General features: G+C 50.3%; 4 protein-coding genes and 1 long non-coding RNA gene across 5 annotated transcripts in view; 4 read left to right on the top strand and 1 right to left on the bottom strand.

Annotated features, from left to right (window-relative positions):
- Positions 1–7,707, top strand: part of rwdd (RWD domain containing 4) — a 12,897-nt gene extending 5,190 nt beyond the window's left edge. The window contains exons 5-7 of the mRNA XM_078397085.1: positions 1,580–1,691; positions 4,560–4,609; positions 7,359–7,707. Coding sequence (XP_078253211.1) covers positions 1,580–1,691; positions 4,560–4,609; positions 7,359–7,391 — 195 coding nt within the window. The 3' untranslated portion in view covers positions 7,392–7,707. The remainder of the gene's footprint in view (positions 1–1,579; positions 1,692–4,559; positions 4,610–7,358) is intronic.
- A 15,236-nt stretch (positions 7,708–22,943) lies between these two features.
- Positions 22,944–45,412, top strand: LOC144592275 (uncharacterized). The gene is made up of 7 exons (XM_078396804.1): positions 22,944–23,066; positions 32,392–32,478; positions 35,110–35,223; positions 37,229–37,306; positions 39,193–39,312; positions 44,901–45,335; positions 45,401–45,412. The coding sequence occupies exons 1-7, from the start codon at positions 22,944–22,946 to the stop codon at positions 45,410–45,412; spliced, it is 969 nt and encodes a 322-aa protein (XP_078252930.1).
- A 5,385-nt stretch (positions 45,413–50,797) lies between these two features.
- LOC144592486 (uncharacterized) lies at positions 50,798–58,650 on the top strand. Its single transcript, XR_013547134.1, has 3 exons — positions 50,798–50,922; positions 52,366–52,574; positions 58,608–58,650. It is a non-coding gene; the product is annotated as an uncharacterized LOC144592486 (long non-coding RNA).
- An 8-nt stretch (positions 58,651–58,658) lies between these two features.
- LOC144592274 (uncharacterized) lies at positions 58,659–124,493 on the top strand. Its single transcript, XM_078396803.1, has 21 exons — positions 58,659–58,747; positions 60,474–60,587; positions 67,955–68,113; positions 72,026–72,149; positions 72,864–73,067; positions 77,037–77,908; positions 79,586–79,725; positions 83,302–83,430; positions 85,016–85,347; positions 90,349–90,482; positions 92,291–92,419; positions 93,681–93,928; positions 96,677–96,845; positions 100,541–100,742; positions 104,608–104,738; positions 106,194–106,366; positions 112,673–112,827; positions 115,260–115,466; positions 117,353–117,447; positions 118,650–118,774; positions 122,486–124,493. The coding sequence occupies exons 2-21, from the start codon at positions 60,502–60,504 to the stop codon at positions 122,749–122,751; spliced, it is 4,080 nt and encodes a 1,359-aa protein (XP_078252929.1). The 5' UTR covers positions 58,659–58,747; positions 60,474–60,501; the 3' UTR covers positions 122,752–124,493.
- Positions 124,494–131,720: 7,227 nt separating this feature from the next.
- Positions 131,721–141,411, bottom strand: ing2 (inhibitor of growth family, member 2). Its single transcript, XM_078397084.1, has 2 exons — positions 141,228–141,411; positions 131,721–132,496 (listed from the first exon to the last, which is right to left on the bottom strand). The coding sequence occupies exons 1-2, from the start codon at positions 141,361–141,363 to the stop codon at positions 131,826–131,828; spliced, it is 807 nt and encodes a 268-aa protein (XP_078253210.1). The 5' UTR covers positions 141,364–141,411; the 3' UTR covers positions 131,721–131,825.
- Between the last annotated feature and the right edge of the window lie 2,404 nt (positions 141,412–143,815).

Genomic DNA, 143,815 nt, shown 5'->3' with positions numbered 1-143,815 from the left:
CATTCAATGTGATCATGGCTGATCATTCTCAATCTGTACCCCGTTCCTGCCTTCTCCCCATACCCCCTGACTCCGCTATCCTTAAGAGCTCTATCCTGCTCTCTCTTGAATGCATTCAGAGAATTGACCTGCACTGCCTTCTGAGGCAGAGAATTCCACAGATTCACAACTCTGACTGAAAAGGTTTTTCATCATCTCAGTTCTAAATGGCCTACCCCTTATTCTTAAACTGTGGCCCCTGGTTCTGGACTCCCCCAATATTGGGAACATGTTTCCTGCCTCTAACGTGTCCAACCCCTTAATAATCTTGTACGTTTCGATATGATCCCCTCTCATCCTTCTAAATTCCAGTGTATACAAGCCTAGTCGCTCCAGTCTTTCAACATACAACATACAACATACAACATACTGCCATTCCGGGAATTAACCTAGTAAACCTACGCTGCACTCCCTCAATAGCAAGAATATCCTTCCTCAAATTTGGAGACCAAAACTGCACTTAGTACTCCAGGTGCGGTCTCACTAGGGCCCTGTACAACTGCAGAAGGACCTCTTTGCTCCGATACTCAACTCCTCTTGTTATGAAGGCCAACATTCCATTGGCTTTCTTCACTGACTGCTGTACCTGCATGCTTCCTTTCAGTGACTGATGCACTAGGACACCCAGATCTAGTTGTACGTCCCCTTTTCCTAACTTGACACCATTCAGATAATAATCTGCCTTCCTATTCTTACCACCTAAGTGGATAACCTCACACTTATCCACATTAAACTGCATCTGCCATGCATCCGCCCACTCACACAACCTGTCCAAGTCACCCTGCAACCTCATAGCATCTTCCTCACAGTTCTCTCTACCATCCAGCCTTGTACCATCTGCAAATTTGCTAATGGTACTTTTAATCCCTTCATCCAAGTCATTAATGTATATTGTAAATAGCTGCGGTCCCAGCACCGAGCCTTGCGGTATCCCACTAGTCGCTGCCTGCCATTCTGAAAGGGACCCATTTATCCCCACTCTTTGCTTTCTGTCTGTCTTGTTGCATGCTAACCAGTCAACGGAAAGACAATGCATGATTACAATCGATCCACAGTGTACAGATACATGACATAGGGAATAACGTTTAGTGTAAGGTAAAGCCAGTAAAGTCTGAGGTTCTCAATTGAAGTAGCTGGTTGGTCGGGACAGCTCTCTAGCTGGTGAGAGGACGGTTCAGTTGCCTGATAACACTTAGGAAGAAACTGTCCCTCAATCTGGAGGTGTGCGTTTTCACACTTCTGTACCTCTTGCCTGATGGGAGAGGGGAGAAGAGGAAGTGGCCCGGGGTGAGACTGGTCCTTGATTCTGCTGCTGGCCTTGCCGAGGCAGCGTGAGGTGCAGATGGAGTCAACTGGGGAAAACTCTGGAATCTTTTGAGAAACATAAAAACAAACATTTTATGTTCACTTACACGTTTCTGGACGTGGGCAACTGCCTTGCTTTTAGCAAAGAGGAACTATTTCTGCAGTGATTTCTCGGAGGGGGTGAAAGATATTAATGTCATGTTACATGTGAAATAAGAAAATATTTTCTCCACAGAGTATGTCAGCGAATGAACGCTCTGTACCTTCAAATTTTCCATCGTCCAAGAAGAAAGAAAAAAAAGAACAGCTGACAAAGTCTCAAAAGAAAAAGTTGGCCGACAAGACAGGTGTGAATTTTGCTCTGAAATATTAATTTGACTATATGTGATGTGATTGCAATGGAGCCTGGTTTGTGCACTGTCACTTTTTGCTGCTTCTGCAATTGATGTGTTGCGTGGGTTTTCTCTGGGTTCCCCGGTTTCCACCCACATCCCAAAGGGGTGCGTGTTTGTAGATATATTGGCGCACTGTATACCGCCCCCTAGTGTGTAGGGAGTGGGTGCAAATGTGGGATTAACAGGCGATCGATGGTCGGTGTGGGCTCTGGGTGCTGTATCACTTTAACTAAACCTAAAGTCAAACTAAAACGAAGTAACATTTTAGTTTTAGTTCCTTGTGTGGATAGAACTCCATTTTACCCACTTCATCCACAGACCCTATCATCGCCTCGCCCATGATCGTAGATTCACACAGAACGGAAACAGGCCCCTCAGCCTACCTTGATCAATATGCCCCTAAGCTAGTTCCCATTTGGCCCATATGAGGAAACCCTTTTCACCCAGAGAGTTGTGAGTCTGTGGAATTCTCTGCCTCAGAAGGCAGTGGAGGGCAATTCACTGCATGCTGTCAAGAGAGTTAGATAGAGCTCTTAAAGATAGCGGAGTCAGGGGGTATGGGGAGAAGGCAGGAACGGGGTACTGATTGTGGATTGTGGATGATCAGCCATAATCACGGTGAATGGTGGTGCTGGCACGAAGGGCCGAATGGCCTGCACCTATTGCCTATTGCCATATCCCTGCAAACCTTTCCTAAAAATATAACTGTCCAAATGTGTTTTAAACATAAGGTAGACGCAAAAAAATTCAGCCCATCAAGTCAACTCCGCCATTCAATCACGGCTGATCTATCTCTCCCTCCCAACCCTATTCTCCTGCCTTCTCCCCATAACCCCTGACACCCGTACTGATCAAGAATCTATCTATCTGTGCCTTAAACATGCCCAATGACATCCTCGGCAGGTGTCTGTGACAATAGTATATATATTTTTAATTGTTCTTGACTTTGCTGCAAGGATCACAAATGTTTTCCAGCACCAGGGTATTATTTATTAATCCAACTATTCAGAGCACTGTGAATGAAGACTCCATCCATTTTACAAGTTCACAAGTTATAGGAGTAGAATTAGGCCATTCAGCCCATAGTGTCTACTCCGCCATTCAATCATGGCTGATCTCTGCCTCCAAATCACATTTTCCTGCCTTCTCCCCATAACCCTTGATGCCTTGAACTTTTTCAGTCAGACAGTTGTGAATCTGTGGAATTCTCTGTCTCAGAAGGCAGTGGAGGCCAATTCTCTGAATGCATTCAAGAGAGAGCTGGATAGAGCTCTTGAGGATAGTGGAGTCAGGGGGTATGGGGAGAAGGCAGGAACGGGGTACTAATTGAGAATGATTAGCCATGATCACATTGAATGGCGGTGCTGGCTCGAAGGGCCGAATGGCCTCCTCCTGCACCTATTGTCTATTATCTATTATACCCGTTCTAATCAAGAATTTGTCTATCTCTACCTTACAAATATCCACTGACTTGGCCTCCACAGCCCTCTGGCAATGAGTTCCACAGATTAACCACCCTCTGACTAAAGAAGTTCCTCCTCACCTTTCTAGAAGAGCGCCCTTTGGTCCTAGACTCTCCCACCAGTGGAAACATCCTCTCCACATCCACTCTATCTATAGTCAATAGTCAATTTTATTTGTCACATACACATAAATGTGCAGTGAAATGAAAGATTACCCACAGTCCAATAATAAGAGCAATAAAATTAAGCAATAACACACACAATCATAAACCAACATCCAACAAAAAGAAACATCGATCACAGTGAGTCTCCTCCAGTCACCTCATCGCTGTGATGGAAGGCCAGAATGTCTTTCCCCTTCCCCTGCCATCTTTTCCCGCTGTCAGGCTGTTGAAGTCGCCACGTTCCAGGCTGCGCTGGACAGTGAAAGGTTCACTATTCGGTAAGTTTTCAATGAGGTCCCCTCTCAACCTTCTAAACTCCAGCGATTACAGCTCCAATGCTGACAAATACTGCCATATGTTAACCCACTCATTCCTGGGTTAATTCTCGTAAACCTCCTCTGGACCCTCCAGAGCCAACACATCCAACTTCAGATATGGGCCCCAAAACTGATCACAATACTCCGAATGCAATCAGACTAGCACCTTATTTATAGAGCCTCAGCATTGCATCCCTGTTTTTGTGTTGTGGTCCTCTCAAACTAAATGCTAACATTGCATTTGCCTTCCTTACTGATTCAATTTGCAGATGAACCTGTGCTTCTGCTCGACGTTTGTAGATTTTAGATTTAGATACAGCGCAGAAACAGGCCCTTCGGCCCACCGGGTCCGTGCCGCCCAGCGATCCCCGCACACTAACACTATCCTACACCCACTTGGGACAATTTTTACATTTGCCCAGCCAATTAACCTACAAACCTGCACGTCTTTGGAGTGTGGGAGGATACCGAAGATCTCGGAGAAAACCTACGCAGGTCACGGTGAGAACGTACAAACTCCGTACAGACGGCACCCGTAGTCAGGATCGAACCTGAGTCTCCGGCGCTGCATTCGCTGTAAGGCAGCAACTCTACCACTGCGCCACCGTGCCGCCAACCCACTCATTCCTGGAATCATTTTAATAGCCAAAGAGAAACATTGCGGGCCGAAGGGCCTGTTCCTGTACTGTGTCGCGCTGTGCTGTCCCCGGTCAGGTCGCCTGCGTAATCTCTGCTGGCGCCTCCGTAGAAATATCAATAGTTGAGAAAACTGGCGAAGCGACATCGGCCCTGAGGGAGGAAGAGAATTTTGTCGAAGAAGCAAATGATGGTGCTTTGATCTTGCGGTGAGAGTAATCTTGCGTTTTGTCTGATCAGACCACCAGGGGGATCTGCCACGAGGATGGAACTGGGTGGATGTCATTAAGGTACGGCATGGACTTTATATTTGTAAGAATCTCAGCATTGTAGTGACTGTTTTCACGTGTGATCATAGAAATGAGATGGAAGCCTTCAACTAAAAGATGTATTCCATGTTATTCCCCTTCGTCCTGCTTGGACGAGAGGAGATCTTATCGAAACGTATAAGATTATTAAGGGGTTGGACACGTTAGAGGCAGGAAACATGTTCCCAATGTTGGGGGAGTCCAGAACAAGCGGCCACAGTTTAAGAATAAGTGGTGGGCCATTTAGAACTGAGATGAGGAAAAACTTTTTCAGTCAGAGAGTTGTGAATCTGTGGAATTCTCTGCCTCAGAAGGCAGTGGAGCCCAATTCTCTGAATGCATTCAAAAGAGAGCTGGATAGAGCTCTTAAGGATAGCGGAGTCAGGGGGTATGGGGAGAAGGCAGGAACGGGGTACTGATTGAGAATGATCAGCCATGATCATATTGAATGGCGGTGCTGGCTCGAAGGGCCGAATGACCTCCTCCTGCACCTATTGTCTATTCTCACACTGTGGATGGCTTGATTGTAATCGTGATTCGTCTTTTCTCTGGATGGTTAGAACGCGACGAATAAACGTCTTACTGTACCTCCGTACACGTGGCGATAACACCGAACTAAGACAAATGTACAGAATTTGTTCAGGGACAAATTATCTCTTAACCTACTTGATCTCCCGGTGGCTCAGCACTTCAACTCCCCCCTCCCACTCTGACCTGTCTGTCCTGGGCCTCCTCCATTGTCAGAGTGAGGCCCAGCGCAAATTGGAGGAACAGCACCTCATATTTTTCGTTTGGGTAGTTTACACCCCAGCGGTATGAACATTGACTTCTCTAACTTCAGATAGTCCCTGCTTTCCCTCTCTATCCATCCCCTCCCCCTTCCCAGTTCTCCTACTAGTCTTACTGTCCCCGACTTCATTCTACCTCTGTCCCGCCCCCTCCCCTGACATCAGTCTGAAGAAGGGTCTCGACCTGAAACGTCACCCATTCCTTCTCTCCAGAGATGCTGCCTGACCTGCTGAGTTACTCCAGCATTTTGTGTCCACCTACAGAATTTGTTCGGGTGGCACATTAGCGCCGCGGGTAGAGCCGCTGCCTCACAGCACCAGAGACCCGCGTTCCATCCTGACCGTGGGGGCTGTCTATGTGGAGTTTGCATTATGTGGAGTGACCACGTGTGTGTCCTCCGGGTGCTTCGGTTTCCCCCCACAGCCTAAAGACGTGCGGGTCTGTATTTTAATTGACCTGTGTAAACTTCCCCCCAGTGTGTGGGGAGTGGGTGAGAAAGTGGGATGACACAGAACTAGTGCAAACGGGTGATCAATGGTCGTCTTGGACTCGCTGCACCGAAGGGCTTGTTTTAATGCTTTCATTTCACTGCACATCGTGTATGTGTATGTGACAAATAAACTTGACTTGACTTGTACCTCTAAACTAAACTCAACATGATGAAAAATAAAGGAAGCACTCTTGCACTAAAATGGCAAACGTTTAGAATTGCAAATTAATTTCAAACATTCCAATTACTAATACACTTTTCCACTTTCTCTCAAATAAAACCATCTGATGCTGGATGGATGACTTGATTCCTGGATATTCAGCATGTGAGTGTTTATTTGTTATTACCCAATTAAAGAGTGATTTTTATTTCTGTGGACTGTCCAAACGTAGAGCCGAGGGCTCTCGGAATCCAGGTACACAGATTCTTTGATGGATAGGGTGGTCGAAACTCCTCATCCTCCTGCCTCCAAGGTCATGTTGCAGTCAGATAAGACACTCATGAGGCCAAAAAGGCTTTTGGCACATTGGCCTTCATCAGTCAGACTATTGAGTATGGAAGACAGACACAAAATGCTGCAGTAACTCAGTGGGACAGGCAGCATCTCTGGAGTGAAGGGATTGGTGACGTTTCAGGTCGACACCCTTCTTCAGACGCTATAGTCTGACTGATGACCTGTACGTCTTTGGAGTGGGAGGAAACCGAAGATCTCGGAGAAAACCCACGCAGGTCACGGGGAGAACGTACAAACTCCGTACAGACGGCGCCCGCAGTCAGGATGGAACCCGGGTCTCCGGCGCTGCATTCGCTGTAAGGCAGCAACTCTACCGCTGCGCCACCGTGCCGCCCTAACGAGGATTGTGTCATTAGACGCCAACATTCACCTCAACGTTCCTCTTGCTTCTCTTTGTTCTTGTTAACTTGTCGAAGAGTTTAAAGCAAATTGAGTCATTTTCGCTTCAGAAATTTGAATCACATGGAATTTAGAAGATTGAGCGGGGAATCTTACAGAAACTTACAAAATTCTTAAGGGGTTGGACAGGCTAGATGCAGGAAGATTGTTCCCGATGTTGGGGAAGTCCAGAATAAGGGGTCACAGTTTAAGGATAAGGGGGAAGTCTTTTAGATGAGAAAGTCTTTTTTCACACAGAGAGTGGTGAATCTGTGGAATTCTCTGCCACAGAAGGTAGTTGGGGCCAGTTTATTGGCTATATTTAAGAGGGAGTTAGATGTGGCCCTTGTGGCTAAAGGGATCAGGGGGTATGGAGAGAAGGCAGGTACGGGATACTGAGTTGGATGATCAGCCATGATCATATTGAATGGCGGTGCAGGCTCGAAGGGCCGAATGGCCTACTCCTGCACCTATTTTCTATGTTTCTATAGCGCTTTTTCTTTGAACGGTGAATCAGTCTCAAACGTTCCGTAATCTTTTCTCCTTTCATTTGTCCGCAGTTGAGCAAAACTGGCTACAAGGACGAGGAGTGACCCGAGCTTATGGATTGGCGTGGACTTGTAGATGATCAGATTTTTATTGTGCCGGAGCGCGTCCGTTTCCTGTATTTCTCTATGGAACATCTCTATGGTAAAATAACAGCACCTTTTGACATGAAGTTATTGTTTCCGGTGTCTCCTGCAAGCCAGCTGCACGTTACCACGGTATTACAGTGCACCAAACACATCATCTGGTATAGGAAAACAACTGCAGATGCTGGTGCAAATCGAAGGTGTCACAAAATGGTGGAGTAACTGAACGGGTCAGGCAGCAGCATCTCAGGAGAGAAGGAATGGGTGACGTTTCGGGTCGAGACCCTTCTTCAGACTGATGTCAGGGGAGGGGGTGGTCTCGCCCCCTCCCCTGACATCAGTCTGAAGAAGGGTCTCAACCCGAAACGTCACCCATTCCTTCTCTCCTGAGATGCTGCTGCCTGACCCGTTCAGTTACTCCACCATTTTGTGATAAGCACTTCATCTCAATCAAATTTAATTTAATTTAATTAATTAAAAATCAAATTTAAAAAAAACAACAGCTGCTGACTTGGCCACACGGTAACGGAGTGCTGGAGGGCATAGATATTTAGCGAAGTATATCTCAGTTTTTAACTGTTGTTCACTGAGCCAACATTTTCCTAAACAGCGTGGCAACAATAGTGAACCATCTGCAATCATGCTGTTCTGTCAGTTCAATGAAGACAGCATCATGTATGGACTCTTGATAATTGTCGCTGAGGAAAATCAGCCAGAAACATTCACCTTTCTGGAAATCTTCAAGGTTTTAATAAAGCTTTAAATATTTCTACTCGCGTAGATTCCTTTATTATTCTGGAAAACATCGGTGATTGAAGTTGGACCTTTAATTGGGCGGGACAGTGGCGCAGCGGTAGATTCAATAGACAATAGGTGCAGGAGGAGGCCATTCGGCCCTTCGAGCCAGCAGCACCATTCAATGTGATCATGGCTGATCATTCCCAATCAGTACCCCGTTCCTGCCTTCTCCCCATACCCCCTGACTCCGCTATCCTTAAGAGCTCTATCTAGCTCTCTCTTGAATGCATTCAGAGACTTGGCCTCCACTGCCTTCTGAGGCAGAGAATTCCACAGATTTACAACTCTCTGACTGAAAAAGTATTTCTTCATCTCCGTTCTAAATGGCCTACCCCTTATTCTTAAACTGTGGCCCCTGGTTCTGGACTACCACAACATTGGGAACCTGTTTCCTGCCTCTAACGTGTCCAACCCCTTAATAATCATATGTTTCGATAAGATCCCCTCTCATCCTTCTAAATTCAAGTACCGGGCACCAGGGTTCGATCGTGACTGGGTGTTGTCTGTATCGAACTTGTATGTTCTTCCCGTGACCGTGTGGGTTTTTGCTCCCAAAACTCCTAAGACATACAGGTTTGTAGGTTAAGCAGGAAAGAAAACTGCAGATGATGGTTTAAATCGAAGGTAGGCACAAGACGCTGGAGTAACCCAGTGGGTCAGGCAGCATCTCTGGAGAGAAGGAATGGGTGACGTTTCGGGTCGAGACACTTCTTCAGACTGAAGAAGGGTCTCAACCCAGAACGTCACCCATTCCTTCTCTCCAGAGATGCTGCCTGACCCACTGGGTTACTCCAGCATCTTGTGTCTACCCAGGTTTGTAGGTTGACTGGCTTTAGAAAGTTGTAAAAATTTGTCCCTAGTGTGTGTAGGTTAGCGTACAGCGTGATCGCTGGTCGGAGCGGGCTCGGTGGGTCGAAGGGCCTGTCTCTGTGCTGTATCTCTGAAGTCTAAAAGTAAAGTGTATAAAAATCATGAGAAGCATTGATGGGGAAGACGGTCAGATCCAAGTTTCCCTGGATGGAGATATCAGATACTAAACAGCTTGGCCTAGAGTATCTGGTACATGGATGAGAGGGGTAAGGTTTAAAGGAGTTGCGAGGCCTGTTTTGTTAGAGTGGTCCATAGGTTGTAAGAACAGAATTGGGCATTTGGCATCCAGTCTACTCCGCCATTCAATCATAGCTGGTTAGGCCAGCATGGTGGCTAGCTTGCAGCGAATGCAGCGCCGGAGACCCGGGTTCCATCCCGACTATGGGTACTGTCTGTACGGAGTTTGTACATTCTCCCCGTGACCTGCATGGGTTTTCTCCGAGGTCTTCGGTTTCCTCCCACACTCCAAAGACGTCCAGGCTTGTAGGTTAATTGGCTTGGTCAATGTAAAAATTGTCCCTAGTGGGTGTAGGATAGTGTTAGTGTGCGGGGATCGCTGGTCGGCGCGGACCCGGTGGGCCGAAGGGGCCTGTTTCTGCGCTGTATCTCTAAACGAAACTATTCCTCTCAACTGCACTCTCCTGCCTTCTCCCCATAACCCCTTGCACCTGCACTAACTAAACAAGAATCTATCAATCTCCACCTTCAATATATCCACTGACTCGGCCTCCACAGCCGTCTGTGGCCAAGAATTCCACAGATTCACCACCCTCTGACTCAAGAAATTCCTCCTCGTCTCCTTCCTAATGCTTCCAAGAAAGACCAGAACTTATCAGGGAGCTTCCCTGTGAGGCCAGTTGTTGGCTTGGGATGGTATGATCCCAAGGGGAATGCATCTTTGTAAACTCGAACTGGTTCACCATCTTGTGAACAGAGGGGGGGGGGCAGGGAGGTGATGTTTCAGGTTGTGGACCCTTCTTCAGATTGATTGGGTGGGGACATTTGCGGTGGGGGGAGGAAGTGACAAATTCCCCTCTTCCACTAAAACGACGGTTAACCAGTTCACGAGGACGTATCCCGTTTGGTATCACACGCCAGCGTTAGCCAGCATCTGCCTATCAGGGAACCACTCTGCCTGTAGGCATCTGTTGCTGGCCCTGACTTGTCCTGGTCTTTTCAGGAGGAGGATCAACACAACTGACTTCATTCGGAAGATCTACAGTGGACACGAGGACCTGCAGATGCTGGAATCCAGCTGAGAGCACAAAGTGCTGGAATAACTCCGATTGAAGAAGGTTCCCGACCCAAAACGTCACCTATCCATGTTCTCCAGAAATGCTGCCTGACCCGCTGAGTTACTCCAGCACTCTGTGAAACGTCACCTATCCATGTTCTCCACAGATGCTGCCTGACCCGCTGAGTTACTCCAGCACTCTGTGAAACGTCACCTATCCATGTTCTCCAGAGATGCTGCCCGACCCGCTGAGTTACTCCAGCACTCTGTGAAACGTCACCTATCCATGTTCTCCAGAGATGCTGCCTGACCCGCTGAGTTACTCCAGCACTCTGTGAAACGTCACCTATCCATGTTCTCCAGAGATGCTGCCTGACCCGCTGAGTTACTCCAGCACTCTGTGAAACGTCACCTATCCATGTTCTCCACAGATGCTGCCTGACCCGCTGAGTTACTCTGTCTTCTATGTGAGCTTCCTTTGCCAATCTGAACCACCAACAGGACAGCACAGGAGCAGGCTTTTTTTGTTAGCCAGAGATGAGGCCCTCACTCGTGTCTCATCGGTACCCCGCAGTTCCCACACAGACTTTCTGTCCTGGGTCACCTCCATTGTCAGAGTGAGGTTAAACGCAAATTGGAGGAACAGCATCTCATATTTCACTTGGGCAGCTTACAGCCCAGTGGTATGAATATTGATTTCTCTCACTTCAGGTAGCCCCGACATTCCCTCTCTCTCTATCCCTCCCCCACCCAAGTCACACTGGCTTCTCATTTTCACCCAACAAACAGCTTATAGTGGCTTGTTTCCTTTGTCATCGTTACTTTTTTGCGTATCTTTCATTCATTGTTCTTTATCTCTCCACATCACCGTTGATATCTCTCGTTTCCCTTATCCTAACCAGTCTGACGAAGGGTCTCGACCCGAAACGTCACCCATTCCTTCTCTCCAGAGATGCTGCCTGACCCGTTGAGTTACTCCAGCTTTTTGTGTCTAACGAAAGGGCCTGTCCCACTTTGGTGATTTTCAAAGTCGTAGCAGATCGCTAAAAAAAATAACCGTACGACAATGTCCACGACAATGACCACGACAATGCTCGTGACAAGCTAAGACAACCTACCACATAGGCGACGGCAAGCTGACGACAACCGGCGACCCAGTCTTCGCTACCTAGGACGTCCACTACGACAGGGACCACGGCAAGCTAAGACAACCAACGAAAACATGAACTTATGTGGAGGTCTCACAAGCACAACTCACACGTGAACAAACCGACAGCATGGTCCGTCCAGTGCCATTTCTAGGTATATTTTGCATTTGTTTGAAGTGCCCGTTTATAAATTTTTAAAAATTGCATTCAATTCCCCATCTTTCATAGGAATATGTTGTTTTTGAATAAAGTTGATTTTGTTGATTTCTTAAAAAATAGGTGTCGGAATTTATTGAATTTCTAAGTACTTTATTTAGAAATGAATGAATGAAAAGAGTTCTCATCGCGCAGCGTGTGTGTCAGCGATTGATTTTAATGGTCAAAATGAATGCCGATAGAATCTGTGAATGACACGTCATGAAAAGGTACAGGCGACAACCTTGCATACCTGGAGAGAGCGTGCGACAGCGCCCGCAATAAGCTGCGGTACCGGGCGACAAGCCAGCACGCGTCGAGAAATCTCAAACCAATGGTTGAAATCTTCGTGACGGGCCAAGATCCACTATGATTCTTCGAAGACTCCCCACGATCATGCCTGCCCGCGACACCCCGGCGAACTGTGGGGACAGCCTAGTCGCCCTAGCAGCTGCGGCTTGCCTGCAGTCCGTCTGTCTTTTGTGTTTTTGGTCTTAATTGTAGTTTAGATATGATGTAGTGTTTGTGGTTGTGTGTTATGTGGGGAGGTTGGGGGTGGGGGGGGACTGTAAAATTGTCTCTTCCGAACGGAGTCGCGACCTTTGTTTCTCGGTGGTGTCTCCGTTCAGGCTGCAGCCTACCATCGGCCAAACACCTGGAGCTGGCGGCCTCCAGCTGCGGCCGCGTGGACGTCGGAAGCTCGCAGGCCCCTGGGTGGGGGCCGACATCGGGAGCTGCGGCAGCGGCAGGGGCAGGGTCTTCGCCCGCCCCGAATCGCGGGGCTTGGGTCGGCCCGCCGCGGACCTTTCACCGTCCGGCACGGCCTGGAATAGGCCGCAGACCTTTCACCACCCGGCGGGGGCTTCAATGTCGGGCGCCCCGACGTGGCAACTTCAACAGCCTGACCGCGGGAGAAGACGGCAGGGGAAGAGAAAAGACATTCTGGCCTTCCATCACAGTGACTGGAGGAGACTCACTGTGATGGATGTTTCTTTTTGTTTGGTGTTGGTTTATGATTGTGTGTGTTATTGCTTATTTTTATTGCTTATTTTTATTGGTCTTATTGTTGCACTGTGGGTAATCTTTCATTTCACTGCACATTTATGTGTATGTGATGTGTATGTGTATGTGACAAATAAATTGACTATTGATTATTGACTATTGAGTGGGATAGGCCCTTGAGTCGCTGGTTTTCGTCAGCTTGCCGTCGCCTATGTGGTAGGTTGTCTTACCTTGTCGCGGGCATTGTCGTGGACATTGTCGTACGGTTATTATTTTCGGCGATCTGCTACGGCTTTGACAGTCGCCAGCAGTCGCCTAAAAAATCGCCAAAGTGGGACAGGCACTTTAGGCTTTTTTCAATGTTGCTTTTCCACCAGATGGCACCATAGATTACTCAAATCTTGTGTCGAATGAGTAAGGACATTCATACAGTCATGCCGTGCGGAAACAGTCCCATCAGCCCATCTTGCGTAGGGACAGAACCTTCGGCCCACAATGTCCGTGTTGTACACAAGGCCAGGTTCAACCAATCTTTGCCTGCGCATGATCCGTATCTAGGGTTGCCAACTTACTCACTCCCAAATAATGGACAAAGGGTGGCGTCACCCCTGCGCCCCACGTGACCTCACCCAGCCAGCGGCCACGTGCTCCCGCTCCACTAATGGCGGCCGCCCGGGCCGTGAGGAGGGTTGCATAGCAACCTCCGTTAGGCTTCCCCCGGGCCTGCAGTGTCCAGGCCTACAGCGGGCCCCGGGCCTGCAGTGTCCAGGCCTGCAGTGTCCAGGCCTGCAGCGGTCTCGGGGCTACAGTGTCTGGGCCTATAGTGTCCAGGTCTACAGTGGGCCCCTGGGCTACAGTGTCTGGGCCTACAGTGGCCCCCGGGGCTACACTGTCTGGGCCTATAGTGTCCAGGTCTACAGTGGGCCCCTGGGCTACAGTGTCTGGGCCTACACTGTCTGGGCCTACAGCGGCCCCTGGGGCTACAGTGTCTGGGCCTATAGTGTCCAGGTCTACAGTGGGCCCCTGGGCTACAGTGTCTGGGCCTACACTGGGCCTACAGCGGCCCCCGGGCTACAGTGTCCGGGCCTACAGTGTCCAGGCCTACAGTGTCCAGGCCTACAGCAGCCCCCGGGTTACAGTGTCCGGGCCTACACTGTCTGGGCCTACAGCGGGCCCCGGGCCTACAGTGTCTAGGCCTACAGTGTCTAGGCCTACAGCGGCCCCCGGGCCTACACTGTCCGGGCCTACAGCGGCCCCCGGGCTACAGTGTCCGGGCCTACAGCGGCCCCCGGGCTACACTGTCCGGGCCTAATACAGGACAACGGCGGTCCCATACGGGACAAACCAATTTAACCCAAAATACAGTACGACCCGGCTAATACAGGACAGTTGGCAACCCTATCCATATCTCTCCATTACCCTGCATGTCCATGTGCTTATGTAAAAGCCTCTTAAATGCCACTATCGTATCCGTCTCCACCACCACCCCAGGTCCCCGCCAATTTATTTTTTTAAATGTTTTTAATTATTACATCATAATCTCCTTTAAACTGCCTCCGTTCCCTTAAACCTCTCGGGCTTGACTGGAGTGGCACCTTGTTTCCACGGATTGTCACCGTGTCGTGGTGGAGAAGCTCGTGTGGTCCCGAGATCCTGAGAGCGATGCCGTCTGGAGCTACGCTCCTGGTAGGGTCACCCATGGCGGTGAGGTCGAGGGGGGAGGTTCCTGACAAAGCGCGATCCAACGGAGACCTCAACGGTGGAACAGGCGGAGGGAGGGTGACGGCTGACTTCAGTGGAGCGTCACAACGGCTGGGAAGGCGGATGGATGAAGGCTGCAGCAGAAAAGGGTCCCCGGTCGTCTTGGACTCCACGCCACTGGATCCTGATCCTGCACTGATTGTGAATGATCAGCCATGATCATGGTGAATGGCGGTGCTGGTTCAAAGGGCCAAATGGCCTCCTCCTGCACCTATTGTCTATTGTCTCTGGCAGCACATTCCACACACCCACCACTGTCTGAGTGAAAAAGTTGCCCCTCATTAAATTCCTTCCCTCTCATCATATGAGCTTCATGTTAAAGAATAACTTCATGTTTGTTAAACAAATTACATTGGTGCTTGCATTGAAATCGGTATAAATCTTCATTTGATGAAATATCATATCATATCATATCATATATCTACAGCCGGAAACAGGCCTTTTCGGCCCTCCAAGTCCGTGCCGCCCAGTGATCCCCGTACATTAACACTATCCTACACCCACTAGGGACAATTTTTACATTTACCCAGCCAATTAACCTACATACCTGTACGTCTTTGGAGTGTGGGAGGAAACCGAAGATCTCGGAGAAAACCCACGCAGGTCACGGGGAGAACGTACAAACTCCTTACAGTGCAGCACCCGTAGTCAGGATCGAACCTGTGTCTCCGGCGCTGCATTCGCTGTAAAGCAGCAACTCTACCGCTGCGCTACCACTGAGGTTTAGGTTTACCATTGTCACGTGTACTAAGGTACAGTGAAAATCTTTGTTTTTGCAAGCTATCCAAAATGGATCCCAACTTTTAAGAAACAGTTGGATAGGTGCATGGATAGAACGGGTTTGGAGAGTTATGACCAAACATAATAGAGCAGACCAATATAATAATCTTATATTGTCAGACTGATTGCAATAGGGAGGAGCAAAGCTGTAAAACAGAAGTGGGAGTGGGGCGAAGCCTGGCAAGTGATAGGTGGATACACGTGAGGGATAGAAACATAGAAGCATAGAAAATAGGTGCTGGAGGAGGCCATTCGGCCCTTCGAGCTAGCACCCCCATTCAATGTGATCATGGCTGATCATCCACAATCAGTACCCCGTTCCTGCCTTCTCCCCATACCCCCTGACTCCGCTATCCTTAAGAGCTCTATCTAACTCTCTCTTGAATGCATTCAGAGAATTGGCCTCCACTGCCTTCTGAGGCAGAGAATTCCACAGATTCACAACTCTCTGACTGAAAAAGTTCTCCCTCATCTCCGTTCTAAATGGCCTACCCCTTATTCTTAAACTGTGGCCCCTTGTTCTGGACCCCCCCAACATTGGGAACATGTTTCCTGCCTCTAACGTGTCCAACCCCTTAATAATCTGATATTGTCAGACTGATTGCAGTGGGGAGGATCATAGCTGTAAAACAGAAGTGGGAGTGGGGCGAAGCCTGGCAAGTGATAGGTGGATACACGCAAAAAAAAACACATAGAAAATATGTGCAAAGAAGCACATATCACAGCCCCCCTTTGCTGGGCACTTACATCACCGCCAGCGGAGGCAAGGCAGGCACTACCAGGGGGGGGGGCAAGGCAGGCACTACCAGAGGGGGGGGGCAAGGCAGGAACTACCAGGGAAGGGCAAGGCAGGCTCTACCAGGGGGGGGGGCAAGGCAGGCACTACCAGGGAGGGGGCAAGGCAGGCACTACCAGGGGGGGGGCAAGGCAGGCACTACCAGGGGGGGGGCAAGGCAGGAACTACCAGGGGGGGCAAGGCAGGCACTACCAGGGAGGGGGCAAGGCAGGCACTACCAGGGGGGGGGGCAAGGCAGGCACTACCAGGGGGGGGGCAAGGCAGGAATTACCAGGGGGGGCAAGGCAGGCACTACCAGGGGGGGGGCAAGGCAGGCACTACCAGGGGGGGGGGCAAGGCAGGCACTACCAGGGGGGGGCAAGGCAGGCACTACCAGGGGGGGGGCAAGGCAGGAATTACCGGGGGGGGGGGCAAGGCAGGAATTACCGGGGGGGGGGGCAAGGCAGGCACTACCAGGGGGGGGGGCAAGGCAGGCACTACTGCCTGGGGCTACTACTGAGGCAGCGGGCTTTTCACAAGAGAGATCGCCATGGAAAGCAAGCTCACACATGACAGTGGGGAATGAATGACCGCCCTGCAGTGAGCGGTGATCAACAGCAGGACCACTCACACTCACCCACCCACACACCCACACACTCACCCACACACCCACACACTCACCCACACACTCACCCACCCACACACCCACACACTCACCCACCCACACACCCACACACTCACCCACACACTCACCCACCCACACACCCACCCACACACCCACACACTCACCCACCCACACACCCACCCACCCACACACCCACACACTCACCCACCCACACACCCACACACTCACACACCCACACACTCACCCACCCACACACTCACCCACCCACACACCCACACACTCACCCACCCACACACCCACACACTCACACACCCACACACTCACCCACCCACACACTCACCCACCCACACACCCACACACTCACCCACCCACACACCCACACACTCACCCACCCACACACCCACACACTCACCCACACACTCACCCACACACTCACCCACCCACACACCCACACACTCACCCACCCACACACTCACCCACACACTCACCCACCCACACACCCACACACTCACACACCCACACACTCACCCACCCACACACTCACCCACCCACACACTCACCCACCCACACACCCACACACTCACCCACCCACACACCCACACACTCACCCACACACCCACACACTCACCCACCCACACACCCACACACTCACCCACCCACACACCCACACACTCACCCACCCACACACCCACACACTCACCCACCCACACACCCACACACTCACCCACCCACACACCCACACACTCACCCACCCACACACCCACACACTCACCCACCCACACACTCACCCACCCACACACTCACCCACCCACACACCCACACACTCACCCACCCACCCACACACTCACCCACCACACACCCACCCACACACTCACCCACCCACACACCCACACACTCACCCACCCACACACTCACCCACCACACACCCACCCACCCACACACCCACACACTCACCCACCCACACACCCACACACTCACCCACCCACACACCCACACACTCACCCACTCACCCACACACCCACAAACCCACACACCCACACACTCACCCACACACCCACCCACACACTCACCCACCCACACACCCACACACTCACCCACCCACACACTCACCCACCCACACACTCACCCACCACACACCCACCCACACACCCACCCACACACTCACCCACCCACACACTCACCCACCCACTCACACACCCACCCACCCACACACTCACCCACACACTCACCCACCCACACACCCACACACTCACCCACCCACACACCCACACACTCATCCACACACCCACCCACACACCCACCCACACACTCACCCACCCACACACTCACCCACCCACACACCCACACACTCACCCACCCACACACTCACCCACCCACACACCCACACACTCACCCACTCGTCCCGTTGAGTTACTCCAGCTTTATTCTGTGTTTACCTTCCGAAGGAACTGCAGAGGTTGGATTCTTGAATAAAGCACAAAGTACTGGAGGACCTCAGCGGTAATTCCGGAGAGAGAGATAGAGGGACTCCAGACACTAGAAACGTGGAAACAATGAACTGCAGGTGCTGCTTTAACAAAAGAAGACACAGAGTGCTGGAGTAACTCAGCGGGTCGGGCAGCATCTGTGGAGAACATGGACAGTCAGATGTTCGGGCAGGTGGGTGGGAAGGACGGTATCAAACTGGCTGCATTGTGCACTGGTGTCATTTAAAGACCAGTTTACCTGGGGATGTCGCTGCCAGTCCCAGCCTTTGTGGATCCCACGACTGAGCTGCGAGGGAAGCAAACTGCAGATGCTGCTTTACACCGAAGATTAGACACAGAGTGGTGGAGGAGCTCAGCCGGACAAGGTGGCAGCGTCTCTGGAGAGAGAGAGAGAGAGAGAAGGGGGTGGAGACCCTTCTTCTACCGACCTGCCGGGTGGGACAGGCGGTGATGGAAGTGCCCAGCAAAGGGGGGGGCTGTGATATCTGCAGACTCACTCACGCAAGGTTGGAGGGGACTTTGTCTCAGGTCCCTCAATATCCCATCTGGTGCCAAACTAGAGCTGCTGCCACTGCCCTGGAACTAGGGGGGGGGGGGCAAGGCAGGCACTACCAGGGGGGGGGCAAGGCAGGCACTACCAGGGGGCAAGGCAGGCACTACCGGGGGGCAAGGCAGGCACTACCAGGGGGGCAAGGCAGGGACTACCAGGGGGCAAGGCAGGCACTACCAGGGGGCAAGGCAGGCACTACCAGGGGGGGCAAGGCAGGCACTACCAGGGGGCAAGGCAGGCACTACCAGGGGGGGCAAGGCAGGCACTACCAGGGGGCAAGGCAGGCACTACCAGGGGGCAAGGCAGGCACTACCAGGGGGCAAGGCAGGCACTACCAGGGGGGGGGGGGAGGGCAGCCACTACCAGGGGGGGCAAGGCAGGCACTACCAGGGGGCAAGGCAGGCACTACCAGGGGGCAAGGCAGGCACTACCAGGGGGCAAGGCAGGGACTACCAGGGGGGGGCAAGGCAGGCACTACCAGGGGGGGGGCAAGGTAGGCACTACCAGGGGGGGGGCAAGGTAGGCACTACCAGGGGGGGGGCAAGGCAGGGACTACCAGGGGGGGGCAGGCACTACCAGGGGGGGGCAAGGCAGGCACTACCAGGGGGGGGGGCAAGGCAGGGACTACCAGGGGGGGGCAGGCACTACCAGGGGGGGGGCAAGGTAGGCACTACCAGGGGGGGGGGCAAGGCAGGGACTACCAGGGGGGGGCAGGCACTACCAGGGGGGGCAAGGCAGGCACTACCAGGGGGGGGGCAAGGTAGGCACTACCAGGGGGGGGGGCAAGGCAGGGACTACCAGGGGGGGGCAGGCACTACCAGGGGGGGGCAAGGCAGGCACTACCAGGGGGGGCAAGGCAGGCACTACCAGGGGGGGCAAGGCAGGGACTACAAGGGGGGGGGGCAGGCACTACCAGGGGGGGGGGAGGGCAGGAGTTACCAGGGGGGTAAGGCAGGCATTACCAGGGGGGGGGGAAGGCAGGCACTACCAGGGGGGGGGGGGGGGGGGGCAAGGCAGGCACTACCAGGGGGGGGGGAGGGCAGCCACTACTGCCTGGGGCCACTACTGAGGCAGCGGGCTTTTCACAAGAGAGATCGCCAAGGAAACCAAGCTCACACATGACAGCGGGGAATGAATGACCGCCCTGCAGTGAGCGGTGATCAACAGCAGGACCGACCACTCACTTCCATCACCGCCTGTCCCACCCGGCAGGTCGGTAGAAGGAGGGTCTCCACCCCCTTCTCTCTCTCTCTCTCTCTGTCTCTCCAGAGACGCTGCCACCTTGTCCGGCTGAGCTCCTCCACCACTCTGTGTCTAATCTTCGGTGTAAAGCAGCATCTGCAGTTTGCTTCCCTCGCAGCTCAGTCGTGGGATCCACAAAGGCTGGGACTGGCAGCGACATCCCCAGGTAAACTGGTCTTTAAATGACACCAGTGCACAATGCAGCCAGTTTGATACCGTCCTTCCCACCCACCTGCCCGACCATCTGACTGTCCACGTTCCCCACAGATGCTGCCCGACCCGCTGAGTTACTCCAGCACTCTGTGTCTTCTTTTGTTAAAGCAGCGTTTTATCAGTTCATTGTTTCCACGTTTCCAGTGTCTGGAGTCCCTCTATCTCTCTCTCTCTCCGGAATTACCGCTGAGGTCCTCCAGTACTTTGTGCTTTATTCAAGAATCCAACCTCTGCAGTTCCTTCTGAAGGTGGACACAGAAAAAAGCTGGAGTAACTCAGCGGGACAGGCAGCATCTCTGGAGAGAAGGAATGGGTGACGTTGCGGGTCGAGACCCTTCTTCAGACCGCAGTTCCTTCTGTCTCTCTTCTACAAGTGAATGAATGTGCCTGTGTGAAATCGGGCACTGTTGCTTAACTTTACTGATTCACCCTTTTCAAATGGTTCCCAACGCTCAGTCTCCTGAACAATTCTGCAAGACCCTCTCTCACTGCTCCCCCTCTGTGATTACTCTCAGTCTGAAGAAGGGTCTCGACCCGAAACGTCACCCATTCCTTCTCTCCAGAGATGCTGCCTGTCCCGCTGAGTTACTCCAGCATTTTGTGTCTGTCTATGGTGTTAGCTAGCAACTGCAGTTCCTTCCTACACATTTAGTTCAGTTCAGTTTATTCAGTTCGGTTTAGTTCAGTTCAGTTTATTTAGTTCAGTTTAGTTTGGTTTGGTTTGGTTTGGTTTGGTTTGGTTTGGTTTAGTTTAGTTTAGTTTAGTTTAGTTTAGTTGGTTTGGTTTGGTTCGGTTCGGTTCGGTTCGGTTCGGTTTACTTTGATTCGGTTCGGTTCGGTTCGGTTTACTTTGATTCGGTTCGGTTCGGTTCGGTTTACTTTGATTCGGTTCGGTTCGGTTCGGTTTACTTTGATTCGGTTCGGTTCGGTTCGGTTTACTTTGATTCGGTTCGGTTCGGTTCGGTTTACTTTGATTCGGTTCGGTTCGGTTCGGTTTACTTTGATTCGGTTCGGTTCGGTTCGGTTTACTTTGATTCGGTTTGGTTCGGTTCGGTTTACTTTGATTCGGTTTGGTTCAGTTTGGTTTACTTTGATTCGGTTTGGTTCGGTTTGGTTTACTTTGATTCGGTTTGGTTCGGTTTGGTTTACTTTGATTCGGTTTGGTTCGGTTTGGTTTACTTTGATTCGGTTTGGTTCGGTTCGGTTCGGTTCGGTTCGGATCGGTTCGGTTCGGTTTAGTTTAGTTTAGTTTAGTTTAGTTTGCACGTTTAAATGTATATGAAGCTCACGAGTCGTTTGCAAAAAGTGGGACACAGTTTTATAACGGTGTACGTTTTACAGAGACACAGGCAACTGTTGATGCTGTAATCTGGAGTAAAACACAAAGTGCTGGAGGAACTCAATGGGTCTGGCAGCATCTGTGGAGGGAGTGGACTGACCAGGTTTCGGGTTGAGACCCTTCTTCAGACTGATTGGAGTCAGGGAGAGAAGGACTTTGTCCCGTCCCCATCTCTCTTTTCCAGCTTTCTCTGCACTGTGCCCCCTGACTGAGAGCCCACTTTGACTGTTAAACTCCCCCTTCATTGGATAACTCTGCTGACCGAAATGCCACCAGTTGTTAAGTTACTGGGCCAGCAACTTGAATTCAATCCAAAGACCTGAGTTTCGATCCCACTGTGAGTGCTTGGGATCATTAAATTTAAAAAAAATACATTTGGAACTGAAACAAAGGGCGGTCACGGTGGCGCAGCGGTAGAGTTGCTGCCTTACAGCGAATGCAGCGACGGAGTCCTGGGTTCGATCCGGAGTCTGTACGGAGTTCGTACGTTCTCCCCGTGACCTGCCTGGGTTTTCTCCTAGATCTTCGGTTTCCTCCCACACTCCAAAGACGTGCAGGTCTGTAGGTTAATTGGCTGGGCAAATGTAAAAATTGTCCCTAGTGGGTATAGGATAGTGTTAATGTGCGGGGATCGCTGGGCGGTACGGACCTGGTGGGCCGACTAACTGAAGAAGGTGTCTCACAAAAGTGCTGGAGTAACTCAGCGGGACAGGCAGCGTCTCTGGAGGGAAGGAATGGGTGGGGTTTCGGGCCGAGACCCCTTCTTCAGTTAGTCGTGGTGATCGCTGATAGGTGTGAACACGGTGGGCCGAAGGGCCTGTTTCTGCGCTGTATCTCCAAACTAAACTAAAACAAAAAAAATAAGTGCTTTGTGAAATACTTTTGAATTTCTTTTTGACTTTCAATCCATAGGGGAAAAGCTGATATGAATTCCATGAAATGAAACAAATCGCAGGGATTTTTGGTTCTCTTCTGAGGAACAAGGGAATCTTGGTTCACTGTGGGTAGGGTTGCCAACTGTCCCGTATTAGCCGGGACTTCCCGTATTTTCTGCTAAATTGGTTTGTCCCGTACGGGACCGCCCTTGTCCCGTATTAGGCCCGGACGCGCGCTGTAGGCCCGGACGCTGTAGGCCCGGATGCTGTAGGCCCAGACACAGTAGGCCCGGACACTGTAAGCCCGGATGCTGTAGGCCCCAACGCTGTAGACCCGGATACTGTAGACCCGGACACTCTAGGTTTCCAACATTTTAGCTCCGGACAGTGTAGGCCCGGAGGCCCGGGCGCCACCCAACTGAGGTTGCGTAGCAACCCGCCTCCGGGCCCGGGCGGCCGCCATTGGTGGAGCGGGAGCACGTGGCCGCTGGCTGGGTGAGGTCACGTGGGGCGCGGGGCGTGGGGCGGTGACGTCACCTTGTCCCGTATTTATGAGTGAGATCGGTGACACCCCTCGCTGTGTGTGATCTGCTGCTTGCCTCCTTCTCCCTGAAGCTCCATGGAACTGGAACAGAGAAATGAGTCGGGAGCCAAAGCAGCGGGCAGGAAGAAAGAGACCATCGCCAAGGTTTACGGTCAGCATGCAGTAAAACGAAGTCACACCTCAGGCACGGTTACAAAGGTAGTGCTCGTAAATGTTCTACAAACCTTATTTGACATTTCAGTTCGGGACCCTCTAGTTTTAGTTTGGAATTAAAGGACGTTCTTTCAGGAAGGAGATGGGGAGAAATTTCTTTCGTCAGAGGGTGGTGAATCTGTGGAACTCATTGCCACAGAAGGCAGTGGAGGCCGAGTCAGTGGAGATTTCTAAAGCAGAGATAGATTGATTCTTGATTAGTACGGGTGTCAGAGGTGATGGGAGAAGGCAGGAGAATGGGGTTAGGAGGGAGAGATAGATCAGCCGTGATTGAATGGCGGAGTAGACTTGATGGGCCGAATGGCCTAATTCTTCTACTATTCCTCACGACCTTTTGAGATACAGTGCAGAAACATGCCCTTCAGCCCACCGAGTCCGTGCCGACCAGCACTAACACTATCCTACACACACACTGGGGACAATTTACAATTATACCAAGCCAATTAGCCTTCTACTCTATCCCAATCTCACACTTTTTGCCTTTTCATCTCTGGCCTTTGTCCAATCATCTGCCTATCAAAAATCCCCCTCAACAGTATCCACCCATCACTCGCCACGTTTGGCCCTGCCCCGACTCGCTTCCACCATTCCCTCCAACAGCCACCACAGTCAGTCTGAAGGAGGGTCCCGACCTGAAACGGTGCCATTCCATCTTCTCCAGATTTGCTGCCTGACCCATTGAGGTACTCAATGCATATTGCATAAACCAAGCATTTGCAGATCCCCATATTTAAGACTTCAGAGAAGGGGGAGGGTAGGAGAAGAAAATTAATGTTTGCGTCAGCGGGTTGGAACGGTGGAGCTGTAAAGGGAATTCGCCGACTCGGAACAAATGCTGGCGAGGCCGCACGCGTGGGAGGAGACCGGAGCACCCGGAGAAAACCCACGAGGTCACAGGGAGAAGGTACCTGCTCCCCAAACTGACAGCACCCATCAGTGGTTGGAATTAAAACGCGGTCTCTGGCGCTGTGAGGCAGCGGCTCGACCAGTTCCACCAGAGTGACAATAGACAATAGGTGCAGGAGGAGGCCATTCGGCCCTTCGAGCCAGCACCGCCATTCAATGTGATCATGGCTGATCATTCTCAATCAGTACCCCGTTCCTGCCTTCTCCCCATACCCCCTGTTGCCGCCACTGTAAAACCTGTGAAGATCTTTGATTAAAACATCCTTGCAATATTATGAACGAGTTATTTAAAAATATATATACACACCGATCAGCCAAAACATTCTGACCACTGACAGGCAAAGTGAATAACATTGACTATCTTGTTAAAATGGCACCTGTCAAGGGGTGGGATATATTAGGCAGCAAGTGAACAGTCGGTACTTGAAGTTGATGTGTTGGATGCAGGAGAAATGGGCAGGAGTAAAGACCTGAGCGACTTTGACAAGGGCCAAATTGTTCTGGCCAGACGACTGGGTCAGAGCATCTCTGAAACGGCAAGGCTTGTGGGGTGCTCCTGGTCAGCAGTGGTGAGTACCGACCGACAGTGGTCCGAGGAGGGACAAACCACAAACCGGCGACAGACAGGGTGTTGGGCGCCCAAGGCTCATCGATGCGCGAGGGCAACGAAGGCTATCCCGTCTGGTCCGAACCGACAGAAGGTCGACTGTGGCACAAGTCACAGAAAATGTTAATGGTGGTCACGGGAGGAATGTGTCACAATACACAGTGCATCGCACCCTGCTGCGTATGGGGCTGCACACGGAGGACCAACAGCATATTAGGCAGGTGGGCATAATGTTTTGGCTCATCAGGTCATAATGTTTCGGCTGATCTGTGTATTTCTGATTATGTTTTTGCATCAATGTCTGTTTTTTTCATGGTTCTTTCATTTGGCATTTTTATTTATGATGTATTTTTAACATAACATTAAAACGAATCCACGCGAGTCATAATGCACGGAGCTAAAATATTGGCCTTCATAAGTTAGCAGCACAATGGCGCAGCAGTGGAGTTGCTGCCTACCTGCACCAGGTGCGGTCTGTACAGAGTTTGTACGTTCTGCTTGTGACCACATAGGTTTTCTCCTGGTCCAGCACTCTGTGAAACGTCACCTATCCGTGTTCTCCAGAGATGCTGCCTGACCCGCTGAGTTACTCCAGCACTCTGTGAAACGTCACCTATCCATGTTCTCCAGAGATGCTGCCTGACCCGCTGAGTTACTCCAGCACTCTGTGAAACGTCACCTATCCATGTTCTCCACAGATGCTGCCTGGGCCGCTGTGTTACTCCAGCACTCTGTGAAACGTCACCTATCCGTGTTCTCCACAGATGCTGCCTGACCCGCTGAGTTACTCCAGCATTTTGTGATACCTTCGATTTGTACCAGCATCTGTAGTTATTTTCCTACACTATTTAGACTTAGTATTGTCACTTGCACCATGATAAAAGATTTTCATTGTATCTTGGTACACATGACAATAATCTAAACTAAACCAAACGAATGTACAGTGAAAAACTTTGTTTTACACGCTACCCAATCAAAATTATATCATACTACGTAAATTAAACCAAGTCAATAGTCAATAGACAATAGACAATAGGTGCAGGAGGAGGCCATTCGGCCCTTCAAGCCAGCACCACCATTCAATGTGATCATGGCTGATCATTCTCAATCAGTACCCTGTTCCTGCCTTCTCCCCATACCCCCTGACTCCGCTATCCTTAAGAGCTCTATCCAGCTCTCTCTTGAATGCATTCAGAGAATTGGCCTCCACTGCCTTCTGAGGCAGAGAATTCCACAGATTCACAACTCTCTGATTGAAAACGTTTTCCCTCATCTCAGTTCTAAATGGCCTACCCCTTATTCTTAAACTGTGGCCCCTGGTTCTGGACTCCCCCAACATTGGGAACATGTTTCCTGCCTCTAACGTGTCCAACCCCTTAATAATCTTATACGTTTCGATAAGATCCCCTCTCATCCTTCTAAATTCCAGTGTATACAAGCCTAGTCGCTCCAGTCTTTCAACATATGACAGTCCCGCCATTCTGGGAATTAACCTAGTAAACCTGCGCTGCACGCCCTCAATAGCAAGAATATCCTTCCTCAAATTTGGAGATCAAAACTGCACACATTACTCCAGGTGTGGTCTCACTAGGGCCCTGTACAACTGCAGAAGGACTTCTTTGCTCCTATACTCAACTCCTCTTGTTATGAAGGGCAACATTCCATTGGCTTTCTTCACTGCCTGCTGTACCTGCATGCTTCTTTTCAGTGACTGATGCACTAGGACACCCAGATCTCGTTGTACGTCCCCTTTTCCTAACTTGACACCATTCAGATAATACTCTGCCTTCCTATTCTTACCACCAAAATGGATAACCTCACACTTATCCACATTAAACTGCATCTGCCATGCATCCGCCCACTCAAGTACAAAAGGGAAGACACAAAGTGCAGAATATAGTTCTCATCTTTGTTCCAGAGACAAAGTCCAATGTCCATAATGGGGTAGAGGTAAATTGGACAGTAATCTAGCTTATGGAAGGGCCGTTCAGAAGCCTGATAACAGAGGGGAAGAAGAAACTCAAAAACTGGTCACAATTTTTGGAAACTTGGGTTTCAGAGAGAGTTTATTATTGTCAGGATGTAGAGTGAAAAAGCTTTTGAGTTGCATGATATCCAGTCACTCTCTGGTTGTGGGAGGATGGTTCAGTTGCCTGATAACAGCTGGGAAGAAACTGTCCCTGAATCTGGAGGTGTGCGTTTTCACACTTCTGTACCTCTTGCCCGATGGGAGAGGGGAGAAGAGGGAGTGGCCGGGGTGAGACTGGTCCTTGATTATGCTGCTGGCCTTGCCGAGGCAGGGTGAGGTGTAGATGGAGTCAATGGAAGGGAGGTTGGTTTGTGTGATGGTCTGGGCTGCGTCCACAGTTCTCTGCAGTTTTTGTGGTCTTGTAAGGAGCTGTTCCCAAACCACTGAGATAGCCCTGGACATGGACATATACTGTTGCAATGGGAGGCATCAGTCAGGGACTTGGTAGGGTTGCCAACTTCCTCACTCCCAAATACGGGACAAGGTGACGTCACCGCCCCGCGCCCTATGTGGCCTCACCCAGCCAGCGTCCACGTGCTCCCGCTCCACCAATGGCGGCCGCCCGGGCCGGAAGGCGGGTTGTGTAGGGAAAAAAAACTTCAGATATTTTAGATTTTTAGATTTAGATTTAGAGATACAGCGCGGAAACAGGCCCACCGGGTCCGCGCCGCCCAGCGATCCCCGCACATTAACACTATCCTACACACACTAGGGACAATTTTTTTAAAACATTTGCCCAGCCAATTAACCTACATACCTGTACATCTTTGGAGTGTGGGAGGAAACCGAAGATCTTGGAGAAAACTCACGCAGGTCACGGGGAGAACGTACAAACTCCGTACAGACGGCGCCCATAGTCAGGATCGAACGTTAGTCTCTGGCGCTGCATTCGCTGTAAGGCAGCAACTCTACCGCTGCGCCACCGTGCCGCCCTTTTGGTTTAAATCGAAGGCAGACACAAAAAGCTGGAGTAACTCAGCGGGTCAGGCAGCATCTCTGGAGAGAAGGAATGGGGTTGTAGGGAGATAGGGATTGGCTGGGAGAGTTCGAACCCTCGGATTGGCTAGCGATGTCACCAGGTGTGCCAGCGCGGGAGGGACAAGGAGTCTAGTGTTGAACTCCGTCTAGGTAAGACGTTTTGTTGGTTGTCTACAGTTTTGAGTGTTGCGATTGTCACGGAGTTTTTGCCCATGCAATAAACTTTGTCTGCAACATCCATCCGCTACCAGACTCGCCACATTGGTGACCCCGACGTGATCAACGATCACAAGAACATGTCGCAGGAAGGAGAGAGCAGTGGGCAGTCGAACGCGGGCGGCGTTCACCTGCCCCCGTTCTGGGCCCACCAACCGCACCTGTGGTTCATGCAGGCAGAGGCCCAGTTCTACCTCAAGAAAGTTGCGGAGGACCAAGAGAGTCAGAAGAAAGGGAAACGAGAGATATAGACGGTGATGTGTAGTGATATAGAACAATGAATGAAAGATACGTCACCCATTCCTTCTCTCCAGAGATGCTGCCTGACCCGTTGAGTTACTCCAGCTTTTTGTGTCTACCCGTGAGGCGGGTTGCTAGGCAACCTCCGTTAGGCGGCACCGGGGCCTTCGGGCCTACACTGTCCACACCGCACCTACATGTCCGGAAGGTAGGCGCAGATTTTAACCAGCATCTGCAGAGGGGGTATGGGGAGAAGGCAGGAACGGGGTACTGATTGAGAATGATCAGCCATGATCACATTGAATGGCGGTGCTGGCTCGAAGGGCCGAATAGCCTCCTCCTGCACCTATTGTCTATTGTCTATTTTTTACGACCACACTGTCCTACACCGGCCTACAGTGTCCGGGCCTACAGTGTACGTGCCTACAGTGTCGGGGCCTACAGTGTCCGGGCCTACAGTGTCCGGGCCTACAGTGTCCGGGCCTACAGTGTCCGGGCCTACAGTGTACGGGCCTACAGTGTCCGGGCCTACAGTGTCCGGGCCTACAGTGTCTGGGCCTACAGTGTCTGGGCCTACAGTGTCCGGGCCTACAGCGCCCCCCGGGCCTAAAATGGGACAAGGGCGGTCCCGTAAAGGGACAAACCAATTTAGCCCGAAATAAGGGATGTCCCGGCTAACACGGGACTGTTGGCAACCCTAGGACTGGGACAGAATGCGAGACGCGAGAGACAAAGGCGTTGGTTGCTAAGGCTGGAATTACTGTGTGCTGTTGTAGCTACCAACCGGAGATGTATTGAATTGGTCAGACTGATTGATACCTGCCTGAGAGTTTGTTTGGGCGCTTTTACACCCTGCAACCTGCTACATTTAGAACACTGGAACATCGCCTGTCCATTTCCCTCCACGGATGCCGACAGACCCGCTGAGTTCCTCCAGCACTTTGTTCATTGTTGGCTGAGCGATGCTTCTAGTTTAGAGATACAGCGTGGAAACAGGCCCTTCGGTGCATCGGTTTATATTTACCAAACCAATTATTCTACAAACCTGCACGGCTTTGGAGTGTGGGAGGAAACCGAAGATCTCGGAGAAAACCCACGCGGGTCAAGGGGAGAACGCACAGACTCCGTACAGACAGCGCCCGTGGTCGGGATGGAACCCAGGTCTCTGCCGGCGTGCAGCGTAGGTTTACTAGGTTAATTCCCGGAATGGCGGGACTGTCATATGTTGAAAGACTGGAGCGACTAGGCTTGTATACACTGGAATTTTGAAGGATGAGAGAAGATCTTATCGAAACGTATAAGATTATTAAGGGGTTGGGCACGTTAGAGGCAGGAAACATGTTCCCAATGTTGGGGGAGTCCAGAACAAGGGGCCACAGTTTACGAATAAAGGGTAGGCCATTTAGAATTGAGATGAGGAAAAACTTTTTCAGTCAGAGAGTTGTGAATCTGTGGAATTCTCTGCCTCAGAAGGCAGTGGAGGCCAATTCTCTGAATGCATTCAAGAGAGAGCTAGATAGAGCTCTTAAGGATAGTGGAGTCAGGGGGTATGGGGAGAAGGCAGGAACGGGGTACTGATTGAGAATGATCAGCCATGATCACATTGAATGGCGGTGCTGGCTCGAAGGGCCGAATGGCCTCCTCCTGCACCTATTGTCTATTGCATTCACTGTAAGGCAGCAACTCTACCGCTGCGCCACCGTGCTGCCTCTAGTTTGGGAGGGATGGGGGGGAAGGGGGGAGAAGGGGGTTCCATCAAGATCTGGGCTTGCCCACATCTCACCATCTGCCCGACCACCCTCCCAACTTGGGTCGCCAACTGTCCCGTCCGCGTTAGCCGGGACGTCCCGTATTTTGGGCCAAGTTAGTTTGTCCCGCGCGGGACCGCCCTTGTCCCGCATTGGTCGGGCCGCCAACCATTGGTCCCCTCGCTCCCGAATAAGGGACAAAGGGCGTCGTCACCCGGCCGCCATTGGTGGAGCCAATGGTGGAGGGGCTGGATGAGGTAACGTGGGGGCGCAAGGGTGGCGATGTGTCTGGGAGCGAGTAAGTTGGCGGCCCGACTCCCAACAAACGGCTCCTGGAACTGGCCGGACTCCAGTCCCGACTGAGAGGAGGTGCTCCCACTTTCGTTTCTCCCTGGCTTCTAAGAACTTGGACACGCGCCCCTCTGTCGGAAGCGGCCTGTGCAGGAGAACCGCAGACCCGTGTATGTGTGCGATTAGGGGTTCCAACCCGAGGCGACGCCACACCGCGCGGACCTCCTGAGCGGGGCAGATACCACCGCTGCCGGCGACAGGCCGAGCGAGCAACCAGCTTTTTGAAAAAAAAACTTTGGCCAACTTTGCAATCCTTTCCAGTTTTAAAATCTCGTCATAATTTCGGAGGGTGGCGACTAAGCGGGATGATTGAGACGTCGGGCCATGTATCTAGGAGGTCGTGGAGGCCCACTCGCTGAGCTTACAATACTCGAAATAGGTAGTATAAGAAAATAACTGCAGATGAAGTCTGAAGAAGGGTCTCGACCCGAAACATCACCCATTCCTTCTCTCCTGAGATGCTGCCTGTCCTGCTGAGTTACTCCAGCACTTTGTGAATAAATACTTGAAATAGGGATCGATAGGTTGTTGGATGTGAAGGGGGGGGGGGGGGGGGGGGCGTGGGCTTGGTGCAGGTAGGGAATGCTTATTGATCGGTGGAATAGTTCAATAATTGGCCAGGCAAAGCAGCATCTGTGAAGAGGAAGAGGCTCGGGAAATGCAGACGCTGGAATGTGGAACAAACTGGTCAGAGGCGGGACATGTGTTGGTCGGTGCGGGCAAGTTGGGTCGAAGGGCCTGTTTCCAGGCTGTACGACTCTATGTTCAAGGGATATATGGGGAAAAAGCAGGAACGGGGGTACCGATTGTGGATGATCAGCCATGATTACGTTGAATGGCGGTGCTGGCTCGAAGGGCCGAATGGCCCACTCCTGCACTCCTATTTTTTCCACTTTTCTACATCCCACAACACGCTGGAGGAACTCAGCGGGTTGGGCAGTATCTGTGGAGGGAAATGGATTGAGCAAGACACAAAGTGCTTGGGTAACTCAGCGGGTCAGGCCAGTTTGGGTCGGGACCTATCTTCAGACTGGTGGAGTAGCATGGAGTGATGGAGGTTTTGTTTCCACCCCCTCTCTCCCCAAACCCCCACCCATCTCTCTTTGCCAACTACCTCCTCCCTATTCCATCAGTCTGAAGATGGGTCCCAACCTGAAACATCATCTCTCCATTCCCTCCACAGATGCTGCCTGACCCACTGAGTTCCTCCAGCACTTTGTGTCAATCTTCGATGTAAACCAACATCTGCAGTTCCTTCCTACCTACACACTTTGTGTCTGCCACTGTGCATAGAAACATTGGTAGGGACCTTTACGTTTAGGGACCTTTCTTCTGAACGGGGTGGGGTGGGGGGGAGGGGGGGGGGGAGTTGGTGCGGTTATAGTTTTCCTGAACCGTGACTTGTGCGCGCGTTACTGCAATCTGGGGGATTGTTTAATGTCAGTTTTGGGTCGGTACCCTTCTTCAGTCTGAAGAAAGGCCCAGACCCAAAACGTCACCCATCCTTTTTCTCCAGAGATGCTGCCTGACCCGCAGGGTTACTCCAGCACTTTGAGTCTATCTTGGGTATAAACGAGCATCTGCAGTTCCTTTCTACACACTCTATCCTATCCTCGATGGACCGAAGGAAGGGGTGCCAACTATCTCACTCCCAAATAAGGGACAAGGTGACGTCACCGCCCTGCGCCCCACGCGACCTCACCCAGCCAGCGGCCACGTGCTCATGCTCCACCAATGGCAGCCGCCCGGGCCGGGAGGCGGGTTGCTACACAACCTCCGTTAAGTGGAATCCGGACCTACACTGTCCGGGCCTACACTGTCCGGGCCTACACTGTCCGGGCCTACACTGTCCGGGCCTACACTGTCCGGGCCTACACTGTCCGGGCCTACACTGTCCGGGCCTACACTGTCCGGGCCTACACGGTCCGGGCCTACACGGTCCGGGCCTACACGGTCCGGGCCTACACGGTCCGGGCCTACACGGTCCGGGCCTACACGGATCCGGGCCTACACGGTCCGGGCCTACACGGTCCGGGCCTACACTGTCCGGGCCTACACTGTCCGGGCCTACACTGCCCGGGCCTACACTGTCCGGGCCTACACTGTCCGGGCCTACACTGAGTTCTGTAGATCAATTTTTAATGAATGCAAATTTTTCTTTAAATTTTTAAAGATAAATGCTGCAGAAGTTAGGGTAACTACAACATTAAGCTTTACGTGTACAACTATTTACAGGAGTACCATCAACTCAAAGAAGGCACGTTTTTTCCTGAAATCGGCAAAGATCAGCCAGGAATCTCCTCCTTGCCATCAACACAGAAAGTAAGTTATGATTAAACATTTGTTGTATAGTTTTGTTCATGTGGTGTGAATTAAACTCAACCGGGAACGATCGGGTTCATAAATTCATGTTCCATAGAAACATAGAAAATAGGTGCCGGAGTAGGCCATTCGGCCCTTCGAGCCTGCACCGCCATTCAATATGATCATGGCTGATCATCCAGCTCAGTAACCTGTACCTGCCTTCTATCCATACCCCCTGATCCCTTTAGCCACAAGGGCCACATCTAACTCCCTCTTAAATATAGCCAATGAACTGGCCTCAACTACCTTCTGTGGCAGAGAATTCCACAGACTCACCACTCTCTGTGTGAAGAAATGTTTTCTCATCTCGGTCCTAAAAGACTTCCCCCTTATCCTTAAGCTGTGACCCTTGGTTCTGGACTTCCCCAACATCGGGAACAATCTTCCTGCATCTAGCCTCTCCAACCCCTTAAGAATTTTATATGTTTCAATAAGATCCCCCCTCAGTCTTCTAAATTCCAGCGAGTATAAGCCTAGTCTATCCAGTCTTTCTTCATATGAAAGTCCTGCCATCCCAGGGATCAATCTGGTGAACCTTCTCTGTACTCCCTCTATGGCAAGAATGTCTTTCCTCAGATTAGGAGACCAAAACTGTACACAATACTCCAGGTGCGGTCTCACCAAGGCCCTGTACAACTGCAGCAGAACCTCCCTGCTCCTATACTCAAATCCTCTTGCTATGAATGCTAACATACCATTCGCTTTCTTCACTGCCTGCTGCACCTGCACGCTTGCTTTCAAAGACTGGTGTACCACGACACCCAGGTCTCGTTGCATCTCCCCTTTTCCTAATTGGTCACCATTCAGGTAATACTCTGCTTTCCTGTTCTTGTCGCCAAAGTGGATAACCTCACATTTATACGAGCAGAATTAGGCCATTCGGCCCATCAACTCTACTCCACCATTCAATCACGGCTGATCTATCCGTCCATCCTAACCCCATTCGCCTGCCTTCTCCCCATAACCCCTGACACCCATATGGTGGCGCAGTGATAGATAATAATAATAATAATAATAATAATAAAATTGTTGAGAACATTAACGATGCAGTGGCGCTGGTTTGCGACGGGCTCGGTGATAGACGCCCCACACATCTCTGTCCTCCGTACAGCTGGCCAGCTCCCCTTTTGTCTCTACGTACACGTCTTCCATCAACGTCTCCAGCATGGTCTTGTTTGGTGGTCTCGGGTTCCGTCTTCCATGGGTGGCTCCCAACAGCACAACCTTGTTTGCTGGGGTTTCTGGACGGCGGTGGCAATGACCAGCGAGCCTCATCCTTCTCCACCTGATCTTCTCGGCCAGAGGTGGAATCTCCCCGTAGAGCTGGTCATTGGGGTGGTTTGTCCCGTATGGGACCGCCCTTGTCCCGTATTAGGCCCGGGGGTCACTGTAGGCCTGGACACTGTAGGCTCAGATGCTGTAGGTCTGGGCACTGTAGGTCCGGACGCTGTAGGTTCAGACGCTGTAGGTCTGGGCACTGTAGCCTGGACACTGTAGGCCCAAACGCTGTAGGTCCAGGCACTGTAGGCCTGGACGCTGTAGGCCCAGATGCTGTAGGTCTGGGCACTGTAGGTCCGGACGCTGTAGGTCCGGACAGTGTAGGCCCAGACAATGTGGGCCTGGGGGCCACTGTAGGTCCGGACAGTGTAGGTCCGGAGGCCCGTGTGCCGCCAAATGGAGGTTGTGTAGCAACCCGCCTGTCGGGCCGGGCGGCCGCCATTGGTAGAGTGGGAGCACGTGGCCGCTGGCTGGGTGAGGTCACGTGGGGCGCGGGGCGGTGACGTCACCTTGTCCCTTATTTGGGAGTGAGAAAGTTGGCAACCCTAACATGAACATCGAGTTGTGCTAGTGAATAAAGGCTTAGGATGAGTAATCCTGTAGCAGACAAGATGCCTGTGGAATGCAGTCCTGGATCCAGTCCTGGGTAACATAGCAACAAGTGAGAGCTACACAAATGCAGAGGATCACTGTGGAGACACTGACCTTTATGTGATGAGAATCAGAGCGAAAGTATTCAAAGATTACCAACAGGAACTAGCAGTGCCCGGTGCCAAGGTGGTGCAGCGGTAGAGTTGCTGCCTCACAGCGCCGGAGACCCGGGTTCCACCCCGACTACGGGTGCTGTCTGTACGGAGTTTGTACGTTCTCCCCGTGACCTGCGTGGGTTTTCTCCGGGTGCTCCGGTTTCCTCCCACATTCCAAAGACGTACAGGTTCGTAGGCAAATTGGCTTCGGTAAAATTGTAAATTGTCCCTCGTGTGTGTGGGGTAGTGTTAGTGTACAGGGATCACTTATCAATGTGGACTGGGTGGGCCGAAGGACCTGTTTCCACGCTGTGTCTCTAAACCAAACTAAACTAAACTAAACGAAATAATTCGAAGAAGGGTCTCGACCCGAAATGTCACCCATTCCTTCTCTCCCGAGATGCTGCCTGACCCACAAAGTTACTCGAGCATTTTGTGTCTGCCTTCGATAAACAATGAAGATGACGGATTGGAACTAAACTCATTTCAAGTTAGTGGCAAGCGATGTCATAATGAATCCTAAATATCACCATATTAATTCACTGCTGTTTTGTTCCCAATGCAGACCAGCTCAAAGTGTCAGTCTCTCTCAGAGCGTCTACACGATCTATTCTTCACACCCCGCATCCTGGACTCTCAACGAATTTCAGATCGGATCAATGGTCTTAAGGACAGCAAAGTAAGTTAGTGTAAAGTTATTAAATAGTATTCTTTTCATGAATAATGTGGTCAAGAAGGCCTTCGGCATATTGCCCTACATCAGTCAGAGCACTGAGTATAGAAGGTGGCACGGTGGTGCAGCGGTAGAGTTGCTGCCTCACATCGCCAGAGACCTGGGTTTGATCCCGACTATGGGTGCTGTCTGTACGGAGTTTGTACGTTCTCCCCGTGACCTGCGTGGGTTTTCTCCGGGTGCTCCGGTTTCCTCCCACACTCCAAATACGTACAGGTTTGTGGGTTAATTGGCTTAATATAAATGTAAATTGTCCCTAGTGTGTGCAGGGTAGTGTTCGTGTACGGGGATCGCTGGTTGGTGCGAACTCAGTGGGCCCACGGGCCTGTTTCTGCGCTGTATCTCTAAACTAAACTAAGATACATAAGATTCTGGGGTATACAAAATACAAGACACAGAGTGCTGGAGTAACTCAGCGGGTCAGGCAGCATCTCTGGAGAAAAGTAATAGGTGAAGTTTCAGGTCGGGACACTTCTTCAGACTGAATAGGAATTTGTGACGTTAGGTGTAGGTGTGAGGTGAAAGGAATAGGTGTCGAGATGATAAGATGGGTGTCAGACTGAAGAAGGGTCCCGACCCGAAACATCACCCATCCCTTTCCTCCAGAGATGCTGCCTGACCCGCTGAGTTACTCCAGCACTCTGTGAAACGTCACCTATCCATGTTCTCCAGAGATGCTGCCTGACCCGCTGAGTTACTCCAGCAGACTGTGTCTATTTTACACCGAGGGTGGTGGGTGTACGGAACGAGGTGCCAGAGATGGTCGTTTGCTCAGAGTAGGGGAATCAAGTACCAGAGGACATAGGTTTAAGGTGAGGGGGGGGGATAGATTTAATAGGAACCCGAGGGAAAAGCTTTCCACACAATGGGTGGTGGGTGTATGGAACGAGCTGCCGGAGGAGGTAGTTGAGGCAGGGACTATCGCAACATTTAAGAAACATTTAGACAGGGACATGGATAGGACAGATTTAGTGGGATACTAGACCAAGTGGACCGGTTGGGCCCAAACCTCTCCTGCATTGGTGCAGCACCCTGTCCTCTCCCCTCTCTCCACAACCCCCCCTCCCCTCTCCCTTCTCCCCCCTTCCTCCCTCCCTCCCTCCTCCCCTCCCCCTCCCCTCCCCCTCCTCTCCTTTTAAACTTTAAAATGTGAATCACTTTTCGATTTCAATAAAACTACTTGTATTATCACTAAAGTGACAACCGTGAGTAAGGTGGGCCTAACATTGTCGCGCTACCGTGTACCGTTTTGGCTGAAGTTCAGTCACAAACAAGATAACAAACGAGAGTTTTAGTATATAGATGGTCAAACGCAGGCAGGTGGGACTAGTGTAGTTTTAGTTTTTTAGGGATACAGCACGGAAACAGGCCCTTCGGCCCACCGGGTCCGCGCCGACCAGCGATCCCCGCACATTAACACCATCCTACACACAACGGTGGCAATTTTTATATTTACCAAGCCAATTGACCTACAAACCTGTACGTCTTTGGAGTGTGGGAGGTTACCGGAGATCTCGGAGAAAACCCACGCAGGTCACGGGGAGAACGTACAAACTCCGTACGGACAGCACCCGTAGTCGGGATTGAACCCGGGTCTCCGGCGCTGCATTCGCTGTGCGTCAGCAACTCTACCGCTGCGCCACCGTGACCGGCACCAAGATGTGACATGTTGTGGAGGAAAATAACTGCAGATGCTGGTACAAATCGAAGGTATCACAAAATGCTGGAGTAACTCAGCGGGTCAGGCAGCATCTCTGGAGAGAAGGAATGGGTGACGTTTTGGGTCGAGGCCCTTCTTCAGAAGATGGGACATGTTGGTCGGTGTGGGCAAGGCGGTGGGCAAGGCGGTGGGCAAGGTGGGGAAGGGCCTAGTTCCACACCAGGAATTTATGATTCTAATATTGTGAAATTAATTTCTATTCAATGCTATTCATTTTCTATTCATTTTCAGGCAGGTGAATGTCATTGGAAAGTTCCTTACAGAAAGCTCAGCGAGGATATCAACTCGAAAGTTAAGACACATTTGAAGGTACTGTTCAGTTGTCAGGTATTGATTTCTTTTAAAAGTTGGCATGTCCTCAAGCAAAGAGGTCCTTCTGCAGTTGTACAGGGCCCTGGTGAGACCGCACCTGGAGTATTGTGTGCAGTTTTGGTCTCCTAATTTGAGGAAGGACGTCCTTGCTATTGAGGCAGTGCAGCGTAGGTTCACCAGGTTAATCCTCAGGATGGCGGGACTGTCGTATGAGGAAAGATTGGAAAGACTGGGCTCGTATTCACTGGAGTTTAGAAGGATGAGAGGGGATCTTATAGAGACGTATAAAATTATAAAAGGACTGGACAGAAAAAAGTTCCCAATGTTGGGGGAGTCCAGAACCAGGGGCCACAGTTTAAGAATAAGGGGTAGGCCATTTAGAACGGAGATGAGAAAAAACTTTTTCAGTCAGAGAGTTGTGAATCTGTGGACTTCTCTGCCTCAGAAGGCAGTGGAGGCCAATTCTCTGAATGCATTCAAGAGAGAGCTAGATAGAGCTCTTAAGGATAGCGGAGTCAGGGGGTATGGGGAGAAGGCAGGAACGGGGTACTGATTGAGAATGATCAGCCATGATCACATTGAATGGCGGTGCTGGCTCGAAGGGCCGAATGGTCTCCTCCTGCACCTATTGTCTATTGTCTATTTAAAGATGTAATTATCGTGAGTATTTGAACAGGAAAGTGCTGTACTGAGTATTTGAACAGGGCACGTGCTCCCGCTCCACCAATGACAGTGCCGGGCGGCCGCTGGCTGGGTGAGGTCACGTGGGGGGGCGCGGGGGCGGTGACGTCACCCTTTGTCCCGTATTTGGGAGTGAGGAAGTTGGCAACCCGTAGTCAGGATGGAACGTGGGTCTCTGGCGCGGTGAGGCAGCAACTCTACCGCCGGGCCTCTCCAGCCTCCACATTCACCTGATTAAGGTCCAGGGACCTTCTCCAACTTCCCACGAGGCTGCCATCTTCTGATGTACCGATCTATGTTCAGTGTTCAATGATAACATTCATAGTGCCTTGGTGGATGGCACGGTGGCGCAGCGGTAGAGTTGCTGCCTCACGGCGCCAGAGACCCGGGTTCCATCCTGACTATGGGTGTTGACCGTGTGGAGTTTGGACATTCTCCCTGTGACTGTGTGGGATTTCTCTGGGTGCTCTGCTTTCCTCTCACATCCCAAAGACGTGCGGGTATTTTAGGTTAATTGGCCCACTGTAAAACTGCCCCTAGTGCGCAGGGAGTGGATGAGAAGGTGGGACGACATAGAACTGGTGTGAATGGTTGATCGATGGTCGGCACAGACTTCATGGGCCGAAGGGCCTGTTTCCACGCTGCATCCATCCATCCATAATGTACCAAATGGTGTTGGAAAGAACTGCAGATGCTGGTTTAAATCGAAGGTAGACACAAAGTGCTGGAGTAACTCAGTGGGTCACCTATCCATGTTCTCCAGAGATGCTGCCTGACCCGCTGAGTTACTCCAGCACTCTGTGAAACGTCACCTATCCATGTTCTCCAGAGATGCTGCCTGACCCGCTGAGTTACTCCAGCACTCTGTGTCTATCTTCGGTAGAAACCAGCATCTGCAGTTCATCCCTTCATATACTGAGTGTAGAAGTTGGGCAGTCATGTTACTTTTGTACCAGGCATTGATGTGGGCACATTTAGACTATTGTGTTCAGACTATTGTGTTCATCCACAATCAGTAAGCCGTGCCTGCCTTCCCCCCATATCCCTTGATTCCACTATCCCCTAGAGCACTCTCTGTAATAGCAAATATGTTATAGGGAATATGTTGTTAAGCTGGAAAGGGTGTGATTTTAACGGTGCTGCTGATTTTACGGATCTGCTCCTTAAAAGCTCCACCTGCCCGTCTTCTGGTTTTTTTCCAGCTTCACTTCCGTCAAAGGCATCTGAAAGAGATCGAGCCGCGAGGCTCAGCAGAGGTGGTGTCCGACGAGGAAGATGGCAGCCTCGTGGGAAGTTGGAGAAGGTCCCTGGACCTTAATCAGGTGAATGTGGAGGTTGGAGAGGCCCGGCGGTAGAGTTGCTGCCTCACCGCGCCAGAGACCCGCGTTCCATCCTGCCTACGGGTTGCCAACTTCCTCACTCCCAAATAAGGGACAAAGGGTGACGTCACCGCCCCCGCGGCCCACGTGACCTCACCCTGCCAGCGGCCACGTGCTCCCGTTCCACCAATGGCGGCCGCGGGAGGTCACGCGGGGGGGCGGTTACGTCACCCTTTGTCCCTTATTTGGGAGTGAGGAAGTTGGCAACCCTACTAATACGGGACAAGGACGGTCCAGTACGGGACAGACTAATTTAGCCCCAAATATGGGATGTCCCGGCTAATACGGGACAGTTGGCGACCCTAATCTCGACTACGGGCGCTGTCTGTACGGAGTTTGACCTGCGTGGGTTTTCTCCGAGATCTTCGGTTTCCTCCCACACTCCAAAGACGTGCAGGTTTGTAGGTAAATTGGCTTGGTAAATGTAAAAATTGTCCCTAGTGGGTGTAGGATGGTGTTAATGTGCGGGGATCGCTGGTCGGCGCGGACCCGGTGGGCCGAAGGGCCTGTTTTTGCGCTGTATCTCTAAACTAAACTATGAACTAATCTAGTGCATGATAAAAGAAAATGCTAATAGTACGAATGGAGGAACGGAATAAGAGTGTTCTAGAAACAGTGTAGACGGAGGAAGCAACAGCATTTCCTGGAATTGGAACATGGAAATAATTTCATGGGTGTATCTGAACTAATTTCAACAGCTTACAAAGGCTGACTTAACATGAGATATGGATACCAATTGTGACTGGGGTAAAATAATATTATCCAGTGGAATAAAGTAACTATGATACCTCATAGTATTTTATTTCATTCCTCACATGTTTAAACTATAATATTTGATCTTAATGTTTTAATATTTTATGTTTTATTCTTAATTGTTTACTGTATGTCGTGTTGTTACTTGTGAGCGGAGCACCAAGGCACATTGTTGTACGTGTACATACTTAGCTCATAAAACTTATTCAATCCAATTCAATTTAATTCAATAAAAAATTACTCAATTCAATTAAATTCAATTTAATAACAATTTATTCAATTCATTTCAATTTAATACAATAAAAATGTATTCAATTCAATTCAATAAAAATGTATTCAATTCAATTCAATTCAATAAAAAAATATTCAATTCAATTCAATAAAAATTTACTCATTTCAATTCAATAAAAAATTATTCAATTCAATTCAATTCAATAAAAATGTATTCAATTCAATTCAATTCAATAAAAATGTATTCAATTCAATTCAATTCAATAAAAATGTATTCAATTCAATTCAATTCAACAAAAATTTATTCAATTCAATTAAATCTTATCAGTCCGTTAACATATTGAATAGTATTTTCGAATGCATAATTAAAGTCCAGGGTTCAAATATTTTAACCATAAGGTTTTGTTTTCACAACCTTTAATAGTGGTATCAGTTGACTTAGAAATCCTGCTATAAATCTTCTGGCCTCAATTGGAAGCTTCATTTAGTTGAGTTTAGTTTAGTTTATTGTCATGTGTACCGAGGTACAGTGAAAAGCTTTTGTTGCATGCTAACCAGTCAGCGGAAAGACTATACATGATTACAATCGAGCCGTCCACAGTGTACAGACACAGAATGAATGAATAAGTTTATTGGCCAAGTATGTACACATACAAGGAATGTGCCGTGGTGCCCCGCTCGCAAGTAACAACACGAACATACAGAAAATTATTAAGCACAAAGCATAAAACATTAAAACATTAAGGATACAACATTACATGTGAGTGAAATAAACCAGAGCAAAAGGAGACTACAGACTTTGGGTTATAACATTTAGTGCAAGGTAAAGCCAGCAAAGTCCAATCAAGGATAGTCCAAGGGTCTACAATGGGGTGAATAGGAGGTCAGCACTGCTCTCTGGTTGTGGTAGGATGGTTCAGTTGCCTGATAACAGCCGGGAAGAAACTGTCCCTGAATCTGGAGGTGTGCGTTTTCACACTTCTGTACCTTTGCCTGATGGAAGAGGAGGTTTGGATCGATGAGAGATTCCTGGTGTTGGAGCCATTTCTTAGGAGATTCCAACAGTTTCCCAAGAAGTTCAGGTGTAGTCATTTCGCTGACTGGATGGCAAAAACAAAAGCTTCTCATTGAACCTCGGTACACGTGACAACCATAAACTAAACAAACTGGCCTCGGGTTTACACCTCACGCTGCCTCGGCAAGGCCAGCAGCATAATCAAGGACCAGTCTCACCCCGGCCACTCCCTCTTCTCCCCTCTCCCATCGGGCAAGAGGTACAGAAGTGTGAAAACGCACACCTCCAGATTCAGGGACAGTTTCTTCCCAGCTGTTATCAGACAACTGAACCATCCTACCACAACCAGAGAGCAGTGCTGAACTACTATCTACCTCTTTGATGACTCTCGGACTATCTTTGATCAGACGTTGCTGGCTTCACCTTGCACTTAATGTTATTCCCTTATCATGTATCTATATACTGTGAATGGCTCGATTGTAACCATGTATTGTCTTTCCGCTGACTGGTTAGCATGCAACAAAAGCTTTTCACTGCACACGTACACGGTACACGTGACAATAAACTAAACTCAACTAGCCTCTGAAATACACCTGTAAAATTTCAGGATAATGCGTGGGTATCCATGTCCTAGATCATTGAACTTCTAAGCACTTTCTGCTTTCTTAATATTCTGCTCCAATAAACATCCCAAATGATAAACTACTTCATGGGGATAACAAGAAATAATCTGTCATTCAAACAAGGCTGATCTATCTTTCCCTCTCAACGTTCTCCTGCCTTCTCCCCATAACCCCTGACAACCTTACTAACTCTTAAGTACGTTGGAGTGTACCTGGACTAGGGTTGCCAACTTTCTCACCCCGAAATAAGGGATAAAAGGTGACATCACTGACCCGCACCCCACGTGACCTCACCTAGCCAGCGGCCACGTGCTCCCGCTCTGCCAAAGGCAGCCGGGCCGGAAGGCGGGTTGCTACGCAATCTCCATTCGGCGGCGCCCGGGCCTCCGGGCCTACACTGTCTGGGCCTACAGCGGCCCCCTGGCCTACAGTGTCCGGGCCTACAGCGCCTCCTGGGCCTAATACGGGACAAGGGCAGTCCCGTACGGGACAAACCATTGTAGCCCAAAATACGGGATGTCCCGGCTAATACGGGACAGTTGGCAACCCTAACCTGGACAGTAAACAGGACTGGTCCAGGAACGCCAAGGCCCTGAACAAGAAAGGACAGAGCCGGCTGTATTTTTGAGTAGGCTCCGCTCCTTCAACATCTGCAGTAAGATGGTGCAGATGTTCTACCAATTGGAGGTGGCCAGTGCCATCTTCTTCGGTGCCTTGTGCTGGGGTGGCAGGGCGAAGACCGCGGACGCCAATAGGATCAACAAACTCATCGGGAAGGTAGACACAAAATGCTGGAGTAACTCAGCGGGTCAGGCAGCGTCTCAGGAGAGAAGGAATGGGTGACGTTTCGGGTCGAGACCCTTCTTCAGACTGAGGTTAGGGGAGAGGGCGGGACAAAGATAGTATGTAGTCGGAGACAGGAAGACTAGGGGGAGAACTGGGAAGGGGGAGGGGATGGAGATGGACAGAGGAACTATCTGGAGTTAGAGAAGTCAACGTTCATACCAATGGGGTGTAAATTGCCCAGGCGAAATATGAGGTTCTGTTCCTCCAATTTGCGCTGGGCCTCACTACAAAACTCATCAGGAAGGCCGGCTCCGTCCTGGGGGTGGAGTTGGAGTTGGATTCACATGGGGGGGGGGGGTCTTGGAGGGGAGGATGCTCCTCAAACTGCGGAGCATCCTGGACAATAACAGCTCACCCCCTCCGTGACACACCGGCCAACCTGAGGAGCATCTTCAGCAACAGACTGGTCCCACCAAGATGCAGCATGGAACGCCACAGGACATCCTTCTTACCTGTGGCGATCAAACTGTGCATCTCCTCCCCCTTCTGTCGTGGGGTAGACTGACTCCCCTTCCCCCTTCCCCCTCCCCTCCCCCCTCCCAATCTTTGCACATCCCCCAATCCTGGACATTTCTACTCGATAATTTAATTTCACGTTTGTGCAATAACTGGTCACTTAAATGTCATTATTATTATTACAATGCATATGACACTTTCAATGCCTTGTAATTATCTTTTGACTGGTGGCAGACCAATTTCCCTCCGGGATAAATAGAAACATAGACAATAGGTGCAGGAGTAGGCCATTCGGCCCTTCGAGCTAGCACCGCCAGTCAATGTGATCATGGCTGATCACTCTCAATCAGTACCCCGTTCCTGCCTTCTCCCCATACCCCCTGACTCCGCTATCTTTAAGAGCTCTGTCTAACTCTCCAGAGAATCTGTCTAACTCTAAAGCATCCAGAGAATCCGAAGATTAATGTAGGAAAATAACTGCAGATGCTGGTACAAATCTGTCTGAAGAAGGGACTCGACCCAAAACGTCACCCATTCCCTCTCTCCTAGATGCTGCCTGACCTGCTGAGTTACTCCAGTATTTTGTGAGCCCTAAGAATAAAGTGGTATCGTATCATATCATATCATATCATATATATACAGCCGGAAACAGGCCTTTTCGGCCCACCAAGTCCGTGCCGCCCAGCGATCCCCGTACATTAACACTATCCTACACCCACTAGGGACAATTTTTACATTCACCCAGCCAATTAACCTACATACCTGTACGTCTTTGGAGTGTGGGAGGAAACCGAAGATCTCGGAGAAAACCCACGCAGGTCACGGGGAGAACGTACAAACTCCTTACAGTGCAGCACCCGTAGTCAGGATCGAACCCGAGTCTCCGGCGCTGCATTCGCTGTAAAGCAGCAACTCTACCGCTGCGCTACCGGTATCGTATCATATGGTAATCGTGAACCTGCCAATATCTGCTTTAAAAATGGAGGTCAAGTCCTTGGACATTTTTAAGGCGGAGATTGATAGATTCTTGATTAGTATGGGTGTCAGGGGTTATGGGGAGAATGGGGCTGAGAGGGAGAGATAGATCAGCTGTGATTGAATGGCGGAGTAGACTCGATGGGCCAAATGGCCTGATTCTGCTCCTATGGCTTATGAACTTATGAACTTAGTGTCTTGGTCGGCATGGGTTAGATGGGCCGAAGAGCCTGTTTCCGTGCTGCCTGACTCTATGATTCTACAATGTACTTTAGTTTAGTTTAGAGATGCAGTGTGGAAACAGGCCTTTCGGCCCACCGTGTCCCTGCCGACCAACGATCATCCCGTACACTAGCACTATCCTACACACACCAGAGACAATGTACAGAAGCCAATTAACCTACAAATCTGCACGTCTTTGGAGTGTGGGAGGGAACCGGAGATCCTGGACAAAACCCACGCAGGTCACGGGGAGAACGTATAAACTCCGTACAGACGGCGCCCGTAGTCGGGATTGAACCCGGGTCTCCGGCGCTGTGAGGCAGCAACTTGACCGCTGCGCCACCGTGCTGCCCCTTCAGTAGCACTACCCCACCAACTTTATGTATAACTACTTTGACTTTGTTTTGCAGTCCAGTAACAGTTTAATGCCTGGGCCTGATGGCCGTCTCTCGCCTTGGCTCCAGCATAGTCCGACAGATGATGGCGGGGAGATGTGGTCCTCTGGTCTGATGGACTCGTTGGCACAAGGGGCAGAGGTGAAGCCCAGACCCCAACTGAGCGGGAGCGATGACAGTGAGAGATTCGCCCCGTCCTTTGCGCCCGGCGCTCGGGCTGTGAGCTCGCCGTCGGTTCCTTGCGCTGACGTGGACAAGGACCGTTCACCTCGACCAGGGCACGCCGGAAGTCCAGGGGCGATCGCTCTGGGCTGTTTGGAGACAAGGGGACCAACACGTTCTCAGGACAAGGAAGGCCTGTCTGTGACTTGCTCCCCAAACCACGCTCCTGCCAGGGAGCAGCCAAAGCACAATGGGGGAGACGCCAAGAAAGCTGTCAACGCGGATAGTGTGGGAGCATCCAGCCACCCACGGCCCTCAGAGATGGAAGAGACTCACCCTCATGGACATCACAGTCCCGTGGATGAAATAATGAACGGAAACATCAACCTCGCCTACCCACCCAAGAGGAAACTCATCATGATTTACATTTGCGGCAACTACAAAGGTAATCAATCGTGCCTGAGATACCTCTTGCATCCGACCCAAAATGCAGCAAAACCAATTCGACTTTGCAGTCATTTATAGACAATAGACAATAGGTGCAGGAGGAGGCCATTCGGTCCTTCGAGCCAGCACCGCCATTCACCGTGATCATGGCCGATCATCCACAATCAGTACCCCATTCCTGCCTTCTCCCCATAACCCCTGAGTTTAGTATTTAATAATTGCAATTTCAAGTTGCGTTAATTAAATTGCACCAGTTTGTCATAGATACTCGGTGGAGTTGCTGCCTCACAGCGCCAGAGAACCAGGTGCTCTGTCCGGGCCTACAGCGTCCGGGCCTACGGTGTCCGGGCCTACAGCGTCCGGGCCTACAGAGTCCGGGCCTACGGCGTCCGGGCCTACGGCGTCCGGGCCTACGGCGTCCGGGCCTACGGCGTCCGGGCCTACGGCGTCCGGGCCTACAGCGCCCCCCCAGGCCTAACATGGGACAAGGGCAGTCCTGTATGGGACAAACCAATTTAGCCCAAAATACATGATGTCCCGGCTGATACAGGACAGTTGGCAACCCTAGCTGTGATCTCTCTTAAATCTCGCCTCTTGTTCAGCCTGTGCCCTCTGGTTTTAGAATCTTAATAGTCTTCTTTTCAAGTACTGATATTGATATACAGTCAATAATTTTCAAAGATATTGAAAGATTCACGCAGTCATACAGCACAAAAATGAGCCCTTCAGCACAACTTGCCCACACTAACCAAATGCCTCGTCTACACCAGTCCCACTTGCAGCTGCGTTTGTCCCATGTCCCTCTACACCTGTCCCATCCTGTCTAATTGTCTTTTAAATGTTGTTATGGTGCCTGCCTTAACTACCTCCTCTGGCAGCTCATTCCATACACCCACCACCCTCAATGTGATCAGGGCTGATCATTCTCAATCAGTACCCCGTTCCTGCCTTCTCCCCATACCCCCTGACTCCGCTATCCTTAAGAGCTCTATCTAGCTCTCTCTTGAATGCATTCAGAGACTTGGCCTCCACTGCCTTCTGAGGCAGAGAATTCCACAGATTCACAACTCTCTGATTGAAAAAGTTTTTCCTCATCTCCGTTGTAAATGGCCTACCCCTTATTCTTAAACTGTGGCCCCTTGTTCTGGACTCCCCCAACATTGGGAACATGTTTCCTGCCTCTAACGTGTCCAACCCCTTAATAATCTTATATGTTTCGATAAGATCCCCTCTCATCCTTCTAAATTCCAGTGTATGCAAGCCTAGTCGCTAGGCCAGGCTAGACTAGACTAAACAAGCCTAAACGCTAGGCTAGACTAAACTCAACTAAAACTAGAAGCACTTTGATGCTGGTGTTTTTTTTTGTGGGACCTAATTTTTTTTAACTTTAAAATTCCAGATACAGAGCACGAGAGGAATGCACTGATGAATAGGGCATACCCTCAACTATACAAGTATTGCAAAGAGAGGGGGCATGACATACTGATGGTCGACCTCAGGTGGGGTGTGAAGGATGGAATCAGTGACCAACACACCACCACACAGCTGCATCTCGAGGTACTGAAGGAGTGCCAACAAACACAAGGTGCCAACTTCATTGTAAGTATTATGTTTACTTTAGCCCGGTTTAGTTTAGAGGTAAGGCGCGGAAACAGGCCCTTCGGCCCACCGGGTCCGTGCCGACCAGCGATCCCCGCACACTAACACTATCCTACACCCACACACAAGGGACAATTTACATTTATACCAAGCCAATTAACCTGCAAACCTGTACGTCTTTGGAGTGTGGGAGGAAACCGAAGATCTCGGAGAAAACCCACGCAGGTCACGGGAAGAACGTACAATCTCCGTTACAGACAGCGCCCATAGTCAGGTTGGAACCCGGGTCTCCGGCGCTGGTAGGCAGCAACTCTACCGCTGCGCCACCGTGCTGTTTACGTAATCAGCATCTAACATTTGATTAGATTTTGTTCAAAGGCTCCATCGGTGTAAATGGAGCAGCTTCCTGGTGGCCAACCATTTTATATCCTCCCACTCCCAGACTGGTCTGAAGAAGGGTCCCATCCCAACACATCAGATATCCATGTCTAGGAAGGAACTGCAGGTGCTGGTTTACACTGAAGTGAAAGTGCTGGAGTAACTCCAGCGGGTCAGGCAGCATCACTGGCGAAAAAGAACAGGTGATGTTTCAGGTCGAGACCTTTCTTCAGACTGAGAGTCAGGGGCGAAGGAAATGAGAGATATAGAACAAATGGTATGCAAAGATCTCTACCCAAAATGTCACCAATCCATGTTCTCCAGAGATGCTGCCTGACCCGCTGAGTTACTCCAGCACTCTGTGAAACGTCACCTATCCATGTTCTCCAGAGATGCTGCCTGACCCCCTGAGTTACTCCAGCTTTTTGTGCCTATCTTCCAACCCGGACCTTTCTGCCCTGGGCCTCCTCCATTGCCAGTGTGAGGCCACACGCAAACTGGAGGAAAAGCACCTCAGGACAGGAGTGGAGAGGGTATTTGCAGGATTCAGCAGGATCAGACTCTATTCCATGGAGCGCAGGAGGATGAGGGGTGATCTTACAGAGGTGTACAAAATCATGAGAGGAATAGATCGGGTAGATGCACAGAGTCTCTTGCCCAGAGTAGGGGAATCGAGGACCAGAGGACACAGGTTTAAGGTGAGGGAGGAAAGATTTATTAGATGATGCAGCGATAGAGTTTCTGCCTCACAGCGCCAGGGACCTGGGTTTGGTCCTGACTACGGGTGCTGTCTGTACGGAGTTTGCACGTTCTCCCCGTGACCTGCGTGGGTTTTCTCCGAGATCTTTGGTTTCCTCCCACACTCCAAAGACGTGCAGGTTTGTAGGTTAGTTGGTTTGGTGTATGTGTGAATTGTCGCTGATGTGTGTAGGATCGCTGGTCGGTGCGGACTTGGTGGGCTGAAGGGCCTGTTTCCGTGCTGTATAAAGTCTAAAGTGAGGAACCTGAGGGGTAACTTTGTCCCACAGTGGGTGGTGGGTGTATGGAACAAGTTGCCAGAGGAGATAGTTGAGGAAGGGACTATCGCAATCTTTACCCACCAACCTCTGTGGAAAAAATATCCCCTAAGATTGCTATTAAATCTTTTCCCTCTCACCCTGACCTGTAATCTAGAGCTACAGTGTGGAAGCAGATCCTTCAGCCGATCAAGTCCACACCGACCATCGATCACCCATTCACACTAGTTATGACCACTGACAGGCGAAGTGAATAACGTTGATTATCTTGTTACAATGGCACCTGTCAAGGGGTGGGATATATTAGGCAGCAAGTGAACAGTCAGTTCTTGAAGTTGACGTGTTGGATGCAGGAGAAATGGGCAGGAGTAAAGACCTGAGCGACTTTGACAAGGGCCAAATTGTTATGGCCAGACGACTGGGTCAGAGCATCTGTGAAACGGCAAGGCTTGTGGGGTGCTCCCGGTCAGCAGTGGTGAGTACCGACCGACAGTGGTCCGAGGAGGGACAAACCACAAACCGGCGACAGACAGGGTGTTGGGCGCCCAAGGCTCGTCGATGCGCGAGGGCAACGAAGGCTATCCCGTCTGGTCCGAACCGACAGAAGGTCGACTGTGGCACAAGTCACAGAAAATGTTAATGGTGGTCACGGGAGGAATGTGTCACAATACACAGTGCATCGCACCCTGCTGCGTATGGGGCTGCACACGGAGGACCAACAGCATATTAGGCAGGTGGGCATAATGTTTTGGCTCATCAGGTCACAATGTTTCGGCTGATGGGTGTGTGTCTAATGCTCTGTGCAACAAGATACAGGCTGTAAACTCTGACTCACCTTTGATGTGACTCTGTAATTAGACTCAGCCCTCAGTGTGAACTCGACCGTTTATTAAACAATATGACTTTTCTTTTTTCCGCACACAGCTGCTGGTGGGACAAAAGCACGACTCGCCTTACCTCCCCGACACCATAATTAAAGATGAATTTGAGGCTATTTTTAACTGCGTCGAGAAGGAAAGGCTGGCGAGAGCGAAAGAGAGGCGGCTGGGCGGTGGAGCCTCCGAGCCTCTGAGCGGACACGCCGGGTCACGGGAGAGTGCGGGACCTCGCCTGGGCGCCAGCTCCCGTCTCCGTAGCGCCGCGCCAGGGCGCCGGGATCTTGGCGGCATCGTGCCCCCGCCCGCCCGCCACTCCCAGACCACTGGCGCTGCAGATCCCACACACAACGCACCGCCGCACACGGTGGACCCGGGCAACGCAGCTGCTCTACTGCGGCAGTGGTACAAGTTAGACGAGAACCGCGCCCCCAGTGCCTACAGGCTTCAGCCCATCAGGTCAGTCTGCAGTGAGACAGCACGCAAACAGGCCCCTCGGCTTAGTTTAGTTTACAGTCGGGGTTGCCAACTATCTCACTCCCAAATAAGGGACAAGGTGACATCACCGCCCCTCGCCCCACGTGACCTCGCCCAGCCAGCGGCCACGTGCTCCCGCTCCACCAATGGTGGCCGCCCGGGGCCGGGAGGAGGGTTGCTACGCAACCTCCGTTAAGCGAACACACTTGGCCATGCTCCCCGTACACACTCTGTTAGCCTACACTGTCCGGGACTGACAGCAGACCCTGGGCCTAGTGTCCGGGCCTACAGTGTGCTGGCCTACAGCGTCCGGGCCTACAGCGTCCGGGCCTACAGCGTCCGGGCCTACATTGTCCAGGCCTACAGTGTCCGGGCCTACAGTGCTCCCCCGGGCCTAATACGGGACAAGGGTGGTCCCGTACGGGACAAACCATTTTAGCCCAAAATACGAGATGTCCCGGCTAATACGGGACAGTTGGCAACCCCTGGTTTAGAGATACAGCACGTTAACTGGTACATCTGTTTACATGCTGTCTTACTCTATGCTTCGATGTTCTAGCCACTTTCACCTTTATTTTACACAGTATAATCTAGTCATGTTTGGTTTAGTTTAATTTGGAGATACAGAGTGGAAGCGGGCCCTTTGGCCCACCGAGTCCACGTCAACCAGTGATCCCCGCACACTAGTTCTATCCTACACACACTAGGGATCATTTACAGAAGCAATAAGTGCATTTCTTTGTAGTGTGGGAGGAAACCGGAGCATCCGGGAAAAACCCACGGGGAAAACGTACAAACTCCGTACAGACAGCATCCGTGGTCGGGATTGAACGCGGGTCGGTGGCGCTGTGAGGCAGCGCCGCCTATTGTAGAGATTGTCAATGCTACAGTAAGTCCCTCTGACTCCGAGCTTTGTGTCGGTTTGCAGCGCACACTTCCAAGAGTTTTACAGCAAGGATCCTGCCCGCAGGCAACAAGCAAGGAACAGCTGGTCGAACACCTCCCACAAGCTCTGGAGCATCCTCCAGATATATGCACCACTAGCACTTGGCCAGGAAGCCTCCTCCAAACTTCTTGAAACAGGTATTCTTGAAAACGTCAACACTAATCTCAACTGGGTGCTTGCCTGTACTCTAGGGTGGCCAACTGTCCCGTATTAGCTGGGACATCTCGTATTTCTGGGATAAAATGGTTTGTTCCGTATGGGACTGCCCTTGTCCCGTATTTGGCCCGGTGGGCGCTGTAGGCCTGGACGCTGTAGGTCCGGGGGCCCGGGCGGCCGCCATTTGGTGGAGCGGGAGCACGTGGCCGCTGGCTGGGTGGGTGAGGTCACGTGGTGCGCGGGGCGGTGACGTCAACTTTTGTCCCTTATTTGGAAGTGAGGAAGTTGGCAACCCTATTTACCACTCACTCTCTACATGTGTTGCCACTTTCAGGGAGCTGTGGACTCAGTCCTCAATAATGCTGTGAGGAGTTTTGCCATTACCTTTACAAAGTAAAACGTAAACACCATTACCCTTTCCCCTTTCATTAGACCTATCAAAGAATGATCACACCAACTTCAGCTAATCTGGCTTTTACAAACTGCTAATTATTTATATCCATCCATCCATCCATCCATCCATCCATCCATCCATCCATCCATCCATCCATCCATCCATCCATCCATCCATCCATCCATCCATCCCTCCCTCCCTCCCTCCCTCCCTCCCTCAACGAACGCTAGTGGGAGAACTGGGGGAGTGGATAGAGAGGGAAAGCAGGGACTATCTGGTTAATTGCTATCCCCTCCTCCTTCCCAGTTCTCCCACTAGTCTTCCTGTCTCCGACTATATTCTATCTTTGTCCCACCCCCTCCCCTGACATCAGTCTGAAGAAGGGTCTGGACCCGAAACGTCACCCATTTCTTCTCTCCTGAGATGCTGCCTGACCCGCTGAGTTACTCCAGCATTTTGTCGTCCATCCGTCCGTCCATCCATCCATCCATCCATCCATCCATCCATCCATCCATCCATCCATCCATCCATCCATCCATCCATCCATCCATCCATCCATCCATCCATCCATCCATCCATCCATCCATCCCCGTGACCTGCGTGGGTTTTCTCCGGACGCTCTGGTTCCCGCCCAAGCTCCAAAGACGTGCGGGTTTGCAGGTTGATTGGCTTCTGTAGAGATTGTAAATCGTCCCTAGTAAATAGAATGATTCAGGTATACGGGGATCACTGGTCGGCGCGCACCCGGTGGGCTGAATGCTCTGTTTATCTAAACTAAACTAAGCTCAATTAAACTCTGCCACAGAGGGCAGTGGAGGCAAATTCACTGTTTGAATTTAAAAGAGAGATAGATAGAGCTCTAGGGGCTAGCGGAATCAAGGGATATGGGGAGAAGGCAGGCACGGGTTACTGATTGTGGATGATCAGCCATGATCACAATGAATGGCGGTGTTGGCTCGAAGGGCCGAATGGCCCCCTCCTGCACCCATTTTCTATGTTTCTATTTTCTAAACTGAACTAAATGTTCCAGTTATTGAGCAGGAGGTCAAACAGGGACTACAGACCAAAGGCAGCCCTGAGAATCACTGCCTTTGGTTCAAACGCCACATCACGGACATCGAGTACAATCTATCGAGTGAGAGAGCTGCAGATTATATTGATGTCCTGCCTCGGACGCCACAGCTCAATCTACCAGTGTGGAGAGCCCACTCCATGTTCCTGGACACCATTCACGCGAGGGTAAGAAGCCGTTCAGTTATAACTTCCCCTGTTATCAAATTATATTAGGGGCGGTCACGGTGACGCAGCGGTAGAGTTGCTGCCTTACAGCGAATGCAGCGCCGGAGACCCGGGTTCCATCCCGACTACGGGCGCCGTCCGTACGGAGTTTGTACGTTCTCCCCGTGACCTGCGTGGGTTTTCTCCGAGATCTTCGGTTTCCTCCCACACTCCAAAGACGTGCAGGTTTGTAGGTTAATTGGCTTGGTTATAAATGTTTTAAAAAATTGTCCCTAGTGGGTTTAGGATAGCGTTAGTGTGCGGGGATCGCTGGTCGGCGCGGACTCGGTGGGCGCAAAAGGGCCTGTTTCCACGCTGTATCTCTAAACTAAAGTAAACATAACACTATACAATGAAGTTGGCACCTTATGTTTGTTGGCCTACGTGACACCAAATAGGATGCCAATGTACAGATGATTTTATAAACTTTTCAAGATCCACTATAGATCTTTTCATTTCACTCTCGGTGGCGCAGCGGTAGAGTTGCCGCCTTACAGCGCCGGAGACCCAGGTTCCATCCTGAGTGGTCAGCACGCAACAAAAGCTTTTCATTGTACCTCGGTACACATGACAATAAACTCTAATTTACCCAACTCAACTCAAACTGGAGGCTCCAGGAGAAGCGGGGGGTTAAACATCTGTGGTCCCAGCGAGAACGTGCAGCGCCGGAGACCCGGGTTCCATCCCGACTACGGGCGCTGTCTGTACGGAGTTTGTACGTTCTCCCCGTGACCTGCGTGGGTTTACTCCGAGATCCTCGGTTCCCCCCCACACCCTCGGTTCCCCCCCACACAAGAGATTAGTGGGCAAAATTAGAGCAGATGGTATTGGGGGTAGGGTATTGACATGGCTACAGAATTGGTTGGCAGACAGGAAGCAAAGTGTAGGAGTAAACGGGTCCCTGTCAGAATGGCAGGTAGTGGCGAGTGGAGTGCCGCAAGGCTCGGTGCTGGGGCCGCAACTATTTACAATATATATTAATGATTTAGGTGATGGGATTAAAAGTAACACCAGCAAGTTTGCGGATGACATAAAGCTGGGTGGCAGTGTGAACTGCGAAGAGGATGTTAGGAGGTTGCAGGGTGACCTGGACAGGTTGAGTGAGTGGGCAGATGCGTGGCAGATGCAGTATAATATAGATAAATGTGAGGTTATCCACTTTGGCGGCAAAAACAAGGAGGCAGATTATTATCTCAATGGTGTCAGATTAGGAAAAAGGGAAGTGCAATGAGACGTGGGTGTCCTTGTACACCAGTCACTGAAAGTAAGCATGCAGGTACAGCAGGCAGTGAAGAAAGCCTTCATAACGAGAGGATTTGAGTATAAGAGCAAAGAGGTCCTTCTGCAGTTGTACAGGGCCCTGGTGAGACCACATTTGGAGTATTGTGTGCAGTTTTGATCTCCTAATTTGAGGAAGGATATCCTTGCTATTGAGGCAGTGCAGCGTAGGTTCACGAGGTTAATCCCCGGGATGGCAGGACTTTCATATGAGGAAAAATTGGAAAGACTGTGCTTGTATTCACTGGAATTTAGAAGGATGAGAGGGGATCTTATAGAAACATATATAAAATTATAAAAGGACTGGACAAGCTAGATGCAGGAAAAATGTTCCCAATGTTGGGGGGAGTCCAGAACCAGGGGCCACACAGTCTAAGAATAAAGGGGAGATCATTTAAAACTGAGATGTGAAAAAACTTTCACCCAGAGAGTTGTGAACTTGTGGAATTCTCTGCCACAGAGGGCAGTGGAAGTCAATTCACTGGATGAATTTAAATGAGAATTAGATAGAGCTCTAAGGGCTAGTGGAATCAAGGGATATGGGGAGAAGGCAGGCACAGGGTACTGATTTTGGATGATCAGCCATAATCACAATGAATGGCGGTGCTGGCTTGAGGGGCCAAATGGCCTCCTCCTGAACCTATTTTCTATGTTTCCAAAGATGCACAGGTTTGTAAGTTAATTAGCTTGGTGTAAATTGTAAATTGTACCTCGTGTGTGTAGGATAGTGCTAGTGTACGGGGTGATCACTGGTCGGTGTGGACTCGTTGGGCCGAAGGGCCCATTTCCGCGCTGTATCTTTAAACTAAACTAAACATGCAAACTTTGCATTCTAGCCACGGTCAGGAGTTGGCTCAGCTTGCTGGGGTGGTGAAGGTGTGAGGTCCTTGTTTCAGGAACAAGAGGCTTCATGAAATGTAGAAACAAGGAACTCGCTTTGGATTAATTGTGATTTGTCCCTAGCGTATGTAGGATAGTTAGGGTCGCCAACTGTCCCGTATTAGCTGGGACATCCCGTATTTTGGGCTAAATTAGTTTGTCCCTTATGGGACTGCCCTTGTCCCGTATTAGGCCTGTGGGGTGCTGTAGGCCCGGACACTGTAGGCCCGGACACTGTAGGCCAGACACTGTAGGCCCGGGCACTGTAGGTCCAAACGTTGTAGGCCCGGACATTGTAGGCCCAGACACTGTAGGCCCGGACACTGTAGGCCAGACACTGTAGGCCCGGACATTGTAGGCCCGGACATTGTAGGCCCGGACACTGTAGGCCCGGACACTGTAGGCCCGGACACTGTAGGCCCGGACACTGTAGGTCCGGGTGCCACCTAACGGAGGTTGCTTAGCAACCCGCCTCCCGGCCTGGGCAGCCGCCATTGTTGGAGCGGGAGTATGTGGCTGCTGGCTGGGTGAGGTCATGTGGGGCGCGGGGCGGTGACGTCACCTTGTCCCGTATTTGGGAGTGAGGAAGTTGGCAACCCTATCCAGCACTGTTTCTCGCCTTGGTGAAATGTCGCTCTCTTTGGTCTGGGGATGGTGAGACAGTGGCAATAATTTGTCCACTGGTGGCAGGTGCAATCAGCTAATGGGCCATGCGAGAGGGATCAGACTCGGGAAACTAAACACCAGCCGATGTGTCTCTCTCCTGCTATGCTGGAAGCCAAGAGTGACTGTATTAAAAGGAAGCAAGTGCCAGTTGTTTGCTTATGAAACAGAACACCACGCCGTGTGATTTACAGCAACACAATTATATCTAAATTGGATTTACCTTTCTACACCTGAACAATGGACCATATTCATTCCAGCACTTCATAATTGATGACTTTGGTGTTTCATTTCCAAAGCTTTGCTTGCCAGAACATTAGTAAATATTCCGCTTAGACTCCGCCAACTAATGACATCTACTTCAATGGTTTGTAGATAACCTTGTCCACAAACAATCTATTGCAAAGCAGAATGGTCTGAAATTCATTCGGAATGACAGCTTTAATGTAGACTTAAACACGTTTATTTGAGATAGTGTACAATACAATACAATACAATATATCTTTATTGACATTGTACAGGGGTACAACGAGATTGGGAATGCGCCTCCCATACGATGCAATAAATTAATTAGCTAGTCAGTATTCATTTAAACAACCCAACAAAACAAATTGTAACAGTTTTAAAACAGAATAAAGTGCAAGTAGGTCTGTGCCGGTTCACTGTGCGATGTGACCATCCAGCTCAGCAGGACCGGTTCATAGCAGCTATGGCCCTGGGGATGAAGCTGTTCCTGAGTCTGGAGGTGCGGGCGTAGAAGGCCTTGTATCGTCTGCCCGATGGTAGAAGTTCGAACAGACTGTTGTAGGGGTGTGAAGAGTCTTTGTGGATGCTGGTGGCTTTTCTGAGGCATCGTGTGTTGTAGATGCCTTCCAAGGCTGGTAGCTGTGTTCCGATGGTCCTCTGAGCTTTATGGACTACCCGCTGTAGAGCTTTCCTCTCTGCCTCCGTGCAGCTGAGGTACCACACAGGGATGCCATGCGTTAGGATGCTCTCTATGATGCAGCGGTAGAATGTCGTCAGCAGCTGTTGGGGTAGACCAGACTTCTTCAACGTTCTTAGGTAGAACAGTCATTGCTGTGCCTTCTTGACCAGCGCAGCGGTGTTTTTGGACCATGTTAGGTCCTCCGAAATGTGAGTGCCCAGAAACTTGAAGCTGGACACTCTCCCCACATTGTCCCCATTGATAAAGATCGGGGCGTATTCCCCGTTGTGTGACCTAGGGAAGTTGATGATCAGCTCCTTGGTCTTGGTGGTGTTTAGGGACAGGTTGTTATCAGAGCACCAGTCCGCCAGGTTCTGCACCTCCGCTCTGTAGTTTGTTTCATCACCGTTGGTGATCAGCCCGATCACCGTTGTGTCGTCTACAAACTTGACAATGGTGTTGGTGTCGAATGCAGGAACACAGTCGTATGTGAAGGGGGAGTAGAGCATGGGGCTCAGAACACAGCCCTGTGGTGTGCCGGTACTCAGGGTGATAGTGGAGGACAGGTGCGGGCCCATTCTCACTGTCTGCGGTCGCTCCAGCAGCAAGTCCCAGATTGATTCCTGGGATGGCAGGACTTTCATATGAAGAAAGACTGGATAGACTCGGCTTGTACTCGCTAGAATTTAGAATTTAGAAACTTACAAAATTCTTAAGGGGTTGGACAGGCTGGATGCAGGAAGATTGTTCCAGATGTTGGGGAAGTCCAGAACAAGGGGTCACAGTTTAAGGATAAGGGGGAAGTCTTTTAGGACCGAGATGAGAACGTTTTTTTTCACACAGAGAGTGGTGAATCTGTGGAATTCTCTGCCACAGAAGGTAGTTGAGGCCAGTTCATTGGCTATATTTAAGAGGGAGTTAGATGTGGCCCTTGTGGCTAAAGGGATCAGGGGTATGGAGAGAAGGCAGGTACGGGATACTGAGTTGGATGATCAGCCATGATCATATTGAATGGCGGTGCTGGCTCGAAGGGCCGAATGGCCTACTCCTGCACCTATTTTCTATGTTTCTATGAAGTCCAGGATCCAGTCGCATAACGACGAGCTGAGGCCTAGCTGGTGAAGTTTGGTGATGAGCTTGGTGGGGATGACTGTGTTGAAGGCAGAGCTATAGTCAATGAATAGCATCCTCACGTTAGATAGATAGATAACCTAGTAAACCTATGCTGCACGCCCTCAATAGCAAGAATATCCTTCCTATTAGGATAGGAGTTGAATTAGGCCATTCGGCCCAGCGAGTCTACTCCGTCATATCCATCTCTGCCTTAAAAATATCCATTGACTTGGCCTCCACACCCATCTGTGGCAATGAATTCATAAGATCATAAGTGATAGGAGTATTATTAGGCCATTCGGCCCATCGAGTCTATTCCGCCATTCAATCGTGACTGATTTATCTGTCCCTCCTAACCCCATTCTCCCGCCTTCTCCCCATATAACCCCTGACACCCGTACTAATCAAGAATCTATCTATCTCTGCCTTAATCTGTGGAACTCATCGCCACAGAGGGCTGTGGAGGCCCAGTCAGTGGATATTTTTAAGGCAGACACAGACAAATTCATGATTAGGGTGGGTGCAAAGGGTGATGGGGAGAAGGAAGGAGAATGGGATTAGGAGGCAGAGATCAGCCATGATTGAATGGCGGAGTGGCCCCAACGGGCCGAATGGCCTAATTCTACTCCTATAACGTGTGAACTTGTAAAAATATTCATTAAGTTGGCCTCCACAGCCTTCTGTGGCAATGAACTCCACCGCACGGTCACGGTAGCGCAGCGGTAGAGTTGCTGCTTTACAGCGAATGCAGCGCCGGAGACTCAGGTTCGATCCTGACTACGGGTGCTGCACTGTAAGGATTTGTACGTTCTCCCCGTGACTCGCGTGGGTTTTATCCGAGATCTTCGGTTTCCTCCCACGCTCCAACGACGTGCAGGTTTGTAGGTTAATTGGCTTGGTATATGCAAAAACATTGTCCCTCGTGGGTGTAGGATAGTGTTAGTGTGCGGGGATCGCTGGTCGGCGCGGACCCGGTGGGCCGAAAGGGCCTGTTTCCGCGCTGTATCTCTAAAAATAAACGAAACTAAAGATTCACCATCCTCTGACTAAAGAAATTTCTGCTCATCTCCTTCCTAAAGGGACGTCCTTTAACTCTGAGGATTATTGAGTAATATTAATTGTTCTGCCCATAATAGCTTCGTCACACCAACATATATGAATACAAGATCAGCTGGGGGCGGGATGGAATCAGTCCACACCTCAACAGGTCCCACTTTTTCTACACCGAACATCTGTGTAATGATTTTCGAAAGACCTTCATCTCCAGTTTTAACAGGTCAGTGGCCCTCCCTCACTCTCATGTAACAGAAATTAAAATCTTCAAAAAAAACCCTAACGTGCTGGAGTAACTCAGTGGGTCAGGCAGCATCTCTGGAGAACATGGATAGGTGACGTTTCACAGAGTGCTGGAGTAACTCAGCAGGTCAGGCAGCATCTCTGGAGAACATGGATAGGTGACGTTTCACAGAGTGCTGGAGTAACTCAGCAGGTCAGGCAGCATCTCTGGAGAACATGGATAGGTGACGTTTCACAGAGTGCTGGAGTAACTCAGCGGGTCAGGCAGCATCTCTGGGGAGAAGGAATAGGTGACGTTTCAGGTCGAGGCCCTTCTTCAGACTGAGAGTCAGGGGAGAGGGAAACGAGGGATATAGACGCTGATGTAGAGAGATATAGAACAAACGAATGAAAGATATGCAAAGAAGAAACGATGATAAAGGAAACAGGCCTTTGTTAGCTGTGGGCTAGGTGAAAATGAGTTACAGACAATGAGACTCAACAAGACGACTTTGAAACTGGTACAGTGACTTGGCTGAGGGAGGGGCGGAGAGAGAGAGAGGGGATGCAAGGGTTAGAAAGTGAGAGTAATCAATATTAAGATTCGTTGTTTACGCAAGGTTTGCTTTTGATTCAAACCTACTCCATTGTACATGACAGTGTAAATGTGGCTGTAATTACATAGACGAAAGGCCAGGGGCATTTTACTAATGGTAACCAGGTAACAATTGCTATGGTGAAGCCCTGTTATAAAGTGTGAATGTTAGGAACAGAACCAAGTTAAATTATAACGTCGGCATTTAAGATCAAAAATTGTCACTTAGCCCCAGTTGTTTAATGGTGAAGGTAGACACAAAATGGTGGAGTAACTCAGCGGGTCAGGCAGCATCTCTGGAGAGAAGGAATGGGTGACGTTTCGGGTCATGAAAAGTCACCCATTCCTTCTCTCCAGAGATGCTGCCTGACCCGCTGAGTTACTCCAGCATTTTTGTGTCTACCTTCGATTTAAACCAGCATCTGCAGTTCTTTCCTACACTGTTTAATGGTGAAAATCACCTTAAAACGAAAATGTCCTTTGACTTGGTGATCCTCGACACGTTTGATCAGTCGCTTGGAGTGGAAGGGACAAAGCCCTCACAAGCGCGTCCGAGTGTTCTCCCCTGTGAAAGTGGCACGGTGGCGCAGCGGTAGAGTTGCTGCCTCACAGCGCCGGAGACCCGGGTTCCATCTTGACCACGGGTGCTGGCCGTATGGAGTTTGTACGTTCTTCCCTGTGACCTGCGTGGGTTTTCTTTGGGTGCTCCGGTTTCCTCCCACACTCCAAAGACAATAGACAATAGGTGCAGGAGGAGGCCATTCGGCTCTTCGAGCCAGCACCGCCATTCAATGTGATCATGGCTGATCATTCTCAATCAGTACCCCGTTCCTGCCTTCTCCCCATACCCCCTGACTATGCTATCCTTAAGAGCTCTATCTAGCTCTCTCTTGAATGCATTCAGAGAATTGGCCTCTACTGCCTTCTGAGGCAGGGAATTCCACAAATTTGCAACTCTCTGACTGAATTTTTTTTCCTCATCTCCATTCTAAATGGCCTACCCCTTATTCTTAAACTGTGGTCCCTGGTTCTGGCGATCAGTGGTCGGCGTGACTGGGTGGGCCGAAGGGGACTTGTTTCTGCTCTGTATCTCTAAAGTGTAACTCTTCAACCTTGAACATTTCCCCAAAAGGATCGTTGGTTCGGATGGCGCTGAGAGAATGACGGAGAAAGCGAACAGCCGGCACGCGGTGAAGAGCTGGGTCGAGGAGGAGGTTCTGGAGCACGTGGACCATTGCCACACACTGTGAGTATCACAGATCACGGCCGCAACCAAGATGGATGAGAGGGGATCTCATAGAAACACGTAAAATTCTTAAGGAGTTGGACACGTTAGAGGCAGGAAACATGTTCCCAATGTTGGGGGAGTCCAGAACCAGGGGCCACAGTTTAATTCAAATGGGGGGGGGGTGTGAAGGAGGCCGGTCTGTGCGATGGACTGGGCTACAATGCACAACTCTCTGCCGTTGTTTGCGTAACAATATAGCCTGAGCCAAGTTGAACTTTATGGAAAATATACTTGAGGTTGACTGTGTCACGAGCTAATCCATTCACACTAACGTAAAGGAGCGGTCACGGTGGCGCAGCGGTAGAGTTGCTGCCTTGCAGCGAATGCAGCGCCGGAGACCCGGGTTCCATCCCGACTACGGGCGCTGTCTGTGCGGAGTTTGTATGTTCTCCCCCCGTGACCTGCGTGGGTTTTCTCCGAGATCTTCGGTTTCCTCCCACACTCCAAAGACGTGCAGGTTTGTAGGTTAATTGGCTTGGTAAACGTTTTTTTTAAATTGTCCCTAGTGGGTGTAGGATAGTGTCAGTGTGCGGGGATCGCTGGTCGGTGCGGACCCGGTGGGCCGGAAGGGCCTGTTTCCGCGCTGTATCTCTAAACTAAACTAAACTAAACAACACAAGGATTTTATTCAAAGCTACACTCACTTGCAATTGGCACCTGATGTGTTTGTTTACCAGAACGCTGCCTGGATTACGAAGTCTTAGCTACAGGGAGAGGTTGGACAGACCTGCGTAGTTTTCTCTGGAATGCCTGATGTTGAAGGGAGACCTGATAGAAATACATAACACTATACGAGGTTCGGATAGGGTAGACAGTCAGAACCTTGGTCACACGACAGAAATATCAAAGACAGGGCTTTCTCCGGGTGCTCCGGTTACAACTCCAAAGACGTGCAGGTTTGTGGGTTAATTGGCTTCAGTAACATTGTAAATTGTCCCTGGTGTGTGTAGGATAGTGCTAGTGTACGGGGTGATCACAGACTCGGTGGGCCGAAGGGCTTAGAGTCATAGAGTGACACAGTGTGGAAACAGGCCAGTTTCCGCGCTATATCTCTAAAGTAAAGTAAACCAGAAGGCATAGTTTTAAGGTGTGATGGGAAAAGTTTAAAGGAGATATAAAGGTTTAAAGGACATATACGGTGGCGCAGCGGTAGAGTTGCTGCCTTATAAGAAAATAACTGCAGATGCTGGTACAAATCGATTTATTCACAAAATGCTGGAGTAACTCAGCGGGTCAGGCAGCATCTCGGGAGAGAAGGAATGGGTGACGTTTCGGGTCGAGACCCTTCTTCAGACTGATGTCGGGGGGGCGGGACAATGGAAGGATATAGGTGGAGACAGGAAGATAGAGGGAGATCTGGGAAGGAGGAGGGGAAGAGAGGGACAGAGGAACTATCTAAAGTTGGAGAAGTCGATGTTCATACCACTGGGCTGCAAACTGCCCAGGCGAAATATGAGGTGCTGTTCCTCCAATTTCCGGTGGGCCTCACTATGGCACTGGAGGAGGCCCATGACAGAAAGGTCAGACTGGGAATGGGAGGGGGAGTTAAAGTGCTCGGCCACCGGGAGATCAGTTTTGTTAATGCGGACCGAGCGCAGGTGTTCAGCGAAGCGATCGCCGAGCCTGCGCTTGGTTTCGCCGATGTAAATAAGTTGACATCTAGAGCAGCGGATGCAATAGATGAGGTTGGAGGAGGTGCAGGTGAACCTCTGTCTCACCTGGAAAGACTGTTTGGGTCCTTGGATGGAGTTGAGGGGGGAGGTAAAGGGACAGGTGTTTAATCTCGTGCGGTTGCAGGGGAAAGTGCCCGGGGTTGGGGTGGTTTGGGTAGGAAGGGACGAGTGGACCAGGGAGTTACGGAGGGAACGGTCTCTGCGGAACGCAGAAAGGGGAGGGGATGGGAAGATATGGCCAGTGGTGGGAAGCCCCGTTTTCTGAAGAACGAGGACATCTCTGATGCCCTAGTGTGAAACACCTCATCCCGGGCGCAGATGCGGCGTAGACGGAGGAATTGGGAGTAGGGGATAGACTTTTTGCAGGGGACCGGGTGTGAAGAAGTGTAGTCCAGATAGCTGTGCGAGTCAGTGGGTTTATAGTAAATGTCCGTCACTAGTCTGTCTCCTGTGATGGAGATGGTGAGGTCCAGAAACGGGAGGGAGATGTCAGAGATAGTCCAGGTATATTTAAGGGCAGGATGGAAATTGGAGGTGAAGTGTATGAAGTCAGTGAGTTCTGCATGGGTGCAAGAGGTAGCACCAGTGCAGTCGTCGATGTAGCGGAGGTAGAGTTCGGGGATGGGGCTAGTGTACGTCTGGAACAGGGATTGTTCGACGTACCCGACAAAGAGACAGGCGTAGCTAGGGCCCATGCGAGTGCCCATAGCTACGCCTCTGGTTTGGAGGAAGTGGGAGGAGTTGTTGAGGGTAAGAACCAGCTCTGCTAGGCGGAGGAGTGTTGGTCGATGGGGATTGGCTGGTTCTACGGTCGAGGAAGAAACGGAGGGCTTCTTCGAGACCATCCTTGTGGGGGATGGAAGTGTAGAGTGACTGGACATCCATGGTGAAGATGAGGGAGTGGGGGCCTGGGAACCGGAAGTTATCGAGGAGATGGAGAGCGTGTGAGGTGTCTTGGACGTAGGTGGGGAGGGATTTAACCAGGGGGGATAGGATGGAGTCAAGGTAGGTAGAGATAAGTTCGGTGGGGCATGAGCAGGCAGAGACAATGGGTCTGCCGGGACAGTTCTGTTTGTGGATTTTGGGTAGGAGGTAGAATCGGGCCGTGCGGGGCTGGGGAACTATGAGATTGGAGGCACTGGGGGGTAGATCGCCGGAGATGATGAGGTCAGTGATGGTGCTGCTGATAAAGGTCTGGTGTTTATCGGTGGGGTCATGGTCCAGGGATAGGTAGGAAGAGGTGTCTGAGAGTTGTCGTCTGGCCTCGGTCCGGTAGAGGTCAGCACGCCAGACTACCACAGCCCCTCTCTTGTCAGCGGGTTTAATGATTGAGTCCGGGTTGTTGCGGAGTGAGTGGAGGGCTGCACGTTCAGGAGGGGAGAGGTTGGAGTTCGTCAGGGGAGCAGAGAATTTGAGGCGGTTAATGTCACGCCGGCAGTTGGAGATAAAAAGTTCTAGTGAGGGTAGTTGGCCAAACGGGGGGGGGGTCCAAGAGGAGGGGGTCCATTGGAGACGGGAGAAGGGGTCATCACTGGGGGGTGAGGACTCCTTCCCATAGTAAAAGGCTCGGAGGCGGAGGCGGCGGAAGAAGAGCTCCACGTCATGGCGGACGTGGAACTCGTTGATGTGGGGGCGGAGGGGAACAAAGGTAAGGCCTCTGTAGAGTTGCTGCCTTACAGTGAATGCAGCGCCGGAGACTCAGGTTCGATCCTGACGACGGGTGCTGTCTGTACGGAGTTTGTACGTTCTCCCCGTGACCTGCGTGGGTTTTCTCCGAGATCTTCGGTTTCCTCCCACACTCCAAAGACCTGCAGGTTTGTAGGTTAATTGGATTGGCAAATGTAAAAAAAATTGTCCCTAGTGGGTGTAGGATGGTGTTAGTGTGCGGGGATCGCTGGTCGGCGCGGACACGGTGGGCCGAAAGGGCCTGTTTCCGCGCTGTATCTCTAAGCAATAGCGCTCTTCACTGTTACTTGGTACACATGTCAATAATGAACTAAAGTAAACTAATGTCCCCTGAAATACTTAAGCAGCTTAACAAAAGCTTAAACAGAACTTTGAAAAAAATCACAACCTCTTAAATAAGATTAAGACTTAAGTAACCAAGCATGGTCTTGATTTCCCCTCATATAAGTCTCAGGTAACATCAGACACAGAAGCTGATCCCTCCTAATTAATGATATCGTCTGAATTCCACCAGGAAATGTTTGCAAACAATATCGGACATAGAACAGCACGGTGGCGCAGCGGTAGAGTTGCTGCCTCACAGCGCCGGAGACCTGAGTTCTATCCTGACTACGGGTGCTGTCTGTACGGAGTTTGTACGTTCTCCCCGTGACCGCGTGGGTTTTCTCCGGGTGCTCCGGTTTCCTCCCACACGCCAAAGACGTGCAGGTTTGTAAGTTAATTGGCTTGGTGTAAATGTAAAATTGTCCCTAGTGTGTGTGGGATAGTGTTAGTGTGCGGGGCGATCGATGGTCGGCGTGGACTCGGTGGGCCGAAGGACCTGTTTCCGCGCTGTATCTCTAAACTAAACTAAACACTACAGCACAGGAACAGGCCCATAAGTTCATAAGTTCATTTGTTTAAAGATACAGCTCGGAAACGGGCCCTTTCGGCCCACCGGGTCCGCGCCGACCAGCGATCCCCGCACATTAACACTATCCTACACCCAATAGGGACAATCTTTACATTTACCAAGAAAATTAACCTACAAACCTGCACGTCTTTGGAGTGTGGGAGGAAACCGAAGATCTCGGAGAAACCCCACGCAGGTCACAGAGAAAACGTACAAACTCCGTACAGACGGCGCCCGTCGTCAGGATCGAACCTGAGTCTCTGGTGCTGCATTCCCTGTAAGGCAGCAACTCTACCGCCGCGCCACCGTGATCGCCCAGTTGATGACTATTATGACATTACAATGAAAGTCAGACACAACATGCTGGAGTAACTCATCGGGACAGGCAGCATCTCTGGAGAGAAGGAATGGGTGACGTTTCGGGTCGAGACCCATCTTCTGACTCATATCATATTACAATCAATTATTTAAAAGATATTAATAAGTGTTGCTCTTCCATGAGTGAAAAACTTAATTTCAAACATAATTTTGCTTTACTATTTAATTGTACCAAGGATACACATTTTGCGTTGCTGTTTATTTTAAGATCATTGCAAACCATAGTGCGAATTTATTGTTTGATAAATGAGAACAATTGTAGGAAGTAGAGCCCTCTATATTGAAAAGTTAGAGACACAGCCTGGAAGCAGGCCCTTCAGCCCAACAAGTCCGTGCCGACCAGCGATAACCCATTCACACTAGTTCCATGTTATCCCACTCTCTCATCCACTCCCCACACACCAGGGGCAGTTTACAAAGGGCCGATTAACCTACATCCCGCAAGTCTGTGGGATGTGGGAGGAAACCGGAGCACCCAGAGAAAACCCACGCGGTCACAGATTCCAGATTCTAGATTCACGAACAGTTTCTTCACGGCTGTTATCAGGCAACTTAACCGTCCTCTCACCAACCAGAGAGGGGTCCTGACCTCCCATCTGCCTCATTGGAGACCTTCGAACTATCTTTGTAGTGTAAGAAAATAACTGCAGATGCTGGTACAAATCGAAGGTATTTATTTCACAAAATGCTGGAGTAACTCAGCAGGTCAGGCAGCATCTCAGGAGAGAAGGAATGGGTGACGTTTCGGGTCGAGACCCTTCTTCAGACTGAGTAATGTCTTTAATCGGACATTACTGGAGTTTATCTTGCACGAAAAGTTATTCCCGTTTATCCATATTGTAATCATGTAAAGTTCATAAGTTGATAAGTTCTAAGAATTCGGCCATTCGGCCCATCAAGTCTACTCCGCCATGCAATCATGGCTGATCTATCTCTCCCTCTCAACCCCATTCTCCCGCCTTCTCCCCATAACCCCTGACACCCGCACTAATCAAGGATCTCAGAAGGCAGTGGAGGCCAATTTCTTGGATGCTTTCAAGAGCGAGTGTCCCACTTTAGGCGATGTTAAGGCATCTGCCGGTGACTAGGCTGTCGCCAACAGTTCGCCGGGGTGTCGCGGGCGTGATCGTGAGGAGTCTTCCAAGAATTGTAGCTGATCTCAGCGCGTCGCTGAGAAATCAACCGGAGTGAAATTTCTGGGCGACAGCTGGCTTGTCGCCAGGTATCGTAGCTTATTGCGGGCGCTGTCTGTCGCACGCTGTCCCCAGGTTTGCTAGGTTCTCTTAGATGAATTTAGAAGCACGTAATATTAAAATAAGTAAAGTAATTTCAAAATACTATAAAATACTTGTGTTTAACCAATTTATTTACCGTCAGGACATTTGACAGGTAGATTGGAGGCGACAGTTTGACGGTCAGGTAAGCGTGGGGATTTTTGCGATGTTTACGGCCATCAGCGATTACATTTAAAGTGGGCTCCCAACCCAGATATGCAACCCAGAAACCAGATATGCATCTCCCATACATTTTCAAAGAATGCCCACACACTTTTCACAAAAATCCACTTAACCACTTAATTTTTTTTATTTAATACAGCTATTCGTAAACTGGAAGTAAATCCAGTTTATTCGTTGTTACAGTGAAGCTTGGTTTTTAAGTAACCCATACAAGATGTTATATTTCAAAACTCTCAAGTACTTACCGACTTGTCAGTGATTCCAGCGAAAATTAGGACGCCGGAGAAGCATTGACAGCGTGGGAATTTCGCGATGTTTCCGAAGACGCTGTGATCTCGACCTGACTCGGCATTGTTGTGGTCATTGTCGTGGTCATTGTCGTGGTCATTGTCGTGGTCATTGTCGTGGTCATTGTCGTGATCATTGTCGTGGTCATTGTCGTGGTCATTGTCGTGGTCATTGTCGTGGTCATTGTCGTGGTCATTGTCGTGGTCATTGTCGTGGTCATTGTCGTGGTCATTGTCGTGGTCATTGTCGTGGTCATTGTCGTGGTCATTGTCGTGGTCATTGTCGTGGGCATTGTCGTGGGCATTGTCGTGGGCATTGTCGTGGTCATTGTCGTGGTCATTGTCGTGGTCATTGTCGTGGTCATTGTCGTGGTCATTGTCGTGGGCATTGTGCAGTTTTGGTCTCCAAATTTGAGGAAGGATATTCTTGCTATTGAGGGCGTGCAGCGTAGGTTTACTAGGTTAATTCCCGGAATGGCGGGACTGTCATACGTTGAAAGACTGCAGCGACTAGGCTTGTATACACTGGAATTTAGAAGGATGAGAGGGGATCTTATCGAAACGTATAAGATTATTAAGGGGTTGGACACGTTAGAGGCAGGAAACATGTTCCCAGTGTTGGTGGAGTCCAGAACAAGGGGCCACAGTTTAAGAATAAGAGGTAGGCCATTTAGAACGAAGATGAGGAAAAACTTTTTCAGTCAGAGAGTTGTGAATCTGTGGAATTCTCTGCCTCAGAAGGCAGTGGAGGCCAATTCTCTGAATGCATTCAATAGAGAGCTAGATAGAGCTCTGAAGGATAGCGGAGTCAGGGGTATGGGGAGAAGGCAGGAACGGGGTACTGATTGAGAATGATCACATTGAATGGTGGTGCTGGCTCGAAGGGCCGAATGGCCTCCTCCTGCACCTATTGTCTACTGTCTATTGATTGTTGGTGTCACTCTGTTCACAGATCTTCGCTGTTGATGGGGAGAGAGAGTTTTCTGCTCAGCCTGAAGGAATGTTTGCAACAGTCGAAACAGAGAGTGGTTGTGCTGCTTGGGGACGCAGGGTGCGGAAAGAGTTCTCTTGTGGCCAAAGCGTCCATCCTGGCCTCTGAATGGATCTCAGGGTAAGTGCCCCGCCCTCAATTTGTAGCGTTCTTTTGGGGCGGTCACGGTGGCGCAGCGGTAGAGTTGCTGCCTCACAGCGCTAGAGACCCGGGTTCCATCCTGACTCGGGCGCTGTCTGCACGGAGTGTGTACGTTCTCCCCGTGACCACTGGGTTTTCTCCGGGTGCTCTAATTTCCTCCCACACTCTAAAGACGTGCAGGTTTGTAGGTTAATTGGTTTGGTATAAATGTAAATTATCCCTGGTGTTAATGTGTGGCGATCACTGGTTGGCACGGACTTGCTGGGCCACAGGGCCTGTTTGCCGTATCTCTGAACTCTAAACCTTTACCCCTTCACTTTAAACCTATGTCCTCTGGTCCTCGATTCCTCTACTCTGGGCAAGAGACTCTGTGCATCTACCCGATCTATTCCCCTCATGATTTTATACACTTCTATAAGATCACCCCTCATCCTCCTGCACTCCAAGGAATAGAGTCCCAGCTTGCTCAACCTCTCCCTTTAGCTCACACCCTCGAGTCCTCTTTAATTTCCTCTGCACCCTTTCCATCTTGCAACTCCTTTCCACCAGAGGGCGGTCACTGTGGCGCAGCGGTAGAGTCGCTGCCTCACAACGCCAGAGACCCGGGTTCAATCCCGACTACGGGCGCCGTCTGTACGGAGTTTGTACGTTCTCCCCGTGACTGCGTGGGTTTTCTCCGACATCTTTGGTTTCCTCCCGCACTCCAAAGGCGTACAGGCTTGTAGGTTGTGTAGGAAAATAACTGCAGATGCTGGTTTAAATCGAACCCTTCGTCTGAAGAAGGGTCTCGACCCGAAACGTCACCCATTCCTTCTCTCCTAAGATGCTGCCTGACCCGCTGAGTTACTCCAACATTTTGTGTCTACCAGGTTTGTAGGTTCATTGGCTTGGCGCAAATGTAAATTGTATCGGATGGTGTTAGTGTACGGCGGGGTGATCGCTGGTCGGTGTGGTCTCAATGGGCCGAAGGGCTTATTTCCACGCTGTATTTCTAGACTAAACTAAACTATAGACAATAGACAATAGGTGCAGGAGGAGGCCATTCGGCCCTTCGAGCCAGCACCACCATTCAATGTCATCATGGCTGATTATTCTCAATCAGTACCCCGTTCCTGCCTTCTCCCCATACCCCCTGACTCCGCTATCCTTAAGAGCTCTATCTAGCTCTCTCTTGAATGCATTCAGAGAATTGGCCTCCACTGCCTTCTGAGGCAGAGAATTCCACAGATTCACAACTTTCTGGCTGAAAAAGATTTTCCTCATCTCCGTTCAAAATGGCCTACCCCTTATTCTTAAACTGTGGCCCCTGGTTCTGGACTCCCCCAACATTGGGAACATGTTTCCTGCCTCTAACGTGTCCAACCCCTTAATAATCCTATACGTTTCGATAAGATCTCCTCTCATCCTTCTAAATTCCAGTGTATACAAGCCTAGTCGCTCCAGTCTTTCAACATACGACAGTCCCGCCATTCCGGGAATTAACCTAGTGAACCTACGCTGCACGCCCTCAATAGCAAGAATAGCAAGGACTAAAACTAAAATAAAGGGGTATCAAGCACTAAAACAATTAGACATTGATCAACGAATTTGTTTGCCAACTAGATTATGAACCCTATGTAACTGTAACCTTGCCTAGGATAATGGGCATTGACATAATACAGTATAAATGATTAATTGACTGCGTTGCCTGAGGAGTAATTATCTTCAGGGATTTTTGTGTCCATGGTTACAAATAATGTTTAATGAAAACGTGTACTGCATCTAGCGCAATCAAATGGTCTCGTTGACATTGGCCTTGCAAATGCCTAAATACACGTCAATATTGACATGCTTGAATAAACCAACTAAAATTGACCGATAAAACCTTAGGCTAGATGCAGGAAGATTGTTTTTCGGCTTGTACTCGCTGGAATTTAGAAGATTGAGGGGGGATCTTATAGAAACTTACAAAATTCTTAAGAGGTTGGACAGGCTAGATGTAGGAAGATAGTTCCCGATGTTGGGGAAGTCCAGAACAAGGGGTCACAGTTTAAGGATAAGGGGGAAGTCTTTTAGGACCGAGATGAGAAAGTTTTTTTCACACAGAGAGTGGTGAATCTGTGGAATTCTCTGCCACAGAAGGTAGTTGAGGCCAGTTCATTGGCTATATTTAAGAGGGAGTTAGATGTGGCCCTTGTGGCTAAAGGGATCAGGGGGTATGGAGAGAAGGCAGGTACGGGATACTGAGTTGGATGATCAGCCATGATCATATTGAATGGCGGTGCAGGCTCGAAGGGCCGAATGGCCTACTCCTGCACCTATTTTCTATGTTTCTATGTTTCTAAGATAGAAAGACGACAGTGGAGGACAAGTCATTGGGTATTAAAGCAGGGATTGGCAGATTCTTGATTAGTACAGGCAGGGTTGCCAACTATGGGACAAAGGGCGAGGCTGCCGCCCCGCGCCCCACGTGACCTCACCCAGCCAGCGGCCACGTGCTCCCGCTCCACCAATGGTGACCGCCATTGGTGGAGCGGGAGCACGTGGCCGCTGGCTGGGTGAGGTCACGTGGGGCGCGGGGCGGCGACGTCACCCTTTGTCCCGTATTTGGGAGCGAAGAAGTTGGCGACCCTTCTAATACGGGACAAGGGCGGTCCCGTACGGGGCAAACTAATTTAGCCCAAAATACGGGACGTCCCGGCTAATACGGGACAGTTGGCGACCCTACGTGCGGGTGTCAGGTTGTGGGGAGAAGGGAGGAGAATGGGGTTGAGAGGGAGAGATAGATCAGCCACGATCGAATGGCGGAGTAGACTCGATGGGCCGAATGGCCCAATTCTGTTCCTCAGACTTATGAATTTATGCTTGGAGCAAATTCTAGCGCATTTTCAGGTGATTTTATATCTGAAGAAGGATCCCAAACCATAACGGCACCTGTCCATTCCCCCCAGAGACGTTGCCCGACCCACTGAGTTACTACAGCACTTTGTGCTTGCTCAAGATTCCAGCATCTGCAGTTCCTTGTGCCTTTGTGTAATCATGTTTTCAATGGGTGCTCCAGTTTTCTCGCGCACTCCAAAGATGGGCAGGTTTGTAGGTTAATTGGCTTCTTAATTGTAAATTTTCTCTAGTGTGTGTAGTGAATAGTGTTAGTGCAGGGGAGGAGGGGGGTATCGCTGGTCGGCGCGGACTCGATGGGCCGAAGGGACTGTTCCCATGCTGTATCTCTAAATCTAAATCTAAAGGGGGTATGGGGAGTAGGCAGGAACGGGGTACTGATTGAGAATGATCAGCCATGATCACATTGAATGGTGGTGCTGGCTCGAAGGGCTGAATGGCCTCCTCCTGCACCAATTGTCTATTGTCTATCTAAAACTAAAGCTTCCTCTTGCAGCTCATTCCAGATACGGACTACCCTCTGAGTGAAAACGTGGCCCATGAGGCCCGTCTTAAATCTCTCCCCACTCACCTTAAGCCTAATCCTTAGTTTTAGAATCATAGAGTCTAAGATGTTTCTTTAAGATCAGATAACACCATATATACATACAAGGGCGGCTCGGTGGCGCAGCGGTAGAGTTGCTGCCTCACAGCGCCAGGGTCCCTGGTTCGATCCTGACTACGGGTGCTGTCTGTACGGAGTTTGCACGTTCTCCCCGCGACCTGCGTGGGTTTTCTCCGGGTGCTCCAGTTTGCTCCCACGCTCCACAGACGTGCAGGTTTGTAGGTCAATTGGCTTGGTATAAATGTACAAATGTAAAAATTGTCCCTGGTGTGTGTAGGATAGTGTTAATGTGCGGGGATCGCTGGTCGGCGCGGACCCGGTGGGCCGAAGGGCCTGTTTCCGCGCTGTATCTCTAAACTAAACTAAATCGAGTCAAACCAAACTCAAGTGCCTTTACATTTCAATTTCAGAGAGCTGCATCGAATTGTTCGCTTTGTCGGTGTGACCGGAGAGAGCAGAAGTATTCGTTTGCTTCTGCATGGCTTGTGCGTCCAATTGGCCAAAATATATAATCAGTCGATCCATTTCTCAGAGGTACGATGATGAAAAAGATGGCCGTCTGTGGCCACCTGTTGCGAACGGCGCAACAGAAAATAACCAAAGTAGACACACAACGCTGGAGTAACTCAGCGGGTCAGGCAGCATCTCGGGAGAGAGGGAATGGGTGACGTTTCAGGTGGGACCGTCTACCTCATTGGAGACCCTCGGACTATCTGTGATCGGACTTTACTGGACTTCATCTTGCACTAATCGATATTCCCTTTATTGTTTATCTGTGTACTGTGGACGGCTGGATTGTAATCGTAAGGTCATAAGTAATAGGAGCAGAATTTGGCCATTCGGTCCATCAAGTCTACCCCGCCATTCAATCACGGCTGATCTACCTCTCCCTCCTAACCCCATTCTCCTGCCTTCTCCCCATCACCCCTGACACCCGTACTAATCAACAATCTATCTCTACTTTAAAAATACCCACTGACTTGGCCTCCACAGCCGTCTGTGGCAATTAATTCCACAGATTCACCACCCTCCACGCTAAATAAATTCTTCCTCATCTCCTTCCTAAAGGAATGTCCTTTAATTCTGAGGCTGTGCCCTCTAGTCCTAGACTCTCCCACGAGGGGAAAGACGTCCAGTCATGTACAGTCTTTCCACTGACTGGTTAGCACGCAGCACAAAAGCTTTTTCACTGTACCTCGGTACACGTGGCAATACACTAAACTGGAACCTGTAACTGCTCTTGTCTAGGAGTTCTCGGGGCTGTTAAATGAGTTCACCTCCCTGCTGGAACTCGCTACTGAAGACCATCCTCTGTTGATTAGTTTGGATGGTTTGGACGAATTGTCCGATGACTACGACGCCCAAAGCCTTTCCTGGTTTCCACGCCAGCTGCCGATGAACGTTCGCATCATCGTGTCCGTGACCGCCGGGGAGAACGAAGCTGCACTAACGGTAACAAGGTGGCGGCCCCTGGTGGTGAGCCAGGCGTGGTGCGGACCCTCGGCTCGGTGGGCGCGGGGGGGGTGGGGGGGACGTCACGGACCTTGGGATGGGGAGGAGGGGCAGGTGGGAGTGGAGTTCCAGGAGGAGGTGAACTGGCCGGGGGTTTGGGGAGCTGTGCGGTGTTTGAGGAATAAAGAAAACTTCGCCTGACACGTGTCCCACTTCACTGGCTTTGCTTGACACTCATGTCCGGCTTCGACAACGCCTATTCAGCAACGACACTTGACTATGTCAGGGGTTACGGGGAGAAGGCGGTCACGGTGGCGCGGCGGTAGAGTTGCCGCCTTACAGCGAATGCAGCGCCGGAGACCCGGGTTCCATCCCGTCACTCCAGCACTTTGTGTAAACCAGTATCTGCAGTTTCTTAGTTCTAGATAAAGGGAAAAACCTGGTTTCAAAGTAAGTGTATGTTTAGACTTGGTATCTCAAAATGCTGGAGTAACTCAGCAGGTCAGGCAGCATCTCTGCAGAGAAGAAGGGTCTCGACCCGAAACGTCACCCATTCTTTCTCTCCAGAGATGCTGCCCGACCTGCTGAGTTATTCCAGCATTTTGTGAATAAATACCTTCGATTTGTACCAGCATCTGTAGTTATTTTCCGATACTATTTAGACTTAGTATTGTCACTTGTACCATGATAAAAGATTTTCATTGTACCTTGGTACACATGACAATAATCTAAACTAAACCAAACAAATGTGCAGTGAAAAACTTTGTTTTACACGCTACCCAATCAAGATTATTGAGGGCGGTCACAGTGGCGCAGCGGTAGAGTTGCCGCCTTACAGCGAATGCAGCGCCAGAGACCCGGGTTCCATCCCGACTACGGGCGCTGTCTGTACGGAGTTTGTACGTTCTCCCCGTGACCTGCGTGGGTTTTCTCCGAGATCTTCGGTTTCCTCCCACACTCCAAAGACGTGCAGGTTTGTAGGTTAATTGGCTTGCTAAATGTAAAAACTGTCCCTAGTGGGTGTAGGATAGTGTTAGTGTGCGGGGATCGCAGGTCGGCACGGACCCAGTGGGCCGAAGGGCCTGTTTCCACGCTGCATCTCTAAAACTAAAGGCAGGAGAGAATGGGGTTAGGAGGGAGAGATAGATCAGCCATGATTGAATGGCGGAGTAGACTTGATGGGCTGAATGGCCTCATTCAGCTCCTATCACTTGTGAACAGTGGGAAGAAGTTGCAGTCTGTGAAGGGTGCAGAGAAGATTCATGAGGATGTTGCCAGGACTCGAGGGTGTGAGCTACAGGGAGAGGTTGGGGCAGGCTGGGATTCTATTCCATGGAGCGCAGGAGAATGAGGGGGGAGATCTTATGGAGGTGCACAAAATCATGAGAGGAATAGGTCGGGTAGATGCACAGAGTCTCTTGCCCAGAGTAGGGGAATCGAGGACCAGAGAACATAGGTTAAAGGTGAGGGGGGAAAGATTTAGAGTTCAGAGGTACAGAAACAGACCTTTCGGCCCAACGGGTCCACGCCGACTTATGACACGTTGACTAATTGATTTACTGGACAATTTACACCAAGCAACAGGGGCAGGTTCTTACACATGCTGCTATGCCGAGATCAATGATAAGGTTTGTTAGAAGCCGCACAATAAAAGCAAGAAAAGAGTTAACTTCATTGTGCCAAACATCATGATACATAGCACAATTAATCTACTGGGTTAGGACGGCACGGTGGCGCAGCGGTAGAGTTGCTGCCTCACAGCGCCAGAGACCCGGGTTCCATCCTGACTACGGGTGCTGTCTGTACGTTCTCCATGTGACCTGCGTGGCTTTTCTCCGGGTGCTCCGGTTTCCTCCCATCTAGCTCTATCTAACTCTCTTTGAAATTCATCCAATGAATTGTCCTCCACTGCCCTCTGTGGCAGAGAATTCCACAAATTCACAACTCTCTGGGTGAAAAAGTTCCTTCTCACCTCAGTTTTCAATGGCCTCCCCTTTATTCTAAGACCGTGTGGCCCCTGGTTCTGGAATAAATCACGAGAGGAATAGATCAGGTAGATGCAGAGTCCCTTGCCCAAAGTAGGAGAATCGAGAACCAGAGAACATAGGTTAAAGGTGAGGGGGAAAAGATTTAGAGTTCAGAGGTACAGAAACAGATCCTTCGGCACAATGTGGCCCATCTGAGCTGGATGATCAGCCATGATCATATTGAATGGCAGTGCAGGCTCGAAGGGCCAAATGGCCTACTCCTGCACCTATTTTCTATGTTTCTATCTCTGTTTCTGTAAAGGGGAGGCCATTTAAAACTGTTTGTTTAATCCAAGTTGCAAAACATACTTGGCTAATACAGTATGATTGTGACTATGAGGAAAAACTTTTTCAGTCAGAGAGTTGTGAATCTGTGGAATTCTCTGCCTCAGAAGGCAGTGGAGGCCAATTCTCTGAATGCATTCAAGAGAGAGCTGGATAGAAACATAGAAACATAGAAAATAGGTGCAGGAGTAGGCCATTCGGCCCTTCGAGCCTGCACCGCCATTCAATATGATCATGGCTGATCATGCAGCTCAGTAGCCTGTACCTGCCTTCTCTCCATACCCCCTGATCCCTTTAGCAAAAAGGGCCACATCTAACTCCCTCTTAAATATAGCCAATGAACTGGCCTCAACTACCTTCTGTGGCAGAGAATTCCACAGACTCACCACTCTCCGTGTGAAGAAATGTTTTCTCATCTCGGTCCTAAAAGACTTCCCCCTTATCCTTAAGCTGTGACCCCTGGTTCTGGACTCCCCCAACATCGGAAACAATCTTCCCGCATCTAGCTTCTCCAACCCCTTAAGAATGTTATAAGTTTCAATAAGATACCCCCTCAGTCTTCTAAATTCCAACGAGTACAAGCCCAGTCTATCCAGTCTTTCCTCATATGTAAGTCCCGCCATCCCAGGGATCAATCTTGTGAACCTTCTCTGTACTCCCTCTAAGGCAGTACTCCCTCTAAGGCAAGAACGTCTTTCCTCAGGTTAGGAGACCAAAACTGCACACAATACTCCAGGTGCGGTCTCACCAAGGCCCTGTACAACTGCAGCAGAACCTCCCTGCTCCTAAACTCAAATCCTCTTGCTATGAATGCCAACATACCATTCGCTTTCTTCACTGCCTGCTGCACCTGCACGCTTGCTTTCAATGACTGGTGCACCATGACACCCAGGTCACGTTGCATCTCCCCTTCTCCCAATCGGTCACCATTCAGGTAATACTCTGCTTTCCTGTTCTTGCCGCCAAAGTGGATAACCTCACATTTATCCACATTATATTGCATCTGCCATGCATTTGCCCACTCGCCTAATCTATCCAAGTCGCTCTGCAGCCTCCTAGCATCCTCCTCGCAGCTAACACTGCCACCCAGCTTCGTGTCATCCGCAAACTTAGAGATGTTGCATTCAATTCCCTCATCCAAATCATTAATATACACTGTAAATAACTGGGGTCCCAGCACTGAGCCTTGCGGTACCCCACTAGTCACTGCCTGCCATTCCGAAAAGGACCCGTTTATTCCTACTCTTTGCTTCCTGTCCGCCAACCAATTTTCTATCCACCTCAACACTGAACCCTCAATACCATGTGCTTTAAGTTTGTACACCAATCTCCTATGTGGGACCTTGTCGAAGGCCTTCTGAAAGTCCAGATATAACACATCGACTGGTTCTCCCTTATCCACTCTACTAGTTACATCCTCTTAAGGAGCTCTTAAGGATAGCGGAGTCGGCCCTTCGAGCCAGCACCGCCATTTAAAGTGATCATGGCTGATCATTCTCAGTCAGTACCCCGTTCCTGCCTTCTCCCCATACCCCCTGACTCCGCTATCCTTAAGAGCTCTATCCAGCTCTCTCTTGAGGCAGAGAATTCCACAGACTGCTCTACGTTCTAAGGCAGTCAGGCACGCGTTGTACTAACGTCTCAATTCTTTCAACAGGTTCTCAAGGACGTTGGGCACGTTCTTGATATCCCACCCCTCACCCCCGTGGAAACAGAGAGGATACTGGGCTCCTGGTTGGCAAGGGACGGTCGAAGGCTGGCAGCCGACCAGTGGGCTTTACTGGTGGGGGCTTGCAGGGCCTGCCCCAGCCCTCTGTACCTCCAGTGCGCCTACGCAGAGTCGCTGGGTTGGCGCTCCAGCACCGCGGTGTCGGACATCTACCTGCCGCTGGGCGTCCATCAGTTGTACGCGGCCTTGCTCAGCAGACTGGAGAAGGTGCACGGTGAAGCACTGGTGAGGAGGGCGGCCGGGCTCCTCGCCGTGTCCAGGAACGGCGCCACCTTCGCCGAGCTGACTGACCTCCTCTCGCTGGACCGGGCGGTCGTCCGCGAGCTGCGCCAGTTCCAGGGTGTCTCGGCGCCCAGGGTGCCCGCCGTCACCTGGATGAAGCTGCGCAGGGACCTGCAGGGCCACCTGGTGGAGCGGAGGAGTGACGGCGCCCACACCTACACCTGGGCCCACTCGGCGCTGAGGCGAGCCTGTGCGGACAGGTACCTGGCGTCCAACGACGACCGGCTAGCTCTGCACCTGGCCCTGGCCGACTATTTCTCGGGGAAGTCCAGCCCCGGTGGCCCGGAGGACCTCCATGCTCAGCCGCTGGCCTGGGCCAGAGGAGAAGGCCCAGGTGTCAACCACACCTTCAATCTGCGGAGACTGAACGGGCTTCCTCACCACCTGCTGAAGGCAGGCCAAGTGTCCACCCTGATCACACAGTGCCTCTTCAATTTCCAGTTCCTGCTCCACAAGGTGTGGGCTTTGTCGGTGGTCAGTGTGGAAGAGGACCTGAGATCAGCGTTGACCATGGAGAGGTGGGCTGATAAACTCCGGCCAATATTTCAGTGTCGTCTTGTTGTGTCTCATTGTCTGCAACTCGTTTTTCACCTGGGCCTATAGTGTTCGGGCCAGAGTGTCCGGGCCTACAGTGTCCGGGTCTACAGTGTCCGGGCCTACAGCGTCCGGGCCTACAGTGTCTGGGCCTACAGTGTCCGGGCCTACAGTGTCCGGGCCTACAGCGCCCCCCGGGCCTAATACGGGACAAGGGCGATCCCGTACAGGACAAATCAATTTAGCCCAAAATACAGGATGTCCCGGCTAATACGGGACAGTTGGCAACCCTATCCATGGCTAACAATGGCCTGTTTCTTTTATCATCGTTGCTTTTTTGCATAACTTTCATTCAATTGTTCTACATCGCTCTACATCGCCGTCTATATTTCTCATTTCCCTTTCCCCTGACTCTCAGTCTGAAGAAGGGTCTCGACCTGAAACGTCACCCATTCCTTCTCTCCACAGATGCTGCCTGACCCGCTGAGTTACTCCAGCATTTTGTGTCTATCCTCTGACTTTAGCATTTAGCTTCCAGCCTTTATCACTTTCTCCACCAATCCGTCAAACATACTCCACTCTCTCTCCATCCCTTCCCAACTTCAGTCTTGTACTAGTTTCAAAGTTGTCTTGTGAGTCTCATTGTCTGTAACTTGTTTTTCACCTGGCCAACGGCTAACAATGGCCTGTTTCATTTAACATCGTCACTTATTGCATATCTTTTAATCATTTGTTCTATCTGGGTGTCCTAGTGCACCATTCACTGAAAGAAAGCATGCAGGTACAGCAGGCAGTGAAGAAAGCCAATGGAATGTTGGCCTTCATAACAAGAGGAGTTGAGTATAGGAGCAAAGAGGTCCTTCTGCAGTTGTACAGGGCCCTAGTGAAACCGCACCTGGAGTACTGTGTGCAGTTTTGGTCTCCAAATTTGAGGAAGGATATTCTTGCTTTTGAGGGCGTGCAGCGTAGGTTTACTAGGTTAATTCCCGGAATGGCGGGACTGTCATATGTTGAAAGACTAGAGCGACTAGGCTTGTATACACTGAAATTTAGAAGGATGAGAGGGGATCTTATCGAAACATATAAGATTATTAAGGGGTTGGACACGCTAGAGGCAGGAAACATGTTCCCAATGTTGGGGGAGTCCCGAACCAGGGGCCACAGTTTAAGTATAAGGGGTAGGCCATTTAGAACGGAGATGAGGAAAAACATTTTCACTCGGAGAGTTGTGAATCTGTGGAATTCTCTGCTTCAGAAGGCAGTGGAGGTCAATTCTCTGGATGTTTTCAAGAGAGAGCTAGATAGAGCTCTTAATGATAGAGGAGTCAGGGAGTATGGGTAGAAGGCAGGAACGGGGTACTGATTGAGAATGATCAGCCATGATCACATTGAATGGCGGTGCTGGCTCGAAGGGCCGAATGGCCTCCTCCTGCACCAATTGTCTATTGATCACATTGAATGGCGGTGCTGGCTCAAAGGGCCGAATGGCCTCCTCCTGCACCTATTGTCTATTGTCTATATATTGTGTTATGTTGGTGGGTTCTGTTTTCGTTTTATTGCATTGTATATATTATTTTAATATTTGAATAAATATTTTTGATTTTTAAGAAACCTTTAAAAAAGCCCTTGGGTTTAAACGCCATTTTGTGCTTTCTGAGCAGGAAGGTCGGTGACTTGAACCTCCTGCATGAAGCCATCCAGTTGTCCAAGAAGGTCCTGCTTCAGGATCCACGACAGCTGGCTTCACAACTGGTCGGTCGCCTACAACAGATCGTTACGGAGGATAAACCAGTGGCTCCAGGTACCAGTGAGAGGGGATCTCAGAGAGATGATAGATCAGCCTTGGCCTCAAAGGACAAAGGAAGGACAACTAGATAGAGCTCTTAAGGATAGCGGAGTCAGGGGGTATGGGGAGAAGGCAGGAACGGGGTACTGATTGAGAATGATCAGCCATGATCACATTGAATGGCGGTGTTGGCTCGTAGGGCCGAATGGCCTCCTCCTGCACCTATTGTCTATTGTCTATTGTCTATTGTAATTGAGGTAGTGCAGCGTAGGTTCACGAGATTGATCCCCAGGATGGCGGGACTGTCATATGAGGAAAGATTGAAAAGACTAGGCTTGTTTTCACTGGAGTTTAGAAGGATGAGAGGGGATCTTATAGAGACGTATAAAATTATAAAAGGACCGGACAAGCCAGATGCCGGAAAATTTTCCCAATATTGGGCGAGTCCAGAACCAGGGGCCACAGTCTAAGAATAAAGGGGAGGCCATTTAATACTAAGGTGAGAAGGAACTTTTTCACCCAGAGAGTTGTGAATTTGTGGAATTCTCTGCCACAGAGGGCAGTGGAGGCCAAATCACTGGATGGATTTAAGAGAGAGTTAGATAGAGCTTTAGGGGTTAGTGGAATCAAGGGATACGGGGAGAAGTCAGGCACGGGTTATTGATTGTGGACGATCAGCCATGATCACAATGAATGGCGGTGCTGGCTCGAAGGGCCGAATTGCCTCCTCCTGCACCTATTTTCTATGTTTCTATGTTTCTATCATACAATCCAGGGCAGACAGAAAATGCTGGAGTAACTCAGCGGGACAGGCAGCATCTCGGGAGAGAAGGAATGGGTGACGTTTCGGGTCGAGACCCTTCTCCAGTCTGAAGAAGGGTCTCGACCCGAAACATCACCCATTCCTTCTCTCCCGAGATGCTGCCTGTCCCGCTGAGTTACTCCAGCATTTTGTGTCTACATAGAGACATAGAAAATAGATGCAGGAGGAGGCTATGCGGCCCTTCGAGCCAGCACCGCCATTCATCGTGATCATGGCTGATCATCCACAATCAGTAACCCGTGCCTGCCTTCTCCCCATCTTAACCAGCATCGGCAGTTTTTTTCCTACATAATCCAGGGCAATCCACATATCAGTGAAGAAGGGTCTCAACCCAAAACATCACCCATTCCTTCTCTCCGGAGATGTTGCCTGACCCGCTGAGTTACTCCAGTTTCTGGGGTCTACCTTCCTCCTATCAGTGGTCCTTCGTGATATGTAAAGCGTTTTTTTTCCACTAGTGGGAGAGTCTAGGACCGGAGGCCACAGCCTCAGAATAAAAGGACGTTCCTTTAGAAAGGAGATGAGGAGGAATTTCTTTAGTCAGAGAGTGGTGAATCTGTGGAATTCATTGTCACAGAAGTCAATGGATTTTTTTAAAGCAGTGAAACAGACAAGGTTCCCAGAGGACTAGAGAGAAGCTACTTTAGTTTAAATTTAGTTTAATTTAGCTTAGTTTAGTTTAGATTTAGTTTAGAATTAGTTTAGATTCAGTTAATTTTCACATGTACCGAGCGAGGTACAGTGAAAAGCTTTTGTGTTGCGTGCCGTCCAGTCAGTGGAAAGACAATACATGATTACAATTGAGTTGTCCACAGTGTACAGATACATATTGACTTGTCCCATCGAGTCTACTCCACCATTCAATCATGACTGATCCATCTCTCCCTCTCTCCCCCACTCACCTGCCTTCTCCCCATAACCCCTGACACCCATACTAATCAAGAATCTGTCAATCTCCATCTGAAAAATACCCACTGACTTGGCCTCCACAGCCGTCTGTGGCAATGAATCCCACGAATTCACCACCCTCTGACTAAAGAAATTCCTCCACATCTCCTTCCTAAAGGAACGTCCTTTAATTCTATGACCTCTGGTCCTAGACTCTCCCACTAGTGGAAACATCCTCTCCACATCCACTCTATCCGGGCCTTTCACTATTCGGTAAGTTTCAATGAGGTTCCCCCCTCATCCTTCTAAACTCCAGCGAGTACAGGCCCAGTGCTGACAAACGCTCATCATAGGTTAACCCACTCATTCCTGGGATCATTCTCGTAAACCTCCTCTGGACCCTCTCCAGAGCCAGCACATCCTCAGATATGGTATCGTTGCTTATTGCGGGCGCTGTCTGTCGCACGCTGTCCCCAGGTTTGCTAGGTTCTCTTAGATGCATTTAGAAGCATGTAATATTAAAATAAGTAAAGTCATTTGAAAATACCATAAAATGCTTGTGTTTAACCAGTTTATTTACCGTCAGGACATTTGACAGGTAGATTGGAGGCGACAGTTTGACGGTCAGGTAGGCGTGGGAATTTTCGCGATGTTTATGGCCATCAGCGATTTACTTTTAAAGTGGGCTCCCAACCCAGATATGCAACCCAGAAACCAGATATGCATCTCCCGTACATTTTCAAGGAATGCCCACACTCCGCACAAAAATCCATTTAACCACTTTTAAAATCAAATTTCTTAATACAGCTATTAGTAAACTGGAAGTCAATCCTGTTTATGCCTTGTTACCATGAAGCTTGGTTTTCAAGTAACCCGGGAAAGATGTTATATTTCAAAACTCTCAAGTACTTACCGACTTGTCAGTCATTTCAGCGAAAATTAGGACGCCGGAGAAGCATTGACAGCGTGGGAATTTCCGCGATGTTTCCGAAGACGCTGTGATCTCGACCTGACTCGGCATTGTCGTGGTCATTGTCGTCGGGTAAAAGAAAAGTTCGGCGAACTGCTACGACTTTGACAGTCGCCGGCAGTCGTCTAAAAAATGGCCTAAGTGGGGCAGGCCCTTTTACTACTGATTGAACTTGCAGATTAACTTGTTGGGAATCCTGCACCAGCATTCCCAAGTCCTTTTCCACCTCCGATTTCTGGATTCTCTCGCCATTCTTAACATAGTCTACTCTTTTATTCCTAGTACCAAAATGCATGACTCCACATGGACTCATTGGGCTGCTCTGCACATTCTGTGCTAACTGGGGCAATTGTGTTTATGAACGGATGAATAATGAATGAGTTTATTGGCCAAGTATGTACACATACAAGGAATATGCCTTGTTGCTCCGCTCACAAGTAACAACACGAACATATAGTAAACAATTAATAATAAAGCATAAAACATTAAAACATTAAGAACACAACATGACAATTTAAACGTGTGAGTGAAATAAACCAGAGCAAAAAGAGACTACAGACTTTTGGTTGTTGAGTAGAGCTACTACTCGCGGAAAGAAGCTGTGTTTATGTCTGGCTGTGGCTGCTTTGACAGTCCGGAGTCGCCTTCCAGAGGGATGTGCTTCAAAGAGTTTGTGGCCAGGGTGAGAGGGGTCAGAGATGATCTTGCCCGCTCGCTTCCTGACCCTTGCAGTGTACAGTTCGTCAATGGGGGGAAGGTTGCAGCCAACAACCTTCTCAGCTGAGGGTTTCAGGATAGTCTTGTCTGCTGTGTGCAAAATCTGTATTTCGCTGCAGCTGGTACACGTGACAATAAAGAAACCATTGAACCATTGATCCATTAAATGAGTGTTGCAATACTTCTTCTTCAGATGACCCAAGAAAATACCCCCATCTCCTGCGTTTGCTGAACCAGTGTCAACGATCTTCAATGCCTTTCCTCGTACCCTCATTCACCTGCCTCTTACCCCCGGGAGGACTGCTGTACAGTACACTGACGGGTAAGAAACGCTCTGTCCCAAACCTGTGTGTGTCCCGTCCATTGCACCTGCCCAGATTTTATTGTAAGTGTCGAAGCGGGGAACTGCAGATGCTGGTTTATGAATGCAATGGCAACGTCAGTCTTTTCCAATAGAGCCCTTTCCGATAGCCATTACTTCACAGGGAAGGTATTTATTCACAAAATACTGGAGAAACTCAGCAGGTCAGGCAGCATCTCAGGAGAGAAGGAATGGGCGACGTTTCGGGTCGAGACCCTTCTTCACAGGGAGTGGGAGTGATCGATCTTGACGCGGGCCGACATGAGAGATTTCCAAACGTATTTTCGGTTTAATAAGTCGTTTATTGAAGTAGTAGTGCAAACTGGTCTGTATCTCCCCAAGAATTCAACCCTCGTCATAGGTCTGAACTGTCTGACCTATTCAACTCTCGGCATAGGTCTGAATAGGTCTGAAACAGACTTTATCTGCTGAGGAGACTCAGGTCCTTTGGAGTGCAGGGGGCACTACTAAGGACCTTCTACAACACGGTGGTTGCATCGGCCATTTTCTACGGAGTGGTCTGCTGGAGCAGCAGCATCTCAGCGGCGGAAGGGAAGAGACTCGACAAGCTGGTCAGGAAGGCCAGCTCTGTCCTGGGTTGCCCCCTCGACTCAGTGCAGGCGGTGGGAGAGAGGAGGATGATGGCAAAGCTAACATCGCTGCTGGACAACGACTCCCACCCCATGCAGGACACTGTCACTGCACTGAGTAGCTCCTTCAGTGACAGACTCCTTCACCCCAAGTGCGTGAAGGAGAGATATAGGAGGTCCTTCCTTCCCGCTGCTGTGAGACTGCACAACCAGCACTGCTCCCAGCAGACCAGTCAACAGTAACAGTTAACATAGAAACATAGAAAATAGGTGCAGGAGTAGGCCATTCGGCCCTTCGAGCCTGCACCGCCATTCAATATGATCATGGCTGATCATCCAACTCAGTATCCCGTACCTGCCTTCTCTCCATACCCCCTGATCCCTTTAGCCACAAGGGCCACATCTAACTCCCTCTTAAATATAGCCAATGAACTGGCCTCAACTACCCTCTGTGGCAGAGAATTCCACAGATTCACCACTCTCTGTGTGAAAAAAAACTTTCTCATCTCAGTCCTAAAAGACTTCCCCCTTATCCTTAAACTGTGACCCCTTGTTCTGGACTTCCCCAACATCGGGAACAATCTTCCTGCATCTAGCCTGTCCAACCCCTTAAGAATTTTGTAAGTTTCTATAAGATCCCCCCTCAATCTTCTAAATTCCAGCGAGTACAAGCCGAGACTATCCAGTCTTTCTTCATATGAAAGTCCTGCCACCCCAGCCAGGAATCAATCAGTAACAGTAAAGGAAAAACACAGTAAATGATGACAATTATCCTTTTATTTATAACAAGTGTCTCTTGCTATCCACTTTGCTGCTGTAACACTGCAAATTTCCCCGGTGTGGGACAAATAAAGGAATATATTATTATTATTATTATTATTATTATTATTATTATTATTATTACATGGGTTTTATTAAATGTGGTGACTTAATAGGTGCCCATTGCGATCTCACAGGTCATACTGACCGGATTACAGCGGTAACATGTTTCCAGAAGGGCCTTCGAGCAATCACGGCATCGCGGGACGGGACGTTAAAGATCTGGGACCTCAACAGTGGCAAAGCATTGCATACAGTCCATGGCGTTGGCAGGGCCATCGATTCCATAACTCTGTGCCTGCAGAATACACTGGCGGCTGTGACTGAGGACAACGGTCTCCAGCTGTGGGATATCCACAATGGGCAGCAGATATTCACGGTCACTAGTTCCCTGGACCCACCCATAGTACGGTCGGCGCTCGACGGACAACACCTGTTGGCCTTTTACGACGGAAGCCATTTTGTTAAGGTAAGACATCACAAAATGCTGGAGTAACTCAGCGGGTCAGGCAGCATCACTTAGGAGAGAAGGAATGGGTGATGTTTCGGGTCAAGATCCTTCTTCAGACTGATGTCAGGGGAGGGGGCAGGACAAAGATAGGATGTAGTTGGAGTCAGTAAGACTAGTGGGCGAACTGGGAAGGGGGAGGGGAAAGAGAGGGACAGAGGAACTATCTGAAGTTAGAGAAGTCAATGTTCATACCGCTAGGGTGTAAACTACCCAAGCGAAATATGAGGTGCTGTTCCTCCAATTTGCGGTGGGCCTCACTATGACAATGGAGGAGGCCCAGGACAGAAAGGTCTGACTGGGAATGGGAGGGGGAGTTGAAGTGCTGAGCCACCGGGAGATCAGGTTGGTTAAGGCAGACTGAGCGGAGGTGTTGAGCGAAACGATCGCCGAGCCTGCGTTTGGTTTCGCCGATGTAGAGAAGTTGGCACCTGGAACAGCAGAAACAATAGATGAGGTTGGAGGAGGTGCAGGGCAGGTAAGAATACTGTGGCTATTGTAACGAGGTACATAGAGTCATAGAGTTATCGAGTCATAGATTGATACAGTGTGGAAACAGACCCTTCGGCCCAATTCGCCTACACCGGCCAACAATGTCCCAGTTGCCCTAGTCCCATTTGTCTGCGCTTGGTCCATAACCCTCCAAACCTGTCCTATCCATGTACCTGTCCAACTGTTTCTTAAACGATGGAATAGTCCCAGCCTCAACTACCTCCTCTGGCAGCTCGTTCCATGCACCCACCACCCTTTATGTGGAAATGTTACCCCTCGGATTCTTATTAAATCTTTCCCCCTTCACCTTGAACCTATGTCCTCTGGTCCTCGATTCCCCTACTCTGGGCAAGAGACTCTGTGCATCTACCCGATCTATTCCTCTCATGATTTTGTGGAATACTTCAAGAATACTTTCCTCAAGAATACTTTCACAGCAAGGCGTGTTCCAATGTAAGGCACTTGCCCAGTTAACCACGGTCTCTCGGCTAAGCTGTGAGTGAACCCATGCGTTGCAATTGTGAAGGACTCTCGGTGGCGCAGCAATAGACCTGCTGCCTCACAGCGCCAGGCGTCTGTACGGAGTTTGCACGTTCTCCCCGTGCGGGTTTTCTCAGAGACCCAGTCCCGTGAGCTTGGTGACCGGCGTGTACAGACTAATAGGTTAATTGGCTTCTGTAAATGGTCGTCTAGTGTGGGGGAAACAGATGAGAAAGTGGTATAACATGGAACCAATGTACCGGTGATCGCTGGTCGGCACGGGCTCGGTGGGCTGAAGGGCCTGTTACCACAATGCATCTTAGTTTAGTTTAGACATACAGCGCGGAAACAATAGACAATAGGTGCAGGAGGAAGCCATTCGGGCCTTCGAGCCAGCACCGCCATTCAATGTGATCATGGCTGATCATTCTCAATCAGTATCTGCCTTCTCCCCATACCCCCTGACTCCGCTATCCTTAAGAGCTCTATCTAGCTCTCTCTTGAATGCATTCAGAGAATTGACCTCCACTGCCTTCTGTGTGTGTGTGTGTGCGTGTGTCTGTGTGTATTTGTGTGTGTGCGTGTGTGTGTGTGTGTGTGTGTGTGTGTGTGTGTGTGTGTGTGTGTGTGTGTGTGTGCGTGTGTGTGTGTGTATGTGTGTGTGTGTGTGTGTATTTGTGTGTGTGTGTGTGTGTGTGTGTGTGGGTGCGTGTGTGTGTATGTGTGTGTGTGTGTGTGCGTGTGTGTGTGTGTGTGTGTGTGTGTGTGTGTGTGTGCGTGTGTGTGTGTGTATGGGTGCGTGTGTGTGGGTGCGTGTGTATGTGTGTGTGTGCGTGTGTGTGCGTGTGTGTGTGTGTGTTTGCATTTTAGCACATGTGCTTCTTCGTAACTCATTTCTTTCATTGACTTTCATTGACTTATTTAATTGTTTCAGCAAAAACCCTTCCCCACCAACCTTCCATTAACACATTAATTGGTATGAAGATGGAAAGATCAAAAATAGAACACCAATTATGATTGTTTTATAAAGCTGCAGATATATATTTCATCTATGCAGCATTTCTCTCTTCCAGTTTTTACCCAGCGTAGTGGAATCAAGAACCATACGTTTAAGGTGAGGGGGGGAAGATTTAATAGCAAAACATAGAAACATAGAAACATAGAAAATAGGTGCAGGAGTAGGCCATTCGGCCCTTCGAGCCTGCACCGCCATTCAATATGATCATGGCTGATCATCCAACTCAATATCCCGTACCTGCCTTCTCTCCATACCCCCTGATCCATTTAGCCACAAGGGCCACATCTAACTCCCTCTTAAATATAGCCAATGAACTGGCCTCAACTACCTTCTGTGGCAGAGAATTCCACAGATTCACCACTCTCTGTGTGAAAAAAAACTTCCTCATCTCGGTCCTAAAAGACTTCCCCCTTATCCTTAAACTGTGACCCTGAGGGGCAACTTATTCACAGAGGGTGGTGGGTGTATGGAACGAGCTGCCAGAGGAGGTAGTTGAGGCTGGGACTATTCCAACATTTGGATAGGACAGGTTCTGGTCCAAACGCAGGCAGGTGGGACTAGTATAGATGGAACATGTTTGGGTCGGCATGGGCAAGTTGGGCCGAAGGGCCTGTTTCATGCTGTATGACTCGATGATTCTCCAATGTCATTGGAGTGTGGGAGGAAACTGGAGCACCCGGAGAAAAAAACCCACGCTGGTCACGGGGAGAACGTACAAACTCCGTACAGACAGCGCCCGTAGTCGGGATGGAACCCGGGTCTCTGGCGCTGTGAGGCGGCAACTCTACCACTGCGCCAGTGAGGACAATTTACAATATTGCCAAAGCCAATTAGCGTACAAAGCCGCAGTGTGGTGGGAAACCGGAGCAGCCGGAGAAAACCCACGCCGTGACACCCAGCATCCAAGCATTCTTTATACAGCCATGTTGTGGCAGGAGACTGAAATATTACCCTGGGGAACGATGCATGGAGAGAACGGACCTCACAGAAACATAGAAAATATGTGCAGGAGGAGGCCATTCAGCCCTTCGAGTCAGCACCGCCATTCATTGTGATCATTGCTGATCATCCACAATCAGTAACCCGTGTCTGCCTTCTCCCCATATCCCTTGATTCCGCTAGCCCCTAGAGCTCTATTTAACTCTCTTTTAAATTCATCCAGTGAATCGGCCTCCACAGCCCTCTGTGGCAGAGAATTCCACAAATTCACAACTCTCTGGGTGAAAAGGGTTTTTTCTCGCCTCAGTTTTAAATGGCCTCCCCTTTATTCTTAGACTGTGTGGCCCCTGGTTCTGGACTCCCCCAACATTGGGAACATTTTTCCTGCATCTCGCTTGACCAGTCCTTTTAATAATTTTATACCTCTCCAGTAGCTCCCCTCTCATCCTTCTAAATTCCAGTGAATACAAGCCCAGTCTTTCCAATCTTTCCCGCCATCCTGGGGATTAACCCAATAGCAATCAATATTAATCAATAGCAAGGACGTCCTTCCTCAAATTGGAAGACCAAAACTGCGCACATTACTCCAGACTCCATACTCCAATACTTAAGGCGGCACGGTGGCGCAGCGGTAGAGTTGCTGCCTTACAGCGAATGCAGCGCCGGAGATTCGGGTTCCATCCCGACTACAGGCGCTGTCTGTACGGAGTTTGTACGTTCTCCCCGTGACCTGCGTGGGTTTTCTCCGAGATCTTCGGTTTCCTCCCACACTCCAAAGACGTGCAGGTTTGTAGGTTAATTGGCTTGGTAAATGTAAAAATTGTCCCTAGTGTGTGTAGGATAGTGTTAGTGTGCGGGGATCGCTGGGCGGCGCGGACTCGGTGGGCCGAAGGGCCTGTTTCTGCGCTGTATCTCTAAATCTAAAAAAAAATAGATGTGTTCTCACCTGGGCTCTGTACAACTGCAGAAAGGCCTCTTTACTCCTAAGTTCAAATCACCAAGACAAAATTGGCACGTTAAACAACACTCTTCCTGCACCATATTCTTTCTCCTCAGTATTCTGAACTCTTGCAACACTGACATCCAAACACATCCATGCAAAGAAAAGTCGTTTTGCTGGAAAAATAAAGAACTCAGCGCTGCAGTTAATTTCGATCGCTGCCCCGCTGTTTGCCAGGATTTGCTGAATTTCCTCTCAGTGAAAAATCTGAGAACTCACAGCTCGTGTGACTGTTGATGAGACAGAATGAATCCAATTAATATTTCACACGTTTGCAGTCCCTAATCGTGCAATTTATAATTAAGTTTGCTAATTTAAAAGGAATTACTTTTGGAAAGTAACACAAACAATCTCAGTGCAGTCTCAGTTCAGTTTATTGTCATGTGTGCTGAGGTACATTGAAAAGCTTTTGTTGCGTGCTAACCAGTCAGCAGAAAGACAATACATGAATAATAGACAATAGACAATAGGTGCAGGAGTAGGCCATTCGGCCCTTCGAGCCAGCACCGTCATTCAATGTGATCATGGCTGATCATTCTCAATCAGTACCCCGTTCCTGCCTTCTCCCCATACCCCCTGACTCCGCTATCCTTAAGAGCTCTATCTAGCTCTCTCTTGAATGCATTCAGAGAATTGGCCTCCACTGCCTTCTGAGGCAGAGAATTCCACAGATTCACAACTCTCTGACTGAAAAAGTTTTTCCTCATCTCAGTTCATTCGGCCCACCGGGTCCGCGCCGACCAGCGATCCCCGCACACTAACACTATCCTACACCCACTAGGGACAATTTTTACATTCACCAAGCCAATTAACCTACAAACCTGCACGTCTTTGGAGCGTGGGAGGAAACCGAAGATCTCGGAGAAAACCCACGCAGGTCACGGGGAGAACGTACAAACTCCGTACAGACGGCGCCCGTAGTCGGGATGGAACCCGGGTCTCTGGCGCTGCATTCGCTGTAAGGCAGCAACTCTACCGCTGCGCCACCGTGACCGCCCTCTAAACTGAACCAATGAAATGTTTGCGCTTTCAGATTTTTGATGTGTCGAACTGCTGCCGATTGTTACACCTAGTGGACATCACCCCAGAAAACAACCCCATTCACAAGGATCACACGGTTTTAGTGTCTGAACATTCATTGGGAGATCAAGTTCTTTTTGCCTATCGGTAAGTATTCAACCAACACCTCCTGCTGTGTGGATTACAAGCACCTTGTATGTTATGTTATTGGAGTAACTCAGCGGGTCAGGCAGCATCTCTGGAGAACATGGATAGGTGACGTTTCACAGAGTGCTGGAGTAACTCAGCGGGTCAGGCAGCATCTGTGGAGAATATGGATAGGTGACGTTTCACAGAGTGCTGGAGTAACTCAGCGGGTCAGGCAGCATCTGTGGAGAATATGGATAGGTGACGTTTCACAGAGTGCTGGAGTAACTCAGCAGGTCAGGCAGCATCTCTGGAGAACATGGATAGGCGACGTTTCAGGTCGGGACCATCGACCTCAAAGGAGAAGACACAGAGTGCAGAATATAGTTCTCAGCATTGTAGCACATCAGTTCCAGGGTCCAATGTCCGCAATGGGGTAGGGGTGAATCGGACTTTGCCCTAGCTTATGGAAGGGCTGTTCAGAAGCCTGATAACAGAGGGGAAGAAGCTGTTCCCGAGTCTGATGGGGTCTGGGGCTCCTGTACCTCTTTCCCGATGGTGGCAGTGGGACAGGAGTGTGGCCAGGGTAGTGTGTTTCAGTTTCAGTTTCAGATCAGTTTAGTATATTGTCACGTGTACCGAGGTACAGTGAAAAGCTTTTGTTGCATGCTATCCGGTCAGCAGAAAGACAATACATGATTGCAATCAATGTATTGTCTTTCTGCTGACCGGAAAGCACGCAACAAAAGCTTTTCACTGTACCTCGGTACATATGTATACGTAGATACAAGTTAACGGAATAACGTTTAGTGCAAGGTAAAGCCAGCAAAGTCCGATCAAGGATAGTCCGAGGGTCACCAATGAGGTAGATAGTAGTTCAGCACTGCTCTCTGGTTGTGGTAAGGTGGTTCAGTTGCCTGATAACAGACGGGAAGAAACTCAATAGTCAATCAATAGTCAATAGTCGTTTATTTGTCACATCCACATAAATGTGTAGTAAAATGAAACATTACCTGCAGTTGAACAATAAGACCAATAAGATTAATCAATAAAAATGCAATAACACATACAATCACAACTAACACCAAACAAAAAGAAACATCCATCACAGTGAGTCTCCTCCAGTCCCTCCTCACTGTGATGGAAGGCCAGAATGTCTTTTTCTCTTCCCTGCCGTCTTGTCCCGCGGTCAGGCTGTTGGAGTTGCCACGTCGGGGCGGTCGGGGCTCCCGATATTGAAGCCCCCGCTGGGCGGTGAAAAAAAATCCCGCGGCCTATTTCAGGCCGCGCCGGATGGTGAAAGGTCCGTGGCGGGCCGACCCAAGCCCCGCGATTCGGGGCGGGCGAACACGTTGCCGCTGCCGCTGCCGGAGCTCCCGATGTCGGCCCCCATCCAGGGGCCTGCGGGCTTCCGACGTCCACGCGGCCTGCGCCGGAGCCTCCGGAGACGAGTCGCAGCCGTTCCCGCAGCATTCGCAGGCAGCCAGCGCCGCAGGTGGCTGTCCCTGAATCTGGAGGTGTGCGTTTTCACACTTCTGTACCTCTTGCCCGATGGGAGAGGGGAGAAGAGGGAGTGGCCGGGGTGAGACTGGTCCTTGATTATGTTGCTGGCCTTGCCGAGGCAGCGTGAGGTGTAGATGGAGTCAATGGAAGGGAGGTTGGTTTGTGTGATGGTCTGGGCTGCTTCCAGAATTCTCTGCAATTTCTTGCGGGTCTTGGGTGGAGCTGTTCCCAAACCAAGCTGTGGGCCCATGGGTATTGGGCGGTCATTTTACTTTGAACGTGCAGATCTTCGATTCGATCTAATTGTTTATTTGTGGCTTTGCCAGGAGTGGGAGAGAAGGCCTGGTACTGAGTTCTAAACTAGGGAAGGTTGTGGCCAAGCTGCCAGCCCGCGACGATGCGGCTTCCATCCAAGGAGTAGCGGTCACCACGGACTACTTCCTGCTAGTCTGCAGGTACGTACTAATCTACGGTTTCTACTGAATGTTTAGTTTAGTTTAGATTAGACATACAGCGCGAAAACAGGCCCTTTCGGCCCACCGGGTCCGCGCCGACCAGCGATCCCTGCATATTAACACCATCCTATATACACACTAGGGACAATTTTTACATTTATACTGAGCTAATTAACCTACAAACCTGCACGTCTTTGGAGTGTGGGAGGAAACCGAAGATCTCGGAGAAAACCCACGCCGGTCACGGGGAGAACGTACAAACTCCGTACAGACAGCACGGGATCGTAGTTGGGATGGAACACGGGTCTCCGGCGCTGCCTTCGCTGTAAGGCAGCGACTCCACCTGTGCCGAATGTGTGTGGCTTTTGGCACCATGGTAAAGTCGTTAGCGTCCACCGTTAGCGGAGGAGCGGTCTGTACAAATTACAAATTGCTTTGATTGTCATTCAAAATGAATTGAACGAAATTGTCGTTACCACGGAGTCACAACCAATAAAGAGCACAAGACACACAATCACACAGGTTTAACACAGACAACCATCACAGTGATTCCTCCAGGCACACCCTCACTGTGATGGAGGGCAAAGAAAAGTCTCATCTCCTCCTCAGTTCCTCTCCCGCGGTCTGGCAGTCAAACTGCTGCCTCGAGGCGATCGAGGTTCCCGACTTTTGAAGGCCCCGCCGGGCGATGGAAGGTCCCAGGCCGAGCCACGCAGGGCGACGAAGGTCCTGCGAACGGGTCGATCGAGCCTCGCGGTTCAGGGCGGTTGAAGCTGCTACGGCTGGAGCTCCCGAAAGCCAGTCGCCAGCCAGGGACCTGCGAGCTCCCGATGTTGCGGTCTGCAGGGCCCGCGGCCGAAGCCTCCGAGATGGTAAGTCCATGCCCTGCGACCGGAGCCTTCAAGGTCGATCCCAGCTGGAGGCCGCCAACTCCTACGATGTTAGGCCGCAGCGCGAATGGAGATACGACACGGAAAAAGGTCGCATCTCCCGTTGAGGAGGAGATTTGAAACAAAAGGTTTCCCCCCCCCCCCACCACCCCACACATATACACTGCTAAAAATAGGTCATTACATTACGTACATTTAAACGCTAACAATACACAAAGAAAGAAAAAGGCAGACAGACTGCCAGCGAGCCACGTCCGGTATCGGAGCACCATAAGCGGAGGAGCGCGTCCGTCCGTCTGTCTGTATGTTTGTGGCTGCTCTGCCCACCCCTTCGGTGACGGCCCTCTCCCTGTGCTGTGACGTTGCTCCAGGTATCCGTGCTCGAGGCTGCGCGGGGCACTCCGCATCGAGCTGTTTGCGGCGAAGGGCCGCGCCTACGTCCGCACGGTGAGCGGCTGCTGCGACCACCGCCTGACCTTCCTGTCCGTGAACCACTCGGGTTCCCACCTCCTGGCGCTCAGCTCCTCGCGCCGGGCCGACATCTCCGCCATCCTCTCCTGGAACCTCGAGACAGAAGACCACAAGCACCTGGCCGAGTTCCAGTCCGCGGCCATCGCAGGCAAGTGGGCTCCCGCCAACGTCACCCGCGCCTTCATACGAACATAGAATCATAGAGAATAGGTGCAGGTGGAGGCCATTCAGCCCTTCGAGCCAGCACCGCCATTCATTGTGATCATGGATAGACTCGGCTTGTACTCGCTGGAATTTAGACGATTGAGGGGGGATCTTATAGAAACTTACAAAATTCTTAAGGGGTTGGACAGGCTAGATGCAGGAAGGTTGTTCCCGATGTTGGGGAAGTCCAGAACAAGGGGTCACAGTTTAAGGATAAGGGGGAAGTCTTTTAGGACCGAGATGAGAACGTTTTTTTTCACACAGAGAGTGGTGAATCTGTGGAATTCTCTGCCACAGAAGGTAGTTGAGGCCAGTTCATTGGCTATATTTAAGAGGGAGTTAGATGTGGCCCTTGTGGCTAAAGGGATCAGGGGGTATGGAGAGAAGGCAGGTACGGGATACTGAGTTGGATGATCAGCCATGATCATATTGAATGGCGGTGCAGACTCGAAGGGCCGAATGGCCTACTCCTGCACCTATTTTCTATGTTTCTATGGCTGATCATCCACAATCAGTAACCCGTGCCTGCCTTCTCCCCATATCCCTTGATTCCGCTAGCTCCTAGAGCTCTATCTAACTCTCTTTTAAATCCATCCAGTGATTTGGCCTCCACTGCCCTCTGTGGCAGAGAATCCCACAAATTCACAACTCCCTGGGTGAAAAATTGTCTTCAAAAATTCACTGCTTGGATAGATAAGTTCTTGGCACCATGTTATAGGAAATATATTGTCACGCTTGAAAGGGTTCAGAAAAGATTGACGAGGATGTTGCCAGGACTAGAGGGTGTGAGCTACAGGGAGAGGTTGAGCAGGCTGGGTCTCTATTCCATGGAGCACAGGAGGATGAGGGGAGATCTTATAGAGGTGTACAAAATCATGAGAGGAATAGATCGGGTAGATGCACAGAGTCTCTTGCCCAGAGTAGGGGAATCGAGGACCAGAGGACACAGGTTTAAGGTGAGGGAGGAAAGATTTATTAGATGATGCAGTGATAGAGTTTCTGCCTCACAGCGCCAGGGACCTGGGTTTGATCCTGACTACGGGTGCTGTCTGTAGGGGAATCGAGGACCAGAGGACATAGGTTCAAGGTGAAGGGGGAAAGATTTAATAGGGATCCGAGGGGTAACTTTTTCACACAGAGGGTGGTGGGTGTATGGAACAAGCTGCCAGAGGAGGTAGTTGAGGCTGGGACTATCCCATCGTTTAAGAAACAGTTGGACAGGTACATGGATAGGACAGGTTTGGAAGGATATGGGCCAAATGCGGGCAAGTGGAACTAGTGTAGCTGGGACATTGTTGACCGGTGTGGGCGAGTTGGGCCAAAGGGCCTGTTTCCACACTGTATCAATGTATGATCTCATTGAAACTTAGCAAATGGTGAAAGTCTTGGATAGAGTGGATGTGGAGAGGATGTTTCCACTAGTGGGAGAGTCTAGGACCAGAGGGCACAGCCTCAGAATTGAAGGACGTACCTTTAGAAAAGAGATTCGTTTAGTTTAGTTTAGTTTTAGAGATACAGCGTGGAAACAGGCCCTTCGGCCCACCGAGTCCGCAACGACCAGCGATCCCCGCACACTAACACTGTCCTGCACACACTGGGGACAATTTGCATTTATACCAAGCCAATTAGCCTACAAACCTGTACGTCTTTGAAGTGTGGGAGTACATTGAAGATCTCGAGAAAACCCACGCAGGTCACGGGGAGAACGTACAAACTCTGTACAGACAGCGCCCGTAGTCTGTCAATCTCTGCATTAAAAATATCCAATGACCTGGCCTCCACAGCTGTCTGTAGCAATATCAGCAATGATTGAATGGTGGAGTAGATTTGATGGGCCGAATGGCCTAATTCTGCTCCTGGAACATATGGATTTATGAACCCTCTGACTAAAGAAATCCCTCCTCATCTTCTCTTATCCTTTAATTCTGAGGCTGTGCCCTCTGGTCCTAGACTCTCCCACTAGTGGAAACATCCTCTCCACATCCACACTCTATCCTGGCCTTCGGTTTCCTCCCGTGCTCCAAAGACGTGCAGGTTCGTAGGTTAATTGGCTTGGTATAAATGTGAAAATTGTCGCTAGTGGGTGTAGGATAGTGTTAGTGTGCGGGGATCGCTGTGTTAGTGTGTGGACCCGGTGGGCCGAAAGGGCCTGTTTCCGCGGGTGCTGTATCTCTAAACTAAACTAAACTAAACTTTCACTATTGGGAAAGTTTCAGTCAGGTCCCCCTCATCTTTCTAAACCCCAGCGAGTACAGGCCCAGAGTACCGGCCCAGAGTACAGGCCCGGAGTACAGGCCCGGAGTACAGGCCCGGAGTACAGGCCCGAAGTACAGGCCCGGAGTACAGGCCCGGAGTACAGGCCCGGAGTACAGGCCCGGAGTACCGGCCCGGAGTACAGGCCCAGAGTACCGGCCCAGAGTACCGGCCCAGAGTACAGGCCCAGAGTACAGGCCCAGAGTACAGGCCCGGAGTACAGGCCCGGAGTACAGGCCCGGAGTACAGGCCCGGAGTACAGGCCCGGAGTACAGGCCCGGAGTACCGGCCCGGAGTACCGGCCCGGAGTACAGGCCCGGAGTACAGGCCCGGAGTACAGGCCCAGAGTACAGGCCCAGAGTACAGGCCCAGAGTACAGGCCCAGAGTACAGGCCCAGAGTACAGGCCCAGAGCGGTCAATGTTCTCTCTATATTTCAGGGACCTGCCGTGACCTGCGTTTTTGCCTGGCCGTCTGCAAAGGGGAGAACTTCCTGAGGGTGTGGAACCTTGCCTCGAGGATCAACGACCAGGCCCTGGCCATCAGCACAAGTAACATGAAGAGTGATTACGGGATCGTGGACATCACCCCCATGAAGAACAACCCCAGGTGAGGAATCAGTGTCACAGAGCCATGGAGTGATCCAGCATGGAAACAGGCCCTTCAGTCCAACTTGCTCACGCCGGCCAACATGCCCCATCTACACTCGTCCCACCTGCCAGCATTTGCCCCATAACCTTGTATGCACTAGAATTTGGAAAGATGAGAGGGGAATCTTATAGAAACGTGTAAAATTATAACAGGACTGGACAAGCTAGAGGTAGAAGGATCATTTAGAAGGATGAGAGAGGATCTTATAGAAACGTGTAAAATTATAACAGGACTGGACAAGCTAGATGCAGGAAAAATGTTTGTGGGAGTCCAGAACCAGGGGCCACACAGTCTAAGAATAAAGGGGAGGCCATTTAAAACTGAGATGAGAAAAAACATTTTCTCACCCAGAGAGTTGTGAATTTGTGGAATTCTCTGCCACAGAGGGCAGTGGAGGTCAATTCACTGGATGAATTTAAAAGAGAGTTAGATAGAGCTCTCGGGGCTAGTGGAATCAAGGGATGTGGGGAGAAGGCAGGCACGGGTTACTGATTATGGATGATCAGCCATGATCACAATGAATGGCGGTGCTGGCTCGAAGGGCCAAATGGCCTCCTCCTGCACCAATTTTCTATGTTTCTATGTTTTAACCCTCTAAACCTATCCTATCCATGTACCTGTCTAACTGTTTCTTAAACATTGCGATAGTCCCAGCCTCAACTACCTCCTCTGGCAGCTCGTTCCATACACCCACCACCCTTTGTGTGAAAAAGTTACCCCTCAGATTCCTATAAAAAATTTCCCCCCGCACCGTAAACCTATGTCCTCTGGTCTCGATTCCCCGAATCAGGGCAAGAGACTCTAAGCATCTGAGTCCAAATCAATTGATGAAATTATAATTCAATTATTTTCCAAAGAACAGTTTGTTTATTGATTTGTGTTGACCTTCATTGGAAGTGAAGAAGTAAAATAGCATTTAGTCATAGTGCGGAGAATACTAACATGCAAGGGCGTTTTAAGATCGCGAAGGAGGCGGTGTTGATGGCAGTGGTGATAGAAGCATACACCGATCAGCCAAAGCAATATGACCACTGACAGGCGAAGTGAATAACATTGATTATCTTGTTACAATGGCACCTGTCAAGGGGTGGGATATATTAGGCAGCAAGTGAACAGTCAGTTGTTGAGGTTGACGTGTTGGATGCAGGAGAAATGGGCACGAGTAAAGACCTGAGCGACTTTGACAAGGGCCAAATTGTTCTGGCCAGACGACCGGGTCAGAGCATCTCTGAAACGGCAAGGCTTGTGGGGTGCTCCCGGTCAGCAGTGGTGAGTACCTACCGACAGTGGTCCGAGGAGGGGCAAACCAGTGGGCACAGTTTCCAGAACCAGGGGGCCACAGATCCGGAACCAGGGGCCACAGTTTAAAAATAAGGGGTTGGCCATTTAGAATGGAGATGAGGAAAACCTTTTTCACTCAGAGAGTTGTAAATCTGTGGAATTCTCTGCCTCAGAAGGCAGTGGAGGCCAATTCTCTGGATGTTTTCAAGAGAGAGTTAGAGCTCTTAATGATAGTGGAATCAAGGGATATGGAGAGAAGGCAGGAACGGGGTACTGATTGTGGATGATCAGCCATGATCACATTGAATGGCGGTGCTGGCTCGAAGGGCCGAATGGTCTACTCCTGCACCTATTGTCTATTGTCAAATGTGCGCAGGTGGGACTAGTGTAGATGGGGCATGTTGGTCGGTGTGGGCAAGTTGGGCCGAAGGGCCTGTTTCCACGCTGTGTGACTCTATGATTCCACGAGGGTGGTGGGTGCCTGGAACACACTGCCAGGGGTGGTGGTGGAGGCAAATACGATTGCGGTGTTTAGGCCTCCCTGAACTCACCTCAGGACGCCTATGTTACCGTGCAACAGGTGTACAGGAAAGGTTCTGACTGTCTACCCTCTCTATCTATACCTCTCATAATTCTGTACACTTCTATCAGGTCTCTCCTCAAACTTTCCTATTCCAGAGAAAACATTCCAAGTCTGTCCAACCTCTCCCTGCAGCTCTCCCCCCCCCCCCCCCCCCCCCCCTCGGTCATGGGTGACCATGGGCGATGCATCCTAGTAGTTGGCTGCTTGCTCCAAACCTCGGCTGGCTCGAGCAGCGTGGCTTGTGGCTGAAGAGACCATCGCGGGAGTGACAGTCTCTCTCGCAAAGGTCACATTTGTGTGTGGTTCCTGCAGCTAATACCCTCCAATACCCTCTAATCCAGGCAGCGTTCTGGTAAACCTCCTCCGCACCCTCTCCAAAGCCTCCACATCCTTCCTGTAATGGGGCGACCAGAAATGCACGCAATACAATAGACAATAGACAATAGGTGCAGGAGGAGGCCATTCGGCCCTTCGAGCCAGCACCGCCATTCAATGTGATCATGGCTGATCATTCTCAATCAGTACCCCGTTCCTGCCTTCTCCCCATACCCCCTGACTCCGCTATCCTTAAGAGATCTATCTAACTCTCTCTTGAATGCATTCAGAGAATTGGGCTCCACTGCCTTCTGAGGCAGAGAATTCCACAGATTCACAACTATCTGACTGAAAATGTTTTTCCTCATCTCAGTTCTAAATGGCCTACCCCTTATTCTTAAACTGTGGCCCCTTGTTCTGGACTCCCCCAACATTGGGAATATGTTTCCTGCCTCTAACGTGTCCAAACCCTTAATAATCTTATACATTTCGATAAGATCCCCTCTCATCCTTCTAAATTCCAGTGTATACAAGCCTAGTCGCTCCAGTCTTTCAACATATGTCAGTCCCGCCATTCGGGAAATTAACCTAGTAAACCTACGCTGCACGCACTCAATAGCAAGAATATCCTTCCTCAAATTTGGAGACCAAAACTGCACACAGTACTCCAGGTGCGGTCTCACTAGGGCCCTGTACAACTGCAGAAGGACCTCTTTGCTCCTATACTCAACTCCTCTTGTTATGAAGGCCAACATTTCATTGGCTTTCTTCACTGCCTGCTGTACCTGCATGCTTCCTTTCAGTGACTGATGCACTAGGACACCCAGATCTCGTTGTACGTCCCCTGTTCCTAACTTGCAATACTCCAAATGCGGCCCGACCAAAGTCCTCTGAAGCTGCATCGTGACTTCCTGACTACCGATGACGGCAGGCACATACCAGACCACTGTATCTACTTGTGTCATCACTGTCAGGGAGTTATGGACTTAGACCCCAGGATCCCTCGGTACATCAATGCTGCCAAGGGTCCTGCCATCAACCGTAAACATTCCACCTCCCAGGAATCTTCTAGAAACTAACGTTACACCACGGAGACGGCACGTCGGCGCAGCGGTAGAGTTGCTGCCTCACGGCGCCGGAGACCTGGGTTCGATCCTGACTGCGGGTGCTGTCTGCACGGAGTTTGTACGTTCTCCCCGTGACCGCGTGGGTTTTCTCCAGGTGCACCGGTTTCCTCCAACATTCAAAACAAAACAAAACAAAACAAAAACGTACAGGTTTGTAGGTTAATTGGCTTCTGCAAATTGTCCCCAGTGTGTAGGATAGAACTAGTGTACGTGTGATCGCTGGTCGATGTGGACTCAGTGGGCTGAAGGGCCAGTTTCCACCCTGCACCTCGAATGGGAATGTTGATGTTAATTGAAATTATAGCCATTTGACTTTCATATTTCCGGATCTTGCTTTTATCTTCCAGTTATGTTGTGTGTCGGAGCTTAAATTCGGAAGTGATATCCGTCTGGAACATCAGAAAGTCCAAGTGCAAGGGGCAGGCTGTCCAAATGGAGAGAGGTCTTGTCGACGGCGCTAACATTGCACTGGTGAGAGACACCAAGCTGTACATCCTGTCTGACAAGGGCATGGCCACTCACTCTGAAACCCCCAGACCCATCTACCAGGTAATTCAAAGTCAAGAGTGTTTTATTGTCATGTGTCCCTGATAGAACAATGACATTCTTACTTACAGCAGCACAACACAATATGTAAACATAGTACACTGTAAACAATATGATAAACAAAAAGTGTGCTGTGTGTGTGTGTGTGTATATGTATGTATGTATGTATGTATGTATGTATGTATGTATGTATGTATGTATGTATGTATGTATGTATGTATGTATGTATGTATGTATGATAGACGACGGAAAGCTGGAGTAACTCAGCAGGACAGGCAGCATCTCTGCAGAGAAGGAATGGGTTACGTTTCGGGTTGAGACCCTTCTTCACATATGTATGTATATATGTATGCATGTACATATATATACACACACATATGTATATATGTATCTATGTATGTATATATATATATAGTGCAAAAAGACAAAACCAATCCCCCCAAGTCTATGTAGTTCAGAGCTTATTTGAGGTTGTGGTGTTTAATAACCTGATGGCTGTACGGAAGAAGCTGTTCCTGAACCTGGACAAGTCAAGTCAAGTTTATTTGTCACGTACACATACACGATGTGCAGTGAAATGAAAGTGGTAATGCCTGCGGATTGTGCACAAAAAAGAATTACAGTTACAGCATATAAATAAAGTTAATAAAGTTAATACAGAGAAGACAAAATTTAGAGTTAACAGTCCTGATGGCCTGTGGGAAGAAACTCCGTCTTATAGAAACATAGAAACATAGAAACATAGAAAATAGGTGCAGGAGTAGGCCATTCGGCCCTTCGAGCCTGCACCGCCATTCAATATGATCATGGCTGATCATTCAGCTCAGTAGCCTGTACCTGCCTTCTCTCCATATCCCCTGATCCCTTTAGCAAAAAGGGTCACATCTAACTCCCTCTTAAATATAGCCAATGAACTGGCCTCAACTACCTTCTGTGGCAGAGAATTCCACAGACTCACCACTCTCTGTGTGAAGAAATGTTTTCTCATCTCGGTCCTAAAAGACTTCCCCCTTATCCTTAAGCTGTGACCCCTGGTTCTGGACTCCCCCAACATCGGGAACAATCTTCCCACATCTAGCCTCTCCAACCCCTTAAGAATTTTATATGTTTCTATAAGATCCCCCCTCAGTCTTCTAAATTCCAGCGAGTACAAGCCCATCAAGTACAAGTCTCATCCTCTCTGTTTTCACAGCGTGACAGCGGAGGCGTTTGCCTGACCATAGCAGCTGGAACAGTCCGTTGCTGGGGTGGCAGGGGTCCCCCATAATGTTGCTGGCTCTGGATCTGCACCTCCTGATGTATAGGTCCTGCAGGGGGGCGAGTGTAGTTCCCATGGTGTGTTCTGCCGAACGCACTACTCTCTGCAGGGCCATCCTGTCCTGGGCAGAGCTGTTCCCAAACCAGACTGTAATGTTGCCGGACAGGATGCTCTCTACAGCCCCAGAGTAGAAGTAATGAAGGATCCTCAGAGACACTCTGAATTTCTTCAGTTGTCTAAGGTGGTAAAGGCGCTGCTTAGCCTTACCCACCAGTGCGGCAATGTGCGTTGTCCATGTCAGATCCTCTGCGATGCGGACTCCCAAGTATTTAAAGCTGCTCACCCTATCCACAATCGACCCATTTATCTCCAGTGGCGTGTACGTCCTTGGATGTTTAGCCCTTCTGAAGTCCACAATCAGCTCTTTCGTTTTTGTGACATTCAAGAGGAGGCTATTGTCCCAACACCAGAGTGCCAGATCAGCCACCTCCTCCCGGTAGGCCTTCTCATCGTTGTTGGAGATCCGGCCCACTACCACAGTGTCATCAGCAAACTTGATGATGGAGTTTGAGCTGAACCTGGCCACACAGTCATGTGTGTACAGGGAGCACAGTGGGGGCTAAGGACGCAATCCTGGGGGTATCCTATGTTCAGGGTGAGGGAGCTAGATGTGTGTTCCCCCGATGGCAGGGGTGAAATGAGAGCATGGCCAGTGTGGTGTGGGTCTCTGATGATGCCGGCTGCCATTTTGAGGCAGCGACTCCTGGAGATCCCTTCGATGCTGGGGAGGTCAGTACCCGTGAAGGACCGGGCAGTGCCCACCGCTCTTTGTAGTCTTCGCTCCTGGGCATTTGAGTTGCTGAACCAGGCCATGATGCAACCGGTCAATGTGCTCTCTACTGTACACTTGTAGAAGTTCAAGCGAATCCTCTCTGATGAGCTGAACCACGTGACATGCTTTAATTACATGAACGCTTTGATCTGGCTTTTATTTCAATGGTTCGATGGGGCTTTTATTGTCTAATATACAAAGTGCTAACAGAGTAGGGTTGGCAACTGTCCCATATTAGCCGGGACATCCCGTATATTGGGCTAAATTGGTTTGTCTCGTACGGGACCACCCTTGTCCTGTATTAGGCCTGGGGGGGCCACTGTAGGCCCGGACACTGTAGGCCCGGACACTGTAGGCCCGGAGACCCGGGCGCCGCCTGACGGAGGTTGCCTAGCAACCCGCCTCCCGGCCGGTTGGAGCGGAAGCACTTGGTCGCTGGATGGGTGAGGTCACATGGGGCGCGGGGCAGTGACGTCACCTATTGTCCCTTATTTGGGAGTGAGGAGGTTGGCAACCCTATAACACAGTGAAATTATTTTTCTTAGAAACAGTCCAGAAGAGTGTTGCCATACCCCCGCTCCCCGATTAGCAAGTGTATGAAAGTAGTCCACTGAACCCGCATGCAAGAGGCGCCATGCTTTGGCACCATTGTCCAAAGGCCACCCTCCTGTTCTTGCAAGCGGTGCCTGTTCCAGGCGAGTCCCAGGCTGCAGTGGGCCTCCATCTATCGCCTTCCTCGTTCTTTAGTGGGATTTTTTCTCTCATTTCCAACGTCGCAGTGTTTTGCATTTGTTAATTTGCACATTGGCTTTTGCGTAGGGTGGGGCAGTGGGTGGAGCTGCTGCCCCAGAGTGCAGGACACCCGGGTTCTGTCCTGACCCCGGGTGCCGTCTGCATGTGTGGAGTTTGCATCCTCACATTCTCCCTGTGACTGCGTGGGTTTCCTCCCACACTCCATAGACGTGCGGGTTTGTAGGTTAATCATAGGTGTGCCAACTATCTCACTCCCAAGTAGGGGACAAGGTGACGTCACCGTCCCGCGCCCCACGTGACCTCACCCAGCCAGCGGCCACGTGCTCCTGTTTCACCAATGACGGCCACCCGGGCCGGGAGGCGGGTTTGCTACGCAACCTCCATTAGGCGGCGCCCGGGCCTCCGGACCTACACTGTCCGGAGCTAAAATGTCGGAAACCTAGAGTGTAGGGATATAAATGTCAGGACTTACAGCGTCGGGGCCTACAGTGGCGGGGCCTACAGTGCCCAGGCCTACAGTGTCCGGGCCTACAGTGTCCGGGCCTACAGTGTCCGGGCCTACAGTGTCCGGGCCTACAGTGTCCGGGCCTACAGTGTCCGGGCCTACAGTGTCCGGGCCTACAGTGTCCGGGCCTACATTGCCCAGGCCTACACTGTCAGGGCCTACAGTGTCCGGGCTTACAGCATCTGGGCCTACAACGTCGTGGCCTACAGTGTCCGGGCCTACAGCGCCCCCTGGGCCAAATACGGGATAAGGGCAGTCCCGTACGGGACAAACCAATTTAGCCCAAAATACGGGATGTCCTGGCTAATACGAAACAGTTGGCGACCCTAGTTAATCGGCCTTCTGTAAATTGCCCCTGGTATGTAGGGAGTGGATGAGAAAGTGGGATAACGTAGAACTAGTGTGAATGGTGGGATCGATGGTCGGCACAGACTCGGTGGGCCGAAGGGCCTGATTCCATGCTGTGTTTTAAAAAACGAATAAACCTATTTTCTTACCAATTACTTTGTGTTTACTGTAGACTCTGCTGATCTACGATCTACTGAAGAGAAGATACACAACAAAGTTGACTGACCTTCACATTATCCCTTGCCTTAAACACGAATACAGAATCCTGGCATCAGACCAGCTCCTGGGTTTATCTGAATATAGGTGAGCCGACACTAGGGTTGCCAACTGTCCCGTATTAGCCGGGACATCCCGTATTTTGAGCTAAATTGGTTTGTCCCGTACAGGACCGCCCTTGTCCCGTATTAGGCCCGGGAGGGCACTGTAGGCCCGGACGCTGTAGGCCCGGACGCTGTAGGCCCGGACGCTTTAGGCCCGGACGTTGTAGGCCCAGACCCGGGTTTGATTCCGTCTATGGACGCTGTCTGTACAGAGTTTGTACGTTCTCCCCCGTGACCTGCGTGGGTTTTCTCCGAGACCTTCGGTTTCCTCCCACACTCCTAAGACGTGCAGGTTTGTAGGCTAATTGGCTTGGAAAATGTAAAAATTGCCCCTAGTGGATAGTGTTAATGTGCGGGGATCGCTGGTCGGCGCGGACCCGGTGGGCCGAATGGGCCTGTTTCCACACTGTATCTCTAAACTAAACTAAATCTTTTCCTCTTCACCTTAACGTATGCCCTCTGGTCCTCGATTCACCTACTCTGGGCAAGAGACTGTGCATCTACCCGATCTATTCCACTCAGAATAAAAATAAGACGAAATAATAATATGTACGCCTCCACATTGACTGGAAGCTGCTTTAAAGCTGGTGAACTAGGCGGCACAGTGGCACAGATGGTAGAGTTGCTGCCTCACAGCACCAGACACCTGGGATGCTGTCTGCACGGAGTTTGCACGTTCTCCCTGTGTCCATGTGGGTGCACCGGTTTCCTCCCACACTCCAAAGATGTGCGGGTTTGTAGGTTAATTATCCCTCTGTAAATTGCCACTAGTTTAGAGACACAGTTAGTGGCTAGAGGAATCAAGGGATATGGGGAGAAGGCAGGCACAGGTCACTGATTGTAGATATAAGAAAATAACTGCAGATGATGGTACAAATCAAAGGTATTTATTCACAAAATGCTGGAGTAACTCAGCAGGTCAGGCGGCATCTCAGGAGAGAAGGGATGGGCGACATTTCGGGTCGAGACCCTTCTTCAGACTCATTGTAGATTGAGATTGTAGATGATCAGCCATGATCACAATGAATGGCGGTGCTGGCTTGAAGGGCCAAATGGCCTCCTCCTATGCTACTATGTTTCTATGACCAGTGATCCCCGCACATTAACACTATCCTACACCCACTAAGGACAATTTACACCTACACCAAGCCAATTAACCTACAAAACCTGCACGTCTTTGGAGTGTGGGAGGAAAACGAAGATCTCGGAGAAAACCCACGCAGGTCACGGGGAGAACGTACAAACTCCGTACAGACGGCGCCCGTAGTCGGGATGGAACCCGGGTCTCTGGCGCTGTGAGGCAGCAACTCTACCGCTGCGCCACCTTGCCGATCATAGTGTGCGGAGAGTGGATGAAAGTGGGATCGCGTAGAACTGGTGTGAATGGGTGGTTTGAATGGGAGAATAATGGTTGTTTTTCTTTAATGCCCCTGGAAAGAGATCACCTTGTTCTCTGGAGCCTGAAGACTGGATTTATCAAGGAGCGAGTCCGGCCCAACTACAAAGGCCAGCTTTGCCCGATGAATGGCCTTCCTTCCCACTCAAACCATGACTTCACCAACGAGCTTCTGACCAAACGAACGAGAGGCGGGGACGTGGGTGGTTTGGCAGGTAAGCGTCTGCAGGACCACACTGTGGGGCTTGTTGTTAAAGCAGCTTCCAGTCAATTAATATACATTAATGACTTGGATGAAGGGATTAAAAGTACCATTAGCAAATTTGCAGATGATACAAAGCTGGGTGGTAGTGTGAACTGTGAGGAAGATGCTATAAGGTTGCAGGGTGACTTGGACAGGTTGTGTGAGTGGGCAGATGCATGGCAGATGCAGTTTTTAAGTGTGAGGTTGTAGTGAGTCCAAATGAGCGATATAAACCAAAGACTTTATTGTCGATAAAACCCGTGACAAACGCAACGTACTTACTCTTAGACTAACACTAACTTCGCTCGCTAATCTAATCCCTAACCTGAGTTTGGCGCCAGACACTTAAATACCTCGCGCTCCCGCACCACGTGACCCGTAAACCAATCCGAGGGTTCTAGACTACCTGGCCAATCCGTATGCCCCTACATGACCCCCCCCCAGAACCCTCGAAACCATACCTCACGGGCGCCCGAACCTCCCGCCCGGAACGTGTACGGAGGGGGGAAACCGATACCCCCAGCGTGACAGGAGGCGGGGTGGACGCCGCCGCTGGAGGCAATGGGGGGTCCCCTGGCGCGGAGGGTGCGGGTGACGGGGGGCACTTGATCGGCAACAGCGGCCCAGGCCCAACCATAGGCGGCGGGGGCCCGAGAGGTGGCAAACAGGGCGCCGCTGGTTGGACCAGTGGAGCGGCCACCGGCCGGCCCCAGCGCGGAGGCTGAGCCACCGACACGGGGAGGTCCTGGTCCAAATGGGCAGGCTTGAGCCGGGATACCGAAACGAGCTCCTGGCGATTTCCCACCTGCAAGGTGAAGGTGACAGTCCCTCTTTTCAGCACCTGGAACGGGCCCTGGTAAACCGGCCGAAGAGGGGGGCGGTGGGAATCTTTCCGAAGGAACACGAAATCACAGCCCCGCAAATCCGACGGAACGTGGATTGCTGTGCTTCCGTGACTGGAGGTCGGGACTGGAGCCAAAGAACCCACCCGTGCCCGGAGGGAACCCAACACTGACGTGACGGACGGTGGCAAGGCGGGAGTGGAAGGGAGAATGTCACCCGGCACCCTCAGGGGCGAACCGTAGACGAGCTCGGCCGAAGATGTGCCCAGCTCAGCCTTCGGGGCCGTACGAATGCCGAGGAGGACCCAAGGCAGCTGGTCGGCCCAATCGTAGCCAGTCAGGCGAGCACAGAGGGACGCCTTCAGCTGCCGATGGAAACGCTCAATCATCCCGTTGGATTGGGGATGATAGGCGGTGGTCTGCTGTAAGCGAGACCCATACAACTGTGCCAGCGCGGCCCAGAGGGACGAGGTGAACTGGGCTCCCCGATCTGTGGTGATGATAGCCGGGACACCGAAACGGGCCACCCAATGCAACGCCAGGGCACGTGCACAGGGGGCCGCCGAGGTGTCCGACAACGGGAGCGCCTCCGGCCAACGAGTGAACCGATCAACCACCGTCAGTAGATGAGTGTAACCCCTAGAATAGGGCAATGGACCCACCAAATCCACATGGATGTGGAAAAAACGGTCGGGGCGAACCTCGAATCTCTGGTATGGGGGCTGGACATGGCGATGAACTTTGGAGGTCTGGCACGGAATGCAGGCGCGTGCCCAGGCTGCCACCTGGTTCCGCAGGCCGTGCCAGACAAACCGGGCGGCCACCATGGCTAAAGTTGCCCTGATGGACGGATGTGCCAAGCCATGAATGGCCTCAAAAACCTTACCCCGCAGGGCGCCCGGCACCACCGGGCGAGGGCGTGAAAGGGAAACGTCACACCACAACTTGGTACCTGTGGGGCCACACGCCACCTACTCCAAACGCAGTCCCGAGGCCGTGGAGGCGTACACCGCGGCAGTCCCTTCCAGGCGCTGAGCCTCCGCTAACTCCTGGAAATCCACCTGTTTAACCACCATGGCTACGGAGGGAATGGCCGGCCGGGACAGTGCATCAGCAACGGCATTCAGCCTACCCGCAATATGACGGACATCGGTGGTAAACTCCGAAATCAGGGTGAGGTGCCGCTGCTGGCGAGCCGACCACGGATCAGAAACCTTAGCAAAAGCGAATGTTAGAGGTTTGTGATCCGTGTAGGCCACAAAAGAACGGCCTTCCAAAAAATAACGGAAGTGGCGGACTGCTAAATAAAGGGCCAGGAGCTCCCTATCAAACGCACTGTACTTGAGCTCCGCTCGAGAGAGCTGCCTGCTGAAAAACGCCAGGGGCTGCCAGTAACCGTCGACCAGCTGCTCCAAAACCCCACCCACCGCCACGTCTGATGCGTCCACCATCAGAGCCATGGAGGCGGAGGAGCGCGGGTGTACGAGCATGGTGGCGTTGGCGAGGGCCTGTTTGACCGCGACAAACGCCGTCTCTGCAGCTGCGGGCCATACCAACTCAGCGGGGTTACCCGCGAGACATTGAAAAAGGGGACGCATGACCCGAGCTGCTGCAGGCACGAACCGATGATAAAAGTTCACCATGCCCACGAATTCCTGCAAGCCCTTGATGGTAGTCGGGCGGGGGAAAGAGCGGACCGCGTCCACCTTAGCTGGTAAAGGAGTGGCACCGGCCGGAGTAATCCGGTGACCCAAAAGATCCACCGCTGACAGGCCGAATTGGCATTTGTCCGGATGGAGAATCAGGCCATGGTCTTGCAGCCTCTGGAACACCGTGCGGAGGTGGACCAAGTGCTCCTGGACCGAACGGCTGGCAATCAAAATATCATCATGGTAAATAAACACAAACGGCAACCCTCGACCCACCCGGTCCATCAGACGCTGGAATGCCTGAGCTGCATTTTTAAGGCCGAAAGGCATACGCAACCACTCAAACAACCCGAACGGAGTAATGGTAGCCGTTTTTGGAATGTCCGGCGGATGGACCGGGATCTGATGATATCCCCGCACTAAATCAATTTTTGAAAAAATTGTAGCCCCCTCCAGGCTAGCTGAGAAGTCCTGAATGTGCGGAATCAGGTAGTGGTCCGGCCGCGTTGCCGCGTTGAGTCGACGGAAGTCCCCACATGGTCTCCACCCCCCAGACGCTTTGGAAACCATATGCAAGGGGGAGGCCCACGGACTACTGGAAGGCCGAATAATTCCCAGCCTCTCTAAGTTTAGGAACTCCTCTCGAGCCATGGCCAGCTTGTCGGGTGGGAGGCGCCGGGCCCGGGCAAAAATCGGCGGCCCCTCGGTCGGGATGAAATGAACAACCCCGTGCTTCTCGGAAGGTGCATCGAAACGCTGGACGAGGAGCTGCGGGAAGTCGGCCAGGACCGCCTCAAACTGACCGGGGGCCGTGGTAATGGCCTGGATCGCTGGGCTTGGGTGGGGCGGCGCTTGTAGGAGCCTCCGGCCCGGTACCCCGGGGCCGTACACCAGCCGAGGGTTGCAGGCCTCTCCCGCGGACGTCTGCGACCAAAGAAAACGCCCATAGGAAATCTGCAACCAAAATGGCCTGGCCCACATCCGCAACGATGAAATCCCAACGGTAAGTCCTGGACTCGAAGGACAGGGACATGGTCCTTTTACCGTAAGTACGGATGGTGCTACCATTCACTGCAATGAGGGGCGGGCCCTTCCCCCCCGCCCGAACTTCGCAGTCATAGGGGGGCACAATACTCACGACCGCTCCCGTATCCACTAGAAAAACCATCCCGGTACTCTGATCTGTAGCGTAGAGGCGGTAGTTACGGCCAATCGAGACTGCCTCTACATTCGATCGGCCCAGGCATTTCCCGGAAACGAACACGGGGCTCTGCAGCTTCGGGCCTCACTGCCCCACCGCTGTTCGAGCCCGCTGCCAATGAACAGGCGCCGCAGCCCTCTCTTGGCGGGCCGACTGCGAAATCGTGGCCGCTGTGTCGCTCTCCCGGCTGCTCCCCCGACTGCCGCTGGGCTTCGAGACCCGGTTAACCGAGCCGTCTCGGGTATGCCGCTCCCTAACGAGCGTGTCGGCCTTCTCGGCGAACGCTACCGGATCTTCAAAAGAGACGTCCGCCAACACCAACCTGACGTCCCCAGGTAGCTTCTCCCGAAAGGCTGCTTCGAACACCATGCACGACTGATGGTCGCCCATCAAAGTCAACATCTCGGACATCAACTCAGACGGCAGCTGCTGCCCCAGCTCTGGCAAATGGAGGAGCTTCAGAACCCGCTGGTTCTGGCTCCAGCCGAAAGTCCGCTGCAGGAGCCTCTTGAGCCCCACGTACTGCTCCGTTTGGGGTGGACTGGTCAGGTACTGACTGACCCGCGCAGCCACCTCCGACTGCAGACAGCTCACCAGGTGGTGGAACTTCTCCTGATCTTCCTCCACCCTTTTAAGATGGAACTGCGATTCCGCCTGCACAAACCACAGGTGCGGCTGATGGGCCCAGAACGGCGGTAGATTAATTTCGCCCGCGCTCTCTCCCGCCTGCGACATGCTGCTGCTTGCTTCTTACGTTCGAGGTCACCAATGTAGTGAGTCCAAACAAGCGATATTATCCAAAGACTTTATTGTCGATAAAACCCGTGACAAACGCAACATACTTACTCTTGGACCAACACTAACTTCGCTCGCTAATCTAATCTCTAACTCGAGTTTGGCGCCAGACACTTAAATACCTCGCGCTCCCGCACCACATGACCCGTAAACCAATCCGAGGGTTCTAGACTACCTGGCCAATCCGTATGCCCCTACAAGGTTGTCCACTTTGGTGGTAAGAATAGGAAGGCAGATTATTATCTGAATGGTGTCAAGTTAGGAAAAGGGGACGTACAACGAGATCTGGGTGTCCTAGTGCATCAGTCACTGAAAGGAAGCATGCAGGTACAGCAGGCAGTGAAGAAAGCCAATGGAATGTTGGCCTTCATAGCAAGGAGAGTTGATTATAGGAGCAAAGAGGTCCTTCTGCAGTTGTACAGGGCCCTAGTGAGACCGCACCTGGAGTACTGTGTGCAGTTTTGGTCTCCAAATTTGAGGAAGGATATTCTTGCTATTGAGGGCGTGCAGCGTAGGTTTACTAGGTTAATTCCCGGAATGGCGGGACTGTCATTTGTTGAAAGACTGGAGCGACTGGGCTTGTATACACTGGAATTTGGAAGGATGAGAGGGGATCTTATCGAAACGTATAAGATTATTAAGGGGTTGGACACGTTAGAGGCAGGAAACATGTTCCCAATGTTGGGGGAGTCCAGAACAAGGGGCCACAGTTTAAGAATAAGGGGTAGGCCATTTAGAACTGAGATGAGGAAAAACTTTTTTAGTCAGAGAGTTGTGAATCTGTGGAATTCACTTCCTCAGAAGGCAGTGGAGGCCAATTCTCTGAATGCTTTCAAAAGCGAGCTAGATAGAGCTCTTAAGGATAGCGGAGTCTGGGGGTATGGGGAGAAGGCAGGAATGGGGTACTGATTGAGAATGATCAGCCAATTCCATTTGTAAACCAGCATCTGCAGTTCCACACACGCTGAACTTTGTTTTCACGCTCATGATATTGATTACAGTGCACTACATTTACATATTCTGTTGTGCTGCTGCAAGTAAGGATTTCATTGTTGTCTCTGGGACATCTGACAATAAAACACTCTTGACTCTTGTTTTCTCTCTCTCCGTTTTCCTAGTAGGAAGATTTATTAATGGTGCAATGTTTAGTTTAATTTAGTATGCGATCCCCGCATACTAACACTATCCTACACCCACTAGGGACAATTTTTAAAAAACATTTACACCAAGCCAATTAACCTACAAACCTGCACGTCTTTGGAGTGTGGGAGGAAACCGAAGATCTCGGAGAAAACCCCACGCAGGTCACGGGGAGAACGTACAAACTCCGTACAGACGGCGCCCGTAGTCGGGATCGAACCCGGGTCTCCGGCGCTGCGTTCGCTGTAAGGCAGCAACTCTACCGCTGCGCCACCGTGACCGCCCAAAACCTTCTTTCAAAACCCTGTCCACCAGTGATGCCACTTTCAGGGAACTATATACTTGTAGTTTAGAGATGCTGTGCAGAAACTGGCCCTTCGTCCGACCAAGTCTGCACTGACCAGTGATCCAATCCACACTAATACTATTCACTTCATGCCAAGCCAATTAACCTACAAACCCATACGTCTTTGGAGTGTGGGAGGGAACCAAAGATCTCGGAGACAACCCATGCAGGTCACGGGTAGAACGTACAAACTCTGTACAGGCAGCGCCCGTAGTCGGGATGGAACCCGGGTCTCCGGCGCTGTGAGGCAGCAACTCTACCGCTGCGCCACCGTGACGCCCATGATGAACCTGTTTAATTTCAGAGTTCATGACTCCTTGGGAGAAACGTACAGAGACCAAGACTGCAAGGAGGAGAAGGCTGGACCGGGAGATGCAACGGGAAATCACAACTCTAAAGCAGCTCTGTAAAGAGAAATCCCACCCCATCGATCAGTACCTGCTCAGCGGTGATGACAAGGTAGAGCATGGTGCGCTGCAATGCTTCGGTCTTGCTTATTGTCACGTGTACCGAGGTACAGTGAAAAGCTTCTCTGCTGCGCACTAGCCAGCCAGCGGAAAGACTGTATATGACTAGACATGTTTCCACTAGTGGGAGAGTCTGGGACTAGAGGTGAAAGCCTCCGAATTAAAGGACATTTCTCCAGGAAGGGGATGAGGAGGAATTTCTTTAGTCAGAGGGTGGCGAATCTGTGGAATTAATTGCCACAGAAGGCTGTGGAGGCCAAGTCTTGATTAGTACGGGTGTCAGGGGTGATGGGGAGAAGGCAGGAGATTGGGGTTAGGAGGGAGAGATAGATCAGCCACGGTTGAATTGGGAAAGTAGACTTGATGGGCTGAATGGCCTAATTCTGCTCCTATTACTTCCAATCGAGCCGTCCACAGTGTACAGACACACAATAAAGGGAATATTGATTAATGCAAGGTGAAGTCCAGTAAATTCTGATTACAGATAGTCCGAGGGTCTCCAATGAGGTAGGGGTAGGCCATTTAGAACGGAGATGAGGAAGAACTTTTTCAGTCAGAGAGTGGTGAAGGTGAGGAATTCTCTGCCTCAGAAGGCAGTGGAGGCCAGTTCGTTGGATGCTTTCAAGAGAGAGCTGGATAGAGCTCTTAAGGATAGCGGAGTGAGGGGGTTTGGGGAGAAGGCAGGAACGGGGTACTGATTGAGAGTGATCAGCCATGATCGCATTGAATGGCGGTGCTGGCTCGAAGGGCTGAATGGCCTACTCCTGCACCTATTGTCTATTGTATCTATTGTCTATTGTATGGTAGCTCAAGACTGCTCATAACTATATTCTGCACGCTGCTATTTTTCTCATCGCCATACCCGTTGTACTTGCGCATGGCTTGATTGTATTCAAATTTAGTTTTAGTTTAATTGAGTTTATTGTCACGTGTACCGAGGTACAGTGAAAAGCTTTTGCTGCGTGTTAACCGGTCAGCGGAAAGACAATACATGATTATAATTGAGCCATTTACAGTGTACAGATACATGATAAAGGAAAGAATGTGAATAATAGACAATAGGTGCAGGAGGAGGCCATTCGGCCCATCGCACCAGTATCACCATTCAATGTGATCATGGCTGATCACTCTCAATCAGTACCCCGTTCCTGCCTTCTCCCCATACCCCCTGACTCCGCTATCCTTAAGAGCTCTATCCAACTCTCTCTTGAAAGCATCCAGAGAATTGGCCTCCACTGCTTTCTAAGGCAGAGAATTCCACAGATTCACAACTCTCTGAGTGAAAAAGTTTTTCGTCATCTCTGATCTAAATGGCCTACCCCTTATTCGTAAACTGTGGCCCCTGGTTCTGGACTCCCCCAACATCGGGAACATGTTTTCTGCCTCTAGCGTGTCCAATCCCTTAATAATTTTATATGTATCAATAAGATCCCCTCTCATCCTTCTAAATTCCAGTGTATTCCAGTGTAAAGCCCAGTCACCCAGTCTTTCAACATACGACAATCCCGCCATTCTGGGAATTAACCTGGTGATCCTACGCTGCAAGCCCTCAATGTTTAATGCTGGGTAAAGTCTGATTGAAGTTAGTCCGAGGGTCTCCAATGAGTTAAATGGGAGGTCAGGACCGCTCTCTAGTTGGTGAGAGGATGGTTCAGTTGCCTGATAACAGCTGGGAAGAAAATGTCCCTGAATCTAGAGGTGTGCATTTTCACACTCCTGTACCTCTTGCCTGATGGGAGAGGGGAGAAGAGGGATGACCAGGGATGAGACTGGTCCTTGATTATGTCGACGGTGCCATCCTGCCTCACTGTACACCACAAACGTTGCACCTTTGTACTGATCTATGATGGTGCTTCTCTACAATGGAATGTTGGCCTTCATAACGAGAGGAGTTGAGTATAGGAGCAAAGAGGTCCTTATGTATCTGTACACTGTTAATAGCTCGGTGGTAATCATGTATAGTCTTTCCGCTGACTGGTTAGAACCCAACAAAAGGGCGGCACGGTGGCGCAGCGGTAGAGTTGCGACCTTACAGCGAATGCAGCGCCGGAGACCCTGGTTCGATCCCGACTACGGGCGCCGTCTGTACGGAGTTTGTACGCTCTCCCCGTGACCTGCGTGGGTTTTCTCCGAGATCTTCGGTTTCCTCCCACACTCCAAAGACGTGCAGGTTTGTAGGTTAATTGGCTGGGTAAATGTAAAAATTGTCCCCAGTGGGTGTAGGATAGTGTTAATGTGCGGGGATCGCTGGTCGGCGCGGACCCGGTGGGCTGAAATGGCCTGTGTCCACGCTGAATCTCTAAACTAAACTAACAGCTTTTCACTGTACCTTGGTATATGTGACAATAAACTAAACTGAAACTGAACCGAACGGACATTGTACTTCAGACAGCGGAAATACGTTAACTGCGGTCTTTGTTTCAGATGGTCGTCTGCTCTTACTTTGCACATCATCTGGCTGTCTTTAACTTGGAGACGGAGACCCACACACACACGTTGGAAGACAGGGCGTCCATGTTGTTCTTGCACTGTGCAGCACTGACCGACAGCGGCAGACATCTTGTGCTGTCAAACTACAACGACGAGGACAAGGCTAGCTATGTCACGCTGTGGGACCTGTGTACTGGCAAGGTAAATACAAACATTTTGCTGCGCATCAAAAATAGACAATAGACAATAGGTGCAGGAGGAGGCCATTCGGCCCATCGAGCCAGCACCGCCATTCAATGTGATTATGGCTGATCATTCTCAATCAGTACCCCGTTCCTGCCTTCTCCCCATACCCCCTGACTCCGCTATCCTTAAGAGCTCTATCTAGCTCTCTCTTGAATGCATTCAGAGAATTGGCCTCCACTGCCTTCTGAGGCAGAGAATTCCACAGATTCACAACTCTCTGACTGAAAAAGTTTTTCCTCATCTCAGTTCTAAATGGCCTACCCCTTATTCTTAAACTGTGGCCCCTTGTTCTGGACTCCCCCAACATTGGGAACATGTTTCCTGCCTCTAACGTGTCCAAACCCTTAATAATCTTATACGTTTCGATAAAATCTCCTCTCATCCTTCTAAATTCCAGTGTATACAAGCCTAGTCGCTCCAGTCTTTCAACATAAGCGACCGCAAGAAATTGCAGAGAGTTGTGGACGCAGCCCAGACCATCACACAAACCAACCTCCCTTCCATTGACTCCATCTACACCTCACGCTGCCTCGGCAAGGCCAGCAGCATAATCAAGGACCAGACCCACCCCGGCCACTCCCTCTTCTCCCCTCTCCCATCGGGCAAGAGGTACAGAAGTGTGAAAACGCACACCTCCAGATTCAGGGACAGTTTCTTTGCGGCTGTTATCAGGCAACTGAACCATCCTACCACAACCAGAGAGCGGTCCTGAGCTACCATCTACCTCATTGGTGACCTTCAAACTATATTTAATTGGACTTTATCTTGCGCTTAACAATATTCCCTTTACCTGTACACTGGACGGCCCAGTAGTAATCATGTAGTCTTTCCGCTGACTGGTTAGCACGCAACAAAAAGCCTTTCACTGTACCTCAGTACACATGACAATAAAATAAACTAAAACTGCCTACTTGTGTCACCATTTTCATGGAAATAGGAATATGTGTCTTTAGGTTCCTCTGTTCTACAACACTCACCAAGGCCCTAACATTTACTGTACACGTAGGGTTGCCAACTTTCTCACTCCAAAATAAGGGACAAAAGGTGATGTCACCGCCCCGCGCCCCACCTGACCTCACCCAGCCAGCGGCCACGTGCTCCCGCTCCACCAATGGGGGTAGCCCGGGCCGGGAGGCGGGTTGCTATGCAACCTTTGCTAGGCAGCGCCCGGGCCTACACTGTCCCCCGGGCCTACAGCGGCCCCCGGGCCTACAGCGGCCCCCGGGCCTACAGGGTCCGGGCCTACAGTGTCCAACCCTACAGCAGCCCCCGGGCTGACAGTGCCTACAGCGCCCCACAGGCCTAATACGGGACAAGGGCGGTCCCATACGGGACAAACCAATTTAGCCCAATATACGGGAAGTCCTGGCTAATACGGGACAGTTGGCAACCCTATATACAAGCCATGGCCTGGTTTGTTCTACCAAAATGCAATAACTTACATTTATCTGAATTAAACACCATCTGTTGTTTAACCCATTGGCCAAGTTGATAAGAACAGGAGGTGGCGCAGCGGTAGAGTTGCTGCCTCACAGCGGTAGAGTTGCTGCCTCACAGCGCCAGAGACCCGGGTTCCATCCTGACTGCGGGTGCTGTTTTCTCCGGGTGCTCCGGTTTCCTCCCACACTCCAACAGAGGACAGAACCCGGGTCTCTGGCGCTGTAAGGCAGCAACCCTACCGCTGTGCCACCTGTCAAAGTCACTCCAGCACTCTGTGCCTTTTTGTTTTGTAAACCAGCATCTGCAGTTCCTTGCGTTTCTCTTATGTTGCATTCATGAATTATTAAGCAAATATTTGGAAATTTAAACTTTTTTAAAAAATTATGTTTTTTTATATTCAGGTCAGAAAACGCCTTAAGAATGAACCAAATGTGTGTTGCATTGCCATGACAGACTCAGCGGACCGCATTGTATTTGGCATAGCGGAGGCAAACAGGTAAAGCATGCTGTGTGCTTAGATCAGTGGCAGAGAGACGCAGAACATAGAGTCACACAGCAGCGAGACAGGCCCTTCATGCCAGCCTGCCCACGCTGACCAAGACGCCCCATCTACGATGTCTAGGGACGGTTGGTTGGTGACTAATTAGAATCCTCAAGCAAGGAAGCAGGCCCTTCGGCCAACATGTCCGTGCCAACAAAGATGCTCCTTCTAAGCGAGACTGAAGAAGGGTCATCTAGTCTGAAGATGGGTCTCGACCCGAAACGTCACCCATTCCTTCTCTCCAGAGATGCTGCCTGTCCCGCTGAGATACTCCAGCACTCTGTGAAACGTCACCTATCTGTGGAGAACATGGATAGGTGACGTTTCACAGAGTGCTGGAGTTACTCAGCGGGTCAGGCAGCATCTGTGGAGAACATGAATAGGTGACGTTTCACAGAGTGCTAGAGTAACTCAGCGGGTCAGGCAGCATCTGTGGAGAACATGAATAGGTGACGTTTCACAGAGTGCTGGAGTAACTCAGCGGGTCAGGCAGCATCTGTGGAGAACATGAATAGGTGACGTTTCACAGAGTGCTGGAGTAACTCAGCGGGTCAGGCAGCATCTGTGGAGAACATGAATAGGTGACGTTTCACAGTGCGCTGGAGTAACTCAGCGGGTCAGGCAGCATCTGTGGAGAACGTGGACAGGTGACATTTCGGGTCTGGACGCCTCTTCAGATAAAAGATAATGAGTTTGTTTTGATAATGAGTGCTGCCCACAGCTCATTTGAGTAAACTGGTTAATAATTTCTCTTTTCAAAAAGAAGTAGCCCTTTGAAATGTTAGACAGCCGCAACTCGGAGAGAGCAGAGTACCAGAGCCTCAATGTTTACACATCCCAACTGCACCAGTTCAGGCCGAGAATGGACGGCCACACGACTCAGTAAATGTGAACGGTAAAGCCAGCAAAATCCGATCAAGGATAGTCCGAGGGTCATCAAAGAGGTAGATAGTAGATCAGCCGTTCCAGAAACCGTCCCAAAATCTGGAGGTGTGCGTTTTCACACTTCTTTCCGCACGTCTAGACACAGAGTGCTGGAGTAACTCAGCGGGTCAGGCAGCATCTCAGGAGAACGTGGACAGGTGACATTTCGGGTCTGGACGCCTCTTCAGATAAAAGATAATGAGTTTGTTTTTCTTGTTTTGATTTATTGAAAGGGTGAAGGTGTGGGATCCATTCAGAAAAGGCCACAAGACAATCCCTGGTTACAAAAACCTTAACTTTGGGACAAACAATTCTGTATATCTGACAGATGGTGGATCAAAAGCAATAATTCTGGCAGGTAAGGAAAGTCCATGTCTTTAAAGTGATTCACTTTATCCGTGTTTTAAGATCAAACACTAGCACAATCCTACACACACTGGGGACAATTTATAGAAGCTAATCAACCTACAAACCTGCAGGGTTAGTTTAGTTTAATTTAGTTTAGAGATACAGCGCGGAAACAGGCCCTTTCGGCCCACCGGGTCCGCGCCGACCAGCGATCCCCGCACATTAACACTATCCTATACCCACCAGGGACAATTTTTACATTTGCCAAGCCAATTAACCTACAAACCTGCACGTCTTTGGAGTGTGGGAGGAAACCGAAGATCTCGGAGAAAACCCACGCGGGTCACGGGGAGAACGTACAAACTCCGTACAGACGGCGCCTGTAGTCGGGATGGAACCCGGGTCTCCGACGCTGCATTCGCTGTAAGGCAGCAACTCTACCGCTGCGCCACCGTGCCGGCCTTTGGATTGTGGGACAAAACAGGAGAAAACCCACGCGGTCACGGGGAGAATGTTTAAACTCCGTACAGACAGCACCCGTAGTCTGGACTGAACCCGGTCTCGGGTGACACAAGGCAACAATTCTACCGCTGCGCCACCGTGCCAGAGGTATATTCCACAGATTTCCACCCTCTGGCTAAAAACATTCCTCCTGATCTCCACTCCATGTAGAAATTTGCCCTGCACCTGCCCCATTCACAAGAGTTTAGTTCAGAGATACAGCACAGAAACAGGTCCCACAGCACAAATTGGAGGAATGTCAGAGTGAGGCCCAGCGCAAATTGGAGGAACAGCACCTCATATTTCGCTTGGGTAGTTTACACCCCAGCGGTATGAACATTGACTTCTCTAACTTCAGATAGTCCCTGCTTTCCCTCTCTCTCCCCTCCCCCTTCCCAGTTCTCCCACCAGTCTTCCTATCTCCGACTACATCCGATCTTTGTCCCGCCCCCTCCCCTGACATCAGCCTGAAGAAGGGTCTCGACCCGAAACGTCACCCATTCCCTCTCTCCCAAGATGCTGCCTGACCCGCTGAGTTACTCCGGCATCTTGTGTCTATCTTCGGACCACTGAGTCTGCACCGACCAGCGATCCCCGCACACTAACAGTATCCTACACATAATAGGAACAATTTACAATTATACCAAGAGAATTAACGTTTCACAGAGTGCTGGAGTAACTCAGCGGGTCAGGCAGCATCTCGGGAGAACATGGATAGGTGACGTTTCACAGAGAATTAACTTACAAACCTGTGTGTCTTTGGCGTGTGTGAGGAAACCCATGCGGGTCACGGGGCGATGGTACAAACTCCGTACAGACAGCGCCCGTAGTCGGGATCTAACTTGGGTCTCTGGCGCCGTGAGGCAGCAACTCTACCGCTGCGCCACCGTGCCGGTAATGAATTCCGCAGATTTCCACTCGCTGACTGGAAAATCTTCCTCATCTCCATTCCATGTAAACGTTTGACCCGTTCAAAAGAGCTGGAGCTGAAGAGGTTTACGGAGCTATGAGAGGGGTTGGCTGGCTTGCTCTTGCGTTGAACGCCCAGGAACGGAATAGACTGGAAAAAGTTGTGAACATTGCCCAGTCCACCTGGCCTGGCCACACTCTCATCTCACCCCTGCCAACGGGGAAGATGGTACAGGAGCCTGGAAACTGTGACGTCCAGGTTCAAGAACAACTTCTTCCCCACAGCCATCAGGCTATTAAACACCACAACCTCAAATAAGCTCTGAACTACAATATTATTATTATTATTATTTACAATCTATTATGTTTACATATTCTGTTGTGCTGCAGCAGGTAAGAATTTCATTGTTCTATCTGGGACAAATGACAACAATAGACAATAGATAATAGGTGCAGGAGGAGGCCATTCGGCCCTTCGAGCCAGCACCGCCATTCAATGTGATCATGGCTGATCATTCTCAATCAGTACCCCGTTCCTGCCTTCTCCCCATACCCCCTGACTCCGCTATCCTTAAGAGCTCTATCTAGCTCTCTCTTGAATGCATCCAGAGAATCGGCCTCCACTGCCTTCTGAGGCAGAGAATTCCACAGATTCACAACTCTCTGACTGAAAAAGTTTTTCCTCATCTCCGTTCTAAATGGCCTACCCCTTATTCTTAAACTGTGGCCCCTGGTTCTGGACTCCCCCAACATTGGGAACATGTTATTGTTCAACAAAACACTCTTGACTCTTTCTGAGCCAGGATGGACTCAATGGGCCAAATGGTCTCCAACCGTGCTACATCCATTTGGCGAGTTTGTAACCTGCCGAGTGTTCAATTAATACCTGGGTGTAGAATGGCTTCTTGGCTGAAGTTCGGGTAGACCTGAGACCTGGTCTTGTGTACCATACAATTGTCTTCATTACCCACTGTGAAGTGGACAATAAGATTCGTTATTGAATGCAACCCAGAATAGTGAGCTACATGTGCAAACTTGCAATTACTTAGCAGAAAAATACAGGTCTTACACACTGCAGGCATGGTAGCGCAGCGGTAGAGTTGCTGCTTTACAGCGAATGCAGCGCCGGAGACTCAGGTTCGATCCTGACTACGGGTGCTGCACTGTAAGGAGTTTGTACGTTCTCCCCGTGACCTGCGTGGGTTTACTCCAAGATCTTCGGTTTCCTCCCACACTCCAAAGACGTACAGGTATGTAGGTTAATTGGCTGGGTAAATGTAAAAATTGTCCCTAGTGGGTGTAGGATAGTGTTAATGTACGGGGATCACTGGGCGGCACGGACTTGGAGGGCCGAAAAGGCCTGTTTCCGGCTGTATATATGTGATATGATATGACATGATAATACCACTCAAGTTTACCACTGTCAAGATACCATCACCAATACCAACAGCAGCTAATTATTTGCATTGTAATAAATTAAATTCCTAATTGACCCGAGGAAATAGCCAGAGCCTCAGAGTAAAAGGACGTACCTTTAGAAAGGAGAATGAGGAGGAATTTATTTAGTCAGAGAGTGGTGAATCTATGGAGTTTTTAAGGTGGAGATTCATCGATTCTTGATTAGTGCGGGTGTCAGGGATTACGGGGAGAAGGCAGGAGAATGGGGTTGAGAGGGAGAGATAGATGAAGTGAATAACATTAATTTTCTTGTTACAATGGCACCTGTCAAGGGGTGGGATATATTAGGCAGCAAGTGAACAGTCAGTTCTTGAAGTTGACGTGTTGGATGCAGGAGAAATGGCCAGGAGTAAAGACCTGAGCGACTTTGACAAGGGCCAAATTGTTCTGGCCAGACGACTGGGTCAGAGCATCTCTGAAACGGCAAGGCTTGTGGGGTGCTCCCGGTCAGCAGTGGTGAGTACCGACCGACAGTGGTCCGAGGAGGGACAAACCACAAACCGGCGACAGACAGGGTGTTGGGCGCCCAAGGCTCATCGATGCGCGAGGGCAACGAAGGCTATCCCGTCTGGTCCGAACCGACAGAAGGTCGACTGTGGCACAAGTCACAGAAAATGTTAATGGTGGTCACGGGAGGAATGTGTCACAATACACAGTGCATCGCACCCTGCTGCGTATGGGGCTGCACACGGAGGACCAACAGCATATTAGGCAGGTGGGCATAATGTTTTGGCTGATTGGTGGACATATCACAATTGCCAATTCATTTAACTTTGGGAAACACTACACCATTATAAATTCTTGTTTGATTAAAATATTTGGAGCGCACTAACTGCCCTCTCTTTTTTCTTAGGTGATGTGAGCGTGTGGGATTTAGATGGTGGGAACGTCCTCTCGATCTTTACGCCTGATAGCACCATCGCAACAATGACTCTGGCAACCCAGAGCAACCTCATTCTACTTAGCATGAGCAACAGCCAGGTCCTCATCACCTTAAAGCTGACGCCAAAGGATAAACTACAACAATCCTCAGGAGGAGATATGTTTGGAGAAGCGTCGAGCAGCAGCAGCGAAGACGAATCTCAACCACTGGATCAACCCAGTCCAAGTGGAAACTGAAATCTAGTTGGGACAAACCGAATCCATCAAAATAAGAGATCCCGAGTTTAAGTTTATTGTCACGTGTACTGAGGTACAGTGAAAAGCTTTTGTTGCGTGCTAACCAGTCAGCAGAAAGACCATACGTGATTACCGAAGTCTAAAGAAGTCAAAGTTGTCCTGTTGAGTCTCATTGTCGGTAACTTGTTTTCACCGAGTCATAGAAACATAGAAACATAGAAAATAGGTGCAGGAGTAGGCCATTCGGCCCTTCGAGCCTGCACCGCCATTCAATATGATCATGGCTGATCATTCAGCTCAGTAGCCTGTACCTGCCTTCTCTCCATACCTCCTGATCCCTTTAGCAAAAAGGGCCACATCTAACTCCCTCTTAAATATAGCCAATGAACTGTCCACAGTTAACAATGGCCTATTTCCTTTATCATCTAGGCATGCTACGTCTTTGCACATCTTTCATTCATTTGTTCTATATCTCTCTCTCTACATCACCGTCTATATCTCTCATTTCCCTTCCCCCCTGACTCTCAGTCTGAAGAAGGGTCTCGACCCAAAACGTCACCCATCCCTTCTCTTCAGAGATGCTGCCTGTCCTGCTGAATTACTCCAGCATTTTGTCTTTCTTCGTCGTAAACCAGCGTCTGCAGTTCCTTCCTACCCATACATTACAATCAAGCCATCCAATGTGTACAGACATGTTTAGTTTAGACAATAGTCAATAGGTGCACTAGTAGGCCATTCGGCCCTTCGAGCCAGCACCACCATTCAATGTGATCATGGCAGAACATTCTCAATCAGTACCCCGTTCCTGCCTTCTCCCCATACCCCGACTCTGCTATCCTTAAGAGCTCTATCTAGCTCGCTCTTGAAAGCATTCAGAGAATTGGCCTCCACTGCCTTCTGAGGACGTGAATTCCACAGATTTACAACTCTCTGACTGAGAAGGTTTTTCCTCATCTCCGTTCTAAATGGCCTACCCCTTATTCTTAAACTGTGGCCCCTGGTTCATGGACTTCCCCAACATGTTTCCTGCCTCTAACGTGTCCAACCCCTTAATAATCTTATATGTTTCAATAAGATCCCCTCTCATCCTTCTAAATTCCAGTGTATACAAGCCTAGTCGCTCCAGTCTTTCAACATACGACAGTCCCGCCATTCCGGGAATTAACCTAGTAAACCTAGTTAATAGCAAGAATATCCTTCCTCAAATTTCTCTGCAACCTCATAGCATCTTCCTCACAGTTTACACTGCCACCCAGCTTTGTGTCATCTGCAAATTTGCTAATGTTACTTTTAATCCCTTCATCCAAGTCATTAATGTACATTGTAAATAGCTGCGGTCCCAGCACCGAGCCTTGCGGTACCCCACTAGTCACTGCCCGCCATTCTGAAAGAGACCCATTTATCTCCACTCTTTGCTTTCTGTCTGCCAACCAATTTTCTATCCATGTTAGCACCCTACCCCCAATACCATGTGCTCTAATTTTGCCCACTATTCTCCTATGTGGAACCTTGTCGAAGGCTTTCTGAAAGTCGAGGTACACCACATCCACCGGCTCTCCCCTGTCCATTTTCCTAGGTACATCCTAAAAAAAGTCCAGATTAGTCAAGCATGATTTCCGCTTCGTAAATCCATGCTGACTCGGAACGATCCTGTTACTGCTATCCAAATGCTCCGCAATTTTGTCTTTTATAATTGACTCCAGCATCTTCCCCACCACTGATGTCAGACTAACTGGTCTATAATTTCCTGTTTTCTCTCTCCCTCCTTTCTTAAAAAGTGGGATAACAATAGCTACCCTCCAATCAGGAACTGATCCTGAATCTATAGAACATTGGAAAATGATCCACGATTTCTAGAGCCACCTCCTTAAGTACCCTGGGATCCAGACCATCAGGCCCTGGGGATTTATCAGCCTTCAGTCCCATCAGTCTACTCAACACCATTTCCTGCCTAATGTGGATTTCCTTCAGTTCCTCCGTCACCCTAGGTTTAGTTTAGAATAGAGTGTGGAAACGGGCCCTTTGGGCCACCGATTCCGCGCCGACCAGTGATCATCGCACACTAACACGGTCCAACACGCACGAGGGACAATTTGCAATTATACAAACCTAATTGGCCAACAAACCTGTACGCCTTGAGTGCGGGAGGAAACCGGAGATCCCAGAGAAAACTCACGCAGGTCACGGGGAGAACGTACAAACTGCGTACAACAGCACCCTTAGTCAGGATCGAATGCAGGATCTATGGGGCTGCAAGGCAGCAACTCCAGCGCTGTGCCACCGTGCCAGCCTTGATAAAGGGAATGGTGGTGAATAACATTTAGTGCAAGATAAAGTCCAGTAAAGTCCGATCGAAGATAGTCCTAGAGTCACCAATGAGATAGATAGTAGTTCAGCACTGCTCTCTGGTTGTGGTAGGATGGTTCAGTTGCCTGATAACAGCCGGGAAGAAACTGTCCCTGAATCTGGAGGTGTGCGTTTTCACACTTCTGTACCTCTTGCCCGATGGGAGAGGGGAGAAGAGAGAGTGGCCGGGGTGAGACTGGTCCTTGATTATGCCGCTGGCCTTGCCGAGGCAGTGTGAGGTGTAGATAGAGTCAATGGAAGGGAGGTTGGTTTGTGTGATGGTCTGGGCTGCGTCCACAGCTCTCTGCAGTTTCTTGTGGTCTTGGATGGAACCTGTTCCCAAAGAAAGATTAAATCTTGTAAATTCTATGCCCGAGAATTCCCACAAATATTGAAATAAAAACTATCCATTTGCATTGTACGCATGGTGTTGAAATACAGAACTACCTGCTTTCCGAACCAATTATCACTGTTAGTATTTATTCACAAAATGCTGGAGTAACTCAGCAGGTCAGGCAGCATCTCAGGAGAGAAGGAATGGGTGACGTTTCAGGTCGAGACCCTTCTTCAGACTGATGTCAGGGGGGCGGGACAAAGGAAGGATATAGGTGGAGACAGGAAGATAGAGGGAGATCTGGGAAGGGGAGAGGAAGAGAGGGGCAGAGGAACTATCTAAAGTTGGAGAAGTCGATGTTCATACCACTGGGCTGCAAACTGCCCAGGCGAAATATGAGGTGCTGTTCCTCCAATTTCCGCTGGGCCTCACTATGGCACTGGAGGAGGCCCATGACAGAAAGGTCAGACTGGGAATGGGAGGGGAAGTTGAAGTGCTCAGCCACCGGGAGATCAGGTTGGTTAAGGCGGACTGAGTGAAGGTGTTGAGCGAAACGATCGCCGAGCCTGCGTTTGGTTTCGCCGATGTAAATAAGTTGACATCTAGAGCAGCGGATGCAATAGATGAGGTTGGAGGAGGTGCAGGTGAACCTTTGTCTCATCTGGAAAGACTGTTTGGGTCCTTGGATGGAGTTGAGGGGGGAGGTAAAGGTACAGGTGTTGCATCTCATGGGGTTGCAGGGGAAAGTGCCTGGGGATGGGGTGGTTTGGATAGGAAGGGACGAGTGGACCAGGGAGATACGGAGGGAATGGTCTCTGCGGAACGCAGAAAGGGGAGGGGATGGGAAGATGTGGCCAGTGGTGGGGTCGCGTTGTAGGTGACGGAAATGTTGGTGGATGATTAAAGTTCTAGTGAGGGTAGTTGGCCAACCGGGGAGGTCCATGAGGACGGGGTCCGCTGGAGACGGGAGAAGGGGTCATCACTGGGGGGTGAGAACTCCTTCCCATGGAAAAAGGCTCGGAGGCGACGGAAGAAGAGCTCCACGTCACGGCGGACGTTAGTATCTTTTGATTACCAGATAAGTACTATTTATTCCAAACAACCTGTAATTGAGATACTGAATGAGGGCTGAGCAAAAGGGAGAGGGTGAGCAGGCTGGGTCTCTATTCCTTGGAGCGCAGGAGGAGGAGGGGTGATCTTATAGAGGTGTACAAAACCATGCGAGGAATAGATCGGGTAGATGCACAGTCTTGTGCCCAGAGTAGGGGAATCAAGGACCAGAGGACTTGGGTTTAAGGTGAGGGGTGTGGGGAAAGATTTAATAAGAATCTGAGGGGCAGCCTTTTCACACAAAGGGTGGTGGGTGTCTGGAACAAGATAGTTGGGACAGGTACTAGCGAAACATTTAGACAGGTACATGGATAGGACAGGTTTAGACAGATACGGGCCAAACGCAGGCAGATGGGACTGGTGTAGATGGGTCACGTTGGTCGGTGTGGGCGAGTTGGGCCAAAGGGCCTGTTTCCACGCTGGCTCTGACACTGGGCCTAAAGAAGGTTATCAATACTTTGTTGCAAGACTCTACGACTACGACACCTATACAAGGGACAGCAGGTGGTGAAATCTTCAAAAGTGATAGTAGAATTAGGCCATTCGGCCCATCATAATCATACTTTATTAGCCAAGTATGTTTTGCAACATGCAAGGAATTGGATTTGCCGTAGTCATACCAATAAAAAGCAACAGGACGCACAAAATACATTTTGACGTGAACATCCACCACAGTGACTCCTCCACATTCCTCACTGTGATGGAAGGCGAAAATAAGTTCAATCTCTTCCCTTCTTTGTCCTCCCGTGGTCGGGGGCCTCGAGCCTTGCGTTAACGGGACGATCTTGGCTCCAGAAGCTGGCGGTCGGGGCCTCCGCGTCGGGCGATCAAGCTCCCACATCGTGGGGGGATTTAAGGTCCCCCGCGCCGGCCGATCGGACCCCGGGTCGGGGCTGGTCGAACCTCCTGCAACTTTGGAGCTTCCTGACATCAGTCTCTACCCGAGACGGCGAGCTCCTCGATGTTGGAATCCGCAGGCCGTTGTTGGAGCGTCGATCCCAGGCAAGGGATCGCAGGCTCCGATGGTAAGTCCACGGCCCCGTGGTGGGGCTCAAAGTCAGTCCCCAGGCAAGGCCGCCAGCTCCACGATGTTAGGCCGCAGAGCGACCGGAGATACGATCTGGAAAACAATCGCATCTCCGGCAAGGTAAGAGATTGAAAAAAGGTTTCCCCTGACCCCCCCCCCCCCCCCATAAAACAAACCAGAGAACATTCACACAAACGTTTTAAAACACACTAAAAATAACAAAAAAGGATAAAAGACAGACAGACCATTGGCGAGGCTGCCATCGCTGACGGCGCCACCCGGTGGTCCCTTCTTCAGACTGATTGTGTGTGTGGGGGGGGGGGGGGGAAGCCTCATATTTCTGAACTCAACTTCCACTCATTGCAAGAGTAATTAAACATATTGAAAGGCAATGGAGATAAATTCTCCTTCTTCTTGCGTTTGAGGTAGTACAGGTTATGTAACCCCCTCCAGGCGCCGTAGCCAGTGCAATGTGCTGTTGTCGAGGGCCGTGAGGTCTACCCCTCCACCAGGGGGACGGAGGACAGTGCAGTCGGACATGCCGTGCTGCGCTGTTTGCTGGTCTGCTCCACACACGCAGGCTGCTGATGGACGCAACCCCCAACGATGCATGTTGGCGTCGAACCGGCCGACCCCTGTGCGGAGCCGGTTCAGGGCGACCCACTCTTTGCGGGGCGTGTCCGAGCCGGGTGGGGCTGTGGTGTTCGGTGTGCGACAGTGAATCGAGGAGGTGGCGATGTCTGTTCCCAGCTGGTTCTCCATGCTCCTAGTATGTTGAAACCGGAGCCACAGAGGGTCGCTGCATCCGCCCACTCACACAACCTGTCCAAGTCACCCTGCAACCTCATAGCATCTTCCTCACAGTTCACACTGCCACCCAGCTTTGTATCATCTGCAAATTTGCTACTGGTACTTTTAATCCCTTCATCCAAGTCATTCATGTATATTATAAACAGCTGCGGTCCCAGCATCGAGCCTTGCGGTACCCCACTAGTCACTGCCTGCCATTCTGAAAGGGACCCATTTATCCTCCACTCTTTGCTTTCTGTCTGTCAACCAACTTTCTATCCATGACAGTACCCTACCTCCAATACCATGCGCTCTAATTTTGCCCACTAATCTCCTATGTGGAACCTTGTCAAAGGCTTTCTGAAAGTCGAGGTACACCACATCCACCGGCTCCTGTCAATTTTCCTAGTTACATCCTCAAAAAATTCCAGAAGATTAGTCAAGCATGATTTCCCCTTCGTAAATCCATGCTGACTCAGAACGATCCTGTTACTGCTATCCAAATGCTCCGCAATTTATAGACAATAGACAATAGGTGCAGGAGTAGGCCATTCAGCCCTTCGAGCCAGCACCGCCATTCAATGCGATCATGGCTGATCACTCTCAATCAGTACCCCGTTCCTGCCTTCTCCCCATACCCCCTCACTCCGCTATCCTTAAGAGCTCTATCCAGCTCTCTATTGAAAGCATCCAACGAGCTGGCCTCCACTGCCTTCTGAGGCAGAGAATTCCACACCTTCACCACTCTCTGACTGAAAAAGTTCTTCCTCATCTCCGTTCTAAATGGCCTACCCCTTATTCTTAAACTGTGGCTTTTATAATTGACTCCAGCATCTTCCCCACCCCTGATGTCAGACTAACTGGTCTATAATTTCCCGTTTTCTCTCTCCCTCCTTTCTTAAAAAGTGGGATAACATTAGCTACCCTCCAATCAGGAACTGATCCTGAATCTATAGAACATTGGAAAATGTTTACCAATGCGTCCACAATTTCTAGAGCTACCTTCTTAAGTACCCTGGGATGCAGACCATCAGGCCCTGGGGATTTATCAGCCTTCAGTCCCATCAGTCTACCCGAAACTTTTCCCTGCCTAATGTGGATTTCCTCCAGCTCCTCCGTCATTTGTGTTTCTGATAATAGATTCAGGATCAATTTATTGTCACATGTACCAATTAAGGTGCAGTGAAATTTGAGTGACCAGACAGCCACACTACGTGAAAAGAAACAAGACACACAGCCACATAAAGTAAAATGTAACATAAACATCCACCACAGTGGATTCCACATTCCTCACTGTGATGGAAGGTAATAAAGTTCAATCAGCTTCCTCTTTGTTCACCCGCGGTCGGGGCTGTTGAACCGTCTGCAGTCGCCGCTGCCGACTGTCTGAGGCCCTCGCGTCGGGGCGATCGAAACTCCCCGCGTCGGGACGGTTGAAACTCTCTCCGCTGTGTGGAGCTCCCGAGTCGGCCTCATCTCACCAGAGACCGCGGGCTTCACGGTGTTAAAGTCCACAGGCCCCGCGCCCTGTGGAGCTCTCCAGTCGATCCTCGGCAAAGGATCGCAGCTCCGCGACGTTAAAGTCCGCGCCACGCCCGTGGCTTGAAGCGCCGGGCCGTTCTCCAGGAAAGGCCGCCAACTCCTCGATGTTCGGCCGCAGTGGGGACGGAGATACGACACGGAGAAAAATCACATCTCCGTCGAGGTAAGAGATTGAAAACAAAAACTAAGACAAGTGGTGGTGCAGCAGCAGTAGTAGAGTTGTTGCCTTACAGCGCCAGAGACCCGGGTTCCATCCTGACCATGGGCATGGTCTGTATGGAGTTTGCACGTTCTCCCTGCGATGGCGTGGGTTTTCTCCGGGTGCTCCTGTTCCCTCCCACACTCCAAAGATGTAAAGGTTTGTCGGGTAATTTGGCTTCGGTAAAAATTGTAAATTGTCCCTTGTGTGTGTGTGTGTGTGTGTGTGTGTGTGTAAATGTGTATGTATGTGTGTCTAAATGTGTGTGTCAAGTCAAGTTTATTTGTCACATACACATACACGATGTGCAGTGAAATGAAACTGGCAATGCCTGCGGATTGTGCAAACAAAAAAGAATTACAGTTACAGCATATAAATAAAAGTTAATACAGAGAAGACAGAATTTAGTCCCTGGAGTTATAAAAGTTAACAGTCCTGATGGCCTGTGGGAAGAAACTCCATCTCATCCTCTCTGTTTTCACAGCGTGACAGCGGAGGCGTTTGCCTGACCGGAGCATCTGGAAGAGTCCGTTCCTGGGGTGGCAGCGGTCCCTCATAATCTTACTTGCTCTCGATCTGCACCTCCTGATGTATAGGTCCTGCAGGGGGGCGAGTGTAGTTCCCATGGTGCGTTCTGCCGAACACACTACTCTCTGCAGGGCCATCCTGTCCTGGGCAGATCTGTTCCCAAACCAGACTGTAATGTTGCCGGATAGGATGCTCTCTACAGCCCCAGAGTAGAAGCAATGAAGGATCCTCAGAGACACTCTGAATTTCCTCAGCTGCCTAAGGTGGTAAAGGCACTGCTTTGCCTTACCCACCAGTGCGGCAATGTGTGTTGCCCATGTGTGTATGTGTAAATGTGTGTGTATGTGGTCTCCTAATCTGAGGAAAGACATTCTAGCCTTAGAGGGAGTACAGAGAAGGTTCACCAGATTAATCCCTGGGATGGCAGGAAGAAAGACTGGATAGACTAGGCTTATACTCGCTGGAATTTAGAAGACTGAGGGGGGATCTTATAGAAACATATAAAATTCTTAAGGGGTTGGAGAGGCTAGATGCGGGAAGATTGTTCCCGATGTTGGGGAAGTCCAGAACCAGGGGTCACAGCTTAAGGATAAGGGGGAAGTCTTTTAGGACCGAGATGAGAAAACATTTCTTCACACAGAGTGGTGAGTCTGTGGAATTCTCTGCCACAGAAGGTAGTTGAGGCCAGTTCATTAGTTATATTTAAGAGGGAGTTAGATGTGGCCCTTGTGGCTAAAGGGATCAGGGGGTATGGAGAGAAGGCAGGTACGGGATACTGAGTTGGATGATCAGCCATGATCATATTGAATGGCGGCGCAGGCTCGAAGGGCCGAATGGCCTCCTCCTGCACCTATTTTCCATGTTTCTAAATGTGTGTGTGTGTGTGTGTGTAGGTTAGTGCTAATGTATGGAGATCGCTGATCGGCGTAGACTCGGTGGGCCGAAGTGCCTGTTTCCAAGCTGTATCTTTAAACTAAACTAAAAGAGAAATTCTTCAAAGTAGACATACCTGGAGGAGATTTTGCCGTGGAGACAAAATGCACAGGACGGAACTGCAGATGTTGTGAACGAGTGCAAATACATGTGAAAATTCAGCAATGTTTAATACTACAGTAAAAATTGCATAGTTCCACATACAATTGAAGCCAATATGCTTTTACATGATACAGGTATGAAAATGTTAAAATGGGAGGCAAGCTCTATCTTGACCTCCTCTCTTTTTTGGATTTTTCTATGCATTTGTCTATTGTCTTTTCAGTGTCGCCCCTGCATTTTGGACAGTACCACTTGCCCTTGGGCTTGTACGTCAATCCCACGCAAGAGAAGTGAAACCACTCGATGGGGCATTCCTCGTTATCGCAGCCGATCATTTCGCCGTAGGAGACCTGGTTGCAGAGGCAGTAGGTGGGTTCGTTGGGATCGATGGGAAAGTCAATGGGGGAGATCTCCCGCTCGGGCCTGGCCTTGGTGCGCTTCTTCTTGGCCGACTTGGACTTCTTCTCCTTGGGCAGCTCGTCCCCTTCCTCCACCTCGTTGGCCGCCGGGTGGCACAGCTCACGGTTCTCGCTGATCTTCTGCCGGCGCGGCCGCCTGGAGGGCCGCTCCACCGGGGGGGCCTCCGGGACTTTGGCCTTCTCCACCGGCTTGTCTGGCTCGCTCGGCTCCTCGAAGCAATCCGAGTGGCTCTCCATCTGCCGCGCACAGTTCTCCACCTGCTCGCTCATCTGCGAGACGATCTGAATCTTCTCGTCGCCCAGCTCCTGGCTGGTAATTAAGGCCATCTGCAAATGCTGCAGCAACCGTTTCCTCTGGGCACCATCCAACTCTTGCTTGTATTTGTCGTAAGCATCGTCCAGCTCCTTGAGAACTTCTGGAAGGAGGAAATAAAGAGGTGCGTTTTCAAAAAAGGAATTAACGTGCTGCTACAATAGACAATAGGTGCAGGAGGAGGCCATTCGGCCCTTCGACCCAGTACCACCATTCAATGTGATCATGGCTGATCATTCTCAATCAGTACCCCGTTCCTGCCTTCTCCCCATACCCCCTGACTCCGCTATCCTTAAGAGCTCTATCTAGCTCTCTCTTGAATGCATTCAGAGACTTGGCCTCCACTGCCTTCTGAGGCAGAGAATTCCAGATTCACAACTCTCTGACTGAAAAAGCTTTTCCTCATCTCCATTCTAAATGGCCTACCCCTTATTCTTAAACTGTGGCCCCCTTGTTCTGGTCTCCCCCAACATTGGGAACATGTTTCCTGCCTCTAGCGTGTCCAACCCCTTAATAATCTTATACGTTTCAATAAGATCCCCTCTCATCCTTCTAAATTCCAGTGTATACAAGCCTAGTCGCTCCAGTCTTTCAACATATGACAGTCCTGCCATTCCGGGAATTAACCCATTAATCCTACGCTGCATGCCCTCAATAGCAAGAACATCCTTTCTCAAATTTGGAGACCAAAACTGCACACAGTACTCCAGGTGCGGTCTCACTAGGGCCCTGTACAACTGCAGAAGGACCTCTTTGCTCCTATACTCAACTCCTCTTGTTGTGAAGGCCAACATTCCATTGGCTTTCTTCACTGCCTGCTACCTTCAATGCTCGAAAATAAAATAATTTTCCACTTCAAGAAACCAGAGTCGCAGCTATTTCCAGCGCACAGACACAGCAAAGAACAAGACCCTTTTCAATATGTGCTTTTAAAAGCTGTGAAAATGTATTATATTAACATGGAACAGCAACAGGCTCCGAGAGCCATGTTTGTGCCGAATGTCATGCCCAGTTAAACTGAACAAGTTAAACAAGTTAAAGGGCGGTCACGGTGGCGCAGCGGTAGAGTTGCTGCCTTACAGCAAATGCAGCGCCGGAGACCCGGGTTCCATCCTGACTACGGGTGCTGTCTGTACGGAGTTTGCACGTTCTCCCCGTGACCTGCGTGGGTTTTCTCCGAGATCTTCGGTTTCCTCCCACACTCCAAAGACGTGCAGGTATGTAGGTTAATTGGCTGGGCAAATGTAAAAATTGTCCATAGTGGGTATCGGATAGTGTTAGTGTGCGGGGATCGCTGGTCGGTGTGGACCCAGTGGGCCGAAGGGCCTGTTTCTGCGCTGTATATCTAAATCTAAAAAATCTCTGCCTGTACATGATCCATATCCGTGTGCCTATCTTAAAAGCCTCTTAAACTCCCCTCTTGTATCTGCCTCCACCACTGCTGGCAGTGCGTTCCACGCCCCCGCCTCTGTGCAAAAACATGCCCCACACATTGCCATCAAACCTCCTCCTTCACCTTGTACACATGCCCCCTAGTGTTACACATTTCCAGCTTGGGGAAAGATACTGAATCTATCCTATCCTCTCCAGGCCTCTCATGAATTTATATACAGCTGCTCCTCGATAAACCCATCGTAAATTGAAAATATCGTACGTCGAAAATGCATTTAATACGCATAACCTACCAAACATCATAGCCACCTAACCTGCGGTTTCCACTGCATGTTTAGTTTAGAGATACAGCGCAGAAACAGGCCCTTTCGGCCCAACGGGTCCGCACCGACCAGCGATCCCCGCACACTTACACTATCCTATACCCACTGGGGACAATTTTTACATTTGCCAAGCCAATTAACCTGCAAACCTGCACGTCTTTGGTGTGTGGGAGGAAACCGAAGATCTCGGAGAAAACCCACGCAGGTCACGGGGAGAACGTACAAACTCTGTACAGACAGCACCTATAGTCAGGATGGAACCCGGGTCTCCGGCGCTGCGTTCGCTGTAAGGCAGCAACTCTACCGTGCCGAATGTGTATCACTTTTGCGCCATCGTAAAGTGGAAATATCGTAAGTCGAAGCATCGTAAGTCATTTTGGCATCTGTATTTCTATTAGGACTTTCCAAGTCTGTACAACCTCACCCTGTAGCTGTAACCAGGCAGGCAGAAACAGATTTAAACAGAAACGCCAGGCAGCAGAAACAGATTTATTGTCATTACATATTAGCTTGGCCAAATGCCCAATTATACCAGATTAGCAAAACTCTTTAGCAAAGTGAACCAAATAGTTTAGGCTTAGTGTCTCGGACTGAAATGTCACCTATTCCTTTTTTTCCTCCCGAGTTGCTGCCTGTCCCGCTGAGTTACTCCTGCATTTTGTGTCTACCTTCGATTTAAACCAGCATTGCAGTTTTTTTCCCCTATGCTTATGTATGGCGATACTTGTGCTGATCTGCATACAATAATGAATTTCACTGTACCTGTGACACATTAAATACCATGAACCATTAAAGTGAAACAAAAGACAGAGTGCAGAATAAAGATTCTCGGCACTGTAGCCTAACAGTGCCAATGTCCGCATTGGGGTAGAGGTGAATCGGGACAGTACCCTAGCTAATGGATGGTCCGCTACAAAGTCCGATAACAGAAGCCTTTACGGAATAAAAATTGGAGCCTGCAGCAGTGAGAAAATTGCAAAATATTTTAATTGCCTACAATTCACCGACTCATCTCGATAGACTTCAGAATGATGTCACAGAGTCAGAGTTACACAGCCGGGAAAACAGACCTTTCAGCCAAAGTACGTAGGAAAGAAACTACAGATGCTGGTTAAAATCGAAGGTGTACACAAAATGTTGGAGTAACTCAGCGGGACAGGCAGCATCTCAGGATAGAAGGAATGGGCGACGTTTCGGGTCGAGACCCTTCTTCTGACTGAGGTCTGGGAGGAATCCGAAGATCTCGGAGAAAACGCACGCAGGTCACGGGGAGAACGTATAAACTCTGTACAGACAGCACCCGTAGTCGGGATGGAACCCGGGTCTCCAACACTGCAAGGCAGCAACTCTACCGCTGCGCCACCATGCCATCCCAAGCTTGTACTCCATCGTCCATCCGATGAAGACAAGCATGCCGCACTCCCCCTTCACAACCCTCTCTAACTGTGACCTTCAAGCAACCATGCACTTGGATCCTCAGAAGGCAGTGGAGGCCAATTCTCTGAATGCATTCAAGAGAGAGCTAGATAGAGCTCTTAAGGATACCGGAGTCAGGGGGTATGGGGAGAAGGCAGGAACGGGGTACTGATTGAGAATGATCAGCCATGATCACATTGAATGGCGATGCTGGCTCGAAGTGCCGAATGGCCTCCTCCTGCACCTATTGTCTATTTTGATCCCTGGATCTCTCTGTTCTGCAACTTTCCCCAGGGCCCTACATTACAAAACGCTTCACTTTGCTCTTAACCAAGTTAAATGATTAGTTTGAACAATTGGCACAAAATGCTGGAGTAACTCAGCCGGGACAGGCAGCATCTCTGGAGAGAGAAGGAATGGGTGGCTTTTCAGATCGAGATCGTTCTTTAGTGATGTCAGGGGAGTGGGCGGGACAGAAGTAAGGAAGTGTATAGAAAAGGAAGTGTAAGGTGTGAAAACAGGATCAAGGAAAATGTAGAATAGATCATTGCTAGTTGGGAGAACAGAGCAAACAGAGATAAAATATAGTCGGAGACAGTAAGACTGGTCGGAGAACTGGGAAGGGGAGAGGATGGAGAGAGAGAGAGAGAGAGGGGGAGAAAGAGAGAGAGAGAGAGGGGGAAAGCTTGATGTTGAAGTTAGGGAAGTCAACGTTAGAAGTCATACCGCTGGGGTGTAAGCTGCCCATGCGAAATATGAGGTGCTGTTCCTCCAATTTGCGCTGGGCCTCACTCTGACAATGGAGTCCAGGACAGAAAGGTCAGATTGGAATGGGACGGGGAGTTAAAGTGCTGAGCCACCGGGAGATCAGGTTGGTTAAGACAGACTGAGCTGAGCCTGCGCTTGGTCTCACCGATGTACCGGAGTCCACACCTGGAACAGCAGATACAGTAGATGAGGTTGGAGGGGGTGCAGGTGAACCTCTGCCTCACCTGAAGACTGTCGGGGTCCTTGGATGGAGTAGAGGGGGGAGGTAAAGGGACAGGTGTTGCATCTCCTGCGGTTGCAGGGGAAAGTGCCTGGGGAGGGGGTGGTTCGGGTGGGAAAGGACGTGTTGACCAGAGAGTTGTGGAGGGAACAGTGCAGAAAGGGGTGGAGATGGGAAAATAGTTTGGTTTTAAAGATACAACATGGAAACAGACCCAGAGCCATAAGGTTTTTTTTAGATTTAGAGATACAGCGCGGAAAAAGGCCCTTCGACCCACCGAGTCCGCGCCGCCCAGCGATCCCCGCACATTAACACTATCCTACACACACACTAGGGACAATTTTTTACATTTTACCCAGTCAATTAACCTACAAACCTGCACGTCTTTGGAGTGTGGGGGGAAACCGAAGATCTCGGAGAAAACCCACCCTCGCAGGTCACGGGGAGAACGTACAAACTCCGTACAGACGGCGCCCATAGTCGGGATGGAACCCGAGTCTCCGGCGCTGCATTCGCTGTAAGGCAGCAACTCTACCGCTGCGCCACCGTAAGTGATAGGAGAAGAATTAGGCCATTCGGCCCATCAAGTCTACTCCACCATTCAATCATGGCTGATCTATCTCTCCCTCCTAACCCCCGTACTAATCAATAATCTATCTATCTCTGCATTAAAAATATCCACTGACTTGGCCTCCACAGCCTTCTGTGGCAATGAATCCCACAGATTCACCACCCTCTGACTAAAGACATTCCTCCTCATCTCCTTCTTGAGACTAGTGCAGGACTCTCCCACTAGTGGAAACATCCTCTCCACATCAACTCTATCTGGGCCTTTCACTATTCTGTACGTTTCAATGAGGTCCCCCCTTATCCTTCTAAACTCCAGCGAGTACAGGCCCAGTGCTGTCAAACGCTCATCATATGTTAACCCACTCGTTCCTGGGATCGTTCTCGTAAACCTCCTCTGGACCCTCTCCAGAGCCAGCACATCCTTCCTCAGATATGGGGCCCAAGACTGCACACAACTACTCCAAATGCGGCCTGACCAGCGCCTTAAGGAGCCTCGGGATTACGTCCCATGTCGGGATCACCCGTTCACACAAGTTCTATGATATCCCACTCCCTCATCCACTACCTGCACACCAGTAGCAATTTTACAGAGGGACAATTAACCTACAGGCCAGCACCACTTTGGGATGTGGGAGGAAATAGGAGCACCCGGAGGAAACCCACGTGGTCACAGGGAGAAGGTGCAACCCCCGAGGTCAGGATCGAACTCGGATCTCTGGAGCTGCAGGGAGCGACTCTCCCCAATCTCAACCATATCAATGTTACTAATCAATGAAACACTGCCATGTGTGTGATATATATAATACTAGACCAGGTGGACCCGTTGGGCCCAAACCTCTCCTGCATTGGTGCAGCACCCTCTCCTCCCCCCCCCCCTCCCCTCAACCCCCCCCTCCCCTCAACCCCCCCTCCCCTCTCCCTTCTCCCCCACTCCCACCTCCCTCCTCCCCCTCCCCTCCTTTTAAACTTAAAAATGTGAATAACTTTAAAAATATAACACTGATTTTAATAAAACTACTTGCATTATCACTAAATTGACAATGGTGAGTAAGGTGGGCCTACAATTGTCATGCTATCTTGTACCATTTTGGCTGAAGTTCAGTCACAAACAAGATAACAAACGAGTTTTAAAATAGATATATACTGCCATATATTTTTCAAACTTCAGATAGTCCCTACTTCCCCTCGCTATCTCCTCCCTCTACCCAGTTCTCCACTAGTCTTCCTGTCTCCGACTACATTCTATCTCTGTCCCGCCCCCTCCCCTGACATCAGTCTGAAGAAGGGTCTCGACCCGAAATGTCACCCATTCCTTCTCTCCCGAAATGCTGCCTGACCCGCTGAGTTACTCCAGCATTTTGTGACTGCCAAACATGTTACCTCTTCATAAGTTATAGGAGAATTAGGCCATTCGGCCAATCGAGTCTACTCTGCCATTCAACCGTGGCCGATCCTTGCCTCCTCATCCCATTTTCCTGCCTTCTCCCCATAAACCTTGACACTCGCTCTAATCGGGAATTTGTCTATCTTTGCCTCTGTGGCAATGAGTTTCACAGATTCTTGCTATTGAGGGCGTGCAGCGTAGGTTTACTAGGTTAATTCCCGGGACTGTCATATGTTAAAAGACTGGAGCGACTAGGCTTGTATACACTGGAATTTAGAAGGATGAGAGGAGATCTTATCGAAACGTATAAGATTATTAAGGGGTTGGACACGTTAGAGGCAGGAAACATGTTCCCAATGTTGGGGGAGTCCAGAACAAGGCGCCACAGTTTAAGAATAAGGGGTAGGCCATTTAGAACTGAGATGAGGAAAAACCTTTTCAGTCAGAGAGTTGTAAATCTGTGGAATTCTCTACCTCAGAAGGCAGTGGAGGCCAATTTTATAGTTTCTATAAAATATAAAATACTATAAAATATAGTGAAAGGTTTTTCCAGTGGTGGAGATGAGGCTAATAGACTGGCAATTGGTCAGATTGCATGTTTTCTGATTAGTTTCTAACTAACTGCACGGAGGCAGAAAGGAAAGCTCTACAGCGGGTAGTCCATAGAGCTCAGAGGGCCATCGGAACACAGCTACCAGACTTGGAGGGCATCTACAACACACGATGCCTCAGAAAAGCCACCAGCATCCACAAAGACTCTTCACACCCCTGCAACAGTCTGTTCGAACTCCTTCCATCGGGCAGACGATACAAGGCCTTCAACGCCCGCACCTCCAGACTCAGGAACAGCTTCATCCCCAGGGCCATAGCTGCTATGAACCGGTCCTGCTGAGCCGGATGGTCACAACACATAGATCAACTTGCACTTTACCCTGTCTAAAACTGTTACAATTGTTTTGTTGGGTTACTGTTGTCTAAATTACTGCATCGTATGGGAGGCGCATTCCCAATCTCGTTGTACCCCTGGGTACAATGACAATAAAGATATATTGTATTGTTGTATTGTATTGTAATGATCGGAAAGGTAGATACAAAATGCCGGAGTTACTCAGCAGGTCAGGCAGCATCGCGGGAGAGAAGGAATGGGTGACGTTTCGGGTCGAGACCCCTCTTCAGACTGACGAAGAGGCCTCGACCCGAAACGTCACCCATTCCTTCTCTCCAGAGATGCTGCCTGACCCGCTGAGTTACTCCAGCATTTTGTGTCTACCTTTGATTTTAACCAGCATCTGCAGTTTTTTTCCTCTTCCTAATGATAGGAAAGCTTGAGAGGGATATGAGCCAAATGTAAGCAACACAGACTAGCTTAGATGGGGGGCATCTAGGTCAGCATGGGCTAATTACACTGACGGGCCTGTTTCTGTGCTGTATGACCAGAATGCAAATTATACATGCCAAACAATTAAACAAACTATTTATTCTTCTCTAGAAAAAAGCATTTGAATGACCTTTTAAATATCTTTTAGACAATAGACAATAGGTGCAGGAGGAGGCCATTCGGCCCCTCAAGCCAGCACTGCCATTCAATGTGATCATTCTCAATCAGTACCCCGTTCCTGCCTTCTCCCCATACCCCCTGACTCCGCTATCCTTAAGAGCTCTATCTAGCTCTCTCTTGAATGCATTCAGAGAATTAGCCTCCACTGCCTTTAACATTGTAAACTGGTGCAATAAAGTGTATAGAGATGTACTCCCCCCTCTAATGCCCCTTCCATCCACCTTCAACACACACAACCGCCACCCCCTCATCTCCAACACACACCCGCCACCCCCTCATCTCCAACACACACCCGCCACCCCCTCATCTCCAACACACACCCGCCACCCCCTCATCTCCAACACACACCCCCCACCCCCTCATCTCCAACACACCCCCCACCCCCTCATCTCCAACACACACCCCCCACCCCCTCATCTCCAACACACCCCCCACCCACCCCCACCCCCTCATCTCCAACACACACCCCCCACCCCCTCATCTCCAACACACCCCCCACCCCCAACACACCCCCCACCCCCTCATCTCCAACACACACCCCCCACCCCCTCATCTCCAACACACACCCCCCACCCCCTCATCTCCAACACACACCCCACCCCCTCATCTCCAACACACCCCCCACCCCCTCATCTCCAACACACCCCCCACCCCCTCATCTCCAACACACCCCCCACCCACCCCCTCATCTCCAACACACCCCCCACCCCCTCATCTCCAACACACACCCCCCACCCCCTCATCTCCAACACACACCCCACCCCCTCATCTCCAACACACACCCCCCACCCACCCCCTCATCTCCAACACACACCCCAAGTCTCCCCTAAATGTAACAACACCCCCTCCGCTCTCCTCACTTCCACCCCACTCCCTTCCTCTCCAACATACCCTAACCCCCCCCCCCCCCAATGCAACAATCCCTTCCCCACTTCCCCCTCACCTCCAACACCCACCCTACCCCCCCTCAACCAGAACCTTCTCACACCACCTCCCCCCTCCCACCAATACATTCATCAACTCCCCCTCCCCCCTACAACACACCCCACCCTCCGGATCCCTCTCCCTCTCCCTCCCCCCCCTCCCACTCCACCCAAACACATACCCCCCTCCCCCCCTCTCCTCCCTCCCTCCCTCCCTCTCCCTCCATCCTCTCCCTTCACTCCTCCCTCTCCCCTCTCCCCTTCCCCTTCCCTCTCTCACCGCGGTATCGGGTGTCGATCTCGCGGAGACGGGACACGCTGCGCTGCAGGTCGAGGGGCAGCGCCTCCACGCTGTCCAGGTATTGCTCCACGTAGCCGCAGCCCCGCGGCCTGTGTCCGTGTCCGGGCCCGAGCATCGCCCCCCCCGGCTCGGCCAGCACCGACCACCCGCTCACCGGGAGAACAGCAGCTGCGCCCTGACCGCCCAACCCCCCCCACACGTGACCCGCCACAACCCCCGACACGTGACTGTACCAACTCCCCCGACACGTGACCCCACCCCGACACGTGATCCGCCCACACACACACTCCCGACACGTGATCCGCCCACACACACACTCTCGACACGTGATCCGCCCACACACACTCCCGACACGTGACCCGCCCCAACAACCCCGCGTCTGCGCAATGACCGCAACAACCCCGCTGCACGTTTGACCCCGCCCGCCCACTCATCGCACCAACCCCTCCTACACGTGACCCCAGCAATCCTGCGCCTGCGCACTCATCGCACCAAACCCCTCTACACGTGACCCCAGCAAACCTGCGCATGCGCACTCATCGCACCACCCTCTCCTTCACGTGACCCCAGCAATCCTGCGCCTGCGCAATCATCGCACTAATCCCTCCTACACGTGACCCCTGCAAACCTCCTCCGCGCCTGCGCACTCGCCACACCAAAACCCCCCGACATGTGATTTCACCGTTTGTGCGCCTGCGCACTCGGGTTGCTTGCGACTGCCGGCTCGGCGCTTGCGCACTTCTATGTCCTCGTGGTTCATTGGGGACACTCGGCCCATCGCGTCCACCCTTAAATACAACAGAGGTGCCGTTAGATGGGAGGGGGCTGCAGGGAAAGTGCTGGGAACTATAGGCCGCTTGCTGCAGTATATACACACACATATATGCTGGCAAAAGCTTGCAGCAATGTGTATATATACACATATATACAGTGTGTGTGTGTGCTGGCCAAAGCTTGCAGCTTGCTGCGACAATAGACAATAGATGCAGGAGGAGGCCATTCAGCCCTTCGAGCCAGCACCGCCATTCAATGTGATCATGGCTGATCATTCTCAATCAGTACCCCGTTCCTGCCTTCTCCCCATACCCCCTGACTCCACTATCTAGCTCTCTCTTGAATGCATTCAGAGAATTGGCCTCCACTGCCTTCTGAGAGTGAGCCCTGTGTTATATACAGGTAAAAGCTTGCAGCAGTATAAATATATATTTTATACACCCACCCACACATATACACACACACACAGATATATGTGAGTGTGCTGACTGGCAAAAAGCTTGCAGCAGTATAAATATATAACACACACAAACAAAAAAAAAATCTTGCAGCATGCTGAGAGTGAGCCCTGTGCTGTTGGTGCACCAAGTGTTGCTGCACCACCTGCGTAACTATTGCTGAGACGAGGGCTGGAGCCGCTCGGCGCTCAGTCCACACCGGGGACGTCTCGGCGCCGTCAGCGAGCGGCCATGCTTTGTATCCCAGCCTCTCTGCCCACTCGGGCCGGGCACTCGCTGCCCTGAGGGTGGGGTCCAGGGACTTTCCCCTAGGCGGCAGTGAGAGGAGACCAGCGCTCCCCCGTTCGTAGCCTAGACGGCAGGTCTTCAGAATGCTGTACTAACACACAGGGCCGCAGGGGTATATAAACCACCAACGGCCCATACACCTTACAGATAGGGTGAGGGTTTTTTTTTGCAGTCCAGTTTAATTTGATTTTAGTTGATTATGCAACTTTATAACTCCAGTCGTTTATCCTTTTAAAAGATCATGCATGAGTTGGAAAAGTTTAGCTCATCAATAAATAATGCTAATTATCCTTGCCAGCTGCAAAATAAATTCACAGCAGCAGTGGGAAACAGTAGCTGAAGCAAATGCTGACAAGCGGAGAAATGAATCCAAGGTGATTACAGTTAAAGCAGCAAATTTAGGCTATTCGGCTCATCAAGTCTACTCCGCCATTCAATCGTGGCTGATCTGTCTCTCCCTCTCAACCCCATTCTGATCAGCCATGATCACATTGAATGGTGGTGCTGGCTCGAAGGGCTGAATGGCCTCCTCCTGCACCTATTGTCTATTCTGAAGAAGGGTCTCGACCCGAAACGTCACCCATTCCTTCTCTCCCGAGATGCCGCCTGACCTGCTAAGTTACTCCAGCATATTGTGAATAAATACCTATTGTCTATTCTCCTGCCTTCTCCCCGTAACCTGGCACTCATACTGATCAAGAACCTGCCGTCTGTGGCAATGAATTCCACAGATTTAGACTAACAAAAAAGCTTGCAGCATGCTGAGAGTGAATCCTGTATTATATACTAGCTTGCAGCTTGTAGCAGTGTATATATATATATATATATGCACACAAATATGTGAGTGTGTGTGCTGGCAAAGGCTTGCAGCATGCTGAGAGTGAATCCTGTGTGTGCTGGCAAAGGCTTGCAGCATGCTGAGAGTGAATCCTGTATTATATACTAGCTTGCAGCTTGTAGCAGTGTATATATATATATATATATGCACACAAATATGTGAGTGTGTGTGCTGGCAAAGGCTTGCAGCATGTGAGAGTGAATCCTGTA

The sequence above is a fragment of the Rhinoraja longicauda genome, chromosome 3, assembly GCF_053455715.1.
Source record: "Rhinoraja longicauda isolate Sanriku21f chromosome 3, sRhiLon1.1, whole genome shotgun sequence".
In the NCBI taxonomy this organism is placed as follows: domain Eukaryota; kingdom Metazoa; phylum Chordata; class Chondrichthyes; order Rajiformes; family Arhynchobatidae; genus Rhinoraja; species Rhinoraja longicauda.
This window is presented reverse-complemented; position numbering and strand designations above follow the sequence as displayed.

Coding starts and splice junctions, on each gene's coding strand:
- ing2 (XM_078397084.1), bottom strand. CDS start 141,363: ATGCTCGGGCCCGGACACGGACACAGGCCGCGGGGCTGCGGCTACGTG. Junction 132,497..141,227: donor GATCGACACCCGATACCGCG/GTGAGAGAGGGA, acceptor TCCTCCTTCCAG/AAGTTCTCAAGGAGCTGGAC.
- LOC144592274 (XM_078396803.1), top strand. CDS start 60,502: ATGACGGAGAAAGCGAACAGCCGGCACGCGGTGAAGAGCTGGGTCGAG. Junction 72,150..72,863: donor AGTCGATCCATTTCTCAGAG/GTACGATGATGA, acceptor GCTCTTGTCTAG/GAGTTCTCGGGGCTGTTAAA. Junction 79,726..83,301: donor GGATAAACCAGTGGCTCCAG/GTACCAGTGAGA, acceptor CTTCTTCTTCAG/ATGACCCAAGAAAATACCCC.
- LOC144592275 (XM_078396804.1), top strand. CDS start 22,944: ATGGAACTGGAACAGAGAAATGAGTCGGGAGCCAAAGCAGCGGGCAGG. Junction 23,067..32,391: donor CCTCAGGCACGGTTACAAAG/GTAGTGCTCGTA, acceptor AACTATTTACAG/GAGTACCATCAACTCAAAGA. Junction 39,313..44,900: donor GGTCCCTGGACCTTAATCAG/GTGAATGTGGAG, acceptor TTTGTTTTGCAG/TCCAGTAACAGTTTAATGCC.